This window comes from Melopsittacus undulatus, chromosome 6 (genome assembly GCF_012275295.1).
Source record: "Melopsittacus undulatus isolate bMelUnd1 chromosome 6, bMelUnd1.mat.Z, whole genome shotgun sequence".
Classification (NCBI taxonomy): domain Eukaryota; kingdom Metazoa; phylum Chordata; class Aves; order Psittaciformes; family Psittaculidae; genus Melopsittacus; species Melopsittacus undulatus.
The window spans coordinates 31827161-31935872 of NC_047532.1; the positions used below are offsets into that span (position 1 = coordinate 31827161).

General features: G+C 39.1%; 2 protein-coding genes across 5 annotated transcripts; both read right to left on the reverse strand.

The window, feature by feature from the left end:
- Nucleotides 1-13557: 13557 nt before the first annotated feature.
- On the reverse strand, nucleotides 13558-74734 carry TFDP2 (transcription factor Dp-2). 4 transcript variants are annotated; one of them, XM_034063501.1, is made up of 13 exons: nucleotides 74638-74734; nucleotides 63988-64081; nucleotides 57543-57609; nucleotides 45682-45785; nucleotides 42105-42226; nucleotides 39529-39576; nucleotides 38816-38978; nucleotides 38176-38319; nucleotides 35922-35990; nucleotides 34175-34326; nucleotides 27977-28143; nucleotides 22168-22273; nucleotides 13558-21287 (listed from the first exon to the last, which is right to left on the reverse strand). In XM_034063501.1, exons 2-13 carry the CDS (start codon nucleotides 64000-64002, stop codon nucleotides 21104-21106), a joined length of 1341 nt encoding a protein of 446 aa, XP_033919392.1. In that variant the 5' UTR covers nucleotides 64003-64081; nucleotides 74638-74734; the 3' UTR covers nucleotides 13558-21103. The 4 variants fall into 4 exon arrangements, with proteins under 4 accessions (XP_033919392.1, XP_033919391.1, XP_030903037.1 ...); XM_034063500.1 differs by having other exon boundaries at nucleotides 38176-38322; XM_031047177.2 differs by lacking the exons at nucleotides 57543-57609; nucleotides 74638-74734 and having other exon boundaries at nucleotides 38176-38322; nucleotides 63988-64024.
- A 5666-nt stretch (nucleotides 74735-80400) lies between these two features.
- Nucleotides 80401-107883, reverse strand: GK5 (glycerol kinase 5). Its single transcript, XM_034064297.1, has 16 exons — nucleotides 107677-107883; nucleotides 106586-106679; nucleotides 102671-102746; nucleotides 102165-102258; nucleotides 101220-101351; nucleotides 97103-97178; nucleotides 96437-96498; nucleotides 96273-96346; nucleotides 95881-95941; nucleotides 94629-94755; nucleotides 91191-91295; nucleotides 89748-89833; nucleotides 86878-86981; nucleotides 85574-85633; nucleotides 82680-82813; nucleotides 80401-81503 (listed from the first exon to the last, which is right to left on the reverse strand). Exons 1-16 carry the CDS (start codon nucleotides 107806-107808, stop codon nucleotides 81367-81369), a joined length of 1554 nt encoding a protein of 517 aa, XP_033920188.1. The 5' UTR covers nucleotides 107809-107883; the 3' UTR covers nucleotides 80401-81366.
- Nucleotides 107884-108712: the final 829 nt, after the last annotated feature.

Consider the following 108712-nt stretch of genomic DNA (forward strand, 5'->3'; position numbering starts at 1 on the left):
TTACAGTGGTTTTTAATATTTTATTTAAACAAACTATATGAATGATTACTAAAGTTTAAGATCTAGTCTTAATGTCCTGCTTTGAAAATGTTTGAGGCCAGTCTAAGCCATGTTAGTGCAAAACCTTCTTAGCACCTGGGCATGGCTACCCTGGTGCACAGTTGGAAGAAGCTGCTCTTAATGGGACTTGAACAATATCTTGAGCCTCATTAAAAATAGATTTTTACTGATCTGATACCATTCTGCATGCTTTTTTGTTGTCTATAAAAGAAGAATTGTTGTTCCTACAATATGCAATGGATACTTTTGTAATAATAGCATGCTTTAATACTGAATAAGAATGTTCTTTCAAAAGATTCCTTTACTAATGTTTTAAATCATGCACTTTTAGAGCTGGATACCTGGGTTCTTGAAGATATGACTAATTGCTTCTCTGTATATTAATACTGCCTGAAAGTATTTTAATAGTCTTGAGGGAACTTAAAGTATAGATGTTGCATTTGAAAATGACCAGCTTGATGTAAAACAATTTCACATTTGTCACTTGGGAATGATAAGTTCTGGACAAACAGTTTTCAACTGACTTTTGCAACAGTTTCTCTTTTGACTTCTCTATATAGACAAAGCATGAACTGGCAACTCTTCACCAGCACTTTTCAGACAGGTAGAACTCAATAAACTCCTGTTCTCCTTAGATTTTGTAGAAGTGTTTTGTTTTTGGTTTTGTTTTTTTTTTAATTTAATCACATAAGGATTATCGGGGGGAGGGAGTGAAGAAAAAAAAAACTTGTGAAAGGGTTCAGCTATCAACATTAGCATGTAAAATGTATGCAGGTAGTAAGTCTAGTGTTAAACTATGAAAATCTGAACTACTTTCTCACTTTTACTTCAGTGGTTTAAGTATTTGAGTAAGTGAAAGATCTAGCAGTTATTTATAAACAGGTATATTGACTGTTGGGACATGATAAAATTACTAGGTTTTATGAGAAATTTACAGTAAAGGTTCCTTGGATGTAATTTCAAATTATGATTAAATTTTTAAATTTACTACTTCGTTACCAGAAACCTGAAATGCTTAACTATTATACTGATATTTATTCGTCTTATTGGATAACTTTCAGTGCCTTTGAGTCTGGAACAAGTGGCTTTAAACATTATGAAATTGCAGTTGTTACAGGTGCTGTTTCATACCACCGTGAAAACCTACTTATGTCCTGTTCAGCTGACGTACCTTCTTCTCTTTGCCATGCCCCACTTCCCCTGCCACTGTACACGTGAACACATATATGCAGGATTAGAGGGGAGGCTGATGAGAAGATTGAGACAAAATTAGCTGAAGGTTTTATTTACGTTGATAATGCAGTAGATGAGATGATTCCTTGAGGACAGATGACATTTAGGACTGACTTGCAGTTACTTCCTGCTGGGGATGCTGCTGCTTCTAGGACACTAGTAATGAAAACAAGAACACCCTTTTGTACAGAAATGTCTTCTATAGTAGTTCCCAGGCATTAGAGAGAAAAGGATGAAATCCTTCATAGAAGAAAGTTGTAGACTAAAGGACTCGTGAATCAGTACAGAGACCAAGGCAAGAGTCAGGACAGTGTCAGTTTTTGTTTCCGTGCGCTCTGCATCTCTCAGTATTAGATTTGGAAAGAAAAAATATATTTTTCTGCACCAAACCCTGCTGTCTGATTTCCTACAATGTTTTAAATGCAGTGCTCTTGGGAGCCTGGCACTGAACCTGGATTTTGACTGTTTAAGGATTTTTTCTACCTCAGTGTGAAGGTTATTCATTGTAACTTTTGGACAATATGAGTCAAACAGAGCTTAAAGCTGAACATGAACTTTTGCACAATTAAACAGAGAGTACAATTTGGTCTTCTTCCAAAATGAGATGGGTCTTCTATGATGGGGAAAAATGTCTTAACTGTGTGATTTAAGGATTAACTGAATAATAATAGATTTAGACACTGAGAGTATGTTGGCAGCTCTCAGTATGGATTTCCAAACCTGAGAATGCTTGAAGTTTCAATCTTGAGTTTATCTTTTTGCAATTATTCAGAGTTTTGACTTCCTGGTAATGGAATTTTCATCTTTTTGCTACTTTGGCACTTTGATAAAACTCATCAGTATTCATGCTAATTCATTTTACTATCAAAGGCCTTTTAATGAATTTATGTTAATATGTTTATAGTCAGTATACCTGAAAAGTAGCACTTTTCTCATATGGAAGAATTTATTAATACCAGCTACCTTGAAAAATCTTTAATTTTGACATGATTTTTTTTTGCATTGTATTAATAGTGTATTCGAGTCATAAATGTGTTCAGAAACAACTGCTCAGTTTTGCCTTTAGGTCAGATCTGTGCTTGTTGAGAGTAGAAGAAACTTGACCTACAACAGGCAGAACTGGTCTTCATTTGCTACAAAGACGTTGCAAACTTGGATATGGTATGAGGCCATTGTGCTTTCTTACTGTGCTGTACACTGGGAGAATATATTTAGTTCAGTCCATCCTCTAGGTCAGTACTGAGCTGTTTTTCTGGTTTGTTATCATTTTTTTTCTATTAGGTAAGAATAAAGAATATATGTGGGGTTTCCTTCCAGTCTGCTGTTAAAGAATATCCCTTCTGTATCAGAAATTTTATGTGTATTAGCTATGCTGGGTGGATAAATAGTTGAAGTAACTTTAAACTCAGCTGTTTCACATCATGAATCTTTGTCCTGATGCTTGCTTGGTTACAGGTGTTGGGCCATACACTAAAAATTTGACTCCTCTTTTACCTGAGAAGTTACCTCACTCTGAATTCAGTGGTGCTGTAGCCAGATTCCATCATAGAGACTAGATGTTTCAGTAGTGTTCCCTCAGTTAAATTAAATACAGTACTGTTGTAGTCTCATTAGAATATAAATGTATAAAAATATAAATGTAAAATTTTAATACAAAAGATCAGAGTTAAGTTCCTCTATAGGACACTTTCTACAGTTTTTCTCCTGTCTAAATGGAAGGAAAGAAAATCAGGGAAAAGCTGAAAATTCAGGTCTTTGCTGTTTGAAGTCTGCTAATTTGGTGACTGTGGTTGTTAATGTAAAGTCAGTGCAACATGAGAGTTTTCAGAAACTTGCATGTCAATGTGTAGTTTGGATCAAATAGCTCTAATAATTCATGACTAAAAGTGAGACTTTTTTTGTCTCTTTAAATCTCAGGCAAGCACCTAAAGGAGCCAATAAAGGAAATTTCACTTATGTTCACTAGCATGTACTTAAGTCTTGTTATGGGGTGCAGCTCTCAACAGTGAGTATTGCATGTAGCTGTGAAAGCACTGCCTCATTTTGATTTTGCAATAACTGAGGGGCATTACCAAGAGTTTAATCTGGATTTGGCAACAATTCGTTAAAAGGTCTGATAGGTATCAATGTATTTGAAACAAAATATGTAATTCCATATTTTATTGGAATTTTATTTTATGGAATAAAAATGTGTCCTTCCAGTACCCAAATATTATGTCACTTGTGAGCATATAATGTTATTTCTATTCTTCTGACATGAGAGCCCCTACAGTGATAATTCCTTCAGGGTTTATTGTCCCTAACAAGGTCTCTCTTAAACTTCCTGTGGTTGCAGATTCTAACTTCAGAAACTGCTGCTTCACTCCTTATTACAAATGGGACAGATGCACTTAATGCTTTAAGCATTTTAATGGCTTTTACTTTTGACCAACTTGTGTGAACATTTTAAGTGTACTTGTGAAGAAGAAAAAGCATAATGCATCAGAGCTGGGGTAAGTTTTAGTGTAAGGAGTGGATTTTGGTTGACTACTGTCTTATTTTTGCTTCTTTTGCCTTTGAAGTTTAGGTACAGGTTAGCATAGAATTAGCACAGCATCTGTAATTCTGTAAGTTCCTCTATAAATTTGGGTTTAGAAATTGCTTAATTTAAATACTACTCAATAGTACATTACTAGTAGCCCAATTGGTTTAAATGTTAGTTTAAAACAAATTGACACACACATAAGTTTATAAGTCTTCATCTACTCTTAAGAAAAGCTACGTGTGTGGCAGGCATAGTAGCCTCTTGTTCACTGCTAAATCACTCCGCAAACTTCTCAGTAATTCATTGAACTATTCACTTAAGACCAACTATAGCCACAGGTATAATGTTAGGAGCTTACTGAGGTTTTCCTCCTGCTTCCTTGCCCTCAGCATTTCAAGTCGCTGAAGTCCAGCAGAGTGAGCCTATAAGGAGTTCAGCTGCTAAAGGTTAAATGGAATTATTGATCTGAATCTGATTGTTGACCTTCTAAGAGAATAAGGGAAAATAAATCCATCTCTGAAAAAGTAAGGATGAATTAAGATGAATTTCTCCAGATGGTAGGGTGTGTCTCTGTTACTTCACTTGATGTTTTATATGTATGTCTTTTCAGTGGATGGTACATGGATACACATTGCATGCAAGAGCAAGTGCTATCTCTTGAGGCCTGCTGTACAGCTTGCACTAGAGGAGTTTGCTCATGTTGATAAGACTTGCAGGTTCACTGTAGTGCAGTCTCATCTTGAGGGTTAGAACCCTTGTGCTGTGGAAAAGAAAGGAAATAGCATGGCAGGAGGACATAAGTTTTTTAAGAGGGGTAATGTTCCTCTAGGTAGTTCCCTCAGTATAAATTAATAGTATGCTTGTAACTGAGGAGACTTTTCCCAAATGTAACACAAAAGCTGTGAAGTAGGATGTAAAATGGACTGGGAAGTTGCTGGGTGTCGGGCACAGGTAGGGAAGGTTTGTGATACTTCTGTGGATTGTACAGTAATTTCCTTGTTGGGTATAAGGAAACTTTTTGAAAGTGTTAAGAGATTGTCTGGAAGGTCTAAAGTGAATTATATGCAAACCAACAGCATTTTCAATAGGAGAAAAAGTAAAATATAATTTGTTTGGTTTAGGGATTTTTAGAGAGCTATATGATGAAATATTAGTGCATTTAGTAGCCTTTTCGTGTAATATACCACTTAGTTTAGAAATTATATAGAAGAAAAAGAGAATAGATTTAGGAAAACTGGAGAAAACTCACAGAACAAAAGGAATATATTTTCCCATTGTAAATTCCAGCCAGAACAGAACTGATGTAGGTTTCTGTCACTGAAACAATTTCCAAATGAAAGATGAGAGTGAAGCTTATAGACATACAAAGGTTTGCACTGGGGTTCAAGGTGATGCATTAACCTACAGGAGAAGTCTGAAACACCTCTTAATTTTATTAATCACCTTAAAGGATACAAAGCCAGAACATAGTGAAGACCAACCATCATTACATAAAATTCCCTTAATGTGACAGAGAGGTAGCTGACCCCAAATTAAACATGTATCAAAATGCTTGTAGTTTTGAGGGTTTACCTGTTACAGTAATATCCACACTTAAAGCCAAGGCATTTCAGAAACATGGTAAAATCAAGATCATTAGGGGCACTGTAGTAGTAAGGTACAAATTATACTGGAATGGCAGGGTAAGAGTGATGACTGTATTAAACAAGGTAATATAGCTGTTGGTGAAAAATACTGGATGTTGTTTGGATTTAATTATTTTGTCTGCAGGGAAAAGTGCTATAGGGTTACATTATTAATCAGTTATCAAGATCATACAGTATCAACTACATGAAATTCTAATGTAAAAATCCTATCTAAGCCTTTATACATTTTTAAGGTGAGAGAGCGGTATTCCATTAAAGCAGGACGTGGAATGACCAAAGAAGATACAAGAAGTGATAAAACCACTAGGTCAGAATAGAGAGTTGTTCTGAGCACTGACACAGATCACACATGTACTTGTATACCACAGTGTGTGGTGTTTGCTTCAGTCATGTTTAAAACTTTCCTGATATCTTAATAACAGAACTAAGAGAAGAAACCAAAAAACAACACCCAAACACCTTTCCAGGATTGCTCTGGGGAGAAAAAAAAAGCCAAAACAAACCCTGTTCTGTAGATGTTGAACTTCAACATTGTTTGCGGTAAGTGACAAGTTTCTGTGGGCACAAACAACTGTGGTCAGACATTTTAATCTGTACATACTGTGGAATATGTAATAACTTTTAAAATCACTATATCTGAGTCCTGTTTCTCATGTGAGAGAAGAAAGATGGATAGTTGTCCCAATTTTTTTATGCTAATTGCCCTCCAAAGATTAGTGCTGATTAATAGTGGGAATACTTCCATCTCCTTTAGTAGTTGTGTTTAGCTCCCCAGCTGTTCACATGTGGAAGTGGAATAAATAATAGAAAAATATAAAATATCCTCTTTGATAAGACCATTAGTGTTCCTCAGAGACCTTCTGTTCATCGCTAGAGTTCAGGAGGATATCTAGAAGAGGACAGCTTTCTTCTCCAATATAGCTATCTGGTGGGGCAGAAGGAAAGGTCTACGTATTGCTGACTCCGTAGCATTTCATCATACACAAGCCCTGATTTAAAGTGTTCTTCAAGAAATTATAACCTAGGAAGGCTGAGGAGGAGTACACAGGTCAGTGTATATGTAACAGTTTACTGAATTTGACTGTTCACACTTTCTGAAATGTGTATGTTCTCTAGCTGAAAATGGGTACAATGACTGACCTGGATGCTCCTAAGGGTGTGACAAATAGCTTGAAAATTAATGTCTGTTTCTCTTTGTCACCTGTATTTTAGTGTATCAGTCTATTTGTCTAAAGACTTGCTTCCTGCTGCAGTGCAACAGTAAAGCAGAAAGCCGCTGCAGTGGATCTCGTGTTTCTAACTGCCCAGTGTGTTAAAGTAGGTCAGAAATTGCGTAAGATGCCTTTACTGGGAACTGCTGTAGGCTGACTTGCATATAAAAACTTGGCAACTAGCAAATGCATTCTGACAAACAGAAATGCAGCCATGACTTAAAACATGACAACAGAGCTCCCTGAAATCTCCTGAGGACATGAATGGCTGCTGGAATTGTGAGATGTCTTTGCCCTTTGAGTTCATGTTCCTGCTATCTGCTGAGCTAGAGTCGCCTGCTTGGCTTGTCAGAGGTTTCACATTGTTCTTGTCTGCAGGGAGCTCAGGCACAAGGCTCCTTAACTCGTTCTGGATCACAAAAGACGAATTCTGTATTTTCCTGTGTGCCGAGCTCCTTTTGAGAACAAACATACGTAGCATGCTTAAAATAATATAAAGTCAAGAATCTATAATAGCTCTTCCATGAAGTTGTTGCTCATTAGTAATGACCAATGGGATTTTGTGGAGATGAGTGCAAAAGTCTTGGCATTTTCTGCATGCAGGAGCAGCCATGCTGTTCAGTTTAACACTCATATGCCTTGTGGAGCATTAAGCAGAGCACAGCGCTTGCATTTTTCCCTTCAAAGCACTATTTCACAGATTCAGCACAAAGAGGGCAATATCCTAGGTATTCAACTTATGTAGTATTTACCTTCTTTATAGGGATACAAAAATGTGTAAATGGAAAAGGCAGAAAATAATTCTGGAAATCTATAGTGTCGCTTTCAAAAGCTCATCATTGTGCATTTTTTTTTCTGGTGTGTGTGCTTCCTGTACCCATAAAACCAGCCTCCCTTGGTTAACAATGTCTGTTGGCTGTTGTACTTGCTCACTACACTGGGCAGCATCAAGAACAATGCATAGGCCACATACCTTCAGGCTTTGTATCTTTTAAGAGTCTGACCACTGTAAGGGCAGCCTTCTGTACTTTTTTCCCCTCTTCTTACTACTGATATTTTCATACTGTCTTTTTCTAACACAAGTTTAACTAATTGAATAGAAACAAACAAAAAACCTCCCAGTGTGAGGGGTTATATTCATTAGCAATCAGAGCAGGGTATGTTTGGCTGCAATTACCTTTGAGTGCAGTATATTAGTTTTAACTGTGAATGGTTTTTTAGTCACAAACTATACCACTTGATGGAAGCGTTTTTCCAAAGGTCTGAAATAGGGGTACTCCTCTGTGAGAAGAATTAATGAGACCTGTGTCTGAGTCTGGCAAGAATTCTTTGGACTCTGCAGTTCCTAATGAAAAATCTTCAGTAAACAGTACTGCTTTAATTCCTGGAATTGTGTCTCTGGTGTTATCATGCCAATCACACATTCCGGTGTTTAAATATGTAAATAGATGTCTCAGTACCAGTCATCTCAGAACACACACAGCTGTAGTTACATGAATTGGAACCTGAACAGGTCTCTGCCAGTGCAACAGTTTCTGCCCTTTGTTTGCTGCTCAGGGCCCAACAAATAGTCATGGATGCTCTGATACAGCTATTTGGTGGTGGACCCGAGACAGAATAGGGCTTAACATACTGCCTGATGCCACAAAACTAGGTAGGAGCTTGGCAGAACATGAATAAAGTTTCCAACTTGGCTTTAGTTATGCTAATTATTTTATGAGAAAATAACAAAGGTTCAAAAGTAATAATAAAACTCCTGGGCTTGCAGCAGGATGGCTAACCTGACTGCAACCAGCCAACAGCTGTATTGATTTACATCTCATACAAGTTATCTTACTAGCAATGGGCATAGCAGCTTCTTCTGCAGTTTTGTTAATTTACAGTTAATAATGCTTTATTACTTTGTTATGGTAATGTGAAATGTTATCTTAGTGGGAGAGGATAATAAAAAAGTCTCCCTCAAATGGTGTTTTACATGCACTGAACCCTCTGCTGTCTTGAAGTTTTTGTCTGCAGATTCTCCAGAGCTGTTTGTATTTAAATTGGAGAGTTTAGGTTTTTCACCTTCAGAGATTCGCCACCCGTTAGTGTTGAATCACTTACTTTTCCCCCAGTTAACACTATATAGATTCACACACTTCATATGAATATATTCTCCCAGCCATGATTACTCTGTATTTCTCTGATTGTACGTTCAGAATTTTTAAGTAAAAAATCTTTCCTCCTTAGGAAGAGGCCACTTTCTATGGGAGTGCCTCCCTGAATGCCATAAATCCAGTCAGGAAATCCATACAAGGACTAACAGTTGGAGAAGTCCCACGCACTGCTGTGGAAGGCTTTAAAAGGAGACTGCTCCAAAGCTCTGTAAGAAACTGTCGGGTTTTGGCTGCCTCTTCTCAATTATTTTTTAATAAAAATAGACTTTCCAATTCTAGCAGCTGAACAGTGCTGACCTGCAGCATGCTTCAGTCTGGAATTTCCTATAGAATTCTTAAAACAGTTCTCATGGAGGCTTGTGGTGGGGCTTGTTTCAAGGGTGGATCAGGGCAGCCAGGCCCCAATGTCCAACATGTCAGCCAGCGCTGTGGTGTGGCTGATGAGCCCCACTGCAGGCAGCAAGGAGAGTGGGCTCTGAGGGGAAGGGTTCTTCTCATCCTGCTCCCCATCAGTGCCAGCTGGAATCACCCAGTGAAGGACATGTGTATTGATAAATTGTCAGACTCGTAGTACATCACCATGTAACTGGAGTCTCTTGGTACAGGCAGCCATGAACTGGGGGGACTGCAGGAGGTTCTGATGAGGAGGTGTTTCCAGGCAGCTTTTGTCAATTCCAAACTCTTTAAGAATCGAGTCAATAAAAAGGTTGATTTAGCTTTCATTCACCTGGTTCCGCTTCTGTTTAAATCCTGTGTAGGGATGGTTCCATTCCATGCAAATTAAGACTTTTTGTTCTTTCACTGCACAACTGGGCACGGTGGTGTCAGCACTGCTGATACCCACCCAGGCAGCGTCACCACACCTGGGGAGAGAGGAGGCCACACCATAGCCTGCCCCACTGCCTCCTTTGTATTGATTTTTAATAGAAATTAAACTGGAGTTCGAAATACTGTAAACCAACGGCCGTTAAACGCCCTGCTCTGGGCGGGTGCCGCGGCCTGCCGGGCAGGGCCGGGTCGGTGTCCCCAGCACGCGCACCTGGCTGGGCCGGAGGGCGGTTCTGGCGCGCGCAGCGACCGTTAACCGTTACCGTTGCGGGGCGGAAGGAGGGTGTGAGGGGTTCTCCACAGTGGACGGACGTACCGCAGGTAACAGTGGCGGGTGGTGGGGGAGATGGTCCCGGCGTCAGGCGGGAGAAAGGAAGACCTGTCCTCGGAGGGTCGGTGCCTCGGAAAGGACGGGAGGGCACCCCCGCGATCAGCGCGCTGCGACCGGCAGTTACAGGCTTCAACGCCGCCGCCGGTGAAGCTGGGCCTGGAGAACGGGCGCCCTCGGTCACATGGAGGGGCTGGGCAGGTCGCAGCTTGCGAGTGTGTGGTGGGGCGGGCCCAGAGGGCAAGGTGGTGAGCAGTGGGTGCTTTTCGGCATTGCTGTGTGCGGGTCTGCGGAAGATGTGCAAAATGAGCACAGGCGGGGTTACCACAGGTGTGACTCCAACCGCGGCTCTGCTCCCTGCGAAATGGGTGCAAAACCAGTTCTGGAAATGGTAAGACAGTTGTGGGTGGCATTACACTGCACCGTGTTTGGCATAGAGGATATAGGATGAATTTGTTACATGTATATGGTTCCTATACAGGGTAGCTCTGAAGATACTGATAGTTTTTTGGAAAGGAGAATAATACCCCTTTCATAAATTGGCATTGTGCCACAGTACTGTCTGTGCACAAGAGCTGACTCTTAACAAAGTACATGAACATGCAAGCACCTCTTTCTTTTTTTTTGGATGCTTAACTAAGGCATGGTCTTAAACATGCTGGCAACTGAGGAACCCCCACTTCCCACCGCTTCTCTTCAAAAAAATCTTTACCACAGAGAAGCTTTCTGTGGGGTACAGCGTGGGCCACGGCGGTGTGTGAGCTACCGGTGGTGAGTTCCCACCCTTCCTTACTGTGCGGTGACTTGTCGGTGCCTGCAACCTCCTCCTGTTACAGAGAGCTCTGAATACGTTTTAATTTCATTCTGGAAGGCTGGAGGCCTAAATTATACACAGCTAAACGCTAGGGCATTTTCCCATCGTCAGTGTGGTTTATTCATTTGAATTTTTTTGTAACTCCCAAATGTGCCAAGAAATTTGTGTCGTCGTGGTGCTTATTTATTAAAAATAGCTATCTTGCTTATGCCAGCAGCTGCTGTGAAAATGCAGTCTGCTGCTTTTCACATCATATGGTGTTAAATGTATTTTTATTCTTTAGTATTTGAAATATAATGTTAAATTAATGGTGATAATCTAATGAAGTGTAGTATTTGTATATTATCACTGATGCATAACCTGGACTTTAATGTGAATATGAAGAAAACTTGGGTTAGCACAGGTCCTTTGAACGAAAGGAGATGATAGGTTTCGTGTGTTGTAGAACAATGGTGATTAGATGATTTTGCCATTTTGTAACTCTGCTGCCTTTGCTGGCAGAACATGAACCCTTCTTTGTCAGTGCGCCAGTCTGGTGGCATCTCGTTGTTGCAGGTTTCTCTGTTACTTCCTGTTCGTCTGTGCCTAGGACAGTGGGTCTTGGTTACAGTTGGTGGAATTGTGAGTTCTGTGGATGGCTGGTGAGGGATTCTCAAAATGCAACACAGTCGAGCCGGCAGTCAGTTGTCTAGGCAGCAGCTCTGAGAACCAGGAGGCAGGAACGGAAATCCTTCCCCAACTTGTGGTTTTTTTTCAGTATGACAGACTTGTTTCAACCACTGTGGCAAATGAGAAGTATTGTTTATTCTGTCAAATACATAGGATCAGTTTCTTGTGTTTTGTTACCCCTGATTAGTGGTTTCAGCAAGGAGGCAACCCTGGTGCCGTTATTTTTGTCAGCCTTTTGAATGATCTACAGTAGGAGCCACAGAATAGGAATTTGGTATTATCTAGGATATCAAGAGCCAAGATATGTTAGTTTTCAGGCAGAGGAGGGGCAGGCGTGCTGCAGTAAAGCTATGCCGTGTTCAGGAGCAACCTACACGCAGTCAGGGACATTACTCGTGACAGAGGACTTTCCACAATGGAGTACTGTTAAAATTTATCTTCTATCCTACACTTTTGAGACAAAGTTTAATGAATAATAAACCTACACAGATTTGGTGGTTTTCTTTTTCTGTTTTCCCGGAATATTTTGAGATCTTTTTGCTGTCTGACAGAATGTGAATGTGTTGTAATTCAGCAAAACACATTCTTGAAGGCGCTTTTTCTTTTCTTTTTTTTTTTTTTTTTTTTACCAAGGAAAAGATTTGTTGTCTTGATATTTCTGTTGTTACTGCTAGCATAGAGCACCTTAATGCTGCAGCAGTTACCATTGCTTGATTCCCTTTTTAGAAAATATACAGACTTATGTGCAGAAAATACAAACCAGTTTTGCTTGATGATATCTTAGTAGGCAGTCCAATTGTAACCAAAAGCATTTGTAATTTCAGAGAGAGCTGTTTGCAGGCTTCTCCATTTATAAAGAACTGTGTGGAGTACTTCTTTATTAGAAGAATAAAAGGGTTTTTATGTTTTAACATATTCTCAAGCTCTGTTTTGGGTTCTTGGGAGGCAGATCCCCAGATTAAAACATGGCACAAAGAGATAAACTATTTTACAACAAACACCTGTTCTTTTAGATTGTTTACAGGAGAGTATTTATTCTGGCCAGCTTCATCATTAGCTAAATGCTCCAGAATCCTTTTGGTAGCGACTTCTGTAGCACTGACCTGAAAGGCAGTTCAGATTTACAGATTTTATTTTTTAATAAGCAGTGTATTTATTTGTTACTGAGCTAAAGGCTGTACCCTCTCATTTCTTCAGCTGTTTCTTACCCATAAAAACCATGATAAGTTTTTAGATAGTTATTTGGGGCTAACTGGAGTCTGCCAAATCTGTTCATGGAAATGCCTTCCCAAATATGCCAGCACATTTTAAATGAAAAGGATCTGTGCTTGACTTTCCATTTAATACAGAAGAATGAATTCACAGTTTTGCAAGTCTTCTCCTATTGTCTTTTAATCTTTGCTTTCAGCTGGTTTGAGATGAAAAATATTAAGTCATAGGACTTCTGTCCATATGGGGAGGAAAAAGCACTGTGCAATTACTTGGTGAGTTTATATTTGTTTGGAAAACCAGCACAGATGATGAAGAGGGACTATTCCCCAAGTCCCTAAATTTATACTGTTTGGATTCTTGCTACCAAATTATGGGTAAAGGGTTGGAAGGATGAATGTTCAGAGCCTATAGTTGTTTGAAGGGTGTCCACAGGATAGAGGATTTAGCATGAGAGACAGATGTAGTACACGGACTACTGGAATACAGCATGTTGAGGAGAATGCTGTGAACTTCTCCTCAGAGACCTGACACTTTTAGGAAAACAATAAAAAAGCTGTTTCTGACGCCTTCTCTTAGTGTAGCTGGGGTGCATGTTTTGTTGAGATGGGGACAGTAGTAAGCTACTTCGTTAAAATGGAACAATTTCAGAAGTCTGGCGTCTTTCACTGGATAATGACATGTTCAGTTTCCCTGGATGGTAACTGGGTCTATTGCCGAGTTTTTGTATGCATTTTCAAAACACCAAAGGATACAGTATTTCCTGGACTTTAAACTGTAAAGTAGGGCATGAGGTACACATACTGCCAACATGAATGTTGAGCAATCTTTTCCCACAGTAGTTTTGGGGTTTTTTATGTTTTTCAAAAACAAGCCTAATCATGTTGCCTTGAAATTCTTTTATTCAGTTCCTCTACAGTTAAGCTTTATGTTCCTGTTCACAGACAACTGGATGTTTTTCTCCAAAGCATATTTAGTTTTTGCTTCAGTCAGGCATATCTGCTCCCCACTCCCATTTTGCAATGTTCCCACTTGCAGCATTTTCAGTAAACATGGGATAATTTGAGTATACAGAAATAGCTTCTTCTATAAAATTTCCATTAAAAAAAATAAGAAGATTTTATTTACAAAGTGTTTGCTACTACAAAGTAACATTTCCTACTGGTTCAAATACACTATTTGCTAATGCCAGTGTTCCTATTAGGAAAGTAAAACTTTGTGTATGCATTTTTCTTTATAGCTTTGTCAGTGTTTAAAGCACATATAATACTACTGCATTCTTTTTTATACTACTCCTAGCCATGTCCAATATGGTAGTAGAAATTGATGGTATTTGATCAGGACAAAAAAAATAAAAATCAGCGCAGTCTTTCTGCAAGAACCAAAACTTCAGTTTATAATTTAAAGGTAAAGAAAGAAATCTATGGAGAGTTCAAAAATACCTAGCAAATTGTTTAAAAGATGAATGGGCAACTTGGACTTTCTGAAAGAAAAGGGGGAAAAGTTCCTGCCAAAGTGTTTGTGTAACACTTGATGCTAATACATGTTTTAGGGGAGGAGTAAAATGAGTGGATCAAAAAAAATCAATTAATTTCAAATCCCATACAGTTATCATTCTCAGGAATTGGATTTGTCAGTGCTGCTCTTCTTCCCATCCACTATGTTTACAAACACTCATTTGAGCTCAGCAGTGAAGGTCATAAAATAGCTTTGTCCATGACTGGCCTCAGTCTTAATATTTTTTTTCTTTTTTTTTTCTTAAGTTGATGGACTTTCAAGGGGTTCCTGCATTTTAAACATAAAAAGGGAGTGTCTCTAACTTACTTTAATGCAGATTATAGTAGGTATTAAAAAGTGCTACTGTAACAGGGGGACAGGTGGACCTGTCCTTTTTATCACATACTGCATGTTGCAGTGGCTCCATTAATACTGGTTGACATCAGGGTTAACTTGCTGCCAAGGGACTGATCTGTTGCCAGATCATGTAAGAAGTGCCAACAGCCATGTACTGTTTTAAAAACTGTGTCTGTACCTGCTGGCTTGTTACTCCTGATGCAGACTAGGATATGCAAATACAGAGGCTGGTGCCTTGGTCCCAGGGCATTGTTTGCATTTAGGACCTGAGGAATGAGGGCGAATGAACTCTTTCATATCCTAGTTCTTACAGGCTTGCTCAAAGTAGGATTACTTTTTCACAGTAGGTGCTTGTGAGATGCAGTGTTTTGTAACATTTGCATATACTTCTCTGAAGTATTTTTCATATACACAGTCTGGCTTTAGAGACAAGGGAGTGTGCCAGAAACTTGTATGATGGGCTGTGATTCAGCCAGTGTTTTCCTATGGAAATTCTAGATCCACTTAATGCCTACATTAGTACAACCAAATCTGCCCATTGTTAAAAGTTACATTTGAGATTTAACAAACCCACCAAAAAAACTGGAGATTGATTTTGTGGACTTAACATTTTTAGTCAGTGATTTTTGTGGCCATACAGAATAATTGTATGTGACTTAAGAGTGCCACTGTGAAGGGCTCTTTGGTTGCCTTGATCTTAAAGGTATGCCATTGCTGCTTCATGGAAGGCACAGAACCATAGTGCTAGGGATTAATTTATTATTTGAATTAATTATTATTATTAAGTTATTAATTATCCTCAGCCTGGATAATGCAAATAGGCTAAAACCACACCATTGTTAAAGACTCGTTTTGTCTTAGAAATACCTTCTGCATAGATGACTTTGACTTAGATCTACACTTAGATTAAATTTCTACACAGCTGTATCCTGCTATCCCATGTTGTTCATATATCTAAAGCACCTATGCCTGGAAAGCATCAAGTATTTAAGATTGGCATTTAGAGAAGTCAGAAGATTTAAGTGGTTGCCACTTATTCTAGCCCATACAAAATACTAAGAAGAGAGGCAAGTCTGGGCTACTGGGAAGTTCCTGTGTCTGCTTGGAGTTATCATGGCCCTCCACAGATACTGATCCAGGTCAGCCTGCTTTGCTTTTTGGAAAATGGAAAAATTAAGTTATTAATTTGCACCATATATTCCCTAAGTGGGAAGCTTTCCCCTGCCATTTGAATGGTTAGATCTCAGGTATTTCTTGTGCCCAGTTTTGAGCTAGGATTTTTGGTGTCCTTAAGCTTAGGTGGATATTCTGAATGTTAGCTTTTTAAGTATTGTCAAAAAGATGTAAACGGGGAAAAACAATTTTGGTTTTGGCTGATCTTTGTGATAGGCCAGACAAGGCAGGAGTATTAAAGATGTAGAATGAATATGCACTCTCTAGACAGCTGCGATAAACAGCCCCTTCAGTTGTTACTGTCAGGCTGCTTTTATGAACATTCCCTCACCTAGTTGTATCAGCTGGGTTAGGTACCAGGGATGCCAACTCAAGTAATTAGATTGAATGAGATAAGAAGTACTTGGTATGAGCAGCTCTACAGTGACTTGAAAGAATGCTTAATACTTAGCAGAGAGAACAAACAAATAGTGCTGGTTGTGGGGAATTTTTTGGCAATATACCTGGGTCCAGGGAAAAAGTTACTCACGGTCTCTTAACGCTCACCAGGCTAAATTCTGTAATAGCTAAATAAGAAAGAGATAATCTGATCACAGAACTTGGTTAAGTCTAAGGAATGAGAGCTGCAGGAAGTTTCATGGTGTCAGGATTAGGTTATGTGAACAGCTGTCAGGAGAAAGCTGAGTATTTAGAGCTGTTAATATGCTTGCAAGGGCAGGTGTGTGATAATCAAAAGTTACAAATGACTTGGTGTCTTACAGACATAGTCAAACATTCAAGAAGTGGCGTATTTTAAAACCCCAAGCCTCAATAAGCAGCACAAGGATCCTCGGCCCTTTCTTTGCTCATCAGTAACACTGCAAGAGGAACCCATTTCCCAGTGCCGAAGGTTGAGATGCCTTCAGCTATAAAATATGCCAGGCCTTGGAGTAACTGACCTGCAGCACTTCCTAATTTAAAATCAAGCCAGCTTGTAGTAAGCAGAAGGATGCCACCTCAAAGTCTTGACTATAACTAGAATTTTCAAAATCCAAAGTTTAAAAAGCTCCTTTAGTCTTTTCCCAGCTTCATTCTATCTTATTTATTCCTGAGAGACTTTTGTAATGAAAAGATATAAATTAGGTGGGCCAGTCAAGAGATAACTTGTTTTGGTTTGTTTACTATATACTATACTCTGTGGTTATTGCTTTGTTTTTAAATGAATCCAAAACTCAAACACCTTTCAACTCACTAAAAGGAAAGTAAGTCTTCTCAATAAACTATCTGGAATATTTTCAGCTAAAAAGAGACAGTTAATTATAAAAATGAGCACTGCCCAATGTTTGAGTGTAATTAAGTTTCTACAATGCTCTTGAATTAAACTGGTGGCTGTAGTCAGAAGAAAGAGCACTTGACATTTGAAACCTTCAGTGTGGAATTCTGTATTCCAGCATTGTTTTATGTCTGAGCTTGAGGGCTTTGTTTTTCTTAAAAAATAAATATTAAAAAAAAAAAAGAAAAAAAAGGGCGGGATATAAAAATTTGATTAGGCCATTTTACATATTGTTACTTCAGGCTGACCTAGTTCATCAGCACATGTCTTTCTGTGGGTATTCTACATACTCAGAAATTTCCAGCTGCTCAAAAGGAGTCAGAGTATTTGCAAGTTATAGTTTAAAAGAACTAAACAAAACCCTTAACCAAGATGGACATAGCTACAGTGTGGCTGGTACTAGGTTTAATGAAGTTATAGTTAAAATCATACCTTCAGTTAAACTAGTGTAATTTGCTGTAGTCTTTACTTAAATACACACACTTTCATAGATAGGTGGATTGCTCCCCTCAAATCCAGTGTTCAAATGAAAAGACTGGCACACTTTAATACAATGAAAAAAACCAGAATGCACAAACATGTCAGATTTCCCCATAATAGAAAAATGCTGTATCCCACCCGGATTATTTTCATCTAGCTTGTGGTGCTGACAAGTCAAATTTAGTTGGGTTTTTTGTTGTTTGTTTTTTTTTAAGCACCATAAAGTAAGCCCAGAAATAAAGCTGTTTACTGCAACATATAAAAGAGCATTTACACGTAGCATTCTATTGCTTGCAACTAAGTGCTTTCTGAATGTATAACCAAAAAAGTGTTTCAAGACACAAAAACATGTCACTTAAAATTTACATTAAACAGAATTTGTATGAAAATTTAAATGTTAACCTCGTCTTATATGAGATACCATTTAGTACCATTTGCTCCTTGTTTCCTATCAGTGAATGTCAGGGGTATTGCACAAAACAGGAGAAGATAGCAACTGAATGGAAAAAATGGGAAGCCCAGTCTTGCTAATAACTGTTTTACTCTGGAAAATATCCACTGCTGGCTTTCGAAAGAAGGAATGGCTGGCATGTTGAAGCAATTGAGCACAACTCCTGCCATTAACTTGGTGGGAGCTGTGTGGTTACTTAATATTCTCAATCCCCTTGTTACTCATAATGCTCAGAGCTCATTTCAGATGCAACACCTTCATTTTGTGAGGTCCTGCAGTTACCTGTGGTATTCTGAGTGGGTTAGGTTTTTTATTTTTTTATATCAGCCAAGATCAACTAGAATGATTGAAGGACTTCCCTAAGATCATACACAAATGAATATAGCTGGAGAAGACCCAAAATTCTAGTTCCCAGGCTTCAGTGTAACCACAAGACCACAGTGCTGTAGTTGAACTTCATCCTCAAGTGGAACTTGGCACAACAAATCCCAAGGAAATAATTTCCTTTTGAAGTCTCTTCTAAATGTTCTAACTTGTTTTGTCCTTTGTATTCAACTAGTTCAGGAAAAATAACTTAAAGTCTTGGTTCAACTGTCAAAATAAATGTAGCATGCTCCTAGATTTCTTTAGGTTTCTTTTTTAAGTTTGCCAGAAAGCAAGCAGCTGTGCAGTCTGCTGCTGTGAAGGGAATGGACAGCAATGGAAGCAAGATATCACTGAAGATCCTCCTATAAAGCAGAAAACACACTGACTGCTAATATAACACATTCAATTTGTGGGCAGGAAGCCTTTTTTGCCAGGTTCTTACAGTTCAAAGTGCTCCTCTTTAGCAGTTGTTTAGTGTTTTGCTGTTTTTTTCTTTTTACACAAATCTTGAGTGGGAAACGTGAAGAGATCATAAAGTTAAATGTGTCCCTATTGTATTGATGGGGGGGAGTGGGAATAACTTCAGAAAATGTTTCCCTCTTACAGAGTTCCTGTCGGGTATCTTTGGTCTGCCCTCTTCAGTGAAAGCTGATTGAAAGGACGGTTTTTGACAAACCAATGGGTTTTCAAGAATAAAATCAATTATCTATCTGTTTAAATGAAATATCATTCATGGGGCTGACAATTCCATAGTAATGTACATGGAGTATGTTACGTTCTCTTATTTCAAAAGTGAGCCACTTCAGTTAAGCACATTGACTCTCTCAGCAAGAATATTATTTTTTGTTTGTAAAGCTTTTCTTCATATAGAGGTAGTGTTACAGATTTGGTTGAAGTGAGGTGGTGTAAATCCCTTAGTCTGGTGTTGCCTGTGAGCCATGAGCACAGGACAGTCTTTAACAGTCTTGCCCAGAGAGTAATGTGGTAGGCATGTAAGAATTCTTTTAGTTTGTATGTTTGCAACTCATCTGTGTAAGCTAGACAGCTTTGCTTGCTCAGTCAAGAGGTAGACCGAATTAATGGTGCCACCCAGACTGTACCTCAAATGCAGGAGTTTGACTACCCGTGAAAAGTTTCTATCTGGATGCTTTAATTTTTATTGTAAGCATGCAGTTGTGCTTGTCTGCCCCTCGCAGTTTTACCTGTCCTTTATGTAGCTAGGCCTGTGTTAGCTCTTTTGTCTGACAGCTAGGTAGCTTTTTAGCTGCAGCCTCCATTTACCCCACTTGCTCAGGCTTGGTGCTTTTGGGTACGGCTGGCTTGAGTGCATGTTTGTCTGTGGAAAATCACATGGACATGCCCATGTTGTGCTAAGAGTACTGGTCACAGCAGTCTGGGGTAACAGTTTGCTGCCATTGCTCAAGCAAATAACAGTATGACAAGCTGCCTAATCTCATAACTAAATAACAGAGCCCAACCCCGTTGAGCTCAGACAGCTAATACAGTGGTACTTAGAAACAGGTCAGCTATTTACATACAGTATAAAAACTAAAAAGAAGTAACACTATTTTTAACCTAATTAAAAATGGTTAACTTCAAGACTAGTTAAAATACTGGATGTTAGAAAACCATGGGAGAAGTACATGTATAGTGTATTCTGCTCTGTTTCTGGAGCTTTTTTTAAAATAAGGTCTTGATGGCTAGATGCAATGTTAACTTTAGAACAGCAAGTGTCCTGTTACAAATCTCAATTAACAGCTCAAATGAGATTCATGTTGTGTAAGCTGAGCTAACACATTATTTTGAGAAGTAGTATTTTGATACTAATATTTTCAAAGGCGAGTGCAACAGAAGTTAATGGTAAGAAAGTCAGTCTGTCCTAATCTAAGCTGACTAGAATGCAAAACAAGAAATGATGTATTGTTGAAATTTAATTTTTTTCCTAAGAACCTCAACATACAGCTTTAACAGCTATGTGACACGCCCATCCTGAATTTGAAAACACTGCCTTGAAAACATGCTGCCTGAGATCCTCTTTAAAAAAACCCAACGTGCTATAAAATCAAAGGGATTATAAAGTTAGAACAGTAAAGGAGAAGCTCTACAGGATACACTATAATACAGTTCTTTTCCTTGAAAAAAGCTGGTGCAGAGAATACTGCTGTTTTTATCCTGACTGTTTAATAATGCCTAAGAATAATCACTTATAATAAATTAGGTCTGCAGTATAAATGAACATAAGAACCTTTCAAAAGAGACATACTAATGTTAATTTTAGAGTATCTAAAATGGATTTAAACTATTTCAAGATTCATTTTATCGCAATTTATATTACTTTAGGAACCTTCTATACAGCAAGTTGAACAGAAAAAAGCAAACATTCTAACAGCCCGCTTTCCCTAGAACAATTTTCATATCAGATAGTTTTAAATAGCTATTTCAGCACATCTGTGTGTGCTCTCGCTCCCCCTTTTCCTAAAGGCAGCACAGCCAAAAGACAATGTGAGAACTGACATTTGTTGACTGATGCTGTTTTCCTTTCCATCTGGTAAAGATAAGAGAAAGACAGAGATTTAAGTATGTCCCAAAATGGAAAATGTGAATTTGATGTTTACTTCGCCAAATCTCCAGGGGACAACCCCACATCACTTTGTGTCTGCATGTCACTCTGTGTTCGGGTACAAAAAGTTTTCAATTTCAGCTGTGGCTGAAACTTCAGTGAAATACAAACAGGAGCTCCCATTAAGAATATTTGAGCAGCATTTTGTATATTTCATTTTCTACTGTCCTTATTCTGGGGAGGAAGAATCGTCATCTTCATCCTCTTCATCCTCATCATTGAATGAGCATGGAGTTTCTCCCCGTGATTCTGAGTAGCGTGATGTTGCACTGCTGGACTGTTGACTGCTCGGGGCAAGAAGCTGCCCAGTTGCTAAGGCCACTTCAGCATCCAAACATAACCCTAGATTCTCACTATTAAAACAACAGACATGGTGAAGTTTAGAGGATTTCAGATGAAGTTTTAAGCTTTTTGACTTCAGCTTTTCCTTTAGTTAAAGAAATGCTACCAACATTAAACACAGCTAATAGTTATGAAGACAGCTAAAGTATCGAAGTAACATAAAAGATTGTTGGGTGGTTTGTTGTTGCTTTTTATTTTTTTCATAACCAACTAGTAGAGCTGCTCAACCTGAATAAAGTTAAAAAATAAATCCCTGACAGTTTTTTCAATACACAGAAATGTTTGGAATATGAAATTACACTGTTAAATGCCATGCAGAAGAACCTGTTTCAGAATGATCTCTTTCTGCTTTTTAAGGTACAGGTAACCTTTAAGCAAAGCATGGTTGCTATGGTGTTTTTGCATTGGATTTTTGTTGGTGGTAATGTTTTGTGCTTGGTTTTTAATTTAAAATTATGATTAGACTGTGTGGATTAAACTTCTTTCATGATAGCTTAAGCAGTAGTGCATTTAGACACCAAACATCCTCCTGCGTTCTTCAGAAGTATTGTCAGGCTTTGTTCTATGTGTAATAAACTATTTGTAGTCCATGCCCAGGCAGGTATTTAAGGTTAATCAGGAGAACTCTTGTCTTTATAATAAGGGCTTGAAAGCGATTCAATTCTTTTGAAACATAGATACAAAACAGGTAATGCGTTAAAAATTCAAAACATGTTGATTTGACCTTTCAAATGTAATTATAAAAGAAGACAGAGTAAGACTCAGTTAAAATGAAAAATCAACCATACAGAAAACATTTAATTACTTGCATATAAATAATATGAAATAGTGAGGTTACTGAAGTATCACAAGGATATACCAGTATCTTTGACTTAAAATTATTGTATTTACCTTGATTTAGCATCAGAAGTGCCTCCTGCTACCTCTAAATGTGAACCTGGTTGTGCTGAACTTGAAAGTAACCCTTGGTTTATCCACGAAAATCCTGATGACATATCTAGAAGAAAAGTATCATTGTATTTATGATAGCTACTTGATTTTTTTTCTTCCTTTTACTACCTTAAACTTCACATTCTCTTTGCAGTTAAGATTCCTTAAACTGTAGATGTGTCCTGTTTAATCAAGATGAAATTATAAATCTGTACATACACCCCCCAGTGTTTGTGGATGCACTCAAGCCTTGCAGTCCCTCACACTCACAGTTGTGGTTATTTCTATGAAACTCTCCCTTCTGATTGAAGAAGGTTGGTGCTGCAGATGACCCTGGCCAGTAGCCATATGCAATCACAGGTACCTGAAATAGTTTTGGAGGTTGTACAGCTTGATTCTATGCCCCAAGGGCTCTAAGTGCCTTTGCTGTTCTTCTTGGTGAAGGTGTAAATGGAACCATACTTGTCAGGACTGGAGATACTGCAGTGAAACCATCATCAAGGCAGTATGTGTTTGTTCTGATGGCCAAAGGCTGTTTCAATTTGGTGGTCTCACAACTGGCTGTAATGCAGCCTCCTGATCTGTTCTGATGGATTAGCTGTGGATGTGAACACACCATGTCAGAGGTCTTGTGCCAAGAGTATAGAAAGGGAGATCCTGTTGTATACTACATGTGTGAGGTGCAAGTCTCCTCCCCAGTGAAAGGCAATTTTAGGACTAAAATGATGTTGCAGTACTGAGGAATTCCTTGAGGTAGTTTGTTGGAAGCCCTCTGAGGCACAAGCGGGTTACTTACAACCCTCATAGAACCTGTGTTCAAATTCTGTAGCAAGTAATGCCAGTCACTTGTTTCCAGTTATGCACATTTCTGCTAAGAGAATCAGCAAAACTAGTCCACTGACCCAAGTACACATGGGTTATTTTTTTAGGGTGTGTGTATGTGGTTTGAACTTCTTTCTTGGATAAGATATTTCTATAGACCTACCCAAATTCCATCTCAACACAAAGTTCAAATTGAGATGAATTATCAGGACTGTCTAGTTCTTCTCCATGGTGCTTGTATGTGGTTCCAGCTGGATGCATTAAACTCTGAATTACTGTCCTTAGTTATTTGCTATGCCCAACCAAACCTCTGTTCTGTACAGCACAAGGGCAGTAAAAATCGGACTGCACTATTCATATTGTACCTAGACTTGTTTTGTAACAGCAGACAAGAGGAATAACTTTATCACATATGCTTTCTTGTTTGTCTGTGTTCTTGTTAAGCTTTGGCTCCTTGAGATTTGGCAGTGTATGGCCTAGCATGGAACTGTTCTAAGGAGATTGTCACAATGACAGAAGTTAGCTCACCATCCACTGGGATCCACATGCTACCTTGTTTTGTGCTGTGGAGACCCATTAGCAGTGAGGTATTTAAATGCCCTGGTACAAGGCAAGGCTAGCAAGGTTAATGTTCCTGCCTATAGCCTTTAGAACATGACAGAAAATATTAAATGGCAGCTTTAGGGTGATCTCTGAAGATGGGATAGATTAGAATAGTTAAACATGCCGGATAGCTTTTATTAAGATTGCCATAAATGCAGGTTTGTTTTCACAGAGAACACATTCTGACAGTCTCCTCTTGTATTTGCAGGAAGAGGCTGAACCATTTAGAATGACTGCATTGTATTTAGATTAATAAAGTGGATTAGAGATGTATCACAGAGTTGTTTCCTTGTCTTTTGAAGGGATGTACCTGTGTGTACATGTTTAATATTTCAGGAGAATAATAAGTTGCTGCTAGTAATATTGCATTTTATTAACACTGTGGGATAATAGCTAGTTAGCTTTGTGAAGAGCAAGGTGAAGGAAAGTTTGGATTTTATACATAAGGCAGAAAGAAGGTTCATAGATGCCTATCCCTGCCTTGTACTTTCGTTGCCTTCTAATTCTATTTTCCAGTGGGCTCTAAGGAGCCAGGGAAAAGAAATTTTAAGGTTTAAGAAGCCATTTCCTATCTGAAGAGAACTGTTAAAATAGAATGCTGCCTACAATGAAAAGACTTACTACTTATAGCAGAGCAGACAAGTTACTAATAGCTACACCTGTGAAACAAGGAAAGCAGCTTGGAAAAACCTTCCCAAGGTTGTACAGGCCAGTCTAAGAGTGACACCCTTATTATGGACAGGCATATCTTGCAGCAGATATCCTTGGCAGAAATTTGTTCTTTTTATAAGAAGGCTCTAAAGTAACATAATCGATAACCTTAGTAATTAATGCTAAAGTGCTGCATAGGATTATTGCTGATGGCCAAACAAGCTCGTTCATTCAGTAGTACTTTTATCTCTTCAGTTCTAAATCCAGCCCATTGCCAGTCAAGGCTTGTTACACAGGTAGATGATAGCAAAGCATTTTTGCATGCAGGGGAGAAGAAAAAACCCAAAAGTGTTGTAATCTAGAGGCCCTAAATAGTACCCCTTTATCTGCTCACTGCCTTAGTGGGATATGTACAAGTGAGGGGTTGTTACCACAAGTATTAGTACCTCAAAGTATTTATCTGTAGTCTCATTTCTAGGAGTCAGGACTCAGCTGACAAATACCAGATCTGAATTTGCATTAAATACCTCTAGTATATGCATGGCTTAAAAGGCACAAGATAGTTTTCTGGATATGGTTCTACAAGAGTGTATGCTTGTCTCTGAGTGGTGTATTTCAGCTCATCCAGCAATCTCACTCCCTTTTTACTTGAACTCTTCTGGTACGAGCCCTTAGTTAGCCATTTCAACATGCTGCATTGTCAGAAAGGTCTCTGCCAGATAAAGAACCTACAGTTTAGTACCCTGAACCAGTTCATAAAGAGGACAGAGGAAAGTAACTGCCAAAATTCAGAAATGGGCAGGAATGCACAATTAGGAGTGTGACCCTGGTGTGCATCTTAAGCTGGTGCAAGTATCGTACCAGAAATAACACTACTCCTTCCACAGTAAGAAGGCTGTAGTGTAGTCTGCTTTATGTCCATTGCTTTTTCTGGATTGCCTACTTAGCTCATCAAGCATATCAAACTAGGGCACTTGAAGAACAGCTAAAACACATGATCCTCTTGCAAAGATAATACACTAAAAGGCTTTGATATATCAGTTCAGGAGTTCCAAGCAAATTATTTGGCATATTTAATGTGTCTAGATGTAACTTTTTTCTTTCAAAGCTGAGATGGTCCAAGGCTTTTCTGTCAATTTTAAATTTTGTCATTGAACTAGATGAGACTTGGATTCTTCCAACTGTTTTGCCAGCCCTGTTAGCAAGAACTACAGGACAAACTATTGAAGTCAGTAATTATCTGGAAAAAAGAAAATGGTCAAACTAACATTGTATGGGAAATGACTTGCCTGTTTACATGTACTAGCACAGAACTGATTTCTACAGCAGTTGAGTCCACAGATTCAGCTTGTTTGGGAGAACTTTAATCTTGAATGTAATAAATTGACCCAGTGAATAAATAAGAGATCTTGATTTGCTCTTCTTGTATAGCAGTAATTGAAGCCAAGATACTTAACAGTGCCATCATGACAGCTACAGAAGTAACCATGAAGTCTAGAAACCAGCGATGAGCCTTCTGTTTCACTGTCCTTGCAGTGTAAGAAACAACATCTGAAGACTGTCAAAGTTAAAATGGGACGCTAGACTTAACTGAAAAATTCACAACCAGGCAAATGCTGGGGTTTCAAGTATTGTGCAAAACATTTAAATCAGTTTCCTGTATGTCAGTTACTGCCATTAGAAACATGTACTATGCAGTTCACACTCTTATTAAAGATTTGTGCAGTTAAGTAGCAAGCAGCAGATAGAAGAAACCTTTGAAAATAAATATATCTACTCTAGTAACACTTCTGGAGTAAATTTTTCACAATGTGAAGCTTGTCTGAAGAGTATGTTACTCATCTCAGTGCATTTTAAGTAAAATATAAAATCAATACATTTCTAATGACTGGGTTTCTGGCTACTGGTCTGCTACTAGAGAAATAATCACAATGTTCTTTAAGCTATCTTCAAATCTGTTCTTTTTGGGTTAGTTTATTTGAAACAGAGGCCTATTTGTTTCTCACTTGCACAGGAACATAATGGTTGTTTTGCCTTCAGTACTTTCAATAAAAACCCCACCAGCAGTACTTAGTATGACTAAATTTTTTTCAAAGCAAACTAAAATGACCTACTAAGCGCTAGTTTAGATATTTACCACTGAAATCATTAAAGCTGGTTTTATTTGGTATACAGTGTAATGACAGGGTTTTTTTTTTTGCAAATGTAAAGCAACCCTGTTCTCTGAAGAAAAATTAATGCAGGTTTAAAATGGAACAGAAATTTTAGTTCGTTCCTTGAAAGACAGGCACAGTTAAGTAACCTGAACACTGCACCACTGTCAAAAGATGTGGGTTCTGCTCCTTTCCCCTTTTTTCACATTGGTGGTAAATGCAGTAGGTAATTTTCAGTTGAATGAGCCAGCAAGGAACAAATTAAGATTTCTTTCAACCTCTTTTTCACATCAGTGCAGCCTTATAAAGACCTGGGGGGGGGCATTTTCAAAACTGACTGAAATTAAAAATGTAATCATAGTTTTGAAACCCACAGCACAAGGGGACCAGGAAAACACAAACAAGCCTCGATAAACATAAGCACATTTGATGTAGTTTGGAATGTTAAGCCATTTATAATGTACTGATCTTAGTGAATGTAGCTGAGTTCTAATTTATATCCATCAGTGTTTTCGTATCACAAATTTTAAGCAACTGTTTAATTCTCAATTCTCTGACATAGTAAAATCAAGGACATACAAACCCACACACTCAGCTTTCTGACTACTTAACTATATTATCCTTAGCAAAACAAAACAGCATTAATATAAAGCCTGCATTTTAAATTATCCTGACATAAGGATTAAGTGTTGCCACCAGAAAGGAATCACCTTTTGTAAAGGTAAAAAGTCAAATTTTGAAGCTGTATGAAAGACTTTTAAACTACTGTAGTTTAATCAAGCCTCACTAGTAGAGAAGTCAAGGCAATAGTTTTGCTCCCCCCTTCAAAAACGAAGGTGTGCATACAGTTAATTCTTGGGTAACACTTCCCTTAAAGATGAAGTCCCTCCAGAAACTTGAGGAAATACTGGCCTACTTTTATGTCTGGGCAGAGCAAGAAGAACACAGTCTGACACTAACTAAAGGAGTGATTACAAATTTTAGCAACTCTAGTGCAGTAGTTGAAGGTCTGAGCCTATTAAGTGTGACCTGTTCAAGCAGTGTGACTAGGGGAGGTAAAAGCCTCAGTGTGAGACTCTTGTCCTGGAATTCTTTGGAGCTTTTTGCTTTATTTAGAGCAGCTCTGTTCTCAGGTGGCTTGGGAGTCACTTGTAGATTACATTCACTCACTTTAAGATGATCTTTTTCTTTCCTTTTCCTCCTCAACTTTGGAGGAGCTGCCTTCCAGTCTGCTTCTTCATTCATCTGGTGTTATGAAAATCTGACCTTGGTGTCAGTTCAGCTATTTAAGAAATAACTTCTTCATAACACAATTCACTCAGAAGTTTGCTGTTATAGATCAGTGTGAATTAAATTTACAGGACAACTATGATAAACCTTCCAAAATGACCTGTAAAAGAACTGGTTTCTGTACCAACCCTACTAGCTCCCACAAAACTTCAACTGTTATGTACTTATGTGGGTTAGTATCATTAAATCTGCTTCGGTTAACTAATGCTTTGAATTTGATCAGGAATGTAAAAGTCTCATCTATAACTTACCTGTGATGTAGCCTTCTAAAGCTTTGGGCACCAGTGATTTTGCAGTTCTTAGGTCCTCAGCTGAGCATTTGCCTGACTCGAGCCCAAAGGACATTCCCATTCTCTTCAGCACCTCACTGTCATCATGAATCTCAAAAGTGTTATCGAAATTAAAGAGGTATTCAAATCTGCATGTGAAAAGTCAAAGTGAGATGCCTTGAAAAGAGCACAGCTATGTGGGTTTTGCCAGTTCATCCTGCATTGAGGTAAGTATCCCAGTCCTTCATTATCTGCAAAGGGTCCTTAAGGGAAAAAAAAGTACAGCAAATGCTTTTTCTCTTCTGCTTCTGTTACTGGCATGCCTATGGGATGTAATATGGCACTTTCTCAATTAAAGTAACTTTACCACTGCAGGAAGTCTAAAGTTTTCTACCTCATTAAACAGATTCAAAGGAGAAGAGGGAGGCCTTATTGAACATGAACCTCCACTTGTACTAAATCCAGTATTTTTAAAGGTCATCTGCAGCTCTGTCACCAAAATAACTATTTTGTTTTTGTTTCTTGTACATTTCATTTTCTGTTCTAATGTGCAATGCTCCTCCTGTGAAGTGACCCATTTACCTTGGTCTAGTTTTGCATTTTTGGATGCAGCTAGCAAAGCAGTCTGTTCTAAGTCCTTTATGTTCACAACCTACCATTTCTGCTGCAGGACTCTCAGAATGCTTTTCATTGCATATAAAAGTGGAAATAGTAATTTAAACTTAAGATAGCTTGAAGAAAAGCAGGGGCACCTGTGGTGACTGGCCTTACGCTCTGATCAGAGGCTATTAAATGCCCGGACAGCCCCAGTCCAGGGATCGCAATATAGGCTGACTCCCAGTGCCACATTTTCTGCTAACAAATCCTTTATGCCTGGAAAAGCAACCCATCTGTGAGAGGCAGTCTTTAAAAGATAACTCACTGGTGGGTCTTCCATTAGCTCTCCAAGCTCATGTCACATGCGGATTTTTTTATTTTATTTTTTTTTAATTTAAATACTAATTTTCTTGGATCCAGTAAGTTTGGAAAATTTTCATCTTTTGTGCTTAAGCACAACATTCTCATTTAGTAATCTACATGCTTGGAACTAGGTGTAACTGTCAGTTACAAGCATCATCTCTTTTGTGACTTACACAGTATTACCTGTAAAACCTATTGCTTATGCATCTGTACTTATTTAAGCATAACCACATCAAAAGGGAAAATAAGATGTATCACTGTACCTTTAACTGGTGCAATGACTTTCCTGCTACCTGGACTGGTGCACCTGAAGTCAAGTAATTAATTATGTTTGCACAAACAGGGGATGGGAGAAATGTCATAGCAAGTTACCAGCAAGCTGTGTAGTAACTAAGTTATTACTGAATTCGGCTTTTATGGTACAAAGACTAAAGTCTGTATTTACTGATAGCTCTGGCTTTCTCCTCTCGGGTGTTGTGGCCAAATACTAGATGTTAGAAAGGAGCTGAATTCCTTTCCATCCCCCTTCAAGGTTCCAAACAAACTTACTTACAGTAGTATTCCCCCAGATATAGTCTCCAGCAACCTGCAGCCCCTGATGCAGGAAGTTCCTGCACTTCCTTCACCTCTGCTGTTAAGATCTATTTGAGGATTTTCTGTCAGGGACTTGACATGACTCCCTTTAGAACATACAGAAACTTTTGTCATGAGCAACATCAAATGCTATGATCTATATAGACTGACTATTACAAAACCACTTATATTCCTTATGTCTATAACCTAGCACCTGGTATCTGCTCTTGTCTCTTAACTTCAATAAGCAACCGTGTCCAGGTGTTCTCTATGCAAACACTCCATGTCATCCATTATTTTACAGAAACCTGTGAATCCACTGTCCTCTTTTTCTAGGCCACAGAGTCCATCTGTTCCTTCTGTGAAAGCTTTTTTGTAGCCTTATTAATTCCTGCTGCCCTCCTGTGTCTCTCTCCTGGTTATGCTACACTTTTTCCAAGAACAAGAGAGGATATAGTATTCCAGACATGAAAGCACTACACACAACTAGTTTTACATTATATTTCTTACTGGTTTTGCTAGTAATTCCCAGCATTGTTTTGGCTGTTCTTGAGAAATCTGTTTTTGTTCTCATAGAATGATCTACTGGGCTGCCATCTTACAATTCAGTGCTAAAAGATCACTCCAGAGGCCAATGCTGTGAATGTGAAGTTTAGGTGCAGTTCCTGTCCCTTCCCAAGGTAAGTGCAAATTTGATCAACAATTAATTTAATGTGGACTTTCTGCTCTTGCAGGTAATTCTTTCTCTACGGGTACAATAGCCTACTTTCTACATGTTTACTTTCACGGATAGTATTGTATGTCCAATAGCAAAATCCTCTGTGTTTCCCATTAAAAGCGACATGTTCTAATTTTCCACACTTCTGATACCTCTACTGTGTTTGAATGCTTGTTTAAAAATAGGTATTCTGGTTCTTTTTTATTTATTTACTCCTTTTCCCCAAGACCTACAGCATTTACATAGAGGCACCTTATACAATAAATACATTTTTTTTCCTCTTTAAACGGGACTTACTTGTTCAGGTGCCTCATCTTTTCAATGTAATTTTTAACTATTTTATCTTCAGACTCTGCTTTTCTTGACACCAGCTTCAGAAATGCCATTCCCAGTGTGCTGCCTGGCACCCAGCTGCCTGCCTTCTCAAACTCTAAACAAAACTTGCCCAGTAACCTCAACCTCTTTGTTTTGCATGTGAGAAATTTCATCCTGTTTTTGCTAGATGAAGCCTGTCCTTGCATAGGAAAAACCTTAGGAGACACAAATCTATGTTCCTCATGATGCTAAGTCCCCTTTATATGTACCATTTTTCCAAGCAATTATTTTAGAAGACCCTCTGTAAATAGTTTTTAGTAGCAAATGCTATGAAGTTGTCTGTTCATTGGACTTTCTAACATCACCTGCTGTGGCATTATAAATATCAACCAACCAGTGTTGATAACATATATGAATGTTATTTGGGAGACGGAATGGAAGCCCTTTAAGTAGTGGATTATTAACTGACCTTAAAGGGAAGGCACTCAAGCTGACCAGTTATGCAGCACGAACACTCTCTAATAAATTACAGAATTAGTTTTGACAAATGAAAGCGACCACTTTTGACAACTGCCTTATTTAGCAGATCAACAGAATGGTGCTTTAAACACAAGCAGTTTCTGCCACTGTTTACACACTGCTGCTGTCACTAATCAGTTGTACAAACAACAACCACAGTGGAAAGCTTGCTTAATTTGGGTTGTACACTTAATGACCTCCAGATGACAGCAATATTGAAGCTGGGTTATATAAAATGAAGTATCAACAGCTTAGATCATTTTGGTGTGTTCATTCTTAGTAGTACTGCTTTCTTACAGTTTGAAACTGGAGGCATGTTGCTAACCTTTTCTAAATCCCAAATTCCAGGTTAATCTCTGACAACTTAAAATCAGCAGTTCTGAAGCTTCAGTATGAAACTATTGAACTTTTAAATGACCTCAAACCTAAATGGAAAACATTTTTAAAGTGCAGTGAGAACTGCACAGTATGCTGATAAAATTGCTGTACAGTCAAGCTGAATCAATATAGAATCTAAAATTCCCAACTTGCTGAAATACAGCATAAATGGAAGTATTCCTGAAGTTCTGTCACAGAATGTACTGGACTTCAGCCAAATTTTCTACAAAAATTCAACCTTTAATAATATTGCTTTTGCACATTGGTAGTTAGGTTACTAGAGACTGTCTATTTTGCCATGTTAATGGAATTCAAGTTCAATATGGGATTTGAATAGCACTGAGTGAAGTCTGTAATCTTCACTATTGAGGCAGAGCCAGCTGCTTTCAGCTAATAAACTGTGATCTCATTAAAAGTTAGCATAACAGTACCTCATACTTCCAGCTATATTTTCATGGGATGAAGAGGATAAGCAACCAGAAATACCTAAGTGGAAGATTTTCAGATTACTTAGGGCAACTTTATCAATTTGCTTACAAAGGCAGTATTTCAAATTTCTGTATCATATCCTTCCTTTTTTTTCCCTTCAAAGGGTCAGCCACACCTTTCTGCTTTCTACTTTCAAAGTTATTACTATCACCTCTAGGCTTTTACTTTTGTGTTACATGGACCACTTTGTGTTTCTGACTAAATATATTTATGGCACATTAGAAATATGAATTCAGAAACACTAACACATACTGGTGCTATCCTAGCATAGAATTCCATTCAGTTCTTTCTGCATAGTGAATGTTCTTTGAAATGTCAGTCTGAAGTGCCTTTTAGAAACAGTGAAAGTCAGCATGTTTTAACTAATGGCTTTAAGGCAAAGTTGCTAAACATACTGCATTTTTTATATATATAGTTTACTAAAAGTAATTTAAATTAGCTATTGTCACTTCAGGGAGGTATTTTGTTTATTTTTTGTTGGTTTTGGTTTGTTTATATATATATAAAAATATGTATATATGTGTATATATATGCGTAAGGTATATAATACTATATATATTATAGATAATTATACGTCATATATATTTCACTATATATTTCTATAAATTACTATATATTAATATATAGTGTATATTACATCATTTATTGATATCAATAGATATCAATATATTTATATACTGTGTATTACTAAACAATACATTATATAGTACATATATAACAAATCTATTTATTAATATAAAATGTAATATTTCTATTAATATTTATTGATATGTCTCATTTATATAGCTATTATACATTACATTATATTGTAAATATTCTATATTAATATACTAAGGATTTATATCTAATGTTAATACATAAGCATATAAACATAAACTTTATACATTATATATAATTACATATATTATGTATATTATACATATAATATGCAACCTTATATACATAATATAAATTATATATGACAGATAATATAACACAAATATAGTTATATAATGTAATGTAAAAGTTATCATATAGCATATATTATATTTATATTTATATAGTTATATATTTATATACTTATATACTTACATATTATATTTAATAGATAGTGTATAATATCTTATAATTGATATTATATCATATAATATTCTGTGTCTATATGCTTATATAGTAACAGCAGATATTATATTTAGTATATAATATAAAATAATATAGATCATTTATAATACAATAATCTAATAATATAGTATTCTATAAATATATATTATAGCATAAATAATATTGGAATAGAGTATATATTCTATACATGTTATAAACATATATAAAATGTTACATGTTTATATATAACAAGCATATATATGTTAGATATTTTATATAGAGAGCATATATGTATCATGTTATGCTATAGACAAATACTATAAAATTTTATAATATATGTAAAGTTGCATAATTACACATAATATACATTATAAATCAATATATCTGAATATATTTTGATATTAGTATCTTTAATATATTACAGATATTAAATAGAACTGTTTTAAATAAAATTCTAATTATACATACTATAAATTATATATTATACAGTATATATATTATGTCCTATTTCAATATATCTAATGTATTAATACAATCATATATTTCTATAGTTATTTACGTATCAATATACACATTAATATATACTATATATTAGGTATGATATTTTATCATATAATCATATCAAACCATATTGCATATGATAATCTTATGCTATATGATAATATTCTACAATATCATTATAATAAAACAATTTGTCACATAGATATTAATTTGATATAAATGAAAACTATATAATGTATGATATATCTATTATACTAGATTCTATAATAGATATATTACATATCATACATATGTTATAATTTCATACTATTGTAATTTTTATTAATTTTTAATGTAATATTATATTTATATGACACTTCATTAATATGTTGACTTATATTTATATGTATTACATATCATATATATGTGCTACAATATACCTAATATATAACATAATACATATGACATTATATATTATATACATATATACACACACACATATATATAAACAAACCAAAACAAACAAAAAAGCTAGAACACCCCCCTGAAGTGACAATAGCATTTTTAATTCACTTCTAGTAAACTAGAGAAGTTCTCTGATTTGTTCTAATAAAAATTCCATTCACAAAGAATATATAGTTCTGAAAATTGATTCCATAAACACTCACTTATCACTTGATATGCTGCAGTCTATAACTGTTCTTTTGCTAGTGTTGACTATTAAGAAAGGCAGCTGTATTATGGAGTTCAAAGCTGGAGGGCCTTGATTTCGTTGTTCATTTTGCTGATTTCTTTGTACCAAGTTTTTGAATGCTATTTGCTGTGAAAAGAAAGAGAAAATAATCACTGACAAATAGAAGGCATCAGTGTGGAACTTCACAAGCTCTTATTTACCAACTCCCAACAGCTCCAGGAATTTTCTGTCAAAAGATAAGTTGTAGCCTGACTCCCTCTCTGCACTAGTGTGGCTCACCAGGAACAAAAGTTAAAACATTAGCTTCTCACACAGCTCCTAATGACTGTGTCCCCCACTCACAGTCCCCAAAGGAGAAACAAGACAGGAGCAATAAAATAAAGCTTGGTGAAGAACAGTTCCCCATTCCTTCCAAAAAGGCACTGGAGGCACTGTTACATTATATGCACAACTACCTCACATTGGGAACTACTTATACTGAAAAAATAATTATCAGAAATGCCAACATTTCCCACTTCCCAGGACCTGTATTCTCCTCCCCGTCTCATCCATCTCCCTCTTTTCTCTCTCAGAAAAGTTAGCAAGTTTTTAAACAGGTGCTGTTTATGATGCAGCTCCCTTGCTGTTACCTCTGACTGCATATGTATGAAAATGTGTGGGTTTGGGAGATGTTATTTGAGGGACTGGAAGTCAGTGTGCTTACCCAGTTTGAGGCACTACTTAGTTCACTTAAGGGGAAGATGGCTAGACAGAATCCCAAAGCACTTGTGAACCACTTGACAATGAACATAATCAAGGAAATAATAACAGTTGTAGACAGTAAAGGAATCCAACTCTGTCATTTTCAGATTAATAGTTAAGAGGGCCTGAGTTGCCTTACTGTCACCAGGATAATTTCATGTTACTGTTATAGAAGCTGCTAATTTATTAGGTCAGATAGATAGAATTGTACCCTAAGTAGAGAAACAGTTTTTGGTGATGAAACAAGAAGCATTAGATATTTAAAAGTTTCAGTCTATAGCTAATTACATTAAAATTTTATCCATATAGTTGCACCAGGAAAAAAAATAGCCTTATTGCCTGTAACCTCATTAAAAGAGCCCAAATACATTAAATTACTGAAAGTCTTCACAGACTGAAACTCTTAAGAATGCTTCTAGCTATTTAGAAAATTTCACTTTATAAGCAAAGATGCATTTGAAATAAATTTCTGCAAAGCCAAAATCTAAGTCATCTTAAAGGTGCATGTCAGAAGGTAAGAGTTGGATTTCCCACTCTAAAGATCCAGGAGTGTCTGTCTGTCTCCTCCAAAACAACTCTCTATTCATTTACACACGTTGTGTTGTAAATTTTGTTGCTTAGAATCAGAGAGAAATTTTCTGTAAGAACTGCTCCAAGAAGCAAACTCTGTGGGGGGAACTTTGAGTCAGTGGAAGCAGTTGCAAGGTGTTCCCATTCCCACTAATGGTGACAGACCTTCAGAACACTAAGAAAACGCTTGTGGCACACTGCTGCAGCAGCATGCCTGTTCACTATAGTAAACACAGACCAGAGAGTGAAGGTAAGAGGTACCCCTACTAGAAGCCAGGAAGGTCACAGCATGAAACTTTTCTCCATAGTATATCATAGCTGCTAAATAAATCTAGGAAGAACTTCAGAAGATCTAATATGTCAGATCAGAACTTGGTGATTTCATTTACAGAAAAAATAATTAAGTATACCTGCAGCAGCAGTTCTTGTAGCTGGGCTCGCTTCTGTTTTATCCTTTCAATCCGCTTCTGTTTTTCTATCTTAAAATATAAATGCATCAGGATATTTACTTGGTTACCTTGTTTGTTCCAGTGTGCCAAACTGAAGAGGCTTTACAGCTGCACCTTACAGAAATTCATGCTTTCTTTAAAAATGGTGGTTCCAGGGCATAGTAAGTAAACTGCAGAAGTTTTTTCAGGCCTACCCATTTGCCATATATTGTGTTATTTTTCAAAATAGACGAATTGCACAGCCACAGGAGTTTCTCCATGAAAAAGGTCAATAAATAAACTGGTGTCCTTCCCATTCCTCCTCTCTTTTCTATTGTGCACTGAATGCCAATTAGTACCAAACTAAGTACTTGAGGAAAGGGTGCTTTGGGATTAGTTGGTTGGTTCCTTTTTTTTCCATTCTGCCCCCCACTCTTTTGGAATTGTGCACACCCCTTCCACTGTTGTTCTGGCTGCAAGCTATCAGACATAAATGTGTGGAGACTGTGCTCAGGATCATCACCTGCATGTTTCCACAGAACTCCAATTTTTGTTTGGACTACTTATTTGAGACTTGCTTAAACTAACAAGATTTCAGCAACAAAAGGGGGTGGAGGTAACATTATCTACATGAGCACAGGTTTCATTTCTTGCAACAGTTCTTTTAATGCTAGTTTGAGGGTCAAAGCTGTATTCAACCTAAATATGCAGTGTTTGGGACAGCAATGGCACCAATGACTACTGACACTGCAGAGACAACCAAGGACACTTTAGTGTCCTAGGGCAACCCTAGTAAACGATGCAGTCTGTCAAAACTAAACTCCCCTATTTTATTTACAGTGGTGCTTTGTGGACCCGCACCCCCTCCTTAAAGTTTCGTTCAGAGCACAGTTGAAGACTTTCTTTGCTGGGACAAACATGTAACCCTTAAAACCAATACACAATACAGATTCTAAGTTAGACATGGTTTCTATATAACAAGCTTTTTTGTACTGGTTTCTCATTTTTGTTCTGGCAATCTTACTATGTAAGAACACATGAAAAAGAGTTCACACTTTACACAGCCTTAAAGAGGCAAATGAATTCAGGTTTTCACACCATGCAAATGCAGCTTTATTTTCTATTTTTTCAGTTATGTCATAGGAAGCAACATTTTAAAGAACTATGCCTGGCTTCCATTTTGTGCATATGCAATTGGAGCCTGAAACAGTGAAAAGTGTAAGATCATGGCTGATGAGACAATGAAATTCAAGTTCCAGATTTTAACAATAACCTATACTTAAGATAATGCATTCACTGGAAAGAATTTGAAAATGTACATTTAACTGTAGCTTTTTAAAAAACAGAATCCTGAAGAAAAATGGTTGAGCATCTGCCTACTTGCTGGGTGGATGTATTTTCCAGGTTGCTGTACAGTAAAGTACTGTCTGCTGGACAGACAGTAAAAGCTTCGTTACCACATCTAGAATGACACCTAATGTAAATTAACTTGCACAAAAATAATTGTTCTGTACTGCAGAGGCATCCCACCCACCTTTTAAGGTAATTTGATACCACAGGTATCACAAATAAAATACACATTACAATGTATTTACAGTCAGTGCATCAGTCTGCAGTAAATACAGTGACTTGTGATTTTTATTTATAGAGCATTTGGCCTGAAGGACAAGCAACATTTGTGCATATGAATTCTGGCATCCTTACAAAAAACACAGTAACTCCCAGCCTGCTGGAGAAATAATGGAAACCACCAATAAGTAAAATGTCCTTTTTTTCCCTGTCAGTTTTTAAGTAGCATTTAACATCCTAGCAGGAATTACTTTTCAACTTCATTTCCTGTGACTGGCATTTCCAAGTACAGACAGGAACATAAAATTGGTGTCTTTTTAAATATATACCATTTTCTAAGCATAACTGCACCATATATTCTTGTGACTCTTCTGCTGTTTAATTCTGACTACTACAGACTTTAATCTTGAAAGTATTCCCTGATTTTGTAAGGTGAACAGGTGGGTTTTTTCCCCAAACTTCATGTTGTATAATACACAAAACTGCACTAAGTATACATAAACATATCCTTTCACTTTATTCAAATATCAAAGGAGGTATTTTCATAGTGTGCAAGAATCAAAACCAATCTGATTCAACTGAGGAAAAAGTACCCTCTTCTAAAGTCAAGCACCTCTATTATCACAACCTTTGACCTATGCAAAATTTCCCATGTACCTCACCTTACCTCTAGATTCTGACATTCCTGAGCTGAGTTTGTGGGAAGGCCAATCCATCTGATTTCCTTCTTCTCTTTTGAAATTATGTTCATTGCCATCAGGACATTGAGGGCATCATAAACTCTCCGCCTAATATTTTTCTGATCATAAGCCTGCTAAGAAAACAATACAGAATCAAGTACAATAAAAATTCAAAAAGGAAAAAGAGATGGAACATATCCTTTAGAGATACATAGAAGATAAAAAGACAGAATGGCAGTTCAGATCAGAGGAGCATTAAAACATGATGTCTTTATTGGTGCTACTACTTGGGTATCACGTGAGCTGTTGGTTGCAGATGGAAGCCTCAGGCCTGCTTGAAGCCTCTGTGCAGCAGACTGACACAATGGTAAGTCTGTTCCAGTTGAGAAGCCTAACTACTTTGGCATACTTCTCTAATTTGCTTCTAATTTAGAGGGAGTTCAATTCTTGATTTTAATTCTGTATTTTTAAATTTCAGAGGGTAAGTCTTTATATTTGGGAAGTAGTTAAGTAATGAAGGAAGGTATCTGGTGTGGCAGGACAGTGCAGAAACAGAAGAGACGCAATTCCATGATAAACCAGACAGCTTTTTGATGGTGTAACACATTTTCACATATATTTGCTTACCGAGTCTGTGGCTAGGTGGCTATTAGAGTTTGTGAATTCCAAAACCAGTTCATCAGCAACTTCATTGTACGAAGTTGTTCCTTTACGTTGAACTTTTTCACATACTTTCATTGAAAAATGCCTCAGACCCTTCCCATTTTTATCTCCTTTTTTGCTTCTCTTACTGGAAGGAAAAAAAAATTGTTTTAATACATCACATCTTCATAAGCTACTTTGTAATGCAGCAAAAGGCTACTTTTTCCAACAGGAATCAGGACTGATGACATCATGTACTACCTAAATGAAAAATAAAGATGTTCTGCTTTTTTGAATCAACTTCTTATTTCTTTCATACTGTCAAAAAAAAGGGCACTGGAATCCTTTCCCCTTTCTCAGCCATTGCTACATGGATAATGCTTGAACACATGCTGCTGCTGGGCTGATCCTTAGAAAACTACATTTGTAATTCATCTCCAGGTAGTTTCACAAAAGAGCAACCAAAAAATGGGGAAAACATTACAAGATGTTTAAGTGCTTAAAGCCAGACTTATAGGCAACCCATGTTTGTGCTTGCAATAGAAAAGTGATAAAGCAAAGAGTAATGAACTACAAGGAATAACATACCAAGAGCTTTTATGTGGAAGTGGGAACATGACTCCCATCTCTCTGCAGAGCAGATCTGAAGTAAAAAAAGTCTAACTGTATGCATCAAATACATGTTTGGTAAAACTCACCTTTCTGAAAAATCTGACTCTATAAATTCTTGGGTCCGCTTTCTGTCCCTAGGCAAAGACAATTCAAAATTAAGAGTAAAATCACATTATACATTTTGACCAATAAAATCAACGTATTTGGGCCCTAATGTTTACTCTTATTTGTTTACTGAAAAGGGGGAGGATAGCACACACAGAGCTTGACAAAAAGTGAGGGGAGGTGGTCAGGACTTTGAGTTTTTCTAAGATCACTGCCATAGAACTTCTAATCCCAATTTTACCATGCTTTGCCTGTATAATTTTAGGCAACTCATTTAATCAGAAACCATAGGAGGTGCTGGTGTGAGCTAGACAGATAACAAAATCTCTTCAAAAAGGATAAGCTGGGCTCCTTTGAAAATTCCTATTTAAAATTTCTTCCTCTGGAAGAAAAATGCTCTTAAGCAGTGCACAAATCTATCCTGTATTTCCAGGACACTGAATGTTTTGGTATCTTTAAACAAAAAACAAGGTAAAACACTTAAGCTGTTCATATTAGAGCTAATGTATACAGAGCTGAAAGCAATACGCTGAGGAAGTAGTTGAGATGAGTTCTGCACAGGAGCAACAGTCACCGGTCATTGCCACTTTCCTTATAGTTCTGTTCATAAGCTACAGCAAGCAGACTGCAGGTGTATTCCAAACTTGTATTTTATTCTTGCAGGTGATACAGTGCACACAGTGCTGAAGAGCTCACAACATATTACTTCACATTGTTACCTTATCATTTCAAAACCAGGGCTCACAGCAGATACTTTTGCAGCTAAAACCGGACAATGCTAAAAAAGGGAGCTTAACAAAAATTATGTATTTGAAGCTCCACGCCATGAAAGCCTCGTGTATCTGGTTGCACAACCCAGATCCCACCAACAGACATCTTCCTCAGCACTGCAGGATCTGTCTGTGGCAACCCCTGTCCATGGTGCTTAAAGTCACAGGCCATGTGGTTTGGGCTGGCTGCAGCTGGCGCAGGGGCTGCAGTGTTCCTGTGCACAACAGGGACCTGGACCAGCAGTAAACGAAAGAAGAGCTGCCCCAGGACTGTAAGCCAGGCTGCTGGAGGTGCGGTAGGGAGCCCTGAGAGTGAACATGCTCTCGTCTCATTTGATTTTGGAAACAACTTGGAATCTGTGAAGAGGAGCAAACAATGGGTAAAGCAAGGAGTGTTTGTGGTCCTCTGCAACTGTCTTCAGCAAGGGGTCACCTCTTAGGCTTGGCAGTACCACCGAGCCTTTCCTCATCTCTGATTTTCAGATGAAAATATGACCTGTTGTATGGACTTCTGCAGGGATCAATACTGATCAGCCAGTCTGGAGAACATCTTGCTCCTTCTTATGGGTGAAATGATAGTTAAGCTCATTGGAAATACTGTGGATTTTGACAGGATATGAATAAAAGGATGGTGCTCTTCCTTGGTGGTGGTGGTTGACGCACTCCAATAATCTTCATCACCAGGTTTTGATGAAGCCTAAGAAAGCTAGTGAGTGTTGAGTCTCTGGTTTAGCAGCTGTGAACAGACACTACAGCTTTTCACCTCCTCTGGGGACTGAACCAACTTCTGTCTGTCTGGCCTCCACATGTCCCAAAATTTGCTGAAGCTAAGTAATCTTTGACAACTCCTTTTCCAAATAAAATCAGAATGAAGAGATTTTAAAGGGATTTATGGAAATAAACACGGGGGGGGGGGGGAAATTCTAACTTAAAAACTTCCCAGCTGGGCATGTAGTTTATTGATTCGGTGCTGGGGATACAGTGACTGGGAAGCACAAGCCTAGGACACTCCTTGCTTACAGCACAGAATGAAGAAAGTCAAGGTACAACCACTGTACTCTCCCTTCTGCTGTTTCTGAGATACTCCATTTTCCCACCTCTGGGGCTGGAAAGCTTCCACTGACACTCATCACTGATGACAGAAGATAACTGAGATACAGAAATAAATGTTTCATTTTCAGAGGCAAAGCACTACATCTGTCTTGAGACAGAAGTGCTCAGCAGTACTGGTATTGAAAGAAAAAACAAACCTTGAAATACTGTAAAGACCAGATTTCCTTAGAGAAGATAAAGACAGTCATGTTACTATGGAGTACCTCAGAACCCCATGAAAACTTGTTGCTATTGTAAAACAATAGTAGAAGTACAACACTGATTACATTCAACATTTTCCATTAGAGTTAGGTCTTAAACATCTTTGAAAGTGTTTCCGACTGTCTCTACCTCTGTTGGCACCCTCCGATATGTTCAACAGCAAAGCTATTTGGATATACCATGAATTCATGAAAAAAAATAAAGGCTTGTTTTAACCAGACACATGAATTTCTGATTCTCTCTCATATGCTGCCATGGAACAAAATTTAAACAGACCGTGAAAGTGACCAATGCTTGCACTTCCATGCTCATGTGCTCCAGACATCAAAAGTGTATAACAAGCTGAAAAGCATACTCCTTTAAAGCTGTGCAGGACCCAGGAGATTTGACGCAACATATAGACACAACAGTATAAATAAAGGAAAAGATCAGAACAGATCCTCAAACACCTTTTAATAAAACAAAAATCTTACCCTGGGACCCAGCCAGAAGCTTCCGTTATGTGTGCCTGTGTAACCATTGCTGGAGCTGGGTTATATGGACTCCCAATGAGAACACTCCCTGAATTGGTCAGTCTTTGCGATGTGCTTATGATCTATGAAATTTAGAAATAAAACACAGCTCTCTTAAGAAAGCAGAGTTTACCAGAGCCCCAAAGCCTCACTAAGCATTGTACTAAAGGGAAAACCACCAAAAAACCCAACAACTTCTGTACCAGGTGCAAGAAGCAATCAAAACATACAGAAGAGATGTCATAAGCAGCTCTTCATACATGAAAATAATCACAATGCTGTTAAGATTTCTCCTAATTGTACCATATTACTGTATTACTCATCTAGAACTAAACAAGTTCTGGCAAACAGGATCTATGCCCATGCACATCTGTTTCCTCAGAAGTACTCCTAGGCAACTTCTTGATTGCTGTAATTAATAAAACCTCCTTTCCAATAGGTTTGCCTCTTGTAATTATTTGCCTTCGGTACTGGAGACAACCTGAGCTGCAGGCAAAGCATTCCCAGCAGTTTCCAGCATTCCCAAGATCTCAAGGCATTCCAGCAAGCTAATAACACAACACTGTACCTCTGGAATGACATGTAAAGTCTATACAGCATAAACTGAACTTACATGTAGTCAAACCTGGAGAAATTGTACAGTATCTGTTAACACTAAGACACTTGGTCACAATTCTTAAATCTCATCTAATTCATTCTTTAACATAGGTCACCAGAAGAATTCAGATAGTATGTAAAACTAGAACAGTATTAATTAGTTAAACTTTAAAAGAAAATACATGGTAAATTATTTTTATTCCAGTATGGTAAATTCATACCAAAGCTGCCTGGACAATGCTTTTTATTCACATGCCTTATTTCACTTTTTAAAACTTTATTGTACTCCGTTTGTAGGTGACATTTTGAGTACTGACTGTATTAAACTCTGTAGTTCCCTTTACTACTTAACTTACCCAATACCCATATAAGTACACAGCAGACACTTTGGTGTCCATCAGTATTGTTTAAACAAGTACAAAAAATATTATCTGAAGAATTTTGCATTTCCTTAGCTCATGGAGCGTTAATTCACATCCTTCCCAGCACATCATAATTATGTGTATTTTTTTGTCTTGAAGACCTAAAATGACCTTACTTATTTTTGCAAGTGGATAGCTTGACAAAAACAACTGAAACCAGAAATTTAGGAAAATCACCACACAGGTACGAGTTAGATATTTAGTGGTCGAGAGTGGAGAGCAGAATATCCCAGGCTGGCTGCTTTACACACAGGCATAGGAGCAGTTTTTGACTGAATGATTAATTTGTAAAAGCTTGCTTAGGATCAGCACTGGTGTAACACAAGGATGTGAGAGTCAGTAATGCAACATTTCAATTAAACATCGGTCCAGTCCATTAACTTTTTACACCAGTTTCTTACAACATTAAAAGCACGTCTATTTGCAGTGAGCGTTATGGCTCTGCAGCAAACACATGCCACAGAGATCTTAAGTATTTTGCACACTGAAATGCATTTCACCACATTCCATCCTCTCTGAAGTTTCAGATTGTTCTACTGATGCCTTTTAAATCACAGCTCAAACGTGTTGTAAAGGACTATTTTATATCTAGCCTCTTCACTTTCGGGTGACCACTGTAACAGAGGTGGCATATCACAATGGGACTGACCATGTCCCTTGTCGCCATCTAGTGTTGAGGGACCCCGGCAGCAGCAGCCCCCTCCCATGGCTGTCACCCCTTTCCCTCCCTACAAAGAACCAGCCCAGAGCTGCCTGTTATAGCCACAAGTGTCACGAGTACAAAAACAGGCATTATTTCAGTGCCACTTTCAAGTTTACTAGTAAATGCTTTTACTTTCACAAAAAAATGCTGCACCGTGTATTTTCAGAGCACTAATTCCATCTTAACAGCAAGTACTTTTCCACTGTGCCTGAAGTAATCACATAAATTCACTGCATAGCATAAAACAACAGAAGACCTCACCCTAATTTAGTGAACAGAGCACCTGTAGGAGGTGTTAAAATTCCTGTAATTGAACACATTTTATCAATAACACACTGTTATATTTATGCCTACAGACCAAATCTAAAGAAGCTGTAACAAACTCTCACACAGAAGAATCCAGCCTGCATATTGTGCTGATTCCACTGTTTGCCCAGCCATGCCCTAGGGGATTCAGAGCCATGGTCACCATGCAGCCAGCAGCCCCCTCCACTGCCGCTGGGGCTGTGTGCTGGCCTGGAGTGCCTCAAGGGCTGAAGCCTGCAGTGGTGAAGTAACACTAGAACCCCCTCGCAGCAGCAGGGTATTGCTAAGGCAGGCAAGATGGCAAAGGAGTGCTGACATTCCCTTTTATGAGCTTGCAAACATTCTTTCTCTTTTAATGGTCTAGCAGACAACACACACAGCTCTCCACTGATGTTTTACAAGGCCTGTGTAAAAGTCTAATAAAAATCTTTTCTGAATAGAGATCAGAGTAAAATAATAAGAAATTAAATATTACAAAAATAAAAAAAAAATAAATGTGCTTCTCACACCATGCAGTAGCTTTCACAACTTCTACCTGCTGTAGAATCTAAGCTGTAACTAGGGTTTAACACTATAGCAAGGCCTTGAGAAGTCATGCCTAAGAGCAGGGACTGCTCACCCCTGTCGTCAACTATTATTTACTGAACTCACAAAATACAGCTTCTGTAGCAGAACTACCCCAGTGAAATGAAACAGGGCACGGGGCATGTGCTCCAGCAGGATATGTACCAGTACTGAGGCACTGAAGAGGTCCGCTCCCTGGCAGACACCCTGTGGGTAGTACTGCAGCTGGAGAGCTGTGCACCATGGAGAACACAGCATGGGAGCTGCTGCAAGGCCTGTGCCCCACTATCCAACTGGGGCCACTGAAGAACAGTGATGTGAAAAATACCCAACACAACTGTTTATAAAACTCATCAAATGGTAATTGATAAGTGCCTGGCAAACAGGTAACTAGAAACAGTTCCCTGTACTGACATCACCTAATTAGTTGTCTAGACACCATAACACCCAAATTTCTTCTCAAAGCCAGACTGGCAACACACACACATGCGGTTATCACTGACAGGAAAAGACAGTTTTAATAAGAGGAGCTTCAATAAGTTAAATCTTCAGTGTCACACTCGAGATATTTACTGCTTGTGCTGCTGGAGATCCACTGGTGAGAACATGACTCACAATAGGCAAAGAGTTTCAATAAAATTCTTAATGGGATTTTTTGGTTTTTTTTTCTTACCACACTTTTGAGTTAAAGCAGCAGCTGGTGAAGTGTATCCATGTCCATTTGAAGCCAGGAGAACAGGTATCCTCCAAGGTCACATATGCAGGATGGCTGCTGCAAGTGGCAGTACCCACACATCACCCTCCCATCCAGGTGGGGCACCTGAGCAGCCTTTGCAGCTGAGGCAGGAAGCAGCATGTTCTTAGCACTACTCACATCTTTGCTTCTCATGTTTCCATTTTACACTAGCAGGAAGGCATGTGGCTTGTTGCACAAGTTAGAACTTACCATTTGGGGCCCAACATTCACATTGATTGGTCCTAAGGTTTTTGGCAAAATCTTTGTTGGAGAGTTGGTGCTGGAAACTGGCAATGTGATTATTGAAATGTTACCTAAAGAGAGCAGTAAAAAGAGTTCTAAATTACTTCCTTAGTAATCAATGACTAACACTTTGGCAAATTCTCATATGATTTGAACATTGTGGACTCAGGTTAGCTTTTTTGACTCATCCACTGCAAACACACCTTCACATAAAAGCCTCCTGACCTTTCAGCAGATGTCACAGGAGCACCTCACAGAACGACACCTGCAATACTTAGCTTTAAAATTATGTGTTAGTGTTTTATTTCCAGAAACAACTTTTTCTTGCCTAAGAGCACACCGCCTGTCATACCTCAGCGCTAACAGTTAAAATGAATGAGTACACTTTTTTTCTAGAGGTCGGCATACAAACCCTATTTATTTGGAACATAAGCACATATACAAAGTGTTATTCTGTAAACAGAATCACGTAACAGTTTGGGCTAGAAAGGACCTTAAAGATCATCTGCTTCCAACACCCTGCCATAGGCAGGGACACCAATGAAGTAAGCCTACTGCAGCTTATAAGTAGAAAATGACACCTTTACTACTTACCTGAAGTACCAGCATGGGCAGCTGGACATCAAGATAAAGCTAGCCATGTGATCTCTAATCCAGCATGTAATCATCTGAAGATGTTTATCATCTTTATGATTGTGGACTGCTTATGGATCTAGCTTATCCTGCCCTCAGTTCTATGCCAAGAGCCTCAAAAATGGTGCTGCTCCTACTCTAGGCCAAATGGTATCTTGTTTTCTTGATTATTCAGACTTACTGTCTTAATCAAACTATCATGCAGCACTACCATTAGCCCACAAGTGTTCAAACTGGTGCATACAAGCCACTCAAAGCAGTGAATACATTTATCTGTGGGTATGGTGGCAGCAGCAGCTCCCGTCTCTATGACAGTTCCAAAGCAAAAGAGCTGGGAATCAATCAAATAACTCCTCCAATTCTTACATACAGCCTCGTTCCTCATGGGGAATGACAGCACTGGGTCTGGAGGCAGAATCAAATATAAGGAGGAGCTGGCATTGCCTCGTAATCCAGGGGCAGCTTGGGAATGGGCTGTAAAGACAAGGACTGGCTCCTGAAGAGTCACTGAGACTCCCTGGCATCAGCAGATGGAAACTGAAGGCATTGGCATTGATGGGTTCCTCAGAACAGGGCACACCCAGCCCTCACCACACCTCCCTGCCACAGGAACTGGCCCATAGCCAGCTGAGCTCAGATGGTCCCGAGATGACTTCGTGGGGGCTGCATATCTCTGCTCCCCAGTCGTTTCTCATATAAGCTGTTCCCCTCCACTGCTCACTTTCCTCTTCTCATGTGGTCCTGAACCATGGTCGTTCAGGTTATTATTTTAGCACACCTATGTTCTGCCATGAAGTAACTGGAAAATCATACATTCAACAGTGTAGCTTCTCTGTAACATGAAACAGAGCCACACAAATGAGAAAGAAAATTTAAAGGACCTTCTGTAGGTACAGCACAGAGGTTGAACACATGTTCATTTTTGTAAGGGGCAGACGTGCCTGTGTACAAGTATCAGAAATATTTACAATTTCAGACAAGGATTTTGTAACGTTCAGTGTACATTCCTTCGGCATCTGGAATAACACCATTACTTGATGCCGATTTTCCAAAAGGCAGATCTGTATCTGAGAACATTCTCAGAAGTAGCTTTTTTTTTCTCAACTCAATAAAAACTGAGTGCTATGGGTCAACTAACTCACCTAGGAAAAAAACGCACTTACAGACCCCACACATTCTCAAACCCACCCCACAGTACCTTCCCTGCTCTGTTATGAAACAGCTCTTGTGAGGTAGTGCCAGAGTGCACAAGACTACAATAGTTCCTGATTTATGTATTGTGTTCCCATTTTGAGCTCAAAATAGTTCTCTAAACTGTCCAGTCACTTGGCAGTTTTACTTTTGCCACAGGATTTTGCCCAAGATGTGCTAAGCTGTGCTGACATATTCCCAATCAAAATGTAATTTCCCCTCCCACTGCAGGCTGCTGTTACCCGTGACATGCCTGTCACTTCCCAGTACCGCTGTAGAAATCTCCTCTTTGCTGCTGCAGCTGAAACTTGTGGCACCTTTTCCTCTGGGATCAGCTCTCACACTTTCTCCTCACCCTTTTTCCTATCAGAGGAAATAAATTACTTTGTCTGGTGCCGACCACATAAGGACACATGGAAAGTGCAGTTAAACTCTGAGATGTCAGCTCCTGGACAACAGTTCTTTTACCACAGAGCTGCACCACAGAGCCACCTCCAGCCACACTGCTGGCCTGCAAGAGGCACTGTAACGTCATGATTTACAATGCAAGACTGGAACGTGTCAGACTCACTATACTGTACAACCAGCACTGCTGGTGTACAGTACAGTTAGCACTGCTATTGTCAGATATGCATCTACCCACCACCCCACATCAGTCGCTGTGCATGCAATTTGTTTCCTTCTCAACATGTGGCAGGTAGCTGGTGATCTTTTTTCCGCATGTACGTATGTACCTCCCCTTGCATGTGTGCGTGCACATACACACAGACTCTCTGTAAACTGTAGCTTAAAAATACAATGCCCACAGCCAAAGCCACACACAACCACCAGATTTACTGCAGCAGCCCTGGGAAAAACCCTAATGCAGAGCTCCTGCTGCACTGAGCTTTCATGTACAAGGCTACCTAGATATAGGTATACAACCATCATTAAGGCAGCTTTAGTAGAGTCCTTCAAATGACTTCATTTAAAAAAGACAGTTGTTTACATACGACATATGCCTTGAAGTGTTTTTGACTAGAGTTGCTGTAGGTAAGAAACATTTTCATCTTCTAATCCCTACACAAATCCCACATTTGGCAGCAGCAGTGTCAAAATGATCTTAAGAAGTGATCAAGCTTCCCTGCCCTTTATCTTCCTTTTTAACTCCTTTATGGATAAACACAAGTGTGTGACTCTATAGACTTTTAAACAGGTAGGATGGAAAGGGACCAGTTTATTTTTGTGAGTGAGATCTCTCTCATCTAGCACGGACAGAAAGAAAGAGCAACCACACTTTTCACAATGAGGTCATTCTGTGTATACATCAGCAGTTGACAAATCAGTAAATAAAAAGGCTTATCACTTATGAATAAAATATTCACTACCTCATGGGTTTCTTTTTGTTTGTTTGGGGTTTCCCTCCTCTCTCCCTCCCAGAATAGGGTCATAGTCCAGATACTCATGTGACCTCAACTGCTCCAAATATTTAATGGTGGAAGCACCAACCTCCCATCTGTCCTCACAGCAAACATGATGTTTGGTTCAATTATATCACACCGGCAACTCAACCTGAAGAGACAGATTTTACAGTTGGTATCACCAATGCCACTACTCTTGTCTAAACACAGAGAAATCCAGCTTCCAAGAGCATTCCATCCTGCCTGCGGCCCTTGCGCAGTGGCAGCCTAGGTCAGTGAAACACAATTGCCACAGAAGGACCTGGAACTGGCCAGGACAACATCATCACCACAAACTGGAAGCTTCAGCACAAGTACAACCACCTCCGAGAGGGGGCACTTGCTAAGGTGACTGGCTGTGTTTTTTACCAGACTGTCGAGGCTGTCAAGGCCAGTGTGCCTCTGTTTGCCGAAGAGCTGGCAATCTCCACAGTTCTGAAGGCACAGTAGTATTACAAAACAGCATTAACAGGAACAATTTCTTCAACGCTTTTTTATAGAACAGCACAGAAAAACTACGAGGAAGTAGGTGTCACATCACAGATAATCTAAAAATATTCAACAGACTTCTAAAACATACTCAACAGATTTCTGTAGTCAACTTAAAGCAGAAATATCACCAAACAAACTCTCTACACACTTCATCATACAATAACTGTAAAGGTTTTACACATTATTAGATTCCAAATAAACACCAAGTCTTAATAGCTCCCCTCATCTGGGGGACAAAAAAAGACTACACTGGTTTATGTTCCAGTGAAAACCAGCAGTGGGTACACTGATAAGCTGAACACAATGAGACCCATCAGCCTCCTAGTCACGGTCATCTTAGCTCATGGATGAAAAAGGCCAGCAGAGATGGATCAAACTAGAATGATTTGTATAATAATACTCAATTCTTAAATAATGTTTCTCAGCAGTTTCAAAGCACAAAAGATGGGTGTCATTATTCCCACTTTACCTATGGAAAACCGAGCACATGGGAAAGAGTCCCACTTCAAACTCTCATAGAGGGGCTTTAACTGCAATACAAATAACCCTACCACAAACTGAGCATGCTCATCACTGATGGAAATCCAAAAGTAAAAGAAATCCAGTGGCATATATATGTTTCTCTTAGAACAAAAGCACTTTGCTTCTACATAATAATTTGTATAATAATAATAATAATAATTTGTAGAATAGTAATAGTCCACAAATAATTTTCCATCCCTCAGTCAGCACTACTGCTGTTTCTCATGGAACAAAACCACTGTTGCTATTCTTCCATACTGTATAACTATGATCTGTCCTGGGACTTGCAAAATATTTTTACTTGCATGCACACAAAAAAAATCAATTTAAATGCTCCTCAGCTTCAAGGAGTCACAGAACAAATTGGTTCATGTTTATGTTCATGTATATTCACATGCACACACTAACAGCCCACAACACTAAAACATTGTGTGGCATCCTAAATAACTTGACACAAACAACATGGACTACCTGACAAATACAAAGCTAAGGAGGTTTGAGCAATTCCTCCCCTCCCTGTATAACTTAATCTGTTGGGTCTGCAGCTTAGTTACAAAAATAATCAGGAACAATGTCAACCAGAATCTATAGCATCTGTCAGAGCCAGTTTCAACGGAACCATAGCTGATGGAAGCTGGGGCCAGGCAGTTAGGATCACACGCAATGCTCACATCAACAAAAAAACGCCTTTGAATTTTTAGACAAAACATGAGGGAAATGCTGCTAATCTGGATTACATATTCAGAGCTCTGAAGAAAAAAAAAATCCACATTTTTAAAAGTGTATCTATGACCAGCCATTGTAAATACAGACTATAGCTTGACAGTGATGGCACAAAAACCCAGTTCAGAGTTGTGAAATACTGGAAGTCCAATAAAACATTTTGCAACAATGTGTGATGTGTCCTCTGGGTCCTCTACTATACTACAGCATCAACTGATCTCCAAGATCAGGATACAGTAGTATAAAGCATATACACAACCCGAACTATTAGCATGTTATTAGTATGCACGTATTTTCTTGGTACATTACTTCATTTGTTTCTTCCACAAATTTACTAAGGCTATAAACCCAAGTTTAAAAACCCTAGATAGTCTGTAGAATCACATACATATCTAGAATCACATGAAATCAAAGGGATCTAGAGAAAAAACAAAATGGGGAAGATGGTATTACAGCATACTTCAGGCTTACAGTGACCAGTACATTTTCAGTCTTTTACTGTCCAATTGAGATAATTTTATAGCAGATAACAGTTGCATGAATCTCTAAGTACCAAGGATAGGCCTACTAATAAGCAATCCTGTTGTCCTGCTCATTTGAGCAGACCTCTTCAAGCACACAATGAACTCCCAGAGCTCTCCAGGCCTTGAGCTTCAGTCAGATATCCAGCACACTGCCACTAAAATTCATGCAGACCCTGTCACCAACCCACACTCCTGCCCGCAAGCACAGCCATGGCTATGGCTATGCAGCGAACTTGCTTCATTTTCCTTTGGCAAGGGGGAACACTGGGCGTGTTTCGGCTTAATCCACCCAGTGAACTGCTTAGCCACCTACACAGATACGCTGGCACCAAATAAGGAAATGCTTAAAAGCAACTGTGAGCTAACCAGAGACAACTTCACTGGCACTGTTGCCAGAGAAAATGTCTATCAAAGCAATCTAAAAGATACCTGCTTTACCACTTCCTTCACAGTAGCACAGGCATATAGCAATCCTGTGCACTGAGAAGTTTCTGGAACACCAGCTCTATCAGGGCTTAAAAAAAACTAAGCAGTGAAAAAAAACAAAACAAAACAAAAACCTAATGAAACAAAGTTTCTTGTGAAGTTGCATTAAAAATTACGATTCCTACCCAAAGCAATCTGGATTGCAATCTGATCTGATTAAAGGATCCTCCCTCCCTCATGGAGGCTGCTGCAAGACAGGTGGTCTAGAGCTGAGCTCCCTTTTCCCTCCACAGCTATAGACAGAGAGCGCCATGTAAATTCACAGATTTTGAGAATATACACTATTAACTAAGGACAGCGCAATTCACCAAAATCACTGTGTTAGTCTACATTACACTTTTTAAAATAAGAAGTAAATGTCACTCAACCAGCTGGAAACTGTTGCTTCTTCCTTTCACACCCTACCAACTAGTAACTGTCAACTCACTGTTCACAGATCAAAGTGGATTAGTACCCAGCATCTTCACTCAAATACAGGCACACAGGGTCAGCCAGTAGATTTTTGTTTAGAAGGCAAATAGAACAGTTAACCCGTCAAATTCAGTTTTTACATGCAAGAGCATTCCCTATGAAAGATAACAAATTATGGTTTCAGTAACTTTTGTTGTTCCCAGGCACTCACAAATTTAGAGTTCTTCAAGTTTTCAGGACATTATCTATTGAAAACTAAACTTGCGCTCCAGGGAACTTCTCAGTGTATTTAATTGATCTGATTTACTTTTGGCAATATCCCTTACCTGCAGGTCATGTATTTTGAGTACTTTTAAAACAAGCTAAAAGCATGCTGAAATAAGACCCTGGAAATAGTGTCATCAAAATGCAATCTATCAAATATAAGCTAATCTGTATTAGATCTTTTTCTTTAGCTCAGATGTATTACCTTTTTATTCCTATCAGCAGCTATGAGTTTTGAATGACATAACCGCAGATGTTTTCAGAGACAAATTCTTAATGGGAGTTTTCTGGTTCCAAGTCTGGCAAAACTTTTTTCCCCAAAACAAACCTTCATGATAATTTCTACTGATTTAAAGGTGATTTTTGCTGTAGTTGTAACTGTTCTGATCAACCCCTCAACTTCTCACATTTATGAAAAACAGGAACTCATGGCTAACACCACACTCCCTCTCCCTCAGCTAAACTGACTGTCCTTGGTAAAATATGTACTTAACAAGCAGTTACAAGAAACTGCAGGCAGAAACAGAGAATAGCTGCAACAAACCTCTGGAGGTCATCTTGTCCAAGCCCCCTGCTCAAGCAGGGCCACCCAGAGCAGGCTGCCGAGGGCTCTGTCCAGATAGTTTTTGAATATCCCCAAGGATGGAGATCCATAACCTCTCTGTGCCAGTGCTCAGTCTCCTTCATAGTAAAAAGTGTCTCCTGATGTTCAGGGAAAATGTCCTGTGTTTCAGGCTGTGCCCATGCCTCTCTGGTCCTGTCAGTGGTACTACTGAGGAGGCCCTGGCCACATCCTCTAAGCACCCTCCATTACATTAGCAAATTGCCTCTGAGCCTTCTCTTCACCAGACTACAGTCCCAGCTCTCTCAGCGTTTCCCCGTTTGAGGTGTTCCAGTCCCTTCATGATCTTCATTGCCCTTGCATCATTTCTCTCCACGATGGCTGTCTCCTTCACCGGGAAGCCCCATAACTCCCAGCAGTCGCTTTCACCACTGTCATCCTGTTCTCCACCCTCTGTCATCCTCCACTGGCTCAAGCTCAACCTTCTGCCCACCAGCCCCACAGGTCCCTTCCGCACCGGTTGGCCCCAGCCTGTACCACTGCAGGAGCCGTTCCCCGCCACGGATCCCTCCGGGCTACCCGGGCTGGCACCCCCGTCCCTGCGCTACCTCACGTCCCACGGGCTCTTCACGCGCGCGCTTCCCACAACACCCCAAGAACTCGGCTCCTGCCGCCCGCGGCCAGTCAGGAGCCGCTTTCCCTGTGTTGGGCGGTTCCCGCCCGCCTCGGGCGGACCCTGCTCCGCCGCGAAGCGCCACCATGTTACGTTTAAACTAGACGAGCGAGGGGCAGCGGGGGGATCCCGGCCGAGCGCTCTCCGCTCCACTGCAGACCATGGCGGCACCCGTCCACGCGCGCCTGTGTTGACCGGGGCCCTCGTGCGGCGGCTCCAGGGGCGAGAAGTCGCGCGCCGAGCAAGCTGCGGCGAAGCCCGCGTGAGCCCAGGCCGGCCCCGCGCCCGCCCTGACACAGCCGCTGCCCTCGGAACGGACAGCGTTGGCCGGGGCAGCCCCACGCGCCTGGGAACGATTCCGGTGGCGCTATAGCGTCTCCAGGCACGGAGCGCGAGCACCGTGCGGGGTGAGGGGCAGGGCAGGAGCCGTGTGTGCAGCCTCTACCCCAGCGCAGCCCGGCTTGTTCCGCACAGCTGCGCCGGGCAGGCAGAAGGCTTTAAAACTTACAGCTCCTCCCAGATGTGCAGCTCTCTGCATATCCTGTGGTGTTCAAAGAAAGTCCTTCACCTGTCACTGCAGAGGGCAACAACCCATGTCAGGTGTGTTCAATTACAGTGCTCACCTCAGGGCACCGGTCTCATTGCATTTACAGCTGAGAAGCAGCAGCTTTTTTGAGTACTGAAATGATTTGCAAGTAGTATCCGATTGCAAACCTTGCTTCATACCTAGCAACACCAGTGCTCAGCTGATCAGGTGGCCTATAAACAGGACAGGAGCCCCCAGAGGGAGACACCTGTGTAGATGCACAGAGGGCAGCTGAGGTGGCTTTATGGGACAAGCAACCAAGACATACAGACATGCCCTCTGCATGGCATCAGCATGAGAAGATTTGATTTTCCACTTTACAGTATGTATGACAAGGATTACAAAACCGGAGGTGTTCAACTTCCTGACTGAAAATGCCTCCTGAACAGACTGAATTTTAAATCCTACTGGTTACACATGAACTATACAGTATGTCTGTTTATTTACAGCTTGAAACAATCACTCAAACCCACAACTGAGCTGTCATTATCCAACTCATCCACAAACCCAGTTACACCTGTTTGAGAACTAACTTGAACTATAGTAGTACTTCATAATTTTAACAGAACACGCCAACTCCACAAAGACATCTTGCTACTCAGACTAGGCCCTTACCTAAATAATGGAGTACATTAGTTGTCAATTAATTTTATTAGGCACCAAAGTTCTGCCTGCATCCAGGAGTGTGTCAGTCCTTTTGGCATGGCACATACCAGGAGTTTCTCCCAGTGGGCACAATCTATGACAGAACACTAGAAGAATATCTAACACCCACATACAGATCTATCCCCAAGGCTAAGAGCAGGAACAATCATCTGTTCTCCAAAACACGAGGGGAACCATCAATCCCTTTTGCATTCAGTAACCCAAGAGTACTCATTCACTAAAGAATGAGAACCAGGGCCATTTTTTTTGTCTGGGAAAATTAAAATGCAGATCTCCTACAGCAATAATTTTCATCACTAGTCTCCCAGGTACTTCAAGATAAGGAAATGATGCATAGTCAGCCCAGGCTGACATAGCTGAACCATTCTGACTGTAACAATAAGAACCTACTACTTGAATTATTTCACCCAATGACTGTCCTTGCAACAAGTGGCCCCTGCCACTGGGTGAGAACCCTGACCATTAGTCAAGAGCCAACCACGTGTGGCATTCCCTCTCAGATGCAATGAGTGTTCATTTTAAGCAGAGGAAACAAGCTCCAAATGCAGATCCTTTAGCTGCAAGAGCCTGTTGCCAGTAAGTTAAAGGCAACAAATGGAGCAAAGTAAATTGTCCGTTGAACAAGAATTGTTCAGTAAACAAAGCAAACATTCTGAGTTAATGCTCTGCTAAGTATTGTCATGTTTCTTTCTAGGCACACCTGGAAAGAAAAATCTAGTTCCCTTCAGAATTAGGCAGCAAGTCTTTTTACAAGGATTACAAATTTGGATGTGATTCTGCAATCATCACATGTAAAACAAATTAGTTAGTAAATCTGCATCATATTTAGATATATAGGGTACTACAGATTCTTTTTCCCAGACATCATCTATACAAGGAATAAAAAAATTACTAGAAGTATTCTAAAAAACCCAAGCAATATTAATAATAATAATAATTAAAAAAAGGATACAGCTAGAAGATCACAGCATTCCCTAACAAGGACAAGAAACAAGCAAGTAATAAGAAAACTGAATTCCAAATGTATTAAACCTATCAACCTTTTTAGGAACAGTAATTCAGATTTAAAAATCAACACAAGTGACACAGCAGTACTTTAAGACTTAGAGATTAGATTGCAATACCTAAGCAGTCTGTGAGCATTAAAACTTCTCCTGTAGCAAAATAAACCTGGAAAATATCCAGAGGTTGTGCAGACACTAAAGGTCATAGTGGGAAAGGTAGATGAAGCCTGATCAAATGCATACAGGAACAGCAACAGTAACTGCTTCAGATATTCAGGGAAAACTCAGGGAGAAAAGAGATTTTGAAAGTTAAGCGTGTAAATTGAAAAGAAAAAAGGGCAGAGAAGGCAATTTTGGAGCACAAGGGTCAAGCAATTTATTGTGCATTTCTAGTGCTTATTCTCCAGGAAGAATAAGCCAGTGTGAACAAGATGTTACATCTCGACAGAGATGTCAGTGATCTTAAATTATATTTCTAGGTTAAAAAAAAAATTCTTAGAGCATAGCATTTAAAAAAATATAGAAGAATAGAGGTGAATAATATACTGTCATTCCAGAAGCAAAATCTAATGAAGACTGGGATAAGGATCACTGAGATGTTACTACTAACAGCAATGCCCTCTACTTGATAAGGTTATTCAATTCAGTTATCCTCTGAACAAATTAATTGCTTGTCTCAAATTATCTGAAAATGTTGCTCTTGTTCCTAGTATCATGACACAGTAAACATAAAATAATGAACCACAAAGTGCAATTATCGCACCAGTGCACAGTAAATTAATTCTCAGAAGCCTAAAACAGCCTGTAATGTTCTGCATTGTTTAGAAAAGGAGGAAGGTAACTTAGCTCCAGCAATTTGGTGTTTACACTACTTCATTTTTTTCAGATTCTGAAGCTTCTTGATGAGCCAAAAATCATTCCTCCAGGTAGTATTTGAATTTGTTTTTCACAGGGGATAACAGCAAACCAGTGTTTACTTAGAAAGGTTGATTAAAGCATTATCTGAATTGTAAATCCCCAAGTTTTCTAAGATTCATATGGGGCTGCAGTTTTATTTTACTGAATCCTATAGCCGTTCTGACTGCCAGCACACTATTTTAGAGTCAAAAGTGATGAAACTAGAAATGCTAAGATGAAATAGGACAGGACAAAACACAGTTATTACTGTAAATTGTCCAGAATGCTTATAAAAGTACCACAAGATATCACTGACCATAAAGTTATGCTTAACCTTCTCTTCTGTCTGGACTACATCAAAGTCTGAAAACTTTAAGGGTGGGGTGGAAATCAGGAACTTCAGCACATTACTAAACATCAAGAAAAAAAGGGGGGGGGGAAGGGGGAAAAGGGGAAAAAGAGGAAAAGGGAAAGAGGGGAAAGGGGTGGAAGGGGGAAAGCTTATTTTATCTTCTGATTATTTTTACCACACGCTCCCTTCTCAAATCCAGTCTTTGTTACTGACACTTGCATGTCAGTAATAAAACATCAGTGTGGATGTGTGAATACATTTTGAACATTTAAATAGTGAGTCTCCCCAAACTGAATCAACCATATGCAGTGAAATCAGCAGAAATACTAATTTACTAAACACAAGACAGAAATAAGTGTTACTGTATGCTTCTTTTCTATGTACACAAACAGAGTTCTCTTACCTTTTGTTGGACTCTGGTTCTGATCTATAAATCCTTTCAAGTCTCCATTTGTGGAAGTCACACCAACCTGAACAAAACATTTTTAAGTCTTAAAATACGATAAACCTTTCTATGTTTTCTATAATGCAACTAACGGTATTATAAAAGTAATCTGTCCTGCATTTCTGAAGCACCATAATTCTATGGATAGTATGGTCTAACAAGAGCATGAGATTCAAAGCAAAGGATCAAAGCCATTTACTGTATATATATGAAGACAACTAATTCTAGCTAAGTTCTTACCCCCCAAAAAAACCTAAATATTCTGATACTGCACTATGCATATATGACCCAAGCAGCACATTCAGGCTATTATGGTGTTAAGTCACTGTCCCCTCAAGACAAGACAGAGCAGCTGCCACCAAAGATACAGCAGAAATCTGCCTGATGTCTTGTATTCCAGTGCTAATTTGCTGTCTACAGGTCTGAGGAGACATGACAATTGATGCACTTTAAATACAATTCTCTAGTTTTCAGAGATAAACTGATTTACCCTGAGGGTAATTTACAAGAGATACAGAGAATTTATAACATATGCAGAATGGTGCATTTCCGATTTTGACATGTACACACATCATAGAAAGGCAGTTTGTATAGAACAACACAAGTTCACTGTTCCTGGATGAGGGAGGGAAGAGCTGGAAAGTTCCTCAGATCTCAGCTAACAAGACACAGGCCAAGCAGCAGGAAGTAATGGTCAGGCATTCTGCAGTTTTAGATCATCATCCTTGCACAACCTTAATAACTTCCATTTAACATAGCATTTTGTTTTGCTTCCTAGCCAGAAGCTGTTATAAGTACCAAGGGACTAAGCCCCGTTGGAGCAGAAGACAAACTAATTACTACAAAATATATTTTTAAAATATTATAAAAACTGAGTACTTTGTGAATAATTGGGACAAAGGGTTCAGGTATCCAAGTTAAGAAAAACCTATCATACAATCAAGGATCAAGTATTTGCTTTGTTTTACAATGTAATAATAATGGAACATAATGCTAGGGCCACTCATAGAATTTTAATAATTTAAAACCAGAGAATAATTTAATTGCAGGCAAATTAAACAGTAGCAACATAACTCTAAAATAAATTATGCAAGAACAAAAAAATACCTAGTACAAGCATTTAAGACACAGTTCCACCACACACACTTGTATTCAGCAAGTAATTTTTGAGGGAGAAACTCTGCACACTGCAATGTGACAGATGCTTTTGAAACTACTTCTATTATAAGATATTTTCACCAGAAGCAATGTACAGACATTAACTGTTGCTGCACTATGCTGATCATAACATTCTGCCTACTGAGCTAAGTTATGTGCTTCTGTAAACAAGCCCTTAGAGCTGCTCAATATAGTTCATCAATTTATCTTCAGTGTTGTCTACGTCAGACTTGTTCTTTCCTATCACACCCAACTAGACAGTCATATACTGTTCCCAGCAGGCAGCAAGTACTTCGTTGTTGCACACTGTGGTATCGCCAGAAGTTTTTGAAACAGAACAAGTCTGTCTCATTCTTGCCTCTCAATTTTTCCTTGTCTCCCACCAGGTGGCAGCGGTGCAAAGGCAATGCAGCAAGGCTGGGAAGTGTGTGAACGTGAACGACTGGATTTGAGCAGAGGAAAGACCACATGAAAACAAATGCAAAACGTCTCCTATAACGTTTTGGTAGCAGATCCATACAGAAAACAGCAGCATTCTAGTATCCTTCCTCGCCGGGTGCTTGGGTGGCAGGGAAAGCTAATGTAGTAAGAAGTCACTCTGATTCCTTACAGTAAAAATGTATTCTTGAGGTATTTAAAATAGAGCTTGGAAAGGTTAGTAAATTGCACAGCACATGGCACTGAAAGAGCATTATGACTGCAAAGCAAAGATGAAGAGACAGCACTTCTCGGATCATACTACTGCTGCCTTTGCACAATAAATAACAGTATGAGTTTCTCCCTAGGACCCCTGCCTCTGCAAGAAACAGAACCACCGCAAACAGGAGATTTTAATTCAGAGAAGTAAAAGGGGAGCCACAGGGATAGAGTGTATATAAAGGGCTTTAACCCATTCCAAGACAAAGGATAAGAATTACTATTCCCATTAACATCTTCAAAGACAGTACTACCGATTAGTTCACAATTGAACCTTCAGCTCTAGATTTATAACTGTACTTTTCCCTGCTGATTCATATCAGTGCTTCAGTTAAATGCCAGAGATTACATACTCATGAACTGTTAGCCCAAGATGACTCGCCAGCTGTTACAAAAATTCAAACTTTTACATATAATTCTCTGAAAGATTTAGATTATTTAACTGATTCAATATTTAAGGAAATGTAGCAAAGTACTTGAATTGTATATATCTGTATCTTGTACTTCAGTGATCCAAAAGATACATAATTACAGAAGACTTTCAGTTTGCATAGAACTGTATTTTTTCATTATGATAGTCCTAGTAACGCATTTATAAAGAGCATCCGATTAACAGCAGCGCTTCTCTCAATTTTATAATCTAAATATCTATGTTTAGAAGAGCTTGAAAACAAACCTGAATTTCATGAGAACTTAAATGAGAAATGTGGCAGATTTAAAGGAATTTGTTTCTTTTACAGAATAATTATCATAACTAAGTCTTCAGAAGCAGTAGAAATGTGACACAGTATTACAATCCTGCAGCATAACAAGCACTTTATAGGATTCCATTTTGATGTTAGAGATGTCCCAGGCCATGTTATCTGGAGGCTGTACCATCCACTACTTCTGGGAATCTTGTCATTTAACCACTTGTAAGCTGAAACCAGTAAACAAGCCAACAGTTACATACATTCATTTTTTACTTTCCATATAGCTCACGTTATTTCTGCTTTGTAACACTGCCCCAGACTGTCTGCATTACTGTTGGACTCCTACTTCTGTCCATCTACAGCAAGATGAATCCAGCCATGAAGTAAGATGAAGCAGGCACTTGGTGGGCCTTTGCATCCTATTAAATACTTTCAACAGGTTTTCCTCCCCTTTCCTAGTAGGTAACTAAGAAGTTTCCAAATGGGGTGTGGGGAAAGAAAAAAAGAATCACAATCAGAATCTGGAATGGAGCAAACTGGCACCAGCTGCTCTTGCAGCTTATCAGCCTTCTGCTCCATACATTGTTCAGGTAGCAAGGCTCAGCCTGTGATCCTTCCCTTACCTTACAGAAAGTAACTTTCTCATTAACCTAAAGTTTTCATTCTTTCTGTCCTAGAATTAATCTAGATTCTAACACAATGAAGTTGTAAATTAGTAGGTAATCCACTAACTGGCTGTTTCCTTACATCTGTAATCATTTGTAGATATATTGTAGTAGTATCACAGAAACAACTTGTGTAGGACCTAAAAAGGGTATTCTCACCATGATCTAAAAGAAATATGCCTGGGCTATCAATACAGTGCAGCTAGTGTCCTTCACATTGTTTTTGAAGAGTTTCTTGTGTAAAACAGGTGCCGTGTTTAAGGCCCTCTTGACTTCAGCAGTTAAACTATCCACATGTGAAAGGAGAACTATTATAGCCATTTAACTGAGCTCATCTATGAGAAGAAAACCACTCTCTTAAGAAGCAGTGACAAATAACTTTACAAGCATATGCATATGAATTCAGGTCAGACAATAAAAACTAAGTGTCATTCAAATAATCTGAGTCATATTATTTATTTTGTCCTAAAAAATTAGTTTACCATGAATACTTGCTCAGTTTTTCACAATTTGTCATTACTGTTTCAGTGCCTTCTTATCTGAAGGACAGAAGGGAATGGAAGTACAAAACAGGCAAGAAAAAAAGCATTTTATGATATAGCAAAGAATAAAATAACCCATTATGACAGGGAGATTTAAATTACATCTGGGTTCAATGTGTATGGTAAGTACATAAACATCTCATCTCCAGAAGAATCTGTAACTTTTAGTCATCCTTTCATTATTCACAGCTGTTCTGGTTGGATTTGTTTCCTAAGGAAGGTCAAATTACCCATAAGCAATATTCCACAAGCAGATACTACAAACTGTCCTGCATTTAGAGCAGTGAGCCCAGTCTTGCTAATTCTCTCATCACGTACTCAAAATGTTAGCAAGGAAAACTAGTGATGCGGAACGTTATTCATCTTACATACACCTATGGAAACAGCTTGCCATGTGCTTGCAGCGCAAGCTTCCTTGAAGGCAAAGTTGCTCAACATAGCTTATGCATGGGAGATGCAAAGACATCTTAGCCTAAGCTCACTGCACTTTTTCTTGAGATGCATTAGGAGAACAAACATCCCCCTATGCTTCTGTGTCCCAGTTGAGGGGTACCGATTTCAGAATATAAGAGGTTACAGCTTCCTGATGTGTACATACTTGATTAAAAATATGATCTTTAAGAACTTCCCAGATGTCCAAATGCCAGTACTTTAAAATCCCCTTTCCTTGACAATTAAACAGAAAGAAAAAAAGATGGAAATAGCTCTTCTCCCTCAACTCACTCAGAGATCATTACACTATTTCAGACAGTAGAACAGACAAACACCAACCTTAAACTTGAAATGGGTTTTCAGGCTGCAGAAACCCACAGACACACTAAACCCCAGAACTCTACAAATTCAGAAGCATTCTTGGGACTTCTAACAGCAACAGAGAACACTATTAGCCTGAGTGGGCAGTTCTGAGTAACTAAGGTTGGGGAATCCTGAAGAAGTGCTACAAATGAGGACAGAAAGCATATGAACACCTTTGTTTTCACACTTTGCAAATCCTCTAAACAGGTATACTTAACATGAAAACAACACGAGCTCTACTTTCATCTGCACCACAAACTAATTTTTTTTAATAAACCCATAAAAGTTAGATAAATAACTAGATTTGCATGTTTAATTTGCAAAATTTTGAAGTATGCATACTAATAAAAAGATATTTATTCTGTAACGTAACTATAACCTTGTGTTAAACAACAGCAAAACCATTATTTCCATATTCAGCACAAGCGTAGGTTGCCCAGACTAAATGTCTCATGTCTGTCCTTGAAGGTTTACAAAGCACAAAGCTCTGAGCAGTCCTCAACAAAGCACCAAGCAGCTGGGTTCTGAACTGGAGTGTCAGAGCTTCACGCAAAGCACCATAGTGGATGGCCTCTTGAGATCCCTTCCAATTTACGTTACTCTGGCTCTGCCACACAACACTCCATGGATTTTATTTGCTTTGGTATTTATCCTTTGACTGCATTAAACAAAAGGTCAAAAGAAAAAAGATTTTGAGTTGTGCAGCTGTTTCACATACATCAATAGAATTACCTATTCATGCAACAGTTGAACATGGCCTATGAAATAAGTAAATCAAAAGGCTTTGCACATACACACTAATTTATTTTCTGGCTTGGCCAGCTCAAATCAAACTTTTAGACATAAGACATCCAAAAGCCTTATCTGAAACTACACACCAAATAAAGCTATTAATAAAGACAACAGAAATTTCTAAGACTTGAGAATTAATTTTACCAAACTATGCCCTAGTCAACAATTCAACCAAATATGCACAAAAGCTTTTGCAGTTACTGAACAGAGTGACATCCTATGGTTACCTGCACTTTACTGTGGGGTATTTCTTTAATTATGTTGTGTTCAGATTTAATTAGACTGCAGATGCCCTATCAAAGGCAGTCAACAGGTAAACTGCCCAAGACTGAAATTCATGCTCAACTCAGTGACCATAAAGCTTAATCAGAACTGTTCTCTAGACAAACTGTGTAGCATAGGAAGCACAGCTATTTAGGCAGAAAATTAAGGTCAGGATGTTAGACATTTCATAAGCTTCCTCAGAACTCAGGACACGGGAATCAATAGAGCCTCTAGACACCACAATACAGGCTTGTTAATGCAGCAGATGAAGAAACAGGAAGGCCCTGAGTCTTGTAAGCACCAAGCGTGCACTGGCATTACTAAAGAAATACACCATCTTTCTGTTCTTTCTTGAGTTTTTATACTTTGACTCAGAAGGATTTTGCTCTGGTGCAAAGGTGAAACAATTCAACAAAATGCAAGGCTCCCTGACAGCTCTGGAGCAGTGTTAGAGGAATCACAGAATATCTCACGTTAGAAGGGACCAGTAAGTATCAATAAGGAAATAGCATAAAGCATTGCCCCAGTTATCAACCTGACCTATAGCTGAGTAAACTCCACATCCCTTAACAGCTTCTAACCAGTTTTAATTTATCAAAACACTGCAGAAAATGATGGGGTACACATTTGTGGCATACAAAATCCAGACAAGATCTTTTAATTTGAACATCTTCATGTTTGATTTCTTGTGTGGACAAATACAAGAAATGAAACACAAAGCTCTTCAAATGCCGAAAGCCAGAAGCAACTGGCAGCGTGCCAAGATAAAATGCAATTTATGTTGTATAATTATACTTACATTTTTTGCCGTCATGTCAGACAGTATTGCTTTATATTCTGTAAAACCATAAGATATCCCTTTTCATCTTCACAGGATCTTTAAAATGTACATCCTGTAAGAAAGGCAATAAAATATCTTAGTGAAAATACATTTTCAGTTCCCTCTCTAGCTGAAACCCTGCATCGCCAGAGAATACTCTGCACAGATACTAAAAATGTACATTGCTTGGAATAGGCAGAGATGTAATCTTACATATAAAAGCCCAACTTACCTAGAGTCCTAACTATATTAACATGCTAACAATGCATGTTATACCATTACTAAAGTCTTATAATTAAAACCATTCAATTGTTTGCATCTAATGCAGATTGGCTCTAAAAACTGGAAGGGGATGAATTCTCTCCATTGTGCCTTCAGTCTCCAGCAACAGAAAGATACTACTTCTGTCACTGCAGACATCCAAGATGTTGATAAAAAATAGGATATGCTTATATATGCAACACACAGCAAACATTAAGTATTTTTAGGAAACATCCAAGACAAAACATTCCTGTTCAAGCTCATCTTCTTAATATTTTCAGGCTTTATTATTACGCTATTTCATTAATTTCTTTATTATATTATTAGACCTATGTAATTAGAATTATAGAATTAGAATTCCAGGAAGAGACAAACATTTTGGTACACTGAAAAATACTTCACGTAACATCTTTCGTAAAATGTAAGCTTCTATCAGTCTTAAAGAAAACCAGAAGAAAAGAATTTACAAATCAAACCATTTTAAAGGAAGAATTAACTTGACTAAGCATTTTAAAGTACTTTGAAAGTACTTTTAAAGTACTAGTTGCTCTTAAAAAAAATGGACTACACAATACATCTGAATTGCATTTGAAAGTGTAAATAATTCTCCCTGTCTTACACATCCAATTGTGGAATCAATTCAGCAAGATCTTTTGGAAGATGCCTGAACTAATTACCAAAAATGAGTCACAGCCATTTACAGCAGAAGTCACTTGCTACAAAAGCAGGGTGCAAATCGCTATTTCCCCTGTATTTTAACCTACACAAAGTTTGAGAATGGGCTGTGCCTTCACCTTCCTTCTAGAAAAGGGCTAGAAACTGTTCCAGTAGTGTGTGTAGCTAATGGGTAACTCCACCATCACTGCACTAGTGGTTTTGAACAATGCAGAAGAATTCTAAATTCTAGGATCTCTATAGATTTTTTGCTTTAATCACATATATCAATTAAAGTGGTATGACAGTTACTGAAAAAACATTTTTTTTTTCTTAAGAGGTATTCTCCATTTCTTGTCAAGTGAGTTGTATTTATTTTCCTTTGCACCTCAGTTTATTGCAGCCACAACTAAGCAGTTACTCCAGCATGTGAACACCACGCAATTTTGTCTCCTAAGACATTGCCCATGAAAACTTCCTAAGTTTTAGTTTCATAACAGAGAATCTAAGAAAATAATAAGGTTTTTTTTTTCCTGCCTTCAGAGAGGACACTAGAGGTGTCTATTCACACCCTGAGTAAAGAGGCTACTGGATCTGTGTAGCCATCCTGAAACCTCAAGAAGAGCCACAGAAAAGCCATAAAGCTACAGTAGTCATGGCAAAGAGCAAATACTGAATCCTTGCATTGCATCTGAATACTATGATCTTGGGTGGCTTTTCCTTTTTCACCTTCCTCTTCCTTCCATATAAACTCTTCAAATACATCATCTGGAGCTCTGGCAAAAAGCCATAATGCAGTTTGACCTCCCTTCTCTTGCTTTAAGAGGCTTTACAAGCAATTTACTCAAATAAAACACAATTAAGAACACACTTGCTAAGCAGTTTTAACCTGTTTACAGATAAGCAAACTAGCTTCATCTTTGACAGGTTATTTGCTGTCAAGCTTAGTGATCCAGAAGGTATTGTCCATAAACTATTACCATCTTTTGCCACAATGCTCTTTAGCCAGTATGAACAGTTGGTATTCTTCCAGCTTTATGAACACATTCTGTCAAGCTCGAGAAGCCAGACTTTGTGACCCCCACCATCTGCCATGACCTCTTGTCAGGTTCAGACAAAAGAACTTACACAGATGGCCTCAAAATGGAGATTCTCTTCACTCCCAATTGCTGTTTGTCAGCTTGCAATACACATATAGAGAAACATAAACCTCAATCTTTTTGTTCTTTAGCTGGTTTCTACTGAAATGAATCTGCATAAAGACAGGTTTAGAGCCCAAAGCACATGAGACACAAAGATTACTTTATTTGAACTAAAGTTGTCCCTTCATAATCTAAGCCTTGGTTTATAATCCACTCCCACAATTTTGCCTTTTGGTCAAATACCATAAAGCACAGTGAGCCAACCGAACTGTCTGACTTGGTAAATTTTGAATTGCAGTTTCTTCTATAATACATGTTGCCTAATAAATCTACACCAATGACATTAAAAAGCCATTTTTGTGCATCACATTGACAAAAACCCAGATAATCAAGCTTTAGTTACAACAAACCATCTGAAGTGCTAGAGTGTTTACCTGAACCTATTCACATGATGTATCTGTTCTGAAGTTTCAGTGATACCGAAGCTGAATCCCAGTACAAGAAGCAATACTGAACAGAAAACAGTTACCCGCAGAAGGGTATTATTTCTATGGCACAACGTCTTATTTTTAAATTAGACCTTGAAGATCCTCATACTGGCTAAAATCCAACAATAGAAACTAATAAAGCCCAAAACAACAATCTTATTTTCTGCCCCTTAAGATTATGCTTTACAAAACTTACCCTGTCTTTCTTTAGCTTTCTCAAATTCTTATCAGTACTTCACATATCACACCACACACAGATTCTCCCTAGCCCCAGAGACCACTTCCACTTCACAACAGAAAGTGTCAGTATTAAACAACTATAAATTAAGACAACTGCTGGGCAGTTACCTAAATTGTTATGATGAAAAGTCATCAGGGAACACAGAAAAATATGTAGATATATTCTATTAAAACCATTTTTATCATCACCAACGAGTCTTTTTGTTTACTTGATCAAGAATATTGCAAAGTAAGAATTACTGCAAGTAACAGTGTCACCTTAGCAGAAAGAGCTACCAGTTTCAAGAAAAAAAACCAACCCAATTAATGCCAGCCTTTCCACTAGTAATTAGTTTCTGTTCTTCACATTGCTCTCCACAGTACTAACTTCAAGCTACAGTACTACAAAGCTGATTTCAGAAGACAGCAGCAACAAAAAGATTCCTTATTAATAAGTGCAAGCTCAGTTTTTAACCATTAATTTTTGCACAGCATCTACATGGATTAGGCCACCTGTTACACATATGTTGCTTCATTGTCTCAGTTTTCAGACCAGTCAAATTTCAGAATTTTGGAGTACTTATCAGAAATCCACCTGCTCTCAGAAGTGTCTCCCCATCTTTTTCCTAAAATACATTTCAACATCCAACCCCTTTTTGAAGCAATTGAGATAAAAACATAATTTTAGTGAGAAATGTATGTGCTAGTAAGAGTAATTTCTTGGTATCCCAAGACAATATAACTTTGTAATCAAATTTCTTAAATTTAAATTACAGATTCTGCATTTCTGTAAGAAGACTCAATTGACTTGACAAGTGTCTTTCCAGAGTCCTCTTAAAATGACTTATTTCCAGTTCTATCCCTCATTTATGTAGGCAAGAAATAAACCTGGCCTGCACACTGCGAAAGACAGGAATACCCACATCCATAACATCCAGCTTGTCACTTAATAAAGAACTTCCAAAAGCCAACCAAGGATCTATTCAACAAGTCACACATGCAGAGTGGGAAATAAGCCACCATCTTCAGTTATCATACATTAATTGTTATCTTGAAAATAATATTTAAAAATAGCTCTTAGGAAACATTTGAAAGGAACCCCCACCACAATGCATTTTATGAAGGTCTTGCAGGTACTACAACTTGTTTTTCCAGCTTTTATGTGAGCAACTGTAGGCCTTGAAAAAAGCTCTAGCAGATAATAGATAAGGTGATTAGAGAGATTGAACAAAGGAAATCTAAGTGACTTGACTCCTAAATAATATTAGGAGTTTTGAACAAAATAAAAGAACATGAAAAGAGTAGAGAGTTTAAAAGCTTCACTATTTAATTCTTCTCATGTGACTCAAGGCTGCAACCTGTGAATCCAAAATGCAGAAGTCTTCACTACTAACACAAAACCAAAATGAGCATGACTGCTTTGAACTGATATGCAAACAGAATACTTAACTAACCTAATTTGAAAGTGAAGATCTCATCTTGTAGTTTGGAGGAACCAGCTGACACACTCAGAAGGAACAAAACCAAGCACTTATAGTTGACCAGGTTCTCCTGAATTGCTGTGATTGAGCAAAATGCTAATGTATCATCAGAGCAAATTAACTGATAGCTCCTGAGAACAGTAGCCATTATAACTTAAGTTTACACAGTAGAAAGAACCTGGAAAAACAGACAAGGCCTAAATGCAAGTTCAATTAGTATAAACTGTAGTACTTAAGTTATATAATGAACAACCAATGTGACAATGTTTACTGCAGTTTGCTGAAAGCATGTGGGGGAAATGTCCCTTCAAGAACTTCATGCAGCAGGTACTGAGGCAACAAATGGATAGGATTCCTTTCAATACTCTAAGACTTGATCTCAAATGCTGCCTTCCCATTACTCTCACTCACTACATTTACTCTCACTGTTGTACATATTATAACATGGCTAGCAATAGCACTGTTGATGGAGGCTACTGAATGTCTTGAATCCAAGGGATGAAAACAGATATGTGGATGTACAAGTAACAAGAACACACAACACAGAAATGTTATTCAAAACTACAATCAAACTCTCCCATAGATGAAAGTGCCCGAAGTCTCCATGCACTTAACTGCACTGCTGAGCCTGAAGTTCTGTTGCTTGTATAGTCCTGATAGAGCTGAAACCCAAACTCCATCGACTTGGAACTAGATATTCCTTCCCTCAAGGGACTCAGTTTCTCAGGCATGTTCTTAGACACGCCTATTACCATGTTAGTATTGGTGGTAAACTCTATGTCTAAGAATAGGAGCAGCACTTGTGGCTTATCTCAAAATCAATGAGGTGAAGCATGTCCCTTATTGCTCAAATAAAGAGGACATTACATTAAACACATGGAATAATTCCCAAGTACCTGAACCCCTGAAGGCTCTTTTAATTCCCCAAACCAGCTTACTGTCACTCAAGATAAAGTATGTGGGTCTTGATATCAGAACAGCAAGTAATGTTCATGCAGTACTTAAAAAAAGTAAGATGATCTAGAATTTCTTTCAGAGTTTTACAGACAACTTCTATCAGCACAGATACGTTTGGAATTAACAAATCTAGCTGCAGCTGTTTTAAGTAGACAATCTATTCCATAAGCTCATCTTTTTTTCTCTAACTAGGTTTCTAGCCCAGGGTTTTCTCCATAGCTGACTACTACACAGGACACAACATCTGGGAATCTGCTGCTTCAGTGGAAAAAAGGCAGGTGCAACTTCCTTACTGAATAAAAAGCACACTGTATTCTCACAAATGTATTCTTGCCTTAGACATTTCATTTTAGCTATGGATTGACATTTGAAAAAATATTAGTGATCTATATAAATGACTGTAAAGTATCCTGGTAAGTCAGTTTTGTGCATTGCCAATAATTCATTAGCTCCTCTTTCAATTAAGCTCAACTGAAAAGAGTACTTTTTTTTTTTTGACTACTGAGACTTGAAACCTCTTGCTACCACCAGCTCATATACTGTATGATACATCAGAGAGTAATCAAGACATTAATCTATTCTTGTAATGAGTTTTAATTTTGAGATTTTAAAATTTCCAGAGTTATCAGTACATCGACACATACATGGAACAGTTTAACAATCCTGTTGATACCCTTTTATCTACACCCCGCAGCTGGAAGGATCTGAACAACCAATGAACTGAAGATGATTTTACATTTGCATTTCATTAAAGATCACCAAGTTATATAGGGAAAAAGAGCTTGATGATTTAGTGAGCTGTTTGCTCGGTTCAGTCTGGTTTGCAGCACCACATCATGACAGTTTCTGGGAGAAAAAAAAAAAAAAATCACTTATGATCTCCTGAAAATTTACTGATGGGTTGAAGTGTGACACAGGTTGGATATGCTTTGTTTGCATGAAGACTACTCCATGCTTTTGAAGGGTTCACTGGAATGTGTGAGTAAAAATCTATTCGGAAGAAGTGGGATATTTTATCTTCAGATCACAGCTTTCCCAAGTTCCTACACAGCAAGAAGCAAGATGAATAATTTGCTTTTGATAGACAGCAGAAGCCTGCTGTTCCACAGAATCAATACTCAGCTTGAAATGTTATCAGTTGTATGTATTGATAAAAAAAATTGTTTAAATGTATTTGCAATATTAAGTTGAATTTTAAATAAATTGAAGCTTACAACACCTGGATTGCATATGTAAGAGAACAAAAACATGTTTCCCAAGGTCAAATATATAATGAAGGAAAACGTTACCTAAATCTTTCCTCACAATAAATGAAGCCCATGCATATGAAAGCTTTTTATCTCACTCTGGAGATATAAGATCACTTTCTCTGGCAGTTCCTAATCTCATTCATAATTATTGGTAATGTTATCACTGTAATTTCTACTACAGGTCATTTACAGTTTTTCTGGTAATTAGAGCTGTTGCTAAGATGGGAAAGGTTTAGTACCTGGATGACCATTACGGTTCACAAGTGACTTTTAATATGTTAATGCATTTTTCAAAAGCCTTAATACACAAATACTAATACACTTGCTTTCAGACTTCAGTTCCCACAAATATTACTCTAATAGCTGCTACCAAGTTGAAGAATTCATCTATACAACCTCACTAAAAGTTTGTAACCTCAAAGCCAGTGTGTACCTGTAACAACCTGACAGTTTCATTCTGAACATATGACCTTATTTTTTTCTTGATTTTTGATTTTTCCATTTATACTGTGGGCTGAAATTCCCAGTAACAAAACAGTGAATCAAAATGGTCACTTACACACACAGAACACATGTCCTAACACCCACCATGGGGAAGTGGATTACGACCTCTTACCAAAGCAACTGTTTCATGCACCCTGTCAAATGACATATCATTGGACAGAGGTTAGTAACAGACCCTGTTGAACAACAGAACACCTGAATTGCTGCTATCCACAACCAAACATTCCAACAAAACGGAATGCTAACCTTTTCCACAGCTTGGTTTCAGTATCTATTGTGACAGCCAACATGAAATGTGAGCTGGCCAAAGTGTTATTTTATCGCCAAATTAGTGCTGCGAAAAAATCTAAACATTTCAACAGGTTTCAGTAAAGATAAATATTCCCCAAGTGACATCAGTAGGGTGTGGATTTTGCAAAGTGTGCCCTGAAAGGCAGAGTTTCTTTAGCAGTACTAACTGAATAGCTGTATCTAGAAGTTATTTCCAAACGTCATCCCTTTACATTTAATTACTATTCTGTATTTCAGTAGAAATAACATACTCCAGAAAGCTGTGCATTTGATACAGATTATAGTAATGCATAGATTAGAATATACTAGTATGCACATGATTAGCATATATATTATATTAACATATATTATGATATATAGTAGTCTTGCAAACTGAACTATCAAAAATGAATGGTTTGATTTCCTTGGACTTATTTTTATGCTATTAATATTGACAAGTATAAAAGTAAACTAGAATAGTCTGTAAAGATCTTTATTGAAAATTACACACATAGGAAATCAAGGTAGAAAAGTTTCATTTAATGAAACTGTAAGAATAAGATCACTTGCTAGTGCCTCATGTTCTTGCAAAAGAGCTGTAGGTGAGGTGGAGGAGAAGAATTAATTTCACTCTAATACAGGATGTTACAAAAAACATGAAGAACTGAACCAGGAAGTTGTTATAAACCTGTCACTCCCTACCACACCTGCACCTTTTTACAGTATTTCCCACCATATACCTAGTTCTTCAGATACCACAACAAGGATTTATACCATCAGCTTTGACATGGTATGTGTGCTATTACCACACCAAAACATTCAGATTGTTTCCCACTGAACACCTAAAATATTATGATAAACCTGTCCAGTTCCAGGGGCTTCTTGGCTTTGCACACAAGATCTCCACAAGTGTATTTCCTTGCACCAGACTAGACAGTTTATTTGCCCTATTTTAAGATTCCCTGTTGATTTATTAGCAGTCATGTGCTGTGGATGTCATCAGAAAGGTAGAGGAGAAGCTCTTAACCATTACACCAAAATTTAAGAAAAAGCAAACAATTCCAGAAATTGTTGCTTGTTGAAGACAACCCTAGGAATAGTATTTTAAGGTAGCACATCAGAAGAAATGCAATTCCAAGAACTGAATTAGACTAGCTGTAACTGAAGAACTTGTTCTGCTCCACATTAGTAATATTTAAACTACTGCATCCTATTCATAACAATATGGGCTGCAGCTTCCCTCCCCTAACCATATCAGGTCACTATTCTATTGCTTCTAGAGATTTTCACCAAACTTTTCTACACGTACAGCAAAAAAGTCTGCACACTTACGGCAAATAACACAAGAAATTGTTGAAGGGGATGGAAAGTTGGAATTTTGGTTCCTACTTTTTTGCTAAACCTGTAACAATAATTTAGTCAAACCTGCTGAAAGATCTTAACTGTTAGGGTGCTCACAACCGTCCAGGAAAAATGTCCAGATGCACAAGGGGCCCTCGCAGTAGTGGTCAATGTGTGCAAGAATAGAGATAGTATTGAGATCCCTTGTAAAGCAGCACTGTGCATTTTGCCCAGCTAAATCGCTTGGCTTACCCCCATTACACTGGATAGTTGCTGTCAAGATGCTGTATTGAAAATCATACTCTACCCTTCTGTAAAGTGAGGTTGCCAGTCAGAACCCCTGCAGCAATAAAGATCATTCCCATCAACTGTGTGTTTTTCTGTCAAGTTATCAATATCATACAAGTCAAACGGTTTGGTTTGGTTTTGTTGTATTACAAGAGTGATCTCTATACAAAAAGGAAGTGGTTAAAAGAAACCCCAATAATTTCACAGTGAAATAAGACCACTCAAATTCACCCATGAGAGAATCTTGTTAATTTTCAGGTTTTCCCTTGGTATAGGACTACGTCATTTCATATGTTACTCTTCCCTCTTCTAGAGGCATCAGACTCACTTTACAACAAAGGTTTTCAACAGAGAATTTATCCTTTTTTATCCTTATGACCACCTCTCCTGCCAAATCTATTCTATAATGCAAACTTCTCCTTACTCTTTCACATTTCTTCAAACTGTAGTTAGCACCCTACACACTACTTCAACAGAAGTTCCTGAAATTCAGTACTTCACTATGTACAAAACATCCGAGAACAGACAGCATTATCACAAATACAGGCTGCAAAATACAGCTCTGCATTTGTTCTGTAACACTGGTCATCTGTCATAAGCTTTTGCCCCATGGATAATACCTTTTTATTTTATGTAAGATAGTATACAGTATTATCAAGTGAACTAAAGTTAATATGAGAAGGCCAAAGAAATGGAGAAAAAAATATTAATTTCTTTTTGAACAGCATCAACATAGACTAGCATCAAGTTATTTTTTAATCCAAGATTGTAACAAGTTACATCACACAACATCCAATGTTTTGCTCTAATTAAGCATAATTAAGGAACATCAGTGATAGAAGCTGACAAATAACTCTTCATTAATGTTTTTATTAGCCTATAGAGTCATGAAAATAAATGAACTGATTTCCAAATTATAAAACCTGACCAAATAATTCCTTTGCTTTTGCATAGTATGTTAAATCATATCACTTCAATCTATTCATTTGCTCTGTCAACTCAAAACTTTTAAGAGAAAATGAAAAGCAAAGTCCCTTCTGCTGAGAAAAACAGCGCAAGTTCTGATACACAGCTCAGCATCCTCCCTTTAATCAGCGAGGGAGCACGCTCTCAGATGCGGTTTTCTTCCACATTTCAAGGAAGTTTGCTTATTCCGTGTTTTCCTCCTATTGTTTGTACCCTCAATCCCGAAAAAACGCTGTTTATATTTGGATTCACCTCTGCCATTAAACCCTTTACGGCCGACAGTCAGGGAAGGCCTGTAACTCAAAGGGCGCAGGAAGAGGCGCTCAATTAAGTTTTGCTGTTCTGGTTGTTGCTGTCGGACCAACCCTCCCCCCGACAAAACTCAAACCCACCACGCTAGGAAGTTCAACCCACACTCGAGGTACGCCGCTCCCTTTCTGCACTGTAAGCCCCCTGGGCGGGGGGCGGTCACCTCCCCGCCCGCTCCGCGCCCGCGCACACCCGCCGCGGCGCCGTCCCAGGCCCGCCGCCCTCAGCCGCTCCCCGCAATGGAGGAGAGGTGACCCGGCGGCGAGCAGGGCGCCTGTCACCCGCCACCCGGGCACGCCGCCGCCCCGCGGCCGCCCGCAGGTGTCAGGCACCGGCTCGTCTCCCTCCCGGGGCGCGGGGGGCGCCCGCCCCGCGTGCGGCTTGGCGACGAGACCGAGCTCCAGACGGCGTGTGGGAGGGAGCGGAGCTCCGGCCCCCCGCGAAGAAAGGCGCTACCCCTCCCTCACGGCCCCGCACCCCCTCTCGGCTCCCCACTCACCCGCAGGCCCTGCACCGGCGAGGAAAGAGGAAAAGGGGCGGCGGTGGCGCAGTCCGGGCCTAAGCAGCGGCGCTGAGGGGCCGGCGGTCCCTCAGCGGCAGCCGCGGCAGGCAGCCAGCCGCTCCGCCCGGCCCCGCGCGCCGACGACGCCTCTCGGCCGGGCCGGCACCGCGCACTCGCCGCTCGGGAGGAGGCCTCGGAGACGGGGGCCCACCAGGGCCAGTCCGCGAGCCCCGGCGCGTGGCGGCGCGAGCGCTCGCAGCGCTTCCAGCCCGGCCACCACTGCCCCCCTCCCCCCCGCCGCGCGCCCGGCCCCACTCAGCCGCCTCGCTCCTCCGCCGCCGCGCCGTGCTCTGCCCGGCTCCCTCTCCCCCGCACAAGCTTGGCGGCGTCTGGCAACCGCATGCGCCTATTGGCCTCCGCGCCGCGTGAGGTCAGGCGTCCTCCCCGCGCTATTGGCTCGATCCCTTGTGTGTACACACGCCGCCTGCCAATCCACGGCACGACGGCGGGAGGGGCGGGGCGGAAAGGGGCGGCCGGCCTAGACTCCGGGCCACCGCCTACTCTCCCGCCTCCGGGCTGGCAGCGGGGCGGAACGGCCAATGGGGGCCGGGCGGGGTTCGCTGTCATTGACAGCAGTGTGTCGTCCCCCCCCTTTCTATGCCCCCGGCCGTCCCCTCCCACACCGGCTCTGCCCTACTGAGGCGGGGCGCTGCAGGTCGGTACGAAGTATAAATATTTGTATTTATAGACACTGAACGGCGCAGCAACGTTTGCAGACACAGGCCGTACAGGGCCCCGTCTGCTGATCTGCGGGGAGCCAAGGCGGTTCTGTCCTGGGGACGCGGAGTTCAGCCCTGCCGCGGGTATGGCCGCCCGAGGTGAAGGAACGTCACTCCACCGTCGGGCTGTGGCGGTTGGGACGATGCCTGGCCTACCTCGGACATGGCTTCCTTGTAAACGTGCCCTGCTCCAGTTCCGTAACTTCCTTCCTGTGACACAAAGGGGCTGTTGGCAAACAAAGAGATGGTGCAGGGCGGGGGGGGTAGCTGCAGACCCGGGCCTCCCGGTGAAAGGGGGTGTGGGGGGAGCCCAGGAAACCGAGTCCTGTATGGAGGTGTAGGGACATTATTAAAGCTTTAACAAGTATTTAAACATTTCCTTTTAAAAAAAAATAATTTTCACAAAGGAGGATTAAGTATTCTAGAGATAGAATGCTTTGGATTGCAAGGGACCTTAAAGATACCCAGTTCCAATCCCCTGCCATGGGCAGGGACACCTTCCACTAGACCAGGTTGAACCTGGCCTTGAACATTGCCAAGGTTGAGGCAGCCACAGCTTCTCTGGGCAACCTGTGCCCAGTCTCACCACCCTCACAGGGAAGAACTTCCTCTTAATGTATGTGCCTTTTTTCAGTTTAAAGTCATTACCCCATGTCCTATCACTACATGACCTTATGAAAGTCCCTCTCCAGATTTATTGTAGGCCTCTTTAGGTACTGGAAGGCTGCTCTAAGGTCTCCCTGGAGCTTTCTCCAAGCTGAACAAGCCAAACTCAGCCTATCTTCATAGAAGAGGTGCTCATATATACATAGGTATGTATATAGGTACATATGTATTCTTATAGGGAGAATATGAATAGAGAATACTTCTGGGAGTAAATAATCAAATCAGCACTAGCTCCATTCAAAGCAAGGTTGCAACATTTGTTAAAGTCTTTCTCTGGCACAGCTAGGCCCACATCCAAGCATGCAGTAAACCATTTTTCAAATTTCTATTATGCAGATTCACCTTAATGTCACTGAACAAGCTGAACAAATCAAGGTTTATGTGGATGCAGAAACACTATCTGTATGCCTTAGAAACCTCTAGACCACACACAGAGTATACCATACATATTAAATTTGCCCTTTTCTTCCTTTACAAACTATTAAATGCTGTAGAGAGACATATTTGATCCTGTTTCCTTTACTAAAAAGGGAAGAAACATAAAAAATCAGGTGTTCAGCCTGTAAAACAGAATTCTCAAATAAAGAACTAAGGAAAACAGCAAGAACTGTATGTTTACTTCAGTGGGATAGCTCACAACTGACAATGGAGCATGTGCCCAGGAATTTGCTGACTTTGTGGTTTTAGTTTCTTTTCATCCTCTATAAAATACTTCTATCACAGGCAACAATGCCTTTATCAATATTTGCAGTGTTATGCAAGAGACCTTCGTGAAAGTATTAAAGATACAGAACAAATTATTGTGTATTCTCTTGGAGACTCCTCTAGCAGATACAATCACAGTAACAAAAAGACAACTGAAGCATTCCCTGGCAGAAGCACAGACAGCACGCACTGCCTTAGAAAAGGAAGCAAAACAGAAGCAGAACAGGTTGGCTGATTTACTGCACTATTCAGTAGGTTACTTGAGCTAAACAACTCCCTGGAACTCAAAGCCAGCCTGGATAAAGACAACGCTTCAAATTTCTCTTAGTTCATTGGTCTATTTATTTTTCTGCAAGAAACCTGGATGAGCTGAGGTCAGGTACTGTAAGTGATTCTGAACATAAAAAGTAGGTATTTTAACCATTAAGGAGAGAAACAGAAGAAAGGTCACTGCTGTAGTTTGCTTTCAACAGCAGATTGCAGAATGAGATGACTGTATATACCATTGAGTTTGAAGCTGCTGAAACAACTATCATTATCAGCTTGCATGAGTATGCCACAGCTTTAACATTCTAAACCAATATATAGTCCTTCAGAACTTACATAAACCCCAAACTTTATTCCAGAATGAGAGCTGCACTGAAAAACATCTTGGAATTGTACTTTTACACATACTAAGGCACAGGTTTAGCAGCTACTCACTGTAAAACCTGCACTGCAGGAACTTCTCATGTCTCCCTCCAGAAACTGTCAGTGGTCTCCCAGCCTTAGAAAAGCCTCTTGCTCCTGCTGGCTGGTCAGATCCCATTCAGATCCCAAACTTTCCCCTTTCTCAACACATTACTTATCAACATTTGTTAGTTTGATTGCTTTCTTGCCAGCCTACAACCCTTGCCATGATAACCTATACAAACACTAACCCAAAACAGCCTCCTCCACCTCTTTCTCCAGCTGAACTTGCCCCCACAGCCTATAAAACCTTTAACTAAAATGCTGCCCAATTAATGGGTCTGAGTACTACCATACTCCCAGACTCAATCTGCAGTGCTGCCATACCTGTTTCTTTGAAAAGAGTGGGTCATAAATTTGTACTTTTTAGCTTGGACCAGTAAGAGTACAAAATTCCCTCAATTCTATGGTCCACTGACTGGCAAAAGGAAAAAAAGGGGTTCTTACCTTTTTTTGACTGCTGAGCCCCTGTGTCGTGCCCTGATCCTGGAAATACTGGGTCTAGGAGAAGGAACTTGCAACAAGAGATTATATCAAAAAGAAGCTAGCAGGCTGAAACAGCAAGTCAGTAGCTTCCTTTTTTACTTCTGACAGGAAAGGAAGTTTAATTGCTCTTGTCAAAACCAGATGAGAGAGACCAAATTAGTTTTAGATAAAATTAACTGTTACAGGAGAGAAAAAAAAACACTGCTTACATGAAAACAGTACTCAAAACATTGGCAAAGTTCATTACAGTGAGATTTTAAACACAACTGACTTGATTCTTTTCTTAGTTGTGTAAGAAAACTCATGCAACTTCTGCTCAGTACTTTCAGCTATCTGAACACTGGTTTATCTGCTGTTCCTTTTGACATGCAATAATTAATTCAATAGCAGTGAGATTCCTCCAGCATTAGAGGGATTTTTCATGCCATGTAGTTCCCACATACGTAATAGGACTATATGTCGTTATGAATGATGAAATTGCCAAACTGGGATGAAATTCTCTACCATCAGTACCATGTTTATCTGTGAAGGCAGAAAGCCCAGAGATCATTAACACCTCTCAACTGAATTTCCAGACTTCACATGCCTGATGAAGCACATCACAGCCCAACATGATGTATCTCTTGAAGTTATAAAATTACAAACTAGTTAATATTTATCTTTTTTATATATTTTTGTATTACAATCTTTACTATCAAACTAACTTATTTTCTTTTTTACTTCTGTATTACCACCTTTACTATCTTTACGAAAGGACAGCAGGAAAAACTATCATACTTTAAATAAAAGTTAGCATGAGTGAGTTTCTACAGCAGTCTCAATGTCCTCCTGTGTAAAAAAAATGAAATGGTGAAGTGCCAGCAAAAGCGTATCTAATTACTTAAAGCTCATTTCAAATTCATTATCAATTAAAATGTACCATTTTAAGGGGTCAGCACACAAACAAATTTCCTGGGGAGGTAAAATAATTTACTCTTGTAACAGGTAACCAAGAGGCTTAATGATCAGTAATCAAATTTCTTCAAGATGCCAATCAGTCTGTTTGTTCTCCGGGCAGCTGCACATCACAAACTGCGGCAGAGGCTCTAACCTTACCTCCAAAGGTTGCTCCACCTTGGTAGACTTTAAGACACACCATTCATTTTAGAATGACTTGCTCACTACTTTGAGCCTCTTCACAACAGAACACAGCTCTGCAGGTCATTTGAAAGGCTGGGGTGGTGACTACAGTAAGGACTTTTTGCATCTTTAAATTGCAATAAAGTTTCTCTCCTGTAGATTTGAGGCTACTGAAAGGAAAACAGGTTAAATTTTCTGCTTCAAATTAAACAGCAACAAAAAGTTAACCAGAATAAGTCCTTCTAGGACACTGAGTACGATGACTGTACAATGTTTTGGGTATCTTCTGTCCTATGTAAAGGTACAGAACAAGGCATGTGGCTACCTGAGTTACTTTCAGAGAAGTGATCTGAACAGAATCTGATTCAGCTCCCATTACACCTCTGTCTGGGAACACTGTAAGAACCCTCATCAAGCCCAGAATGCCACAGAACTATTAAGTGAACATATGTCAAGCAGCCTTCATCAAGAGGGTAATAGGTGGATATTATCGCTAGGCAGATTGATGAAAATAAACTCTTTCAGTGAGAACAAAGTGTAGAACACCAGTGACTGAGGCACAAACTTCATTCAAAATGCCAGACTGAAAACCTTCCTGTTCAGCCTAGAACCTTCTTGCCCATGAGCACTTTCTTTAGCAGTGAGGTTGAGATAACAGAGATAATCACAAGCTGAACACAAGTGTTGAAGCAAAATTAGTGTTCCACCTATCCTGTAACTACAGGTTTTTCTTACCTCAGAGCCGGCAGGGGAGTGGACTTGAGGGTCGTGGCACCTAGACAGCCACATTTTATGGTTCAAAAAGAAAACAAACAAACAAACAAAAGCCTGCCATATTACTAGAAATCAGCAGACAGACCTGTTTCTGGAATTCAGTTTACAATTTCCATAAAGTAGGTTCAAGAGAAAATGGTCTCTGCAACTTGAAGGACATGCAGATTAAAAAAGAATGTGCCAGTATGTAGAACAGGTTGAAAGACGAAGTAATATAATATGAAAAATGGTACATGAAGCTAGGGGTGACAGGGAAATGAGATGTAGTTTGAAGAACACAGCTAGAGTAGATGTTCCAACTCATGTTAGATGGCTGTGTAAGAAACTGAGGGGATGGTGGATGATTTGACCTTCCATGTTTCAGCACAAGAAAAAGTGGATGATAGTTTCTTTGCCCTCTTCAGTAATGTCGAATCTACAAACAGTTCTTGTCTCCAGTGTTGGTGGAATACAATCACCCACAGCTTGGATTTGGTATTATTCTAAGTTGAAAATGTTTAATAATTTTACATTTTTTATTTACACTGACACCTCAGAAAATTAGAGTAATTTACAATTAGTGATAAACAAATACATAAAAATATTTAACTACACACTTCTTATAATTTGTTTTAAAAATGTAAAATTAATAGTTTCAAAAATAGACTTTTACTCCCCTTTAGCTAATAGTATGAATATACTACAGATTTTTACAAGTTAGATAGCATACCTGTAACTATTTTTAATGTCTTTTTATTAGCCATGCCAGATAGTATAGCTGTTGATCTTTAGCAAATTAAAAAAAAAAAGTTCTGCAAGTCATATAGGAGCCATCAGCTACAAAAATCCTGATTTTCTGTTTTTTTTTTTTTAATGGAGTACTGAGAGCCTATTTGCTTTTGTATTTCATCTTAAATTTAAGTACACAAAAATGTCACCATAGAGCTGGGTCAAATGCTTCTTTATGAAGTCAACCAAAAGGTGGTAACAGGCTACTAATCAGAGAATATCTTTGTATCCCATCAAGTTCATCAGAACCCAACCCCCAAAATTCATTTTATGTTTCTTAGAAATGCCTATTAAGGCACATAAGAGTATATATGCCTTTTACCCTTCCTTGATGATTAACATACCAAAGATTTAAAAATCGGAAGGGATGCGAGTTCCTCAGTAGAAAACCCACCATAGAAAAAAGACTCCCCATCTCTAGTACAGGAGAGGATTCTAGCAGCTGGGCCACCCAGAGGAGGTCACTGAAGGGACACAAATGCTGCAGCTGGACGACAGCTGTCATAGAGATGATAGGATGGTTCATTATGGTGTGGTAAGTAATCTAGCAGCCGGGGGGGATAAATGGAGTAGTATATAACTTCATAGCTATACCATCACAAATTTCAAATGGGACAGGTTTTTACTGTCCCGTTACTGTCAAGATGTTATAAACATGAATTAAACCATTTCAATTCCTCTGTCATTAAAATGCCAGTTTCTACCAGTGCAGGGAGCATTTCATTGCTTGTAGCCAGGTATCCATAGCAGGTTTGTATTCCTTCGAGTCCTTCTGGGGCTCAAAGACTACTTCTATTTGCCTTAGCTTCTTTAATTGTTCTTTGCCAGTCCAAAATCCTATAAACAGAAAGTTCATTCTCAAGCTCAGCTGCAAATATGTTATTTTTGAGTTGTTTTAATCTTTTTCCAAGACATCCAAAGCAGAAACACAGTAAGAAGCCATGACAGCTTTTCTTTACTCAACCAACAACTTTCTCAGAGGGAAGCATATTTTTAACATTGTGAAACTCCTTTCCAATAGCATCCACTTGTTTGGAATCCTTACAACAGTACATCTGCCTAACTGGGATGGCTTCCAAGGAACAGCTCTGGTACACTGAAGTTCCCTTAGGTTTCATCCACACAGTGTTTTCAGCTGCAGGTCCCTCTCAATGAAGAAGAGACACAGAAACCAAGACTCTGCTCTAGCTGCTTTCCTACTGTCCCAAAAATTGCATCCATGGCAGAAATCACCTGGTGTTACTTATTCAGATTCGTTTAGGTTACTTAATCATTCTTGTCTGACAAGGGCTGCAGCTTTCCTACACTTTCAATTGCTGAGTAAGTCTTACTGAGCATAGAGTTTTTATCTTACAGTTGTGTTATTCACATATCGGAGCAATTTAATGAAGTTAATGGAAATATATTTTGTAGGTGGATATTAAGCAAAACCTTTGACAGTATGTAGTTTAAAGTCTGGATAATTATCTAAAATAAACACTGTGTGAGTAGAGGTTTTTTTTTCCCCTGTTGATGATTTATTTTGTACTCCTACTGTGTTTATTTCTGTGAAAACCTTAAAGAATAAAGACTTGCTTCACAGATGACAGGACAGAGCTTCAGTGGGAAGGACAGGGCTGCAGGTTAAGTGTAGCAGCTTCCTTGCTCCCTTGCAGGAACTTCTCACATTAAACTTGCCGTCACTGTTTATATAAAACTAACCAAGCATAAAATGTTTCAGCAAATCAGGACCTTGTGTCAGAAATACAAATAAGGTCCTCGATTTGGTTTATATTTGACATTATCTGTTTCTTTGGGCCACCAAATACAAGTAGCTGGGTACAAAGCACTGTACAGAGAAACACAAAAAAATACTTATCTTGAATCCCCACAGAAATAGCTAAAGTAATCCTATGGGGAGTTTTCACAATTATCTAAAGTTATATAGCTCTGGTTTTGTCTGAGTTCCCCCACCCATATTTACAAACATGTATTATGAAGGGAAAAACAAAACCCCTTTAAGAGTACACATACCTGAAGCAAGGCCTGCTAGAAAAGCTGCACCAAGACTCGACATGTCTGCATTCACAGGTTTTTCTATTTTCTTATTAATTAAATCTGAAGTCATCTGCATGACAAAACTATTATTGCTGACACCTCCATCAGCTCTATAGAGAGAAGGGAAGAAGTTGTTAAAAAAAATACATTTAGTTCAAATGCTTATTGCCAACATTTCAGAAAACAACTGTGGGGTTTCACACCTATGCATACATTTTCCTTTCACTCATGCACAAATGCTTTTCCACTTTATGGCGAATTTAGAAGCCAGCACAAGGTGCCTAGGAAAAGAAAAAGAATGCTTAAAAATGGGGGAGGAATGCTAGACAGACAGGGATACAGGACAGACACATTATCAAAAGCTTTATAAGTTCTGTCTTCTAAAACTATGCATCATCCTGGTTGAAATGTTCGGGTTAATAACAGAACTTTTCCATAGTGATCACCACAACATGACAAAAGTCAAAACCATTACCTTAAACAAACCCTTTCAAGTGTTCTCAGATCTGGAGAAGTACTGGTTTAATTACTATCAAATCTTTGTACTAGTTAGCTAAAATTACATCAGAGTTGCTTCTTTTCATGAAGAAGATGAGAATGAGGCTTCCACCCACATATCTGCTTTCTTAATTGCATTACGTTAGAGACTGTTCAATGGAGAAAACTAGAACTTATCAACGCTGATCTTTAATCATCTCAGAGTGATTACTAGTGGTGCAAAGTAACCAGTCTTGCAAACAAAATATAACTAGAACAACAAGCAATCTTTGAATTGTCATAGATTGGTTTGTTATACTGTTGGACTCCAATACCAGTCAGGTATGAAGCTGTTGTTCTATCAAATGTAGTCCAGTAAAGACATTTACTGTTGATTACTATAGAAAGCATTGGGTAATAAAACTTCACAGTTGCTTAGATATCTTCTATATTACATGGTGTCTCAGAAAACTGTTGCATAAGTGTTCTGTCTGTTTCTGAAAGTAAAATCAGGACACTGCCCAACTGGCGATGTTACAGGGTTTTACTTGTTTGTACAGTTAAGCAGGGTTACCACTTCTATACCGTGGCATAAACCCCTTTAACTGGCAAAGTCACACTCTGTGCCAGTGACATATATTTTCCTTCTGTAAAAATAAGATATTAATTTGATTCAGGTTACAAGGGGAAAAAAGAAATTTTCCAAATGCCAGTTTTACATTTAGCTCAATTTTGCATGAAGATACTTTGAAGATTTAATCCACACATCTTATAGCTCAAAGTTCCTGTGTTCCATTTGACAGGATGTCTTACTTCTCAGAACAATAGGTGACATTCCAGAACTCCAGGAACCATGAGGATCATCCTTGTAAAGGCTGCTGCATACTGCTACAACACAGGACATGAGCACTGAAACTAACAGTTCCTTCTCTATTCCTTGATGGTGTTGATACAATCAAAGAGAAGCAGTAGGAATGTGGAGGACCAATGAAAAACAACTTTCTAGGAGCTTGTAGAGGCCAGAGAACAAGAAGAAACCAGGGATACAGGACAATAGGTAGAAAGGGAATAAACATATTTGTGGGATTAAACCTACAAAAAAAATCAGGACAGATACTGAAGATGTGCAGACAAAAGGATAAGAAGGAAGCAATTTACAACCTGACTGAAAAAAAAAACATTACGTGTACCTCATCTTCAAATGCTTAACCCACAAGCTGAACTGCTACTGATGCAGTTAACTATTACAGTCACTATATGTAACAGCAATTTTATATTAATAAATAAAACAGAATACGATCGTACAATTTTAAGTACATTACAATGTAAATGGGACCAGAATTCTCAAATTCCCTACTTCCACACATCCCATTTTTCAGTCCTAATACAGCTTCTCAAATTTTGGATGCATTTTTCTGTGTAACAAAAATAAAAATTTAAAAAAATCTAGTACTTTTTATCTTTTCCTCTGCATTAAAACCTAAGCCTAGCTGTTCCTTCATCTTTGCCTACTTCGTCCCATTATCTGATAGAAGACAGAAACATTTACTTCCATCATCTTTGTACTTTCATTTTCCCTCCACCACTCGAAAGTCTGATTTCTCAGCTGTTTACGTGCCTGCCAGGTTATTTCTTCCTTTACATGGGTTTGAGGAAAAAAGCCACAAGAGGGACAGGAAGTTTCCCTCACTTTTCTTGACCGTGGTATCATAATGACCCCTGGCTGCCAGAAAGCGAAATTTTCGAGAGCTTTCTCTGCTTGAGAGGGCTTGATCTTAAGACAACTAATGTGTTCAAACAAAGCAGCTACCTAAATGTGCAACACAGCTTTCCAGCAACACATAAATCAGCTAATTTTTCCAAGACATGAAAGCATAATCTAGGGATCAAGGCTATGTCACTCATTTACTTCTTCAAAAATTGAAGCAAAACCAGTGTCTTAACAACTGAATTGTAAAAATATCCTCCCTCTCCTCCTCACAAACAAGTCCAGCTTTAACTGACGTTTAAAAAACCACATTCAGTTTGTGAGACCTCCCGCACAAAAAAATTCAGTCTGAAAGAATAATGGGGGAGAATCACCTTGGTGGTAAGCAGCACCAAATGCACTCGAGCGCTACCTGAAAACATTAATTTGCCTTTTTCTTCTACTTTTTTGTTTTTAGATTAGAACTATTTATTATTCACCTACTGACAATCACCAATGGCAATAGCTTGATTAAGAACTAACTCTTCTGTGGGTTACATCCACTGAAGTTACATTAACATTTGACTTGGTAATCATTTATTTCTCAGCAGCAGGAGTTTTACAGTAATATAAAATGCACAATAAATGTCATCCTATTTAAAATCAAGTTCCCATGTATCAAATTTAAAAGTTGCCCAGAACTTACCGAATTGTTTGAAGAGGGATACGTATCTTCTTCACAATCATATCATAAAGCTGTTTGTTTCTTTAAAAAAATATTTAGTGGAATTAGCATTATATATTCCATAAAGTGTTTGCAGTATCTACATTGTCAGAAAATAAAATACAAGGCAAAAAATGCCTCGGTTGTGTTAGAACTGCTTCAATAGCTAACAGAATTTCCCAAATGCATAAATTAAAGAAAAAAGACTGAAACTTGGTTTTGTCACACATCATTACAAAGGCACAAGTATGGCTAAATTACAGCCCATTTTATAGCAAGTCACTGTACAAGGTATGTTTTCCCCTGATGGAAATTGCTGACAGGTTTCTATAGAGAAGATGCAATTGTTGATGTAACAAGAGGTTTAGGGTGAGGAAAGTAGGCTGACAGAGTGTTAATCGGAGTTTCTCCAGCTGTTCTTAAAGGGAACATATGAAGGTTATAAATTTGACTTGTTCTGAAGGCATTTCATTTAATGGGAGAAAATCTAACCACAATCTCTACCTTTTTCTACTTGGGTATTTGAACGAGATGAGACTCTTAATATCCCTCCCTGTTCAAGAGACCCATGCTTCAGTTCAGGAATGCAGAATTACTGCATCTCACATTGCTTTTGCAGTGCAGAAAAAAATGCATTAGAAACCATTGCACCAATTGAGAATGTTACCTCCCTCTAGACATCATTTTTGCCTCTTTGCTGGAGGTTATTATGCCCAAAGCAAAGCTGATGACTAGATGGAAGGAATCGTCTCAGCACTCCCTAACTGCCCACAGTGCTGTGTGAACCAGGCTCAAACCATATTCCGTTTCAGCTCAGGACGTACTGGGTGGGTTTGCAAGGCAGAACCAATCTGTTCCACTGTGATCTACTGATGTGATGTTTTATAGGAACACCTACAATTCAAACTTTAGCCAAAGAGCTAGTATAAAACTTTCAGCTTCAGGGATACTTTAACTGCAGCTGGAGTGGGCTACAGCTTCTGGCAAAACACTGTCAGAAGAGTAAAGGCAAACCTCAAACAGAAAACATTTTTAGAACATGCACAAACTAATTTATGAATCTCTAAATGGTTACTTAATAAAAATTTTGAGCTAATAAATATACCTGGGCTTATTTGTAAGGTGTGAAAAAAAAAAGGTAAGCAGCTAAGACTTCTTTTCAGTGTAACAGTAATAGATTATTATAATTTATATTTTACAAACTGCAGTCATGTCCATTTAACACTGCTGATCAAAATAAAAGCCAATCTAAGAAAATACAAGCAAGATAATTAAGCAAACAGTACCTGAAAGCTACAGATTCCAGTATAGCTCGTACAAGATGGCTTCTGGTAGTGGAAGGTTTCAGCCCCATGAAAGAGGCACATATATATGGGTCATTCACAGAAACCTGCAAAAAAGATTTCACCATGAGTTCAGTGAATCGTATTTGTAGGCTTTTGAGAAAGGAGTCAAATAGTAAGGAAAAAATAACTTACGACAATTACAGGCAGCATAGTGAAAGAAGAAAATTGAAAACAATATGTAAGAGGTATATAGTGTTATTTTAGCTAATTCAGTTAACAGTTTCAATAGCTTCTTTCAACAGCAAAAGGTTTAAGTGGCTTCTTCCAAAACTGACATACTACCTTAACACTAACCAGTATGACTTCTCTTGATAATACATATAGCATACACTTTAAGTGTCTAAGGCAGGGCACACTGATACTGCTGTTCTCTAGTCAGATTTCACACACACAATGATAAACAGAGTCTATCTAAAATTCTAATGGTCATTAAGTTGTCTTTTGTTTTCAGGGGAACTAGAGGATCAGTTGATGAATCTCTTTTCTACCCTTCCACTCCTCTAAACTTTATCACAAAATACTGTCTTGCTGGTCTGTGACAAATGTTAAATCTCATTTTCCTTCCAGTCATTCTTAAATTGAAACAATCCTTTCCAGTTGTATTGTGCTAAAATCAATCATGACAACATTTACCAGAAGTTTGGATTTCATGCTTATAAAATACACACACATGTATTTGCAAAGTAAGTTAAGAAAAAGCTATAATATAAAAAAATTTATTAAAAATTATGTATGTATAGGTACACACAGCCAAATGAGAACTGGCATTTTGCAGAAGTTCCCCAAGAGAAGACATTACTGCCAAAGTCAAAGAATTTTTATTTTTTAATATACAAGTACCCTTCCAACTCCCAAGAATGGAACCACCTGTCCAGCCCAGTAGCATAATAAGGATTCATGGCTTCCAAGTTTACAGATGTTTGTGTACAAGGTAGTAAACTAAAAAGTATAGACCATATTCTACATAAGGGTGAGTATCCTGAAAGAATCAATCATTAAAGAAAAAAGTAGCAGTGCATATATATATATGTCTGTATGCATACACAGAGATATATATATCTGCATACACTCCAATGAAGAGTCCTAAGTTTCTGCTGTAACTATTAATCACAGCAAATTAAGCCTGCAAAGCCATGTTTTGAGCAGAGTGAGTAAAAGGAAAAACAATTAATGCTCATATTCACTTGATTTCAAATACACTCTCACAGTGATGCTCCTCTCAGTGTACTGTACCACAGCAGTAGAATCCCATAAGAAAGAAAACTTGTTCTTATTGCCTTAATATGGATGAGTAGAGAAACATTTTACTCTGTGTAGGAAATGAACATGAGTTTCATAAGTATCCTCCCTAACTACTATGATTCTGAGGTGTAAGAAACATTATAACCAAATCAATTTGTGTTAGCATCTAGCCAGTGAAACTAAACAGACACATCACAGTCCCAAAAGTGTTTAACTCTGTTCATGTCCCTTTTCATACAATTTAATCCACACAGTTTCTAAACTGATACACATTCTGCTACTGTGAGTCCACTAGCTAGGCACAGTCCACTGGAATAAGCAGGACTTTTTAAAGGCAAAGAAATCCACATTATCCATACTATTAGTGGTGGCAACATGTCATGGCTAGAGAAAGCCATTCAGGTTTCTAAGTACAGCTTCTAAATTCAGACTGGGAATATTCGACTTAGGAAAAAAGAGACTGAATCAATGTTTACCAAGAAACTGGGTGGGGTTCCTTCTGGAAACAGTATTAGGAAAGCAACCGGCAGAAAAACCGACAAAGCCAAAAAAAAACTGTATAAAAACAAGTTTTACCAACACCTCTAGAACTTGAATATTAATAGAATTACAGATCCAAAAAGGATTCAGACTAACATTTGTCTACCTTGGGATTCTTGTCTGCAAATACTGCAATTTGGAGTGGCACAATTACTCACAGTAAATAGTAAATGGAAACATCTTAGCATAATCAAGCTCTATACCTGAAAATACATCTAATGATTAACAAGAGAGAAGGTACCTGAGCTACCTGCAGCAGAAATGAAATTTTTCTTTGCCTTATTCCACCGACATACAGGACTTACACAAAGTTCAGGTTAAAGATGTTATGTTTCTTTAGAAAAACCACTAGTCCTGGGAATGATCAAACAATGTAGTGCAGTTGACCAATGAAGATAAAGAAAAACAAACAAACAAACAAAAAAACCCCCAGCTTTTAGAAACACAGAGAGATGAGCTGGTTGGTAATATTCAAACTAATAAACTGCTAAGCCTACTAAGAGAAAAGTCTACCACACTGAATTTGACCATTCCCAGGAAAAGTATCTTGGCTTTTAGTAACACCAGAACTTGGTGTTACTAAATCTTACTACAGAATCTTATTCATATTTCGATAGGTTTGAATACTCTGATGGAATGCAACCTACGTCTTCAGTTATTTTAGAACAGTGCCTCAATAAAGGCTCTGTATGAGGCAGAATGAACTATGGGATCCCTTTCTGTCTCTGTAGGCACTTCCTGACTTACTGTGGGCAATTCATTTAGTTTATCTGTTCACCAGGTCTCCATCTGCAAAATGGATAAAATTTTCCTACTTTGTAAGGTTTTTCTCATGGGGGGGATGGTGTTTAAGCATTCTGATATGACAATGATCTTCATGCATTATGGTAAGAGAAAACAGGAACTTGAGTAGTACAGAATAAATACTGTGACAAGATGTAAATTACTACATGTAAACATGTAAAGGTTAAATTTTTACCTAGGTTATTAAAATTATATTCTCAATTATGCTAATTCAAGAATTTTACCTGAAAACCTGGAACAAAACAAACGCCTTCAGAATCAACAATACTTCGTGCCATTTTTGCTGTTTCATCTACATTGGTGAAAAGATCTGTAAAAATGCATAGATCACATGCTTTTATAATTTACTTCCATTTCTTTATGTATTAAGAAACAAAAACATGGAGATAGACTTTTCCTTTTGTAATATTATCGAACTACATGTTCTAAGGAAAATGATCACTTCTAATATTAAAAACAAAAAACTATTCAGATGAAGACTAAACTCTAATATCTGCAATCCTCCTATTATGAGGATCCTCTTGTATCTGTTATGCTGTAGCCTTTTAATATTCATATCCTGTAAGAGGTCACTAGCTTTCCAAACAGACATAAATAAGAATTGACAATGCTAACAACAGCACCCTAAATATTTAAAAACCTAGATTTGCAAAACATAAACCATGTTATCCTCCCCAGATATTGTTACTGTAAGCACAAGCACTAAATGACTACAGAGAAAGTCCTTAATATGGTATCAGCATCATTAGTATTTTTACAAGTGACTGACACAAAAATATAAATAAGGTCCTAAAATTACCTCTTTGAGAGACACAATTTTTATTTTGTCTAGCCACATGTCTCCTTTCACAACTCCACAGACATCCCTCTTTAGCTTATTCTTCACCCACATGTAATTCTTGTACTAATACCCATCCTTCCGTAGTTACAACTAATCATGTCCTTATGTGGCCACATAACATGTTTTTACAGAAGATTAGAGGTCTCCTGGAAATGAGATCTATTGCTTTTTCTTGTCTAAAATAGTAAATTCTGCTATGAGAAATAAATTAGGTTAATCTAACTTTATTTATCTTTGAAAACCCCATCATGGTAACTTAACAGGAGTTTCAATTTACCTTTGTAACCTTCATAAATTTATTTGAAAGCTTTGGATTCTGCTGCACCCAGACTAATAAGCCTTAATCATTCTTGCTGTATTTGCTATTACTGAGCTACATAGAGTGTCTCTGTTCCAGGATAGAAAATGAAAAAAAAAAAAAGGATTGACTTCACCTTGATATTCCATATCAATTTTTCAAAAGTCTTAGAAGGGATCTGATCCCACTAAATGAAATGCATTAAACCAGGTTTGTCTCACTGCAGAAATTCTTATTTCTAAACTTTTATCACTAATATATGTCTCATCTTCATCCATGTTAAGCCTCACTGACACAGGCAGGAGGGTCTTAGAGGCAGAGTCGGAAAAGTAACTGACTCCCTGCAGCAAACACACTCAGCAGAGAATCTACTACCGAGACACATAATTTTCCACTGTCCCAAACACATAGGCTAGTTTCTTCAATTATGATACTAAAACCAAGCCCAGTAACATAACTGTGTCCCCATAAAAACAGTTTCTTAAGTAATAATATATTTTAGCCTCTATAAAATTAAAGAATACTTACTTATATCCTGAGCCCATTTTATGACAGTGCCAACGTCTGAAATACAGCCTTCTGTTAAGTAAACAACTTCTTCCCCAATCTTCCAACCAATCAGTGGATACAGACCTTAATTATTTTCCATGAAACAAAACACACAGTTAAATGTTTCCAAAAAAACATATACAAGCATATCCCTAAGAAAACCAACAAAAAACTCCAAAAGTTTTTATTCAATTCCTTTGCACAAATCAAGCTTGAAAAATGTCACTGATGGAGGTTAAAAGTATTGCTTAAAAATTTAATGATAGGATTACAAGAGACTCGAAAAAGTTAGTTAAACCATAGTTACCCCAAAAATACCTAAAAAACAAAAACCAAACCCAAAACACTATCAAATAAAAAAACAACTCTCTTTAAGCTACACAGAAGAGTTATCTGCACTTTTTTATTATAATAAAGAGATTGTATATACTTAAAAATTTATCAGTGTTTCCCCATTTGTTTTAAATCCATCTAATTTTTGCCAATGGTTTCTAAAAAGTTGGAATTACTTCCCCAAAACACAGAACATGAAGACTGGGCTTTTAGATGGGAAGCACAAACACTAAACCAGACAGATAGACACACACACACACAGAGGCAGCATGAGCTTTGAACATAGATCTTATTTATAGAAGAGGGTAAAAATTATATCCTTTTTTATTCCTTTTCATTATGCAATGCTTCCTCACATAGAAAGCAAAAAACAGGTTTCCCAGTTTGCCCATCCTTGTGCCCAATAAAGGCTACTGCCAGTTAACTCTATCATTCTATCTGTGTGTTTGTTTGCCTAATAAATAAAAGAAACATTCTAAGTCTTTAAAAATTCTTGGTGACATGCTTTGTTTATAACTACAAACAAGTAGCACTTCTGTGGTTTACATTATGGGATTTTCAGGAAGTTAGGATCTCCAACTAGTTTGGGTTTTGCAGTGACTCAAAAAAAACCAAATAACTAAAACCAAAATTACTTCTTTTGTTTTTCTTTTCTCTCAGCAGAAAGGCAGAAATATATAGGGCAAGCACTGTTTATTTGAAAACACAGTACAGTGTCTTTCATAGAACTGCCTCCTTGAAGATACATTAGGCTAAACCTGACAATCTGTTCTCCTCTTTGTTCCCCATGCCAATGTTGAAAACTTCAAGAGAGACATGCTATTAAAAGCAGTCAGTGTGAACACAAAGACCTTCTTGTTTGATATCTGCACTAGTAAGAACATAACAGAGTCCTGCAGAGTGCTGCTTTTAATGCTAAAGCAAAAAGACTTAATTATCTAGTTGAACAGTAGATGTTCTCTGGTAATGCAGCTGGGCAAATGGTTTTTTAGGTGACTCGATAAGCATTCAGTGGCCACAGCAATAAAAACTTCACCCAACCCAAGTTCAGTATGTGCCAGAGTAAAGAAAGCACCCAGACTTTATAGGACCCTGCTCAGGACTTAAGATATCATGGGTAATGCAACAAAGGGAAACAAGTCCCAATAACTAAAGGTCCAGAAAAGCATCAGAAGGATCGCAGGATTATCTGTTTTCTCAGGGTGACTTTGCTGGTACACAAGTGCACCTCATAGAGTCATCTCCAGTTTGCCTGCATGTGTTCAAATGCATGGTGTGGTAGTACTAGTGCAACTGCAGACACTTGGTTAGTGCTGGAGGCACTCTGGTGCTTACCATGGAAACAATCAGCAGCACCTATTTAAAGTTTGCATTTGTCTCTTGAAAGGAAAATGTGAGATCTCAGATCATTGGTGCAGGGCTGCTTTATAATCTTTATTTTCTACCTACGGCAAGGCTGCAAGGAAGCAACACCAGCAATTCACCGAGAGAAGTCCTGGAGAGGGACAACTTATCAGGTACAAAGAAGTCCATCAGGTGGCCTTCCTAAAGATACTCACACCAACAGTCTCTAGTAGTGTAAAAGAATCCACCTCCAAGGATGGATCAACACAACACTTCGCATGACCAGAGTTACCTAGAACTATTAGACTGATGGAGACATAGATTTCAAATCTATACAACATGCATTCCATCACTGAATTGTGACAAGTGCTGTTCTTGAAGTAACTATTTTTTTGAAACTGACATACATCGCAACTAAATGTAGACCAGAAACTAGAGCAGCAGCTAATGAATAGCTTGCTCAAGGATGCTGCGGGAATACATCTTGCAGTCTTAAATACATATGTCAACTTTAAAGATTGAACACATTACATTTCATGCCCAGGGTGCTGAGCAAAGATAGGTACTTAATTTGTGTCACTAACCATACCACCCAACAGCCAAAGAACATAGGGAAAATAATTTTAATGTAAGTAACAGCCTAAAGCAGTAAAAGCTTCACAGTACTGCCTTAAAGATTTCAACTCCTATCATAATAGCTAAATATTTTCTTAGAAGAAAACAAACCAGAAAAATCTTACAGCATTTTATTGCTGTTACATTTCCACAGACTACATATATATGATTTCCTAAGTAGAAGGATCACCAGATCATCATTAATTAACCTAAAAAGCATTGGCATTCATAGCAAATTCAATATCTATGCTATCCAGTTGTGACATATCTTATGTATTTGCCAAGGTATTTCCAAACTTCAGCTCGTAAAAGTCTCCTTAGCACACTGCTGACCTCAACCCCAAAATCTACCCCTCCCATTTTAAATTGCAGGCTTCCTAAAATTAGTAACTCTTTAAAAATATGACAGACACACAGAGAGACTATGCAGGCAAATTTTCTTCAGCATTGCCTGTTGCCCTCTTGACAAATAGCCATCTATGACAAATTAACAAGCATGACAGATCACAAATGTCCAAAATAACAGTTTTAAAACCTAGAAACATATTGGGGAGCTCATTTCTAGTATTTTAAAAGAAAACTAAAAATTGCTAATCGTGTATTAACCCCTTGCAGGTGCTTCAAATCATAAGGGCTGAAGAGAAAGAACTTAACAGTGACCTGCTGGAACAGTCTGATGTGAGAAGCCAGAGGACTAATCCCCTTTTTCTCCATCTGTACTGTATAACACTAAAATATTGCTATCAAGAACAGGTGAAGAAACAAAAAAAACCCAAAAACCAAACAAAGAAAGAAAAAAAAACAAACAAGCAAGCAAACAAACAAAAAACCCACAAAAAACAAACCCCCCAAAAATCCAAAGAAAACAAACAGGGATACAGGTAGCAGACATAATTACTAGTGATGCTACTTAAATTCTCTTGAGTATTTCAGGGTAACCAAGATCTATGTTTCTAAAGAAAAAAAATTCCAGAGTCTTCTGTTCTGAAAACTATTTCAAGCTGTTTTTCTACAGTTAAACGCAGAAGGAAAAGCATAGCCCTGTTTTATCCTTTTTCATACCCTCATCATTTATAGCTGTTGAATCACATGAAACACTTTAAACCCAAAATTTCACTATCTTACCTCTTCGTGATGCAAAGAGATGCTCTCCAGTATTCACATTCCAGAAGCCACCTGTTCCCATTGTCAGTTTAACATCTCCTGGGTGAAAGCAGCATTCTCCAAACATAGCTGACTGCTGATCTGCTACCTGCCGTACCAACAAGAACAATACAAGTTAGCTATCAACTACCAGTCTACAATGCTGCAGGACTTCAAAATATCACTGCAAACATATCAGAGTTCTGAATAAAAATAACCATTCAGAAAGGACTTGAGCATTAAAAAGAGGGCTCATATACAATGTAGGCAATTCCAACAGTCACAGTTATCACTAGAATCAAATTACAGCAGGTTTGGACACAACATGAATGCATGTAGTATGGACTGCAACACTAAAAAATATGTTACGGAAAAAAAAAGGAAATACTTTATGGTTTAGTATTTAACAAGGATAAACAGGGTATTTGCAATACCAGGGAGCACAAGAGGGTAGCTTTGTTTGAATTCCTCTTCCCCTGGATAGCAATTTGAAGTTTTGAGGTTTTACATTCCTTTTATCCTGCTACTCCTCCCTGTACCAAATTATTCCACGCTGATATTTTTCAGCAATGATGGTTACTAAATGCATTTATGTCTCTTTGTGCTTTGGTGAAACAATAAATTTACAGATAAATTGAGCCTAGAATTCTTTAAAAATAGTAGGGGAAATTCGTGTTAGCTAGGTGACATTTTTTCCATTTACCTCGATCCAAGCAGATTTTTCTACAAGTCATCACTTGACAAAAACAATAATGGGGTTTTCTCATGCAACTCATAACTACTGAGGCAAGAACATGGTATTCACCATTTATTTTTTGTTGAAAAAAAGAAATAAAAGGTACCACAAGTAGATTTATTAGTAAATACTTTTTTTTTCAGTATAGTCACACTGAAGTCAAGTCAGAATGGACCCCACTGCACAACTTCACCTAGAACAACTGATTTTAAGTCAGAGAGAGACAGATTACCAGAGTTTGTAACAGAACCCAGCTTTGTTAAGTTCTAAATTAATGCTTAATCATTTGGTCATCTAATCCTAATGGACCTCAACTTCTAGAAATCCTTTCTCGTTCCTCTCTTCTCCTTTTCCCCTAAAGCTGTAAACCAAGTTTTTGGAGAAAATGTCAACAACCAATTCTACTGTAGTTATACAGAAGGAATAGGAAATACTTACTAAGCAAGTATTAAATCAAAGCTAGGTAAAAAGAATACAGATTTAAGGAAGAAAACTCACCACTGCCATTATTGGGATAGGTACCCCAAATATTTCAGAGTCAGCTGATCCAAAGTTGAAGCTTAAAACAAACATTATGGAGAAACATCACAACACTAAACTGACCTTTTGTTAAAATATAACATTGATATCTAAGGCCTGGATCTGCAGCACATACGAAAGGTAATGCTACTAATTTATTGTAAAGAAGGCATTAAAACTATAACTTTAAGAAATACCAATAGTAAAAATAAAATTTGCATGTAGTGTTAAAAAAAAGAACACCTACATATAAAAATAATTTTGTTTTTTTGATGCAGCTATGTGTTACTTTGCTTGTGCAGACATGTAGTGTTTTTCTAAAGGCAATAAATTTAACAGTTATGTTCTTTTCAATATGCCTTCATAGTTACCTTGTGTCTTTCACTGGTGGATAAATAGACATGGGAATGGAAAGTAAATTACACAAAGTTGGGTTCCAACATTTCTGAAATTACATGGAAAAAATAAAAATATCAGCAATTCTCTCAGAAGCACAATAAATAGCAACAACATTTTTTTTTGGAACAGGACATACCGTAAAGGGTTCAAAAACACCTGTAGCACTGGCGTTTGAATAATCTGTAGCATACACAGAACCTACCATAAAGAACAAAACAAAGAACACCATAAGATTTTAAACATCTAAAAAGTGATTTTAAACATACAAAAAGTGATTTTAAACATACTTTTCCTTTAAACATCTCAGTGGCTCCAGGCAAAGTCATAATGATACAATGAGCATACAAACTCTACCTGCTGCTCACTAAAATATATATGAATTAACTACCTTATTTAACCCTCATGAAACTGGCTAGAAGAGAGCTGGTACTTTTAAAAACATGGACAGAACTTGTCCCTCTTCCACATTTGTAACAGTTCTTTGTTCTTTTGCTTTCACAGGTACCTTTTCTCCATTGAGGCAAAGTAATTCTGTGAGTCCTCTTTGAATCTTAAACACCTAAAAGGTTGATTACACTGAATATTTATTTCCCTTTCTGCCTATCCTTCCAGACAGACCAAAAGAATATTTAACTCAGAAGGTTAGGTTTTTTAAACAGTAAATATATGAGAATACTCATCAATTATAAAAACACATAAATTGTCAAAAATGTATTTGAATTCCAGGATATATCAATGACAGTCATGAACATCATTACTTAGATTCCAGTATGTTTTATTAAGAGGAATTGTAAGCATTCACCTTTAGTTAATCTATACAGTAACCACGTGTCAACTGTTCCAAAGCAGCAGTTATTTTTTCTGGCAGCTTCTTCAGCCTGGGAACAAATATATGTAAAAAAGAAAAAAAGTACTTACAACTGGGTACAATAAAGAAGAACATATTTCCCAATTCCTTTTCTCATTTTCTTTGTGGTTAACAATAATGTCCCCAGAAAATAAGTCTCTGATCACCTATTTTTCTTCTAAAAAGGGAGAGTTGACTATTTAATTAATATCATCCTACAATCCATGTTCCTAACAAAGAATAAGCAGAGTTTCTTACAATTGCTGCGAAGGAAATAAAAGCAATTAATCTTCTACTGCAGTGACATCAGAGTTTTAAGAAGGGAAACTCTATAATCACAACTGTAGCAGTGGTGAAAGAGTGGTGAATAAAGAAAACAAGGTCCAGCATATAGCACCTAAATAAAAAATTAACAGAAATAAAATAAGTGCATATGCTTGACCAAAACAGACACGGCCTCTGTAACCACTGCTTTCTGGTTTATGACGTCTGCAAAGGGTTCAAAATGTTATTTTCCTTGGGATCTTTTTCCCCTTTAAAATGGGTAATTCAGGTTTCATCTAATTTCTACTAACTGATAACTGTACAGCTATAGAATTCATATACAGAACATATGTAACTTCACTCAAAACATGACTGAATACACTATTCTCTGTAATTATCAGCCATAATTTTCTGAGTTTCTTGGTTTAATAGTCATACATTTTAAGTATCAGTGCCTGACAAAATGTGGAAAAACATTAATCTTTCACCAAAACCTCAGCAGCTATGTAACTTTCAATTCTACAATCCTCCAAATTCACACTTCACATTTTCATCAGGTCCAACAAAAACATGCCAGTAAAAAAATATACTTGAGCTTCTCAGGAGTTAGTTTTGTGACAGAAAGTACCAGACAAAACTCAGAAAGTTTGGAGGAAAGTTTATACAGGGTAGAAAATGGACAATAACAATTTTCTTAAATAATAACTTGAAAATTAACATGGGAAATAAGATGACTAAAGTTATAAATATTACAGGAAGAAACAAGGAAAACAGTAAAGATTACAGCAAATAATACAGCAACAAATATTGCACAGCTCATTAGTCTTTTAGAGTAGTCCAACACAACTTATTGTATATCTATTTTCCAATTTACAGTACAATAAAATGCAGAATAAATGGATGACAGTGGTTGATTGTTCAATTTGTTACTATTTGTCAAACTGCAAACACTGGAATAATAGAGGGTGGAAAGGTAAGCATGCCAGTTGAAAATAAGTGTAGCTGTCATGCAAAACTAGACAGCAAGCAACTTTAAAACAAAGTACAGTTACTAACTGTATAAGTGAAATAAGGCGATTTTATTATGTCTCTTAGAATCATAGAACAGTTAGGGTTGGAAAGGACCTTAAGATCATCTACTTCCAAACCCCCTCACAGGGACAGGGACATCTCACACTAAACCATGTCACCCAAGGCTTCCTCCAACCTGGTCTTGAACACTGCCAGGGATGGAGCATTCACTACCTCCCTGGGCAACCCATTCCAGTACCTCACCACCCTAACAGTAAAGAATTTCTTCCTTATATCCAGTCTAAACCTCCCCTGTTTAAGTTTTAACTCGTTACCCCTTGTCCTGTCACTACAGTCCCTAATGAAGAGTCGCTCACCAGCATCCCTGTAGGCCCCCTTCAGATACTGGAAGGCTGCTATGAGGTCTCCATGCAGCCTTCTCTTCTCCAGGCTGAACAGCCACAACTTTCTCAGCCTGTCTTCATACAGGAGGTGCTCCAGTCCCCTGATCATCCTCGTGGCCCTCCTCTGGACTTGTTCCAACAGTTCCATGTCCTTTTTATGTTGAGGACACCAGAACTGCACACAATACTCCAAGTGAGGTCTCACGAGAGCAGAGTAGAGGGGCAGGATCACCTCCTTCGACCTGCTGGTCACGCTCCTTTTGATGCAGCCCAGGATACGGTTGGCTTTATGGGCTGTGAGCACACACTGAAGCCGGTTCATGTTCATTTTCTCATCAACCAACACCCCCAAGTCCTTCTCCACAGGGCTGCTCTGAATTTCTTCTTTGCCCAACCTGTAGCTGTGCCTGGGATTGCTCCCACCCAGGTGTAGGACCTTGCACCTGGCATGGTTAAACTTCATGAGATTGGCATCAGCCCTCCTCACAAGCATGTCAAGCTCCCTCTGGATGGCATTCCTTCCCTCCAGCGTATCAACCGAACCACACAGCTTGGTGTCATCAGCAAACTTGCTGAGGGTGCACTCAATCCCACTGTCCATGTCACTGACAAAGATGTTGAACAAGACTGGTCCCAACACCATCCATGAGGGACACCACTCGTTACTGATCTCCAGCCGGACATTGAGCCATTGACCACAACTCTTTGCCATCCAGCCAGTTCTTTATCCACCGAGTGGTCCACCTATCAAATTGATGTCTCTCCAATTTAGAGACAAGGATGTCATGTAGGACAGTGTTGAACGCTTTGTACAAGTCCAGGTAAATGACATCAACTGCTCCACCCATGTCCATCATTTCCGTAGCCCCATCATAGAAGGCCACCAAATTGGTCAGGCAGGATTTCCCCTTAGTAAAGCCATGCTGGCTGTCACCAAGCACCTTGTTGTTTTTCATGTGCCCTAGCATGCCTTCCAGGAGAATCTGCTCCCAGATTTTGCCTGGCACAGAGGTGAGACTGACTGGTCTGTAATTCTCTGGGTCATCCATTTTCCCCTTCTTGAAAATGGGGGTTATATTTCCCTTTTTCCAGTCATCAGGAACTTCACCTGTCTGCCATGATTTTTCAAATATGATGACAAGTGGTTTTGCAACTTCATTCGCCAGCTCCTTCAGAACCCGCGGATGGATTTCATCAGGTCCCATGGACTTGTGTACATTCAGGTTCTTAAGATGGTCTCGAACCAGATCCTCATGTACAGTGGGCCCAAGGTCTAGGTTTTCACAGTCCCTGCGTCCGCCTTCCAAGACTTGGGTGGTGTGGTCAGAGCCTTTGCCAGTGAAACTGATGCAAAAAAGTCATTCAAACCTCAGCCTTCTCCAAGTCCTGTGTAGCCAGTTCTCCCGATAGCTTCCGGAGGGGCCTACGTTGTCCCTACTCTGTTTTTTAGCTGCTACATACCTATAGAATCCCTTCCTGTTATCTTTAATATCCCTAGCCAAGTTTAACTCTAATTGGGCCTTAGCTTTCCTAACCTGGTCCCTAGCTTCCCTTCATCCCAGGCCACCTGTCCTTGCTTCCACCTTTTATAAGCCTCTTTTTTCCTTTGAATTTTTTTCAGCAACTCCTTATCCATCCAAGGAGGTCTCCTGGCCCTCCTGCTGCACTTTCTTCTAGTTGGGATGCAACACTCCTGAGCTTGTAGCAGGTGATCCTTGAATATTAACCAAGAGTCTTAGGCCCCCCTGCCCTCTAGGGCTATATCCCATGGAATCTTACTAAGCAGGTTCCCGAAGAGGCCAAAGTCTGCTCTCTTGAAGTCCAGGGCAGTGAGCTTACTGCACGCTCTTCTCACTGTCCTGAGGACCTCAGATTCGACCATCTCGTGATTGCTGCATCCAAGGCTCCCCTGGAGCGTCAAATTTCCAATGAGCCCTTCCCTGTTGGTGAGCACGAGGTCAAGCAGGGCACCTCTCCTTGTCGGCTCCTCTATTACTTGAAGTAGGAAGTTGTCTTCCACACAATCACGAAACCTCCTGGATTGCTTGTGCCGGGCCGTACCATCACTCCAACAGATATCAAGGTGGTTGAAGTCCCCCATGAGAACAAGGGTCTGCGAGCATGAGGCTTTTCCTATTTGTCTGTAGAGTGCTCTTATGTATGAAGAAAACAGTTTACTATTACACATTTCCAGAAGGAGAAGAAGCAGTTGTATAAACATGAGTAAATACTTAGGTAGAAAAGCTTTAAACATTACCATAGATACAAGTCTTTCATTCTGCTTCTTCAGAGGAAAAGAATAAGCAAGACCAAACTGAAGAAGTTACAACCAACCTAAGTCACTACCCATTATTATGGCGTAAGAAAGCTATTATTTTCCCTTTCCAGCTTACCTCACTTATGTTTTTAAAAACCCACGACAACTTCATAGAAGTTTGTTGTGTTGAAAAAGTAAGAAAACTTGGTGCTAAATACCGATCATTCCCAGTCAAGAAATGGAGCACTGTAAAAATAACATGGATTACCTGTTTGAAAATAAAACAGTTGCATCAGTTTTAATTTCTTCCTTTAAAGGTTTCCAATCAGTTATCTTTAAAGGATGGCAACACAGATGAAAGCTGCTGATGTAAGATTAGATTCAGAAGGCCATAATTCTATTAAGAGAACCCTTACATAGGATTTCAGTAAATGGCCTTCCCCCACCAAATACTACAGGAAAAGGCACAGAGCAAGTCTGTGTGTCTCTTTGAGAGCACACTCATAGAGAGTGCTCTGCGTTATGAAGACAGATCACCTACAGCAGCACACTGCATGCAATAGTTGAAATCAGTGGCAAACCCAAGAACTGAAATTATTGTGAGTGTGCTAGTGATTTTCCACTTACAGGAAAAGTAAATTCAGTTTTTCCACTTGGAGAAAATCTTTCTCTTCTAATGGTATGAAGCGCAAGCCATCAGCAACATGAATTGTTCTTTCTATAGATAATCTGAGCAAATAGTACAGTAAAAACCAAAACACACACTGCCAACCTAGAACTACCTACACCTAGAAATTAGGCTGCAGCAGTCTTAACATGCAACATTTTAGAGACTAACAGACTAAAAAGTAACAAAATGAGACTAAAAAGACTAAACAACAACAAAGAGACTAAAAAGTAACAAAATGCATGCTAGAAGTTTCCACATAATTAATTACCTGCAGGCTATCAGTACTACCTTTCATGCTAATCTTGCTCAGTCAGTTTTTAGGCCTCAGCATTTCATATATAGCCCTTACTTCTCATAAAAATGAAACAGTTCTAACATGTCCAAGCAGTATTCAGTTTAGCACAGTTTTACCTTCAGCAGAAGGGACTTATTCCATGAATTCACAAGTTCAGCACTTCTTACATCTTGCCAACTTATGAAATTATGAAAAGGCTTCCCTGTCCTCCTGAAAAAGAGCATTTGAACATTCTCATTTAAAACTATAGAACACAGACCGCACAAAAATTGTAACATAATTCACCATTTCCAGTCAGGATACTTAACACTCAGCGCATACCCTCCTGTTGGATTTGAGGAATTAGTAATAGGTATGTGGATGTTTAGAGGATAAAATTTCTGACTAGAATTAAAGAATACATATTTCTTCATCTTTTCCAGGATACTAAGAACAAAACAAAAACAACATACACTTACAATCTGTTCTCAACTACTGTAAGGAGTGGCTGTGCAAACACAGGAGAACATCAGGAAATGACATTTGTAGCTTTCAGACTGTGACTTGACAGAGTTCAACATTTCTACAATCTGCTTCCATCTATGAATAGAAGTTCATTTTAAGCAACACACAATATACATACTTGTGCCATGTAATGAAAGTTCCTCTCTGCGTTGAGATGCCAAGACCAGCAACTTGCCTCATGTGAAGTCCCGCAGCTAAAAGATAAAAACAAACTATACTAAAGAAGGATTTACTTGAAGAAACAAAACCAAAACTTCTCAAATGTAACTATAAAACCTATGGAATATTTAGGAAAACAATCATTTAAGAGAACACAAATCTCTACAGACTGCCCAACTAAGCGGCTAAAATATTAGAGAACTCCAAGACAGGTAACTGACTCCAAAGCACATAAATAAACCTGCATATTTTACAAAAGCAGCTGTAGCACATTGACCCTTTCCTCTTTCTGAAAGGCCTGTTGATACTTTTACTTGAACAGCTCCAGAGACAGACAGGCAGACAGGCTACATATGCCTGTATAATCAATTAAAACTTGCATTTCACATGGATGGATGTGAAATGTGAGTATGCCATGAGTTTTTACATACTTTGATAATAACATATCTCACCTTGAGCATGCCTTAAGCAGTCTTTCAAATTTCTTAAACCACATACCAGTGAATGAAAAGCATACTCCAAATTCAGAAGTATAAAAAAACACATTTGGGTATACACCAATTTTACTGTTAAATCTTACCTTCAAATAACTGTTACAGAACATTTTTTTTTCTAATGTATATATAACCGTAAATAATTATACATGTCCACAGCTATTTTCAAAGCAGCTCTGGTCAGCTTCCCACATACATCCATGTATGCTTCCAGAAGCAAAATTATGTGAAAAAGTATACACTAAGAAATTGCACTTAAACGACAAAGTATTTTGTCCAAAGTACTGTTACTCTGCAGGGCTCTCAGTCCCCCTACTTGAACAAATCACAGGTTAAGTACACCTCACAGAATTGTAGAACAGTTCAGGTTGGAAAGGACCTTAAGATCATCTAATTCCAACTCTCCTACCACAGGACGTCTCACACTTAAGACCATGTAGCCCAAGGCTCTGTCCAACCTGGCCTTGAACATTGCCAGGGATGGCACATTTACCACTTCTTTAGGCAACCTGTTCCAATGCCTCACCACACAAGTAAAGAATTTGTTCCTTTTATCCAAACTGAACTTCCCTTGTTTAAGTTTAAACCCATTACCCCTTGTCCCTTACTTACACATTAGTTAACATGTGTCCCTGTGCTTATCATATATTAAAATCTTGTGTGAACTTTCATGTGTGAAGTTACTCATCTGTGTACGCACACATACTGCAGACTCTACAGCCGATAGCCTCTGAGTGACAATTACAAATAGGGTTTCATAGAGAAACAGTGTGTTCTGCTCTGCTGATCTCTACATGTGCTTCAGCACCTTCGCTTATACTGCCTTTGCATTCCTGCAGGCAGTGGTATCAAGGCCCTCAGTCAGCTGAAAATCATAGAATCATAGAATAGTTAGGGTTGGAAAGAACCTTAACATCATCTACTTCCAAACCCCTTGCCATGGGCAGGGACACCTCACACTAAACCATATCACCCAAGGCTTCATCCAACCTGGTCTTGAACACTGCCAGGGATGGAGCATTCACAACCTCCCTGGGCAACCCATTCCAGTACCTCACCACCCTAACAGTAAACTTCATGAGGCTGGCATCAGCCCACCTCACAAGCATGTCAAGCTCCCTTTGGATGGCATTCCTTCCCTCCAGCGTATCAACCGAACCACACAGCTTGGTGTCATCGGCAATCCTGCTGAGGGTGCACTCAATCCCACTGTCCATATCACCGACAAAGATGTTGAACAAGACCGGTCCCAACACCGATCCCTGAGGGACACCACTCGTTATTGGTCTCCAGCCGGACACTGAACCATTGACCACAACTCTTTGAGTGCGACCATCCAGCCAGTTCTTTACCCACCGAGTGGTCCACCTATCAAATTGATGTCTCTCCAATTTAGAGACAAGGATGTCGTGTGGGACAGTGTTGAATGCTTTGCACAAGTCCAGGTAGATGACAACAACTGCTCCACCCCTGAAACCAGTGCTTTCGCTAGGCTACCTGCTCCAACTGCCTGCACAGGTGCTGCTGGCAGTGAGACTGTACGGGAGGAGGACCTAGGAGTGGGTGGCTTGAGAACAAAGATATTTCTTTTTTAGTGGTAGCTGGGTCTAAACTGAAGTCAAAGCCATATCAGTACAACCACAGCTCACTATGTGCTAGTGACATGTGTGACTCCTCCCCATCTCCACAACCTGCATGCTCCTACTACCTTCCTGTGTCACTATGATGTTCTCTAGATACCTCATGAGCAGGACTAACTTCCATTCAAGACAAAAAAAAACCCCACCCAAACCCAGAAGACAAATGTGCATATTTTTCAGCTAAGTTGCCTCCTGGAAGGGCTGAAGGGTTGAACCAGTACCAAAATGAGAGACAGAGGGGTGAGACCATGCAGTCAGAAGCTGTTTCCACCTTTGGGTAGCACTGAACTACAACATCTCATCCACCTGGGCCTGAAATTATAACTCCACAAGCCCTGTATACTAAAGTGCTCCTATGCCATCTTTCTGCTTCCAGTCACTCCTGCCCCTGGTACCACACCCTCTCTCGCACTAGCACAAACACTGGTAAAGCTCTGTTGACATGAACAACCACACACTGATTCAACTCAGGAAACTGCCACTGACTTGAAACAAGCCTGTAAAAAGGAGGGCGGGACTCCTTTTGACAGTAGCATGGGGTTACACTCACTTACATTACACAACCACTTCAAAATAACTTGCCAATAATGTACACAGCTTGGTCACAAGAAAATCCTTCCCTCTAAAACTAGGTGAAAAAAATCTTGTTTCCTGGTTTGCCCCACAAAATGGGAGCAGAGGAAGCTAGTGAAGTCCTCAGGGGTTGAGTTAGCATTGCTATTCTGATGACAACAGTTGTGACTGCTGAGAAAACAGACCAAGAGCCCAAAATAACCAACTGCAGCTTACACCTAGTGATAATTACTTTCCCTATCCCCTAGACTGTCTTCCAAAGGAAGAGACAAGAGCAGTTTTGCCTTGATGCAGACTGGAGGCGGAGCAACACTTGGAGACCAAACCGCACATGGGCTGAACAGGAGGAACTTTAGGCACTGAATGATGATATACTGAATGATGATGTATGATGTATACACACATGACAAGGAGGCTGGGGCACTGTGAGAAAGTGAGCTGGGTGCAATTGAAAAGTTCACAGCATCAGTGTGGCACAGAACGTGATCCATGCTGGGCTGCAGAACACTGGAACTGATACAACGGGAAAGCTACAGGAGCTGTAGAGTAGGTGCATTGTTAGAACAGTATCCAGAAAAGAGGAAAAAAACTCCCTAAACTATCAGCAGTTTGGTAGAAAAGGGAACTGTGTGTGTTTCGTGTGTGGAATACTAGAAAATTTTAGGCTAAAGTAGAACTAGAAAAACAACAATACAGAAATCGGATAGTAGGAACTGTTTGTAGTTTGGATGGGAAAAGCAGGAATATCAGGTTGTAACTGAGCAAGCACAGCTATGGAGCACCCTGCTTTCGCTCTCATATGCTCACATTTGCACACACAAAGCACAGGCAGAACAACGGGGACTCTGTACACAGAGGCATCTGGAGGAAGGAGGACAGACACTAGGAAAACAAAACATAAAAAAAGCTGGTGCAACAAGGTGCTGTCACTCATGCGTAAATCGAGTATGCACACTGCTCCTGGCTCTTTTTCAATCTTCATCTAGCCCCAGTGAAAGAAAAGAACTGTCCTATTTTACATAATGATTGAATAGGCTTTAAAGCATCTTGCAGACCTATGCTCAGTGATGAACTTTCAGTGCTCTAAGAAAAGAATCTCATTATTTAACTAGCTTTACTAATTTTGATGAATAATTAAGTAATTTCCCAAACTTTACAAGCCATTACCTTGTACAGCCTCTTTTATTACACCAACAAACTGGCTCCATAGCACTTCAGGATCTAATTCAACCCATCCCAGGCGAGGATAAAGTGATTCCACCTGTTGACAAAAGACACACAGCACTGTGCAATCCATAGTTCACAGCAAACAGCATTCTTGTGAAAGTTTGTTCAAATACATTGGATTTTGCTTTCTTTTTTTGATTTTCCAGATCGACTGCAAGAGAAGAACAATGGCATTTGTCACTTCTAAAACATGGGGAGCCTGTAAATCCCTTTTGGGGCTCAAAACTGGAAAACAGCATAGCACAGCAGGCACAGGATCACCCACCACATGAGCTTCCAGTGCGAGGGGGGGGTCAGCTCTGCCGAGAACATCCCCTTCCATCTCCAAAAATCCGTTAGAACACTTGCATTTCTCGCGACAATCTTTTCACTGCAATAGTTATCAATAAAAAAATAATCCTGGAGATCATCTTGATCCCAAAATCATGAGCTATACAAAACAAAAGCAGCACGAAATTCATGTTCCAAAGCTAAGATTTGTTCACACTGTGCTGTTACATAAATGGGACACGTGTAGGTCCTACTTGCCGTCTCAGCTGTGCCCTACTAACAAAAGTCGGTTTCTTTGCAGAGGGCGTAGTCGATACGACAGGGGCGGGCAGGCGGGAACAACCGCTGAGGTAACGGGGGGAGGGGCAACGGTGGCATCCCTGCGGGGCTCCCAACCGGCTCGGGGAGGCTCGTTTCACCCAGGCTGGCCCTCAAGACGCCGACCCCAACCGACCCGGCCCACACACGGCCAAAACCTGGACGCCTGTAAACGCTGTCCCCGCCGCGCCGCGCCGCGCCCCGACCCGCGCCGCCTCCCAGGACCTCGCTGCTCAAAGCCGCCCGGCGCTCCGGGAAGCGGGCACCTTCGGCTGCGCCTGCCTCCGGCGACAGCTCCTGCGGCAAATGCCACCTCGGGCTGCCCGCGCCCGGGGAAGGGCGGCCCCAGCCGCTCGACCGGGCGGCGAGGTGAAGGCGCAGTTCCAAAGCACGGCCGCTGCTGCCCACAAGCCCCCTGTCCCCTTCCCCTGCCGCGGATTCACCTTCCGGCTGCTGGAGCCTCTGACCGCTGCCGCCCGGTCATAGACGTGGCACTTCATCACCGTGCTGCCTACGTCCACCCCGACCACGTACCGCGCGGCGTCGGCGCCGCTCTCCTGCTGCCCACACGGCATCGCCCTCCGCTGCCCGGCGCGCAAGGAGCTCGGAGTGCGGCAGCCGCCGACTGCGGGAAAACAGCCGTCCCGCCGCGGGGCGGGCGCCCGGGCGACCTATGGGCGAGGGGAGCGCGGCGTCAGGAGGCCGGCTGTGCCGCGGCGCTGCCGCCGGGCTGGCAGGTGGCGCCCGCCACCGGCGGGCCTCGGCGCGGCCTGCGCAGGCCGCGGCCCCGCGGCAGCGACCGACGCTGAGGGGCACGTGGGGAGCGCAGGACCCTGCCCCGGGTCTGGGGGGGCTGGCGGCACCTGCGCGCCCGCTCCCTCAAAGTGGCATTGTTCCCGGTGGAGTCGAGCCCTCAGCACCAGGATCCCACATACAGAGCAGAAACAGAAACAGTGCCACTATTCCAGACAATGCAGCTTTATATACGTTTACCAAATGCAGCAAAAAGGCTTTTAAACAAATGCCTAAGGTTAAAGGTTTCTAAAACTCAGAATTCAACAAGTACCACCAGAATGTTTCTGAATGGTGCTGTCGTGTTAGTTTAAGCTGAACTCAGGACCAGTGCTCATACTCCATGCACATGGTGCCTAAACCCAATTCCCCCTTACAAATGTGCCACATGAAAAAAGGTGAAGTAGGGGCATGGTAGAGAACCAGACATGGTCACTCCTGGGTTGCTGAAGGTAGTAAGCATCAGTAAACAAACTGTATATGATTTTACAAAGTCTTCATCAGCAGCACTTGTCCTGTGCCATCCTCTTCTCTCAGAGAGGCAATCACCTTTCAAATTACTGTTGGAACAGAACTGGAGCCAGAGATGTGCCTTTATGGCCCTTAGATGGGGTGGTGCTTTTTAAACAGGAATAACCAGAAATATTCTTAGTTAAGCAATAAAATTCAGGATGCTCAACCCCGAAC

What these genes read in the sequence shown, in the direction of transcription:
- TFDP2 (XM_034063500.1), bottom strand. An exon ending in TGAATGTTGGGCCCCAAATG is followed by an intron (nt 42,227 to 45,681) that starts GTAAGTTCTAAC and finishes TAAATTTCATAG; the next exon opens with ATCATAAGCACATCGCAAAG. An exon ending in GCCACCTAGCCACAGACTCG is followed by an intron (nt 38,323 to 38,815) that starts GTAAGCAAATAT and finishes TTGTTTTCTTAG; the next exon opens with CAGGCTTATGATCAGAAAAA.
- GK5 (XM_034064297.1), bottom strand. Translation starts at nt 107,808, where the DNA reads ATGCCGTGTGGGCAGCAGGAGAGCGGCGCCGACGCCGCGCGGTACGTG. An exon ending in ACTGTATAGATTAACTAAAG is followed by an intron (nt 96,499 to 97,102) that starts GTGAATGCTTAC and finishes TCTTTATGGTAG; the next exon opens with GTTCTGTGTATGCTACAGAT. An exon ending in TCTAGCAGGCCTTGCTTCAG is followed by an intron (nt 81,504 to 82,679) that starts GTATGTGTACTC and finishes TTCTGTTTATAG; the next exon opens with GATTTTGGACTGGCAAAGAA.